General features: G+C 40.4%; 4 protein-coding genes across 9 annotated transcripts in view; 3 read left to right on the top strand and 1 right to left on the bottom strand.

Moving 5' to 3' along the window:
• The first annotated feature begins 14,009 nt into the window (after positions 1 to 14,009).
• On the top strand, positions 14,010 to 29,232 carry klhl14 (kelch-like family member 14). The gene is made up of 8 exons (XM_030770047.1): positions 14,010 to 14,890; positions 17,452 to 17,573; positions 22,842 to 22,931; positions 23,913 to 23,991; positions 24,185 to 24,375; positions 28,012 to 28,170; positions 28,807 to 28,964; positions 29,092 to 29,232. The coding sequence occupies exons 1-8, from the start codon at positions 14,016 to 14,018 to the stop codon at positions 29,230 to 29,232; spliced, it is 1,815 nt and encodes a 604-aa protein (XP_030625907.1). The 5' UTR covers positions 14,010 to 14,015.
• Positions 29,233 to 32,293: 3,061 nt separating this feature from the next.
• Positions 32,294 to 47,301, top strand: abcd4 (ATP-binding cassette, sub-family D (ALD), member 4). 4 transcript variants are annotated; one of them, XM_030767513.1, is made up of 20 exons: positions 32,294 to 32,590; positions 33,104 to 33,222; positions 33,507 to 33,634; positions 33,733 to 33,872; positions 34,157 to 34,273; positions 34,540 to 34,665; positions 35,294 to 35,344; positions 35,495 to 35,589; positions 35,887 to 36,008; positions 36,302 to 36,393; positions 37,159 to 37,242; positions 37,498 to 37,706; positions 37,852 to 37,943; positions 38,218 to 38,254; positions 40,511 to 40,621; positions 42,035 to 42,084; positions 42,482 to 42,534; positions 45,044 to 45,120; positions 46,186 to 46,301; positions 47,002 to 47,301. In XM_030767513.1, the coding sequence occupies exons 1-20, from the start codon at positions 32,565 to 32,567 to the stop codon at positions 47,068 to 47,070; spliced, it is 1,914 nt and encodes a 637-aa protein (XP_030623373.1). In that variant the 5' UTR covers positions 32,294 to 32,564; the 3' UTR covers positions 47,071 to 47,301. The 4 variants fall into 4 exon arrangements, with proteins under 4 accessions (XP_030623373.1, XP_030623374.1, XP_030623376.1 ...); XM_030767514.1 differs by lacking the exon at positions 40,511 to 40,621; XM_030767516.1 differs by lacking the exons at positions 40,511 to 40,621; positions 45,044 to 45,120; positions 46,186 to 46,301; positions 47,002 to 47,301 and having other exon boundaries at positions 38,218 to 38,270; positions 42,482 to 42,536.
• Positions 47,302 to 53,130: 5,829 nt separating this feature from the next.
• Positions 53,131 to 128,000, top strand: obscnb (obscurin, cytoskeletal calmodulin and titin-interacting RhoGEF b). Its single transcript, XM_030767648.1, is given in 82 exon segments — positions 53,131 to 54,229; positions 56,165 to 56,434; positions 56,815 to 57,075; positions 57,387 to 57,692; positions 58,049 to 58,315; positions 58,665 to 58,752; positions 58,831 to 59,018; positions 61,070 to 61,345; positions 61,572 to 61,847; positions 62,640 to 62,915; positions 63,395 to 63,409; positions 63,640 to 63,906; positions 64,622 to 64,897; positions 65,695 to 65,970; positions 66,686 to 66,961; positions 67,760 to 68,035; positions 68,751 to 69,026; positions 69,130 to 69,405; positions 69,795 to 70,061; positions 70,328 to 70,597; positions 70,897 to 71,163; positions 71,790 to 72,056; positions 72,388 to 72,500; positions 72,648 to 72,801; positions 72,977 to 73,138; positions 73,773 to 73,877; positions 74,112 to 74,378; positions 74,726 to 74,995; positions 75,195 to 75,461; positions 78,205 to 78,471; positions 78,937 to 79,203; positions 79,343 to 79,649; positions 80,123 to 80,349; positions 80,665 to 80,931; positions 82,975 to 83,241; positions 83,522 to 83,788; positions 84,487 to 84,753; positions 84,950 to 85,216; positions 94,132 to 94,398; positions 96,704 to 96,970; positions 97,167 to 97,433; positions 97,665 to 97,931; positions 98,048 to 98,314; positions 99,198 to 99,467; positions 101,616 to 101,885; positions 102,335 to 102,613; positions 103,023 to 103,280; positions 103,509 to 103,775; positions 104,518 to 104,790; positions 108,319 to 108,585; positions 109,408 to 109,683; positions 109,955 to 110,227; positions 110,470 to 110,760; positions 111,200 to 111,469; positions 111,895 to 113,163; positions 113,477 to 113,758; positions 114,337 to 114,418; positions 114,651 to 114,772; positions 115,067 to 115,264; positions 115,526 to 115,564; positions 115,706 to 115,804; positions 116,253 to 116,514; positions 117,073 to 117,116; positions 117,298 to 117,396; positions 118,204 to 118,260; positions 119,640 to 119,779; positions 120,222 to 120,422; positions 120,704 to 120,780; positions 120,891 to 121,061; positions 121,460 to 121,619; positions 122,396 to 122,503; positions 123,110 to 123,274; positions 123,486 to 123,644; positions 123,893 to 124,070; positions 124,323 to 124,436; positions 124,581 to 124,748; positions 124,984 to 125,086; positions 125,320 to 125,449; positions 126,056 to 126,158; positions 126,573 to 126,615; positions 126,845 to 127,289; positions 127,329 to 128,000. Coding segments are annotated over 82 exon segments (20,076 nt in total).
• A 4,156-nt stretch (positions 128,001 to 132,156) lies between these two features.
• Positions 132,157 to 144,179, bottom strand: part of gnal2 (guanine nucleotide binding protein (G protein), alpha activating activity polypeptide, olfactory type 2) — a 40,652-nt gene continuing 28,629 nt past the window's right edge. For all 3 annotated transcript variants that reach the window (XM_030768241.1, XM_030768243.1, XM_030768242.1), the window contains 7 exons: positions 136,543 to 136,597; positions 135,985 to 136,058; positions 135,159 to 135,217; positions 134,412 to 134,532; positions 134,029 to 134,159; positions 133,873 to 133,940; positions 132,157 to 132,626 (listed from right to left, as the gene is read on the bottom strand). In XM_030768241.1, the coding sequence (XP_030624101.1) occupies positions 132,480 to 132,626; positions 133,873 to 133,940; positions 134,029 to 134,159; positions 134,412 to 134,532; positions 135,159 to 135,217; positions 135,985 to 136,058; positions 136,543 to 136,597 (655 nt within the window). In that variant the 3' untranslated portion in view covers positions 132,157 to 132,479. The remainder of the gene's footprint in view (positions 132,627 to 133,872; positions 133,941 to 134,028; positions 134,160 to 134,411; positions 134,533 to 135,158; positions 135,218 to 135,984; positions 136,059 to 136,542; positions 136,598 to 144,179) is intronic.

Genomic DNA, 144,179 nt, shown 5'->3' with positions numbered 1-144,179 from the left:
GGCAAAGCAAAAATAGTGGGTTTTTATGAATATTTATTTTGTACAAATAGTTTAAAATCTATTTGTTTTCAGGAAGAAAAGAAAAAGTCAAATAGTGTTCCTCATCGCGACGGAGTATTAGGGCCACATTGAGGGAAAAATTGAGCTTTCGAGAATAATATATGAGAATAATATTAATATTATGAGAATAATGTCGTAATTTCAGAAGACCAGCAGAGGATCAGAAGAGCAGCTTACCGCAGTGTGGTGCTGATGTGCCAAAAGATTAAGTACTGTATTTCGTTATTCATGGAAACCTATACTGAAGCATAACTTCCCAAGATGCTCCACGTCTCTCATTTTAACACAGGCGGCAGGGTACTCCTCTGAAATTACACGTAGCCTAAAATTACAACTTTATTCTTGTAATATTATGACTTTTTTCTTGTATAATTGCGACTTTATTCTCGTGGCAATTTCCTCCAAGTCCGTGTGATTCTGTCTTTGGAATAGACACTGTTTCTTGCACAATCTTTTCAAAGTCCTGATAATGTGTGATAATGTGGTGTTGATGTGCCAAAAGATTAAGTATTTCGTTATTCGTGAGACCTATACTAAAGTATAACTTCACAGGACGCTCCACGTGGGAGGTTAGCCTACGCTAGCTTTGGCAGTGTAGTTATTAGCCAGTTCACCTACATGCTGTGCTCACTTTTCAGTCAGCTTGTGTGTTACACGGTTGCGTCCTCCAATTAGAGTGGGTGGTGGTGGGGTTCACACTGTTCACATACGCCTTTATTAGTTTAGAGTTTAGTTTATTGGCTTGAGTGTGGATTAGGAACTGAATTTTAGGTTTAAGATGAATTTCTTTTCAGTGATTATGGTTATACATATTTATTGCTGGGTTTATGAAAACGATAAACCAATATTACATGTAAGTATTCATAATTATTATAATAGTTCATTGAAGAACACTAATATTAACGCTTAAATAGACTGTTACGCCTATGTTCACTTTTATTCGAATACAAATACAAATAATTTTGCTGCCTCAACAAATACACATCCAAATACAAATAATGGGCTCTCTGCACATCCCTAATACACACAAACATACACACACGCATACACACACACACATACACACACATATTCACTCACTCACTCACTCACTCATACACACACCCAAACACACGCACGCATACACACACACGCACAGGCATACGCACACGCACATACACACACTTTTTAAAAGGGAATTTTAAAATGGAAAATAGCAATCAAATACAGGAGTGTTGTCTGTATGTCAGACTAGTTTGGTTCTGCCCATTTAAAACCTGTTACTGATGTAAATCCATGAAACATGTCGCCTCTTTGTTTTGAGTATATAGAGAGGTGCCTGTGAATGAGTGAAAAGGCCAGTCAGTGATGAAGAAAAACAGCCCCTGATTTTCAGGCCCTCATTCCCAGCCAAGAAAATTCAGTGGTGAACAAAAGAATGCACAAGATCAGTCAGGCATGTACCATCAGACTAAAATATCAATGAGAAAATCACTGTTCTGCATCAGCGCCTTTTCTGGAAAGCTGGAAGAAATAATGCCACGCAGGCTCAGATTCTACTAAGCTATGAAACAAAACTTAGGAAGTGAGCAAAATAGAAGTATTGTTAAAAATACAGGTTTGGCACATAATCAGTGTGGAACTGAAGGACTCACACACACACGCACACACACACACACACGCATACACACACACAACATAACACAGAGGCATATGTTTGAGCACATCTTTGGTAGTTACAGCCCTCTCTGACTCACTGAGGTCATTACAGCCTGAGAGTATATACACATTAAACTACAGTATATATACATTCAGCTATGGTGTATACACATTAAACTATAGTATATATACATGAAACTGCAATATATATATATATATATATATATATATATATATATATATATATATATATATATATATATATATATATATATATATAAAAACTACAATACACACATTAAACTACAGTATATATACATTCGACTACGGTATATAGATTAAACTATAGAAGATGATGTGGAGTTTGCATGTTCGCCCCGTGTCTGCGTGGGTTTGCTCCTGGAGCTCCGGTTTCCTCCCACAGTCCAAAGACATGCAGGCATGCAGGTTAGGTGAATTGGAGACGCCCCTAGGTATGAATGTGTGTGTGAGTGTGTTTGTCTGTATCTTTGCCCTGCGATGGACTGGCAACCTGTCCAGGGTGTTTCCCTGCCTTTCGCCCTATGAACACTGGGACAGGCTCCAGCACCCCCCGCGACCCAGATTAGGATAGGCGGCTTAGATAATGAGTGATGATATACGCATTAAACTAGATTATGAACACATTAAACTACAATATATACACATTACACTACAGTATATACACATTGAATTACAGTATACACATTACACTACAGTATATACACATTGAATTACAGTATATACATTACACTACAGTATATACACATTGAATTACAGTATATACATTACACTACAGTATATACACATTGAATTACAGTATATACATTACACTACAGTATATACTACAGATGTGCAGAGAGCCCAGTATTTGTACTTGTATGTGTATTTGTTGAGGCAGCAAAATTATTTGTATTTGTATTCGAATAAAAGTGAAAATAGGCGTAACTATGAAATAAATATTCGTAAAAACCCACTATTTTTGCTTTTCCGAATACCGTATTCGATTCAGCCCCACCCGTCTTAAACAGTGACTGTCCATGTACCATTTAATGTGTCTTTAAAGCTCTGCAGCTGTGGCAGCATTTAGGGTGTTCTGGAGGATGGAACTCCAGGCTGTTTCTCTGGGGCCTGTGGGATGCAGAGGGTCAGTCAGTCAGACTGTGAGTTTTGAGTCCGTCCATTTCACTGATTTAGTAAAATTATTGTCGGTCATGCAAACTGGACTCCCTGTAAGCTAACAAAGCCTGCCAGATGCAGAGAATTCACAACTGGCTATACGAGACTAATCCATACATGCCGCTTTGCAAAGGAAAGAAAGAAAGAAAGAAAAAAAGAAAGAAAAAAGAAAGAAAGGAAGGAAGAAAGGAAAAGAATAGAATTAGTTCTTCAGCATCTAGTTACTATTACATATTTAATGTCCTCATACAATTAAACCACTCTGTGTCAGAAAGGACTGACAAAACAATATGTCTGTGCAGACATATTGTCTGACAGCCTATTTTAAAATATATGTGTGTGTGTATGTGTGTGTGTGTGTGTGTGTGCATGTGTAGGTGAGTAAATGACTGAATGTATGTGTGTGTGTGTGTGTGTGTGTTTCTGTATGTGTGAGTGACCGAAAACTATTTTACAGTTCTTGTAGAGTCCTTTTAGTAAACCTTAATATTACCACCCTGACAAAACAGATAAATTACACGTTTTACCATAGAAAAATCTTCTGAAGTCTGTATCACAAAATAATTAACTTGTGCTGTCACATGTACAGTGTGGCTGGTGGGATAAGCTTTCTGTGGGTCCTCAGGTTTACATCCCTGCACTCACAAACACAGCCACATGATCCTCATGAAAAAAAGCATTTAGGAAAGTCTCAGACTGGGGAGTTGGAAATGAGTGTTCCTGTTTTTATTTATTTATTTATGTATTTGTCTGCTTAAGTTGTTGGGTATAAACATTAGAACATGGAAGAGCATAGCTGCTCCTACACTGACATGATGAATATGGTTTTCAGATTTGCTGAAAAGGGAACACATACAAACAGAAGACAGGACAGACAGACTCTAACTCCATTATCTGTGACAGAGCTTACAGACCTGCTGTGTCTCAACTAGCCACACTCCTGCTGGAGTTGTCTTCCTCCTGAAAGAGCAGGAGTGAGACATCTGACTCACAGACTGTTAGTGAGATCTTCACTGTGATTCAAGGTGAGTTATCATTTATTTTGGGACTGAGGAGGGTAACAAAGTGGGGAAAGAAGGAAGTATGGTGGGTAATACAGACCTTTAAATTGAGCTGTTAGAGAATATGGTATGGTGGGTAATACAGACCTTTAAATGGAGCTGTTAGAGAATATGGTATGGTGGGTAATACAGACCTTTAAATTGAGCTGTTAGAGAATAAGGTATGGTGGGTAATACAGACCTTTAAATTGAGCTGTTAGAGAATATGGTATGGTGGGTAATACAGGCCTTTAAATGGAGCTGTTAGAGAATAAGGTATGGTGGGTAATACAGACCTTTAAATGGAGCTGTTAGAGAATATGGTATGGTGGGTAATACAGACCTTTAAATGGAGCTGTTAGAGAATATGGTATGGTGGGTAATACAGACCTTTAAATGGAGCTGTTAGAGAATATGGTATGGTGGGTAATACAGACCTTTAAATGGAGCTGTTAGAGAATATGGTATGGTGGGTAATACAGACCTTTAAATGGAGCTGTTAGAGAATATGGTATGGTGGGTAATACAGGCCTTTAAATGGAGCTGTTAGAGAATAAGGTATGGTGGGTAATACAAACCTTTAAATGGAGCTGTTAGAGAATAAGGTATGGTGGGTAATACAGACCTTTAAATGGAGCTGTTAGAGAATAAGGTATGGTCAGTAATACAGACCTTAAAATGGAGCTGTTAGAGAATATGGTATGGTGGGTAATACAGACCTTTAAATGGAGCTGTTAGAGAATAAGGTATGGTGGGTAATACAGGCCTTTAAATGGAGCTGTTAGAGAATATGGTATAGTGGGTAATACAGACCTTTAAATGGAGCTGTTACAGAATAAGGTTGGGCTCTCTGATGGATGGTGAGGAAGAAGGGGATGTTCCACACACATACAGAGAGAGAAAATCTCGGAATGACACAAAAAGCAAACTAGCAAACAAATTCATCATGAAAAATAATATATGTTCCTTGTGTTTCCACACTCCTTTGATTTCAAAGACATTCATCTTAACAGGATAATAATTTGTGAAAGTCTCTGACATTTGTGGCTAGCTAGCATGATAATAAATCCATGGCTTGGAACATTTTTTAGTTAATTAGAGTCAATCAATCCAAACTTTGCTCACATACCGGTGTGAAGCAGAACTATAATGAGCAGAAATCAGCACGGTGATTGGAAATACAAATTGCAGCTGTTTAAAAGCAGCCATGTCGTCTACTACGTGTCCAGTGATGCACAAGCCTGCTGGGAAGATCTCTGAGTGGTTTGTGCCAATTCATTGCGTACGCTGTTAAAAGAGAAAGAGGCAGACGTTCAAGTTTTCCTCTGGGACTTGGGGACTTTTAGGCCTGGATTCATACAGTCAGCTATGTCGCGAGATATCCTTTATGGTCACTCTACGACTCATTTAAAAACTGCCTTTGGAGGTGTCTGAGTGACTGTGAAATGTAATAATTGGGGGTGTCAGAGTTAGCACGCTAATGTCTGGGATTCAGCTAACATGTTACCATCAACAGCAGTAACCCTTCTCTGTCAAAGAGGCCATGTGGATAAACCTCTCTTTAACACAATGTCACATCTGAAAAACAAATCTTAAATCACCTTTTTCCCTTATGACAATAGTTTTCTCTCCAACAATTTCCCATTTTCTTTAAAGAAAGAAATGTAGAGAACAGTCAAAAGTTCATCTTGATACAACAGCGACTCAGACACTGTTAATAACGCTTGTACTTTTAACATCAACCAATCACACAACAGTTTGACTTGTATTCATCAGACACCTGTCAACCCTTCACACCTGGATGAATGCAGTGCTTATAGGTTTTGTAGGAACAGTAACATGTGCTCTGTCAAAGTTAAGATAATGAATTTCCATGCAGCTCTCCATTTTTAAAGTTCTTTATGTGTGAGAGTTGAGTTTGTAAATCAGAGCTTGACACTGTGGTACAGTTATTATTGTCAGCCTACCCAAAGAGTGTAGATAATGCAAAATGCTCGATTTGCTTCCCGTTTGTTTTACTTTTCACTGGAGTGAATAATTGGGAGTACTGACCATATTAGACACAGAGAATATTTGAAAAATTTGAAGGCAAGCATCAGAACAAAAGAGGGAAAAAACACTAAGAGCTTAATTTCTGTGAATTTCTGTTCTTCATCTCAAATTAATGTTTGACAGAACAAAGCAATTGTGCCAAAGTATTGTGTTACAACTTATATAATTAACATGGAAAGTGTGTGTGTGTGTGTGTAGGTGGGTGTGTATATGTGTGTTTGTGTGTGTGGTCCATTACAAATGCATAAATTTGATAAATCTGTGGTCAGTTCAGAGATAAGGGATAAAATTGCCATTCTAATGTAATTATTATGCTTTTGTTTTTAAAAGAAACCCAACGGAATTAATTTGATCCTTTTGGTGTTCATGCATCTAGTTTTCTTTGTCTCAAGGCTTCTTTGCTCTTACCATTTGGGTGATGGTTTAACTAATAAAAATTTTTCAATTCTCCCAAGAAATAAGCATCAGTCCTGCAACAACAGCTTTACCTTCCCCAGGTGATCGCGCCAGTGAGCCCCAGACCGCTCCACTGCACCCCTCTCCACGGCTGCTGCCAACCCTGAGGTAGCTACCGCGAGTGCTTCTCTGCAGTGGCACACACACACACACACACACATGCACAGGCACACACACAAATACACAGACACACACACACACACACATACACATGCACAGACACAGACACACACATGTCAGTGTCCCATCATGCCTCTGTCCATGCTGTTTGGCTGTGCACTCAGGTCAACACCATCTAGAGACTGGGTTCCCCACCTACATAACACCATTTCTCTCTCTCTCTCTCTCTCTCTCTCTCTCTCTCTCTCTAAGCAACTGTGTTGCTTAACCAGTCTGGGACTCTACCATTGGACATATACAGATGGGAGAGTAGAAAGAAATCAAGCCTGAATCCCCTCTCTCTCTCTGTTTCTTTTCAACTCTTGCTCTCTCTCTTTCTTTTCAACTTTACCTCTCTCTCTCTTTGTTTTCAGTTCTAGCTCTTTCTCTTTCTTTTTCAACTCTAGCTCCCTCTCTTTCTTTTTAACTCTAGCTCTCTCTCTCTTTCTTGTTAACTCTAGCTCTTCCATGGTGACTCTTAAACCTAGTCATATGAGCTCACAGCCCCTTCTCTGTTCATCAGAGCTAATCCAGAAGACTCAGGGTGAGTTTGGCCTGATATTGTCACATGCGGATCATTAATATTGTCTCTTCCCCTCTGTTTCTTCCCGTGCTTTACATCCAGCAGATGCTCATCCTGAGAGCAACCTGGGAATACCCAAGAGGAAAACTCCAAAGCATAAGCGTGAGAGGACTGGGAACACACACGACTAACACATATGATAACAGAGTGTTGATCGGCAGTGTGTCTGCTGATAATCAGGGGCGAGAGAAGTCCCTACAATGGCTCTGTAACAGACTGAAATTTGATGATGTACCTCATTTGGACAAAGTGTTATTGATTCCTTTGAGTATGGTGCTATCGTAATCAGTTTGATACCAGGAGCTTTTTGATATTGTATTTTCCATAGGTTTGGTAGTAATCAATTTTTATTGTATGTCATACACACTCATTCGCTATTATGATAATAATATATGTGTATTTTATACACCTACACATTATGTTTTGGGAATTCTTTGAACAAAGGCATTGTTTGTGTGTATTCTTTTGTATTTGGAGAAAAAGTAAATCCATCTTGCACACATTCCAAGTGCCGAATTAAAACTTTCAACCTTGAAGCTCTCCATACCACCCACACTTAGTTAACAAAATATTTTTTTCTGCAAACAAGATGATATCACACACTCCATGATATTAATGATATGTCCCCTGATCTGTGAACAGCTGCTTATCTTGCTTTGCCATGATAAGAGAAAGTGCTGAGGATTTCCAGTTTGTGAGCACATTTGGGCCGAATCTTTCACACGTCACAAATTGCAGATGGGAAGCAGTGATCTTGAACAGCCAATCACATTTCCGTGACCATCTGACACCTTCCATTTAGGAAAATAATACTTTCTATCTTAGCATGCTCTCCACTGCAGCCAGCCAAAGGCAGGCGGAGGAGACCTCACCTCACTCAACTTCTCCCACTCTCACTTCTGTTTCTTCATTTGCCTCTTTTTTTCCACTATAGACTTGACTATTTTTTGAAACAAAATGATTTTCTTTTCCCTGTGTCTGTTTAGATAGAACGATAGCATTTCTGACAGTTTGTGGATCAGTGTTTTTGCTGATTAAGGGTCTAAATTACATATATAAAACATGTAAAACAAATACTAATACTGGGATTGGTCAGGGTGTTTTATATTTCATCGGTCTCAGGTCACACTGTTGAATGAAAATGTGTTTTGTGAAAATGCCCTAATACTGCTCCATTTTAGCCTTAGCTGCTAATGCAGCTAAGAAACACAGTATGGCAACATAAGAAAAACCCCCAACAAAATCCTCTCCCCCTAGCATAGTTTCCTGTATAATCAGAAGGGATATGTCCTTATTATTTTCTTAAAATGTGACTTAAACAAAAATATTTATGCTGAAGAGCTTTTATAAGAAGAGGAGAGACAAAACATGTCTATACGAGCATATGGAATCTATGAGGTAACTAGTCAGTACTGCAACCATTAGTAGAGTAGAGATTTGTTGTTGGAGCTCATACAAGGCAGGTAGGGCTCGGTCCATTTTGAAAGCTATTACAGACATCAGCAGGATGACATGAAAAAGAGCTTACCTGTTTACACAATACTGACCCTGTTCATCTCTGATAGGATATCAACCAACAAATATGACAGTATTATGTCTGCTCTGTTAACTTAACGTACTAAGGTATTTTTCAAGCTAGCTATCTAACTAAAAGACAAGTATCTAACTAAATCTCTCTCTCTCTCCCTTTCTCTCTATGTATGTATGTATGCATGTATGTATGTATGTATGTATGTATCTATCTACATTAACGTTTATTTAATTTACAACTGAAAAGAAAACTTTCCTCCAGGTATAATCTAATTTGACCTTTCTAATTTTTTTTTTACTTACTGCAGAATAACTACTATGAAATCAACTCAGGCTCTGACTTGTTCAGACGAACGCAAACAAAGCAACTGGTCATTTTTACCAGTGTTTTGGATGTTTTGATGAAACTGAATAATGATGAATTGTAAAGACTTTTGAAATAGATGGGGACATAGATTCCTGAAATACAACTACACTGAAAAGAGAGGGGGAAAAGGCTATGTTGATATCTGGTTTGTCCCCCATTGAAATACCCAGTATCCATAATTTGAGCAATAAATATGAGTTGGTAGCAGTTATAGAGAGTGTTATAAATCACTGTACTGGGATCCCATGTCTCAAAGGGTTTAATTAGTCTTGAAATTCTTTTCTTATCTGATGAACCTCAGTCTACTCCTTTCTGTAACGTGGTACAACTAGAGTGCCCCACCATCTGAAGTCCATTGTCCTCTGGAGACTGAGTTGCTACATGGAGCTTAAAGAGTTGGAGACGGCCATCTCATCCAGTGTAACAAGTCAATGGAGACTTGTCTGATGTCATATCAATTTAATCTTGTACTCTCCCAAACTTAGTCACAGTAACCACTTGGACTAAATGTGGACAATAGTTTTTCTTGTAAATCTCCATTGGTGGTTTTACATTTCTCATTGATGTTTTTATATTTCTTCATCTAACAATGAGCCATGATCAACACATACAGACAGTAGTATACAGAGATGATTTGCACATGATTATATTTGTATCCATTTATCCACCAAATTATTTATCCGCCAAATTAATTCAAAATTATAATTTTAATTCATACTTAATCACTTTGGTCTTTGTCATAACATTATATAACTTAAGTTGGAATGAATCATCAAACTCCAGTAAATGAACCAGTGTAAAATTTGTTGTATTGTAGATCAAATATCCACTGTGTATGAGACCTCATCTGATTTACTGAAAAGTGAAAGGTGAGAGAAGAGTATAACCTAAGCTAAGACTGAATGCAAGCATTGCCCTGTTTGTGGCTGCTCAGCAATATTAAACACATGGAGATTGGTGCAAATGTAAAGTATTAACAGGTCCACGACAGCCGTGTGTTCTCATTAGAGAGAAAAACTGTTTGAGAATGACTGATTAAGCAGTGGACTGTAGGATCTGGTACTGTGAAGCACAATTATCCATACTGTTTCACAGTAATATACACACAATACTGATGCACACTATATTTCACATGGGTTTGGATTTTAGGCCATCCTACCTGATTTGGAAGAAAATAATTGGATTCAGAATGGGAGGATCATAAAGTTTTGAAATATTCCTCAGCTGTAAACAGCTTATTCAGCAATGTCTTTACATTAGAGACGTAAGCATGTTGTTTTAAATAAGGTTATGACTCATGGATAGGACGACCCTATACAAAGGAATATTGTTCATTTGAATATGGAGTTTGGAAAAGATGAAGACAGATCGCCTCAGTCTCATGAACACAAAAGCCAGTCAAACTGTATGTTTATTTCACTGTTAAAACCCTGACTGAGTCAGGGCCATAGCAAATAACACATTTGAAATGTTTTCACACAAACTGGACACAAACAATAATACTGGGAGGAAAAAATGCTAGCACTGGTTAAAAAATGTATGTAAGTAAGAGCTTTTGAATGTGGTACAATACAAGGGGACAGTGTTTTGTAGTCTTGCCATGAGTCAGTGGATTGTTCATGAATGATTTGAATATATGGCTCACATAGTGTACATTAGGAGTCAGTGTTTTGTGTGTGGAGTGTAGTGTACATTAGGAGTCAGTGTTTTGTGTGTGGAGTGTAGTGTACATAAGGAGTCAGAGTTTTGTTTGTGGAATGTAGTGTACATAAGGAGTTGGAGTTTTGTTTGTGGAGTGTAGTGTACATAAGGAGTTGGAGTTTTGTTTGTGGAGTGTAGTGTACATAAGGAATCGGAGTTTTGTTTGTGGAGTGTATTGTACATAAGGAGTCGGAGTTTTGTTTGTGGAGTGTAGTGTACATAAGGAGTCAAGAGTTTTGTTTGTGGAGTGTAGTGTACATAAGCAGTCAGAGTTTTGTTTGTAGAGTGTAGTGTACATAAGGAGTCGGAGTTTTGTTTGTGAAGTGTGGTGTACATTAGGAGTGACAGTTCTGTTTGTGTCGTATACAATAGAAGTCAGAGTTTTGTTTGTGGAGGGGAGTGTAGGTATGGAGTTAGAGGCTGTGTAGTGTGGGTAACACAGTATAAGGAACGTGCTATCCTTTAATATGTGACAAGTGCATCTCTGTGTAAGTGCCCAGTAAGGTCTGCATTAAGTTTTATAAATGTATTAAGTGTATATTAGTGGCTAACACATGTTCACTACACTAAAGTGCTACCTTGGGGGGCAGTGTAATTAAGAAGATAGAGTTTCGTTTGGAAAGTAGTGTAAATAAGAAGTTACTGTTCTGGTTTTTGAGTGTGGTATAAGTATGAAATACAGAGTTTTGGGTTTTGGTCTGAAATGTTGTGTAAAAAAAGAGTAAGAGTTTTGTGTTTGAGGCATGCTGCTTATTTGTAAAATACAAAGTGAAAACCACTAAACTATCAAGAATTAAGTTAACTCAGAGTGAGTGTGTGTGTGTGTGTGGGGGGGGGGGTGTTCCATTAAGGATGAGTTAGACAACAATTTATTAATTTCACTGCTGGTGCCAAATGAAAAAACACAAACAAAGACACATGGGAGATATGACATGTCTGATATAGGTCTTTATGTGCGATGTCGACAGTAAATCACTTTACTGTGGAAACCCTACTTAATTACGCATGTAGCATTTACCAAGATCTGCTGTATTTCACACTTTACCTTATTATATACTATGACAGAAAGAAAACAGATGATACATGTTTGATATAGCCCTATATGTCTATTATAAAATGCACAGAAACACAGATACAGATACTTGTGTGCCAACCAAACTTCAGTGCTGTGTAGATCAGAACAGTGTTTGGCCACATTAAAACAGAATAAATTAAAATCATGACTGTTTCAGAGATAAAAGACGTTGTTTTTCAAACTACATATTTTAATATTTTCAGAACACTCAACAGATCTTTGTATTAAATGGAATATTGATGTATGTTTAGCCTGTGTTATTTCTGTCATTCAAAGACAAACGTGAAACATGATTACAGTGCTTAAATGTAAAAGTCAAAATGCACCACTACTAGTATTACTACTAGTGATCATAAAAATGATGATGATCATCATCATCATCATCATCACAACAACAACAACAACAACAACAAAAACAACAATAATAATATCATTTTTCTGATTTATGTCATTTTGTATGATATTTGTGGAGGACTAAACTTTGCTTAAAGTACCCTCTTTTGAAGGACTAGCAAAAGGAGAATAAGATGAGGGTTATTTTGGCGATGGAGATTAAGGCAGGGGCTTTTTGTCATTTGTGCGAGACAAGCCATTCATCCATCCAGTTCACAGCCAAAAAAAGGCTGGTCCCAGAAATTAGCAGTTTCAGCTCAGCAGCAAAGTCGTCGGGCTGTGAAGGCAGAGAGAAATTGACTAATTAGCAATGCGCACTAAAACTTGACGGTTCTCTCTATAACAGCGAGGAAAAGACTCGCTTTTCTACCCCTTTCTCTTTTCTTTTTTCCATAGATGTTTGAAATCGCAGTCATTTACGCTCGACAGTTTTTACAATAGCCTTGAGCCATAATTTTGCGAGTCTCTCCAGCATCCATACCCCTGCATGGTCTCTCTCCACCGGCCATGCACGACCGTTTCTCTCCCCAACCGTGGATTTCCTATTACTCTCGTTACGACTCACTGAGCCCCAGGCCCAAGGATAATGATGTGTTGTTTCTTGGTAGCATAATTTGTCACACGTATATTTCTTCTTCTTCTTCTCTTGCAGAAAGCACAGCTCCCTCTCACACACTCACACAGTTCTTGTTAATTCAGGAGAACAAATGATCAACGTCAACAAATAACGTAAAATAGTGTCAATATAGTTGGAATCAATGATTATTTTGAGGCATCGAACATAGACTTTTGAAAGCAGAGGATATTTAACAAAGGAGAACAAAGGAAAGTCAAGTGAGAATATTGTGGATCTGAAGCTCACTTTCTTTTTGTCGAGCTCGTAAGTCAGGTAAGTTTGGCTTGTGTTCTGAAGCTGGCTACTAACATCATTTAGATGTGACAGGCGCTGGAGAGAATGTGGCGACAGCGAAAGTGGAAGGTATAGCAAGCTCGTGTCAAGTTTACCAACACAATGATACTATGGATGTTCTTGTGTCCTCGCATAGATGTATCGACGTGTTAGCATGCATGTGTCTGTTAAATAGCGAAATTATGTTGCTTATATATTACCTTAGGTAGCCAACAATGAGGCGCAATCGCACGTCCGTGATGGTTCCGGAGACAAACTAATTGCTTTTGTATCACTCTGCGTACATACCAGGAATGTGTAAATGTTCCTGCTGAGGGGGTGTTGCAAGATATCAGCACAACGAGTGCTGATAACAGTTTGAATACAGCATGTTAATAGAATACAGTGAGCTTGCTTTACACTGTGTCAACTAAAGTTGTATTATCAAAGAAACCGCTGCGGTATCTCATATTGTAGTTTGTTTTGACAGTACGCGACAGTCCGCAGCGGCCATTTGAAATGTAATGGTCTCGACTGACTGAATTACAACTAAAAGAGTACATGATACATACGAAGTGCATTGTATTGACCTTAAATCTTGTTTTTATTCCGTAGTATACAGATCCGCCACGAAATGCAGTTTCAGCAAAGAAAATCATTGCTCCGTGTACTCTCATTTAAAGGCGATTGTGTTTGGCTATACAAAAACGTATTCGAAACATAAACTTAATCATATCTCTGTTATTAACATGAGTACCGGTATTTTAGATCGTAGGACGGTAATGGATATTTTAATTAGGAATAAGGAAACATCGTCAAATGGAGTCAATGTCCTGCGATGTTTACTTTCAGGAGGTGCAAGCAGCCCCTAAGTCATGTCCAGATCGGGTGACAGAACATCCACCTTTGACCCGACACACAGTGACACCCTGCTACACGGGCTCAACCTCCTGTGGAGGAAGCAGCTTTTCTGTGATGTGACTCTCACAGCTCAGGGGCAGCAGTTCCATTGCCACAAAGCAGTGCTAGCCTCCTGCTCACAGTACTTCAGATCTCTGTTCTCTAGTCACACGCTCAACAACGAGGGTCTGGCAGGAAAGGACCAGGGGAGCAGCGGAACACCCTCCTCCTCCCCCGATGACAAGCTCTTGCCGAGCACTCGGTCCATCAACAACTTGGTGCTGCAGGGCTGCTCCTCCATAGGACTGCGGCTGGTGCTGGAGTATCTGTACACTGCCAACGTCACCCTGTCTCTGGACACAGTGGAAGAGGTGCTCTCTGTCAGCAAGATCCTCAACATTCCCCAGATCACCAAGCTCAGTGTGCAGTTTCTCAACGACCAGATCTCTGTGCAGAACTACAAGCAGATCTGCAAGATTGCTGCCCTTCACGGGCTGGATGAGACTAAGAAGCTCGCCAACAAGTACCTGGTGGAGGATGTGCTCCTGTTGAACTTTGAGGAGATGTGTGCCATGCTGGACTCCTTGCCGCCGCCTGTGGAGTCGGAGCTGGCCCTCTTCCAGATGTCGGTTCTGTGGCTGGAGCATGACCGGGAGACCCGCATGCACTACGCCCCGGACCTGATGAAGAGGCTGCGCTTCGCCCTCATCCCTGCTGCGGAGCTGGTGGAGAGGGTGCAGTCCGTGGATTTTATGAGAAGTGACCCTGTGTGTCAGAAGTTACTTCTGGATGCTATGAACTACCACCTTATGCCCTTCAGGCAGCACTGCAGGCAGACAATGGCTAGCAGGTGAGAAATTACACACACACCTACACACACACACCTACTCACACAAACACACACACCTGAGATCCAGATCTTTAGTACAGCCCAATGCTCAGTTTTACCTTTAAATTTAACATGCTAATCAGTTTTATGATTTTATGTGTCATGTGAGGTCATCCTAATTCATAAAATACATCATGCACATGCACAGTGAAGTTAAGTTTTCTCAGGACTATCATATATGCTCAGTTTGTGTTTGTTTTCAGTGGCTGTGGCTTTCGCTCTAGGTCACTGTGTCGTTTGTCACTCCAAACTCTTTCTTTATGCTTGTTGAGATTACAATTGAGGCTATTTAGTTTTGACTCCAGTTTTGATAAATGTGAAAAATGATCCAGTGAGATTATTGTGTCTGTGTTGGTAATATGTCCTCTGAGATTAAGTGAGACTGTGACCGTGTGCGTGGTATGGCAGCGGTTAAGTTCTGGTACATACAGATGCTGTCTCTGCCTCCTCAGTGTGTAAAACAGCTCCTCACACCCTGAACCCTGCCACTCTCTCCTGGGTCCATTCATTCCAATACTATTCCAAACCCATAGTTCTCTCATACTATTTCAGTCATCAGAATAGGGTGGTTTTAGTTTAGGTAAAAGATGAATATAGTTGGTTTTGAGTGTTAATATGATGTGTGTATATATATATATATATATATATATATATATATAGTATTTTCAACAAGGATTTGAGAATAATGATGTGGGGAAATTTCTTAAACTTTGACCATGCCATTTGTTGTAAAGGAAACTTGTTATGTTAAATTCATGGCAAAAATTATATTAAATGCATGCGAAAAGTTATATTAAATTCATATTAAAAGTGTTTGGGGAAACTTTCTTGATGTGGACCCCAAAATCTATGTTGTAATTTGAGAGAAGTGAAGTAGTGTTTAGTGTCTGGGCTGATTTGTTGCAGAACATGCGCTTACAGAATGTGAGAGTCTTAGTGGTAGTGAGTGAGACAGTGACAGGTATCTATACCTTAAACCTGCAGTACTGCTCTGACATTACCTGTGTGCTATAAATAATTTAATCCTCACTCTACACTGTACGCTGATAGATGTATATCTATTCAGACTGTCAGACTGATTGAGACGCAAACATAAATATGACATTACAGGCAGTCTAGCTTTGTTTGGCACAGTTGTCAATTTTAAAGGCACACTATATGAGTAATACCTGTTAGAGTATGATGTTTGATATCAGCGCCTCCGTAAGACAGTCAGCATTTAGTCCTCATTTACCACAGCCGTGTCATCCTGTTCACACAAAGGCCTATTGACTTTGACAATCTGTGTCAAAAGTACTTATGATCAAGCCTGGTGAGTCACTGTAAGCATGCTGTCGTATGATCATGGTACCTGTCTCTGTCTCTCTGCTGAATGTACTTATCTTTCTCTGCTGGCTTTAACCGAGTTAACAATATGAATTAAACTCAACCCTAAACTTTTAACTGAGTTAGCAATATGAACTAAACTCAACCCTAAACCTTTAACTGAGTTAACAGTATGAATTAAACTCAACCCTAAACCTTTAACTGAGTTAACATTATGAACTAAACTCAACCCTAAACCTCGGATCTCTGTGCTAAACTGCTTTACCACCAAAGATCTCCATGTTTATCTCAATAACTGTTCAAAATATGATGTATGGTGTTCACCTAACAACTTGAGAATAGATATCATTTTTAAAACAAGGCTTTTCCTTTTATCTCAAAATTTAAAAAAAAATTGTGACTGTATTGTATTTCCATATATTTAAGATTTTTGTTAAAACAGTGATTGAGAATAATCAGTTTAACAACAGTGTAACTGTAGTTTCAAAGAAATATGCACCTGCATTATAGTATGTAAAAAAGGCCCTTATGATAAAGTCTATGTTTTTATTTTAATCTAATGCATTCTTATTTTAGTGTTTTAGCTGACAAACAACAGAATTCTTGGCTCCGTTTAGTGTGAGAAGATTTGAAATGGAGGAACCTGGTTGAAGATGTCAGATGAGCAGCAGAGAGGGGACACATAGGGAGAGCGTTTGTCTGAATTGCCTGGACATGTTTATGACTTAGCACGCCACCCTTTGTGAGTGCAGCACTGACTACAGAGCTAATTGACTGAAAAAAGGCTTCCCAGAGGCTGAGGGGCGTCTGTATAGAGCATGTCTACGGATGCAGGCACAGGGCAGCATATTTGATACATTACTTATGACCCTGTCAATGGCATGGAGATGAGTACTATTTGTAATTGAGTGTTTGTTGGTCATATAGCCACTGCTGTTTGTACTCAAGGATAAAGGTCACAGACTAAGTCACCAGTGACTCACACTCAGTCAAATACATATCTCATTAAAAAAAAAAAAGTCCACGTACAGAAGCAATGATACAATGCTATATTAGCTTGATAACAGTCCATGCATCCAGAAAGACCATATTATTCAAAATGAAAAAGATACCATGAAAACCAGATTTTATCCATATTTTAAATGTAATATGTATTGTTATAATTTTTTGTTAAATTTGTCCGTGCTTCTTTACAGAATTCGCTCAAACAAAAGAATGCTGCTCCTTGTTGGTGGCCTACCCCCAGGGCCTGATCGCCTCCCCAGTAATCTGGTTCAGTACTATGACGACGAGAAGAAAACGTGGAAGATCCTGACATGTGAGTATCAGTTGTGTGTGAGTGTGTGTGTGTGTATGTGTGTGTGTATTATGATGGGTGGCAGGCTCACGTCTGCAAGACAACTCCTAACCTGGAATTGGGGAGTGGGGAGAGTGCCCCTCAGATCTTTCATTGTTAATGATGTATCTCTTTTTTCCCCAGAAATCTTCAGGCAAGATTAATTTTAATCTAATGCTAAAGCAAAAATTAATCGTCAAAGGAAGACATGTACTCCACTGTCATATTAATCTGCTTTGTGAAGACCAAATTTTCAACACTTGCATATAAATGTTTCACTTAAAAATAATGGTTTTGTTTGTTGTGTGAATTGTGTTTATGTTTAGTGAGGGATGTCTCACGCATTTTTACTAGTTGTAACGATTTTAAATATTCCTGCTGAAAATGTTTCAGAGAGCGTAGCTGAATTATTTGAATATTTGAAATGTTTCTTGAAAGTTCATAACAAAAAAAAAATTTTGGTGAAGAAGGTGATGAAAAATATTCTCACACAGGTCCTCTACATGGTTGCTGGACACTTGAATACCACAGAGACGGGGATTAGGATAAGGGAAATCATTGGTACCCTGTCTTGATTATTCAGATTATACCATAATTAATGAACACAGAGGTTTAACTGACAAAAATTAACCACTGATAATCCATGTCTCTCACATAGTGATGTTTAAGGCACGTGCCAACATTTTTAGCTTTGGTAAAGTCAGCATGCAAATGAAATGAAAGAAAATAATTTTTTCCTTGTGAGAATAGAAATTGTGTTGGAATGGTACATAACTAGATTGATCATTAATAAAATTAATGCAGATGAGTTTGCAGCTTGTGGGGAGGTAATTCTGAAGAGAATGAATTTCTATGCTATTGTTTGTGTGTTCAATGACACGTTTAGATTCCATCTCCATCCTTTATGTGTTCTGTATGCAAGCTCCCAGAGAGGAAAAGTAGAAACGAGAGATATGCCATTAGACTAAGTTTAGTCAACACAAGTCCACTGGGAATGATTGTGACTTGTACTTGTAAAAGTATAGATTATGTTCAAATCAAAGGTAGTGCGGAATGATTTTTGACTTTGCTTTTTGTAATATTGACAGTGTAGTGTTTAGACAGCTATTCTAAATGAGTGAGGTAGCTCAAGCTATTTACACACCCAATGTCTTCATGCAGCTGAAAAGCACAGAAAAGAAAAGCACAGAAAAGCAACATTGCTAAAAAAGCACACCAAACCTACTCATTTACAGTACACATTTAACTACATTCATGTCAAGCACCTCCCAGATCAATTTTTATCTGCAGGCTCTTAAGACCTGCCGGTACAGCAAAATTTTGAGCACTGAATGTTTTCAGCATACAGCACATGTACTCAGAGAAGACACAGGTTAAAACTAGTGAAGACACAGGACAGTCCTACTGAAAAAACAGCTCTGATATTGCAGCATGACTTTTTTGACTTGCACACAGTGCTGCCCATCACAGCGCTTCACACAGGAGGAAACAAGCATATAAGGACTGAAAAATGGCTTTTTTTCACAGCAAGATTCTGTTTTAGCAAAAAGCAGAGGTAGAATGAGGGTGTGGTGTACATTGTGATATTAATATGTGTTTATATTTGAATCCTTCTTTGTGAAAGCTTTGAGGGATGTGTAATGTCGTTGGATTTTGTTTCGTAACGGTCTTTCGCACGAAGAAGAGCATAACCATATACTGTACACTCAATCTGGGTGCCTCCTCCCAAATCTACTCTGCATATAAAACAAGCAATCGCACCATTTTCAATATAAATTTACATTAATTCATTAATTACATTGGAACCAATTTAACATCCATGAGGTCACAATGCAATTTCCTGTTTTTCGAATCCACGTCAAGACTCAAATGGCCCATGGAAGAGCGACCAAACTGCAAAATCATACTCTCAACACATCAACAACCCCCCAGATATCATTTGGATGTGCAAGTTATTAATATTCAATCATAACTTTTCAATGAGGCGAAACCCAAAGGGGGACAGTGTTTGATTAAGCCCCTCATCACACAGTTTAGGCTGGACCTGATTTGGTTACGGATGTGTCCCCAGATATGTTTGTGAGACCCTCTGTACCAGACTGCCCCCTAGTGTTCATGTAAAGCAACAACGCCAATACCCCGAGGAACTGAATCCACGGATCCATCAGTTTCTTTTGACACGTGTATTTATGATATATCAGAAATAGGAATATTTAATATATATGTGGATAACTCTACCTTTTACAGTCATTTAGAAACAGACTAAGCAGTGAGGAGTTTTAAAGAAAAAGAATCCAACAATTTCCTGCTTTTATTATCTGTTGGTTCTTATTATCCCTTTATTCATTCAGAAGTAAATGTTTCTCACTTAAATGTCTCAGGATTTGTGGTAAATAAGAGAATCAGTAATATTACCATGTTACGCTGATGCTGGCTGACTAATCTAACGTCATCTAAGGCCAGGGCCTTGTCGCAGCAATTCGGTGGTTTAGCTGTTTGGTTTTACCTCAGGGTGTGCTGGAGAATGGCACTGCTGACTGGACACATTCCATACTGACTCTGTCCTTTGCACCTGTGTTCAGATGTAGTTTTGCTTATCTGCCTTAAGTGAGGTCATCTTAACCTTACAGTACTTTCTCGCTGTAACTTTAAGTTTCAAAATGACATAATTACAAACTGAATGGCTACTTTGTAGTTGGATTCATTCTGAATCTAAGAGAATAATAAGAATCAGAATCAGAATCACATTTATTGGCCAAGTATGTAAACACACACAAGGAATTTGGTTCCGGCCGATGGTGTCTCTCTAGTACTACAGGAATATACAGACAATGACATGTTATTTACAGACCAGAGTACACAATATACAAGCAATATGTGCTGTGTTGTTAGTAAGAGGGCAGTGATACTGTGTCAATGAGTAGACTATTTCATTATAGTTACACAGATTAAGGCAATATATACTCAAGTTTCAGTCACTGTGCATAAATACAAGCTCTTTAATCACCTCTGAAAACACCTCTGCATTTCTGTTCTTTACACATCACTCTGATGTGCATTACGGTTATGTTTTTAAATGTGTCCAGGTGTTGTGAGGTAATAGAATGCCGCTGTAAGAACAGAGGATCATGCAGTGCAGTCTTGTCTGAAACAGGTCCTGTGTAAGTGTGAGTAATGTGACAGGAGACTGTGTCTGTCAATCTTCATGCTACCTGTGAAGTGCAGCAGAGTCAGGAGAAAGATAAAGCTGTAAGATCCCTCTCTTCACCACCCAGCTCTGTATGGGGGGCCTTGGCATGGCAGTCACTGAGTTGAGTTAGATTGCAAGAAGAGGCCAATCGGAAAGGAATGAGATTCAAGGCTGTCTAATTTCACAGCAACTGTTATCCATCAGACGGCAGCGAGGTGACAGTGGAAATGAATGATAGAGACAGACAGGTGGGCTTTACCATCTCACTGATTTACACTCAAAAGCTTGCGGTTGGAGATTTATTGAGTGAACATGATCGTGTTCATTATAACTGTCGCCTAAGACCATTCCTCTCCATTTCAACGGGGGTGGGGGGGGGGGGGGGGGGTCACTTTAGCAGGAGGGGAGAGGAGGAGGAGGGGGCAGCCAGACAGACACAGGGGAAACATACTGCTATACTGTGACTCATTGATGCTATAGCCCATACTAACTGAAACATGCTGCTATGCTGTGACTCATTGATACTATAGCCCATACTAACTGAAATGCTGCTATGCTGTGACTCATTGATACTATAGCCCATACTAACTGAAACATGCTGCTATGCTGTGACTCATTGATACTATAGCCCATACTAACTGAGACATGCTGCTATGCTGTGACTCATTGATACTATAGCTCATACTAACTGAAACATGCTGCTATGCTGTGACTCATTGATACTATAGCCCATACTAACTGAGACATGCTGCTATGCTGTGACTCATTGATACTATAGCCCATACTAACTGAGACATGCTGCTATGCTGTGACTCATTGATACTATAGCCCATACTAACTGAGACATGCTGCTATGCTGTGACTTATTCGTACTATAGCCCATACTAACTGAAACATGCTGCTATGCTGTGACTCATTGATACTATAGCCCATACTAACTGAGACATGCTGCTATGCTGTGACTTATTCGTACTATAGCCCATACTAACTGAAACATGCTGCTATGCTGTGACTCATTGATACTATAGCCCATACTAACTGAAACATGCTGCTATGCTGTGACTCATTGATACTATAGCCCATACTAACTGAGACATGCTGCTATGCTGTGACTCATTGATACTATAGCACATACTAACTGAGACATGCTGCTATGCTGTGACTTATTCGTACTATAGCCCATACTAACTGAAACATGCTGCTATGCTGTGACTCATTGATACTATAGCCCATACTAACTGAGACATGCTGCTATGCTGTGACTTATTCGTACTATAGCCCATACTAACTGAAACATGCTGCTATGCTGTGACTCATTGATACTATAGCCCATACTAACTGAGACATGCTGCTATGCTGTGACTTATTCGTACTATAGCCCATACTAACTGAAACATGCTGCTATGCTGTGACTCATTGATACTATAGCCCATACTAACTGAAACATGCTGCTATGCTGTGACTCATTGATACTATAGCCCATACTAACTGAGACATGCTGCTATGCTGTGACTCATTGATACTATAGCACATACTAACTGAGACATGCTGCTATGCTGTGACTTATTCGTACTATAGCCCATACTAACTGAAACATGCTGCTATACTGTGACTTATTCGTACTATAGCCCATACTAACTGAAGTCCATTAAGAGGGGGAGATGGGGCTGTAGTTTACTGAGCTCAAGGTGACACAGTACTGAAATATTACACTGTTATATTGACTCTTATGTTTAAGGTTGATGATGGACATGGGCATGATGAACAAAACTGTGATAAACTGAGTATCATCACGGTGTTCATCTTTTGACTTCCCTGAGTATATCCTTTGTGTTTGGCTCCAAAAACTTATGACTGTATGAAATTATGAGATTATTGGCTGAACATGTAATGCTAGTGTTCAGTCACTTTGACCGTATGTTCAGCAGTGTCAGTGGTAATACTGGAAGATGTGCTGCCTGCCGGCGATCGTCATGTTTGCTTGTTTGTTTGTGTGTGTGTGTGTGTGTGTGTGTGTGTGGAAAGACATTTAGCTGGTATCTTGTTTGCTCTGTTTGCAGTAATGCCTTATAACAGTGCCCATCACTGTGTGGTAGAAGTGGAGAACTTCCTGCTCCTGCTGGGAGGAGAGGATCAGTGGAACCCCAATGGTAAAGGACTTTAATCAGACACAAACAACACCATGACTATACTGCTTCAAATGTCAATTTATCAACTGAAGCTCTTTCAGTATATATACTTTAATCAGTTTGATATATTACTCTAAATGAAAAGTATGTATGTGTTTTTATACATATATTGTGTGAAGTCCTTTAACTAAGGAGTCTGATTTGAATGCAGGACAGTTAAACCATCAGGAATGGGAATATGATGCTGCAAAACCTGAAGTATTTTTTCTTCTTTCAAAAAGAGAGGAGAAAAGCAATTACTGAAAAACAAAACCAAACTTAAACACTGGATGTCCATGTACTGAGAACAGAAAAGAGAAAGATTTGCCCAGGCTGATATATCTTTTTCCCTCTGTCTCTTCTGTACTCATGAGCTCCTCTTGTCCCTTTCCTGAGGCTGTTTTATGACATGCTGGTTGGTTGTGACAGGCGGGTAGTCAGGACTGCCTTTATCCTCTGAACACTCAACAATCCCACACAACATGGTCCTGCCCCATTCAGTCCCAGCCAGTCCCACTCAACACGGTCCTGCCTCATTCAGTCCCACTCAACACGGTCCTGCCTCATTCAGTCCCACTCAACACGGTCCTGCCTCATTCAGTCCTAGCCAGTCCCACTCAACACGGTCCTGCCTCATTCAGTCCCACTCAACATTGTCCTGCCTCATTCAGTCCCACTCAACACGGTCCTGCCTCATTCAGTCCCACTCAACACGGTCCTGCCTCATTCAGTCCCACTCAACACGGTCCTGCCTCATTCAGTCCCAGCCTGAATATTCTGTACCAGAGTTTAATGTGAAATCTGATACTGAGTGTTACATCTCTGCCTTTAAATCTGCTGGGGAAGTAAATTTTTAATTATTAAATTACTAGTGACCAGTGGACACAAAATGAAATTTGTGAATGTGTTTAAAGCTGCAAGTTTATGAAACAGTGACAAACTTGCAGGTGTTCTTCTTTGCAGGAAAACACAGCACTAACTTCGTCAGCCGATATGACCCACGATTCAACAGCTGGATCCAACTCCCACCAATGCAGGAGAGGTACCACATTCTGCCCTCTTGACTCTGAGTATGTCCGTAGTCATTAAAGTAAAAAACGGACTATAGAATGTGATGGAGGAATGGGAATGCCTGTCCCAAGACAAACACTGAGATATGATTAAGATATGACTAAGATATGCTGTATGCCCAGTGTTTGAAATGATTATTCTGCTGGTGTTGGTCTGTCTCTCAGGAGAGCCAGTTTCTTCGCCTGCTGCCTAGACAAGCATCTGTATGTGATTGGAGGGCGGAATGAGACAGGCTACCTGTCCAGTGTGGAGTCCTATAACCTGGAGACAAATGAGTGGAACTACGTGTCCTCCCTGCCGCAGCCTCTGGCCGCTCATGCCGGGGCTGTTCACAATGGCAAGATCTATATATCAGGTCAGTCACTCTGACACATTCTCAAACTGTCTCATCCACTCACACACAATGTGGTCGTAGACGCACACACACACACACACACACAATGGTCATAGACACACACACACACACACACACACACATACACACACACGCACCATGGTCATAGACACACACACACACCATGGTCATAGACACACACACACACGCACCATGGTCATAGACACACACGCACACACACACGCACACACACCATGGTCATGGACACGCACACCATTGCAATAGACACACACACACACCATTGCCATAGACATACACACCATGGTCATAGACACACACACCATTGTCGTAGACATACACACCACGGTCATGGACACATACACCATGGTCATAGACACATATATCATCACTACAAAGACAAGAGTAGAACCTGTGACACCCTAAGACCAGCAGGCTGACTGTCGTTTGATACATTTTGTAGTATTAAACTGTTTGTGTCTGTGTCAGAACAAAAGCAAGTTCATTGGAGATACTTATACTGCTCTTTTGCCCAAATTTCATTTGAGTGAATTGTTTTTTTTAGTGAAAATATGGTATGTTGCAATTAGCACCATACTGATGGAGTTAGATATCACACATGTCCAGATACAGTTTGAACTGTGGTTTTGACATTGATTGGGCAGGTTTTACACCATGATTGGTCTGCACTGTGAGACTGGCCTCAGGGTAGCACAGACTAAAGCTCTAGCTGATTTTTACAATTGGAGCAGTTAGCATTTGTATGGGAAGTCTATGAAGCCACTGTTTGGCTGGTTCAGTTCAGCCTCATTAGTCCTATTGATTCCAGCTATAGGGACAGTAATGTTAGCATGCTCTAACTCAGCTATCACTGCCAGTGGAATACACAAAAACATATCAGCAGAGCTGTTTTAAGCAGAGAACATGACACTGTTTTTTTAAATATCAAACTTCAGGTTTGAAACCTGTCCTTTAGAAGTCTGAGTGACACAGCGTAATACTGACACTTATGACTGTAGTTGACAGCTTCACTCTGTTGATGCAGGCCAGACATGTTATTGTAAACATCATTAGCATGTCAGGCTACATTAATACGCATGAATGTGTACACTTTTATTCCATCTCTTTAACAAAATACAATTATTAATTACATTAGCTAGTGAATGTGGTTTCCAGTGTGTTTTGGGTTATTACAAGCATTAAAGGCATTCTAATGTAAAACCAAAAAACTCAAAATCTAGAATTTAGATTGAAAACCATCTGCCAGTTGTACCAACAGTTGGAAGTTTGGAAGTTAAGTTGTTAAGTTTTATTTTCAGCCTGTATCTCAACAAGGGGGAACATCCTCATTAGGCCAGTTAGCTAAGGTTAACACAGTTTGTCAGAGTCTGATTACACAAACGGCTGGGTGACAAACAGTGGTCAGGGACACAGAGTGTTCCCCTCTGAAGAGACAGGAAACACTAACTGTGCGTCCAGACATCTGGCACTGTCTCGTGACCTTTCACCTGTTTTCACATAATAATAGTGCAATGTCGCTGAGCACTATACAAATGAACCTTTCTCAGGCCTTCCTTTTCAAATAGTGAAGAAAATATCTCTGCTTCTCTCAGAGTGTCACAGCCTGCACCTCGGTTTGGACTTTTGTTTTGAAATGTCTTGTGCTCCTGTTCTGTCTGTCTCCGCCCCTCACCTGATCCTGTTTATTCTGTTTGTTAACCTCGTTTCAGCCTTGTTAATTTGTACCAGTCACGTTTCCCCAGTTTAGTTCTCTTTCTGTATTTAAGCCCTTGTGTTTGACTCATCCTTCGTCTATTGTTGTTTGTGTTCATTTGAAGACACTGTTTGGCTGCACTGTTTATATCCAGTTTTGCGTCTTCAAATGAACACTCTGCCAGGGCCCCTTCATAGCGACACACACTGACATACCCAGACAAATGGGGCGGGTGGAGCCCTTGTTTTAAAGCCCTCATTAAGCTCCTCCAGCTGGGCGTCCCTGCTCCACTGACTGCTGGAAGTGTGACCAGAAATTGCAACTGGTCACCACACCTTTCCAAAGGCACTACACACACAGTCCCTGGCCTTTCTCTCCAAGACCATGACAGTGTGTCATACATGTCTGATTTGGCATTCTTAAAAAAGGTTTCAATTTCAAACGTACCACTGGAATTATTACAGTGTGTGCATGTGTGATTGGATGTGTGTGTTGTATGTGTTGTGTGTTTCTGTTGGCGGGGGTACATAATGGAGAGTGTGTATCCTGGCTGTATTGTGTGTGTGTGTGTGTGTGTGTGTGTGTGTGTTTGTGTGTGTGTATGTGTGTTGGGTGTGTGTCTGTAGGCAGGGTACATAATGGAGAGTGTGTATCCTGGCTGTATTGTGTGTGTGTGTGTGTGTGTGTGTGTGTGTGTGTGTGTATGTGTGTGTGTTTGTGTGTGTGTATGTGTGTTGGGTGTGTGTCTGTAGGCAGGGTACATAATGGAGAGTATGTGTCCTGGCTGTATTGTGTGTGTGTGTGTGTGTGTGTGTGTTTGTGTGTGTATGTGTGTGTGTGTGTATGTGTGTTGGGTGTGTGTCTGTGTAAGTGTTAATGTGTGTTTTGTGTGTTTCTGTAGGCGGGGTACATAATGGAGAGTATGTGTCCTGGCTGTACTGTGTGTGTGTGTGTGTGTTGGGTGTGTGTCTGTGTATGTGTTAATGTGTGTTGTGTGTGTTTCTGTAGGCGGGGTACATAATGGAGAGTATGTGTCCTGGCTGTACTGTGTGTGTGTGTGTGTGTGTGTGTGTGTGTAAGTGTTAATGTGTGTTGTGTGCGTTTCTGTAGGCGGGGGACATAATGGAGAGTATGTGTCCTGGCTGTACTGTGTGTGTGTGTGTGTGTGTCTGTGTATGTGTTAATGTGTGTTGTGTGCGTTTCTGTAGGCGGGGTACATAATGGAGAGTATGTGTCCTGGCTGTACTGTGTGTGTGTGTGTGTGTGTGTATGTGTTAATGTGTGTTGTGTGCGTTTCTGTAGGCGGGGTACATAATGGAGAGTATGTGTCCTGGCTGTACTGTGTGTGTGTGTGTGTGTGTGTGTGTGTGTATGTGTTAATGTGTGTTGTGTGCGTTTCTGTAGGCGGGGTACATAATGGAGAGTATGTGTCCTGGCTGTACTGTGTGTGTGTGTGTATGTGTGTTGGGTGTGTGTCTGTGTAGGTGTTAATGTGTGTTTTGTGTGTTTCTGTAGGTGGGGTACATAATGGAGAGTATGTGTCCTGGCTGTACTGTGTGTGTGTGTGTGTGTGTGTGTGTGTGTGTGTGTCTGTGTATGTGTTAATGTGTGTTGTGTGCGTTTCTGTAGGCGGGGTACATAATGGAGAGTATGTGTCCTGGCTGTACTGTGTGTGTGTGTGTGTGTGTCTGTGTATGTGTTAATGTGTGTTGTGTGCGTTTCTGTAGGCGGGGTACATAATGGAGAGTATGTGTCCTGGCTGTACTGTGTGTGTGTGTGTGTGTGTCTGTGTATGTGTTAATGTGTGTTTTGTGTGTTTCTGTAGGCGGGGTACATAATGGAGAGTATGTGTCCTGGCTGTACTGTGTGTGTGTGTGTGTGTGTGTCTGTGTATGTGTTAATGTGTGTTTTGTGTGTTTCTGTAGGCGGGGTACATAATGGAGAGTATGTGTCCTGGCTGTACTGTTATGATCCTGTGATGGACGTGTGGGCGCGGAAACAGGATATGAACACAAAGCGTGCCATTCACGTCTTAGCAGGAATGAACGACCGCCTCTACGCTATTGGTGGAAATCATCTCAAAGGTAACAACCTCAGTCATATAAATGACCTATTGTTATGTAATTAAACATATAAAATAGTTTAAGGGTTATGGGGGAGTTTGTATCTGAGTCTTGCTCTGCGCTGCACTACTGTCAGTATCTACAACTACCTGCCACTGTCTGCTTCATAAGTCAGAGATGGCCTTTTTAATATTCTGCTTTACGTTGATTATGACAAGATCAGCTACATAGGACTACCATTTAAGGGCTCTGTATTTTATTACAGCTTTGTTCAGAGATTTAGGAAGGGGGATGGTTATGCTATGCCTTTAACACACAGGGGCACATATGATGAATAGGTGTGTGGTGTGTGGAGTTGTCTTGGTGATGAGTAGGTGTGTAGTGTGAGGGGTTGTCTTGGTGATGAATAGATGTGTAGTGTGAGGGGTTGTCTCGGTGATGAGTAGGTGTGTGGTGTGAGGGGTTGTCTTGGTGATGAATAGATGTGTAGTGTGAGGGGTTGTCTCGGTGATGAGTAGGTGTGTGGTGTGAGGGGTTGTCTTGGTGATGAGTAGGTGTGTGGTGTGAGGGGTTGTCTTGGTGATGAGTAGGTGTGTGGTGTTAGGGGTTGTCTTGGTGGTAAGTTGTCTGAGTGTGTGATGTATACCCTCGTTTCAGGTTTCTCCCATCTGGACGTCATGCTGGTCGAGTGCTATGACCCTAAAGCAGACCAGTGGAATATTCTCCAAACCCCAATCCTGGAGGGCCGCAGTGGCCCAGGCTGTGCGGTGCTTGATGACAGCATTTTCCTGGTCGGAGGCTACAGCTGGAGCATGGTAAATACACAGTCTTCTTCTTTCTACTCTCTAGTATTTAGACTTAACATCCTAGATATCCTCTCACAGCACTCTCTGAGGTTTATGTTTTAAAGGCAACAAACATAAAAAAACACTGCATCTGTAGGGAGCCTACAAGTCGTCCACCATCTGCTACAGTCCGGAGAAGGGCACGTGGACGGAGCTGGAGGGTGAGGTGGCCGAGCCCCTGGCAGGACCTGCCTGTGCCACCGTGATTCTGCCTGCCTGCCTACCTTTCAACAAATGAGCTGCAGTACAAAAGACCCCTCTACAAAAAACGGCTTTGGGAGAATCATTCTGAGGAATGGCTCCAGTTGGTTAGGAGGTGTAAAAATTATTTTTTTACAGGTTTGACAAGAGCACTTTGTTTCTTTAATACTGGAGGGTTTTAAAAGTAAAACATCTGTTTCATGTATCTGAAGTCCATCTGTGTTGACATTCACCTGTTCCCATATTATTGGTTCTTTTTTTATTAAATAGTAAATGTTTTTGCTCAACTTCTAGCACGCATACTGTTCAGCTTAACTGATAAAGCTTCCTTAACCATATGTACTTTGTAATTTGTGAAAGACATTACAGAATGGGTGCAATGTTTTATGAAGATATGGATATTCAGGAAAGAATATACCTGTTTACTCCAGAAGAGTTCATTATTCAGTGTACACTGTAGAATAGAATTCAACTATTTCAACTATACAACTGCTTGTGAGGCACTGTTGCCTGGTGTACATGGCAGTTCATTTGTACAGCTGAAGTCAAGAGAAAATGACAATATTAAAAATCTGTCCAAAATGGTACAGACTCGACATGTGAGGAGTCAACGGTTGAACAATCAAAATGTTGTTTACTGAGCCATGTCCGACCTGAGCATGGCCTGGAGTAAAATGCATAGATGATATGATATGGTGTGTATATCTTTGCTTTGTTTTTACTGTTACCTGTTAATGTTTAACAGTGCCTATTTCTAGTACCAAGTAGATCATCCTCCAATACTCCAAGTAACTGAAAACAAAAACAACAAAAAAAACCCACAAATAAAATAAACTGGTTGATAAATCAATGACTGATAAACAAAACAAAACAAAACAAAATAACAGGAACAAACACTGGGCTAATGAATTGTAATTCAAACAAAAGTTTTTTTGTTTTTTTTTAAATGTGCTTATGTTGTATAAATCCAATGCTGCACAGTTGCCTGTTGCCTAACTGAATCAGGGCAGGTGTGTATATTTTCATCCATGTAAACTATGGCTTGCAGTGAAACAGTTTTGTGCTCATGGGATTTATTCTCAAATCCTGTTATGTCCTTTGCATTTTAGATTATGAAAATAAAAAAATGTAAAAAAAAAAAAAAAAAAGCCGATCATTGCCCCTCTGTTGCTTTGCACTTTGTGCCCCCCGCCCCCTCCCGCTAATCTGTGACAGACAGACCTGGAACTGCTACTGCATACTATGGCCCTGTTTACACCTTGCATTAAGATCCGATTTTGGTGATCCAATCACAAGTGGACAGCTCAAAAGTACAGGTGGTCAAGACCACCTCCGAATGTGCCGAATGTGGTCTGAGTGATCGGATCTCGATTCGACCTGAATGCCCATTGTATGCATTAACACTTGTACTTTTGAGCTGTCCACTTGTGATCAGATAACCAAAATCAGATCTTAATGCAAGGTGTAAATAGGGCCTGTGTGTTTCCTCCAGCAGAGCAGGTTACAGCCTCCCTCCTCCTCAGGGTCCTGACTGACTGTGGCTCACTGTCTGAGTGGAACCTCCAGGAACCTGTGATGACAGCTGGCAAAACTGACTGAACATGTTGGATTCCACAGATGTTAATGCTTTAAAATACATTTTATAGATCATGTGTCACTGACTTTTATTTGCTCCCTCAGCTATTAATTGAGGGAGCAAGTGTTCCCAGAGAGTCTCATACTAGGAGCAGTACCCCCCCCCCACCTGACCATACCCATACCCATGCACACTCACACGCACACATACACACACACAAACTGGGCAGTCTTTGCAGTACATGTGCATCTGCACACCTCAACTCATAAACAAATTTAATTCTCCCCAAAAAAGCTTGACCCTCATTCCCCCCTCAGCATTTCTAAAGTTAGCATATCTCTGACAACACACCTTTACCCCTGCACACATCTCAGCTGTTTTCTCAGGATATCACTCTATCACCTGTTATATCAGATTTACTATAGCCAGTGTGTCAAACAAAGCAAAATCTCAGGTGACGTGTTTCTTTGTTTGTAGTGAATAAACACAGAGCAATACTATTACAACGTCCCATGTAATTAACAGATCAAAATATTATTTTCATATAATTCTAAAAACAACAGAAGGTAACTGAATTTAAATTTTTTTGTTCACTACTTATGGAGGTCTTAAGTTAATCATTAGTAGTTTAACATTTCTTTTTTTTCCTCGCATTGGCATGGAGTGAATACAAAAACAGAGGCGTCTTACTCCATCTTATGGGCTGAACAATGATGCGCTCTTTACCAGATTGTATATAAGAGTGCTCAAGTAAGGCACTCATATGTGGTAACACAACATGTTACACTTAACAAGTATATATTTGCTGTGTTTGCAATATTGATTGTCGTATCGGTACACCTATTAAAAGACAATTCAACAAGCAGAAGAGACATGCAGGGTATCTCTCTATTCAGTCATAAAATCGTACGTCGGCAAAATAGTTGTACCACTCCAACACAACTGGCGGCAGTATGGAGTTGTCCTTTGCTTAGATGCGTTCTCTAAAAAGCAGCAGAGAGATCCTCTGGGCTAATATCGCCATGCCTCCATTGACTCCCATTTTACAATTTATCTTTAGTAGTTCAGTACTCTGGATACTAGAGAGCGATAGAGAACTCAAATTGTGGACGCTATAAAATCCAATGATTTCAAGGCTAAGAGAAGCCTGTCAGTGAGACACAATGTGACATTTAAACATTACTGGTAACAGCTTGCATTACAGCTTAACTTACATGAGTATCAATAAATATGACGTCATGGGAAAAGAAATAAAATGTAATCAAAATATTTCTACATGCTTAAATCTCAACATATTTGTTCTTGTCACGTTATCGAACGAATAGAACTTAAGTATTCACAGATCTGTAAACATTTGCTTACTCCAAACACCTCCGATCACCGTGCGCCTTGGTTTTAAGCAATTGGTAGATACGTGAATATCATGTGACTTTGTATGATTCCACGTGACACGGAAAAATAACTGGCGGTCTTCCCCATGTTTGTCGTATGCTTTTGAGGACATAGGTAAAAGTGTGTGATAGTGTGACCGTGTCCAGATAAATCGACGATGACAGAGGTCTGAGCAACGCTGACTCTTCCTCGATCATGATGATGCCTGTTTGTTGACGGCCACGCTGCCTTTTAGAAGACAGACTCTGCTGTTGTGCGTCTGAAAATATTTGAGACTGTCAGATGAATTGTCATGCATTTGACCTCGTCAAAGACACAGCACTGAACACTCATTTTACAACACCCGACCCTTTGGCACGTGAACTACTTTGCCTTTCCTATGTCTTTACTGTCCCGATATCATGCCGCAAGTGACAAATGCCAAAAGGTACGACATAACGCACTATTCCTCCTTTACACTAAACTACTGTTGAGTTGATTGAATTACTTATTAACGTCGACGTTACATTCATCTAAATGTTACATTAATCTAAATTGCTTTTGAACGACTTGTCAAGAGCTCAGGCAAGAGACTGTTAAATTTGGTGCAACAATTATGTTAAGTAAGTCCACGAATGATTTATTATTTAAACGTAAGCTCTGGTGACTTCTGAGTGGTTACCATCTTAGGGCTTCTCTTATACAAGGACAGTCGTAGACATATCGAATTAAGCTTCATTTATTGTCCACCTGTCCAACAGAATATTATCAAGTATGGTGCAGGTTTTGTACTCATGACTTTATCTGATAGGATTCCTGCAGTGTTCCTTTAAATTTGACGATAAAATGTATAGTTCTGCTTCGTTAACATTACTTTTTCAACATTTCACAGTCAATATATTATATTTAAGTTTCCGAAGATTTCACGGGATTGAATGCTTTTTCCACCTTCCTACTGTAGATCAAAACTGGATCTGAGGTTTCTGCGAAGGTTCTGTCATATTTTAAAGATCCTTTTTCCCCGCCTGTGCAGTCGAAGCGCGCTTATGTTTTTGACTCTGCTTGGAATCACTCTTTTAGGTATTTACAACATAATGTGATGAGATGCATTCAGACTCTGTTAAACAGCCTATATGTGCTAGTTTTTCAGGTTAAGTAGATGTACGTGTGTGCTCCGGTGTATAGTGTATGTTGGTAATGTAAAAGGACTCCATGGCCTTTCTCATACATGAACTCTTAATACATATTGATACTCTAAATACAGACGCTGATTAATTAAATCAATGTTCATGACCAAATAAGTGAAATTCAAGTTTTCTTTTGTTTTGCGGCATTTTGTAATTTTCGGTGATGGTTTTGGACAGTCCAGCTGGTTATTTATCAAGTGGGCCTCATTCCAAGCCAGTTTTACCAGGTCCTGGCAGATAAGAACCATGACAGGTTTAAAAGACTGGTTACATTTGCAGTTCTACTCATCCTGATCAATGCAATGGTGAGTTTTCACGTTTATTTTTTCTTTAAATTCTCCACAATTTCTGTGTGTTCTGTTGGCTGAGGAGTCTGAACTGATGTGATCTCTTTGTCCTTCAGTTAAAAAGCCTGGACCAGTATGTCTGTGGTCTGTTATATGTGAACTGGAGAAAGTCCCTCACAGAGGAGCTTCACAGAGCCTATTTCCATGGCCGGGTCTACTACACACTCAACGTTCTCAGACAAGACATCGACAACCCGTAACCTTTTACTCTATGATATTCAGTGTCAATGGAATTACAAAAAGTGCATGTTTTATAAGAACTGATCAAATAAATAAATTGCTTATCGGATGTGCCTACAGTAAACGTGAACATAGAGTGACAAGACCATACCCGCCATTCATGATAGAAACATACCCAGATCCCTGTGTCTCTGTGAGAAGTTCACTGATGTCATTGTTTTTAGACATGTTATATCTTGCCTGCATTTGTTTTGTCTTTTTGTTTGATGTTGCCTGTACTCTTTGTTTGGGTCCTGTTAGAGACCAGAGAATTGGCCAGGATGTGGAGCGGCTGTGTAAAGAGATGAGCAGTATAGCCAGCAAGCTTGTCATTTCTCCCTTTACAGTGGCCTACTACACTTACCAGTGCTTCAGTAGGTAAGCACCCTGTCATATGGAGAAAATCTCTGTCCTGTGGCTTTTCAGGTGACACGCTTTATTTTAACCTGGAAAATCAGAGAGGCACTTGCATTTCAATGGGCCCACAGGGTTTTCCTTAAAAGGAAGCAATAACGATTCAATAGCTATTTCCTCTGGTCATTGTCAGTGAAAAGCTGTTGTCCTGGTCTGAAAAACTCTATCTGAGACTGTAGTCCAAATGTCATGTGTCCCTGTAAAACTCTTTAGTTTTTATTGTTTTACAGCACAGGTTGGATAGGAGTTGGCAGTATATTTGCATATTTCTTGATTGGAACGGTCATCAACAAGATGCTCATCGGACCTATTGTGCCAACTCTGATGGAGCAGGAGAAACTGGAAGGAGACTTCAGGTACTGAAATGTCTCGATGTGAACCTGGAGAAGAGGGGCGTTTGGCATAGAGGTCTTCTGAGGTGACATGTTTAGAGGGTCACTAGACCCTCACTTAACTCTGAGATACTGAGGAACTGCTGGGCGTGGCCTCAGGAGACCAGGGTCTCAGGTAATAATGTGGGAGGGAGGATGCCTGGGCCCATGACTCTCCCAAGTTGTTTGGAGGTGTTGGGAGAGGATACAGGGACTGACTTCCTCTGAGATGGTTCTCTGAGGACCTCAGATATTGAAGCTTTGGAAGTCCTCACATAAAGCCGGTAGGGCTTTATGTGTATTGAACTTTGTTCATGGTTAAAGTCAAAATTCAGTGCTCGCTTTGGCAGATGTTGAAGAGTAATATGGAGGGAAATTTCATAAATGTTACATTCTCCTCAATTATAGATACACTGCATTAACACTGAATCAAAGCAGATGGAGTTTCTCTCCCTTGCTGTTTGTGACAGGGACCTAATATTTAACATAAAGATTTTTGAGGAGAATGACCAGCTTTGGCATGCTGTGCTAGTGTTCAGATCAGTCTGTCAACACTAAATGACTGTATACACACACACATTGACAGTGACACTGTGGTTTTAATGTGTCCCAGGTTTAAGCATATGCAAGTTCGAGTCAACGCAGAATCTGCTGCTTTCTACAGGTTGGTCTGCTATGTGTGTGTGTGTGTGTGTGTATGTGTGTGTGTGTGTGTGTGTATCTGTGTCTGTGTGTGTGCGTGTGTGTGTGTTTTTAAATTTTTTCTGTATGGAAGTACTGTGTAACTGTGTCAATGCTCTGCTCGTGATCTCAGGGCAGGGATGGTGGAGCACATGAGAACCGACCAAAGGCTTCAGACTCTTCTGAAAAAACAGAGAAGCCTGATAAACAAAGAATTATGGCTGTACAGTAAGGATCCTTCCACTGTTTCTATTTATATAGCTTACTGATCGCAATATACTTGCTGCACGATGGCCGACTCCACAGGGTTAACAACAGGAGGTGATTGCTGTAACTAATATAGAGTATACTTACCTGCTGAATGCTGTTTCCTTTATTTTGACAGTTACCTCTATGCATGTGTAGACAGGAATTTTTTTTTTTTTTTTAATGATTTACACACAGTTAAGATCAGGCCAGGAGCTACATTTTCATCCTAAAGTCTTTTCTTGCCTGTTGATTAAGCCTCTTTTTTATCGGGCAAAGTCGGGGTGAACACCTTTGACTATTTAGGAAGCATCCTCAGCTATATCGTCATTGCCATCCCAATATTTGCGGGAGTTTACAATGAACTGACTCCTGGAGAGCTCAGCGCACTCATCAGTAAGGTGAGTACAGCTGTCATGACTCAGCTCACTCTGACAGCCCGGTCAACATTTACCGAATCATATACAATACACACTGTGACCTGTCACACAGCTGTGTCAGTGTTAACATTTACAGCATCATATACAACACACACTGTGACCTGTCACACAGCTGCGTTAGTGTTAAAATGAACAGTATCAACGCTTTACTGTACGAGAAGCCTTCTTTTAATGGACCAAAAATCAAAGGCTGTGATATCATGCAGTTGCCTACATTTACAGCTCCTCTTTATGGCTAATTTTTGTTTTCCTAGAATGCCTTTGTCTGCATCTACCTGATAAACTGTTTCACTCAGCTAATTGACCTGTCCACCACAGTCTCAGATATAGCTGGATACACACACAGGTAATGAAGCAGTTATGAATTGCCAAACACTTTGACTAAACTTATTGTTCAGCAATAACAGTTAATCAGCTAATACATCTGCCAAGGATGATATTAGATATGTGGCCACTTTGCCCTTTAAGTAATTCGTATCTGGACTATAAAAAGTAGTTTCAAGTAAGTTTTTGCCAGGACTTCACAACAGCAGAAATGGTGTTGAAAAGAAAAACAGAAACGAAAAGCGTTGTTACATGCATGAGAACAAAATGAAAACACAAAAAAGATGATCTGTCATGACCAAAACATTCAGTTCAAATTTGGTTAATCAGTTAACACTCTGTTCTTTTGTTTCGTTCTGTGTAACATCACCAGCTGGAAGGTTAAATTACTCATTTCTAGCATGGATGCTCTAGTGGAGAAGAATTCACAGATTATCAGTTTATTGTATTGCACTGTATTTCTTTGTATTTCGACTACTACTGTTGAAGCAGAATTTGATTAATAACTGAGAATTGTTCGCTTAAATGATCATTTTGGAGTATTGTGCAGCTTTTAGCACTAACATTGCCAACTATGGCCAAACATACAGTGTAGGCTTAATGCAGGGAGTCACAGATAGGGTCTGTGTTGGTAAGGTATACAACACGCTTAACAGGTCTGTTTACCCTTCTTACAATCCATAAAAACCCGCCCTTAGAAAAGAAGAGCTCAATGTGTCATATACATCATGACACAAACGTTAATGCTGAATTGACCAGTCTAGGATATTTATCCTTGGGCTCACAGGATTGGAGAACTGAGGGAAGTGATGGATGACATCAGCAGGAAGGAGAACGACAGTGACCCTCCTCCAGGAGATGAACCTCAGGGGTAAGAATCAGATTGCCAAGGGAAAAATTCTAATCTGGTTATTTTACACATAAAATGATTCTTATTGAATGTTTCTCAATGTGTTATTACTGTAGAACAACTAACCCTCACTGAAACTGGCAAACTTCTTTTGTTTGTTTGTATTACTCTGATACCGCTGTATTGGCTGTTTCTGTCTGTTTGGGAGAACTGTTTTTACCTCTCTGGGTATAGTAGCATGGAGAACAGTAATGCATTGCATCTCATCCTCATCAGAAATAACCAGGAGGTCTGCAGTGGTCTGTCAGACACAGCGTTTGTCCTGGACCGACTGTCGTTCAGGTCGCCCTACTCTGAGGAGCTCCTGGTGAAGGACTTGAGTCTGAGGATTAGCCAGGGAGTACACCTGCTGGTTGTGGGGAACACAGGCACTGGGAAGACGTCCCTGCTCAGAGTCCTCAGCCGACTGTGGGAGTCCTCTAACGGTGAGAACATTCAGAGTGCTCTTTACAAATGGACTAATGATAACCAGCCACTGAGTAAAAGTGAGGACATTTTTTTGATCGTATAGTAAAAAAAGGAAAAAAATGTGTGTTTTTAGAATTAGCCTTACCCTCTGTGGTTTCACAGGCTCAGTTAAAATGAGTACGTGTTTTGGACCCAGAGGAATCCTCTTCCTGCCTCAGAAGGCCTACCTCACCGACGGGACCCTGAGAGAACAGGTGACCTGGACCCACACTGACACCGCCTGTACCTGGAATTCAGGCTGAAATGAGCTGTTCACATGGCACCAGTCATGAGTTCTGAATCAGATAGTCAAACTGTAGTGAGATTATCGCACAAACCATGAGAACAGAGAGAGGAGCAGTATCCTACTGAACTTCACACAGACAATAGAATATCAAGCACTAGTGTGTTCTGTTTTACCTGTAGGTAACACCTTATCAATAGTGTCCAGCTGACTGCCTTGTCATAATTTGTTTGTTTGTTCCACAGGTGATCTATCCACTGAAGGACATATATCCAGTCTTGGGTATGAATTCATTTCTGTAAGCAAAGGAAACTGTCTTAAAATGGAAAGCTGCATATGTATTGTCATTTTTTTCTGATGTTTTCAACTGAGAACTTAATTTATGCTTTACTTTGGCATTTTATCACATAGCAGTCATTACTTTGAGGTTTGCATAAAGGGAGAGAGAGTATACATTCATTACACTGAGGTTTGTATAAAGGGAGAGAGAGAATATATTCATTATTCTGAGGTTTGTGTAAAGGGAGAGAGAGAATATATTCATTATTGTGAAGTTTGTATAAAGGGAGAGAGAGAATACATTCATTACTCTGAGGTTTGTGTAAAGAGAGAGAGAGTATGTATTCATTATTCTGAGGTTTGTATAAAGGGAGAGGGAGTATGTATTCATTATTGTGAAGTTTGTATAAAGCGAGAGAGAGAATATATTCATTATTCTGAGGTTTGTATAAAGGGAGAGAGAGTATGTATTCATTATTGTGAAGTTTGTATAAAGCGAGAGAGAGAATATATTCATTATTCTGAGGTTTGTATAAAGGGAGAGAGAGTATGTATTCATTATTGTGAAGTTTGTATAAAGGGAGAGAGTGTATGTATTCATTATTCTGAGGTTTGTATAAAGGGAGAGAGTGTATGTATTCATTATTGTGAAGTTTGTATAAAGGGAGAGAGTGTATGTATTCATTATTCTGAGGTTTGTATAAAGGGAGAGAGAGTATGTATTCATTATTCTGAGGTTTGTGTAAAGGGAGAAAGAGAATATATTCATTACACTGAGGTTTGTATAAAGGGAGAGAGAGTATGTATTCATTACTTAACTTTACAGCAGTAATATTAAGTGAGAGAATTGTGAAATAAGGAGTAACAGTAACAAACTGATGTTTGTTTGGTGTACACAGACTTAATTTATATTAAATGGAGTGGTTAATATTATCGCTGCTACTGGGACTACTGCTATTATTGCTAATAGTGATGATGTCTTTGTAATCTGTAAATTACCTTTCACAGACGAAAGATATAGATATACCCTGTATCACAACAGTTTACCTTAGGATAGAGTCTAGGGTTAGACACAGATGACCTTATGGTACTCATATATCTTTTAGTTTACTTCAAACGGTGTATTCACCAATGAGCAAATCTAATGTGTATTCACCAGTAAACAAATCAAATGTGTATTCACCGATGAGCAAATCAAATGTGTATTCACCGATGAGCAAATGAAATATCTATTCTCCAATAAACAAATCAAATATCTATTCACCAGTAAACAAATCAAATGCAAACTCACTTGTAATCTCTGATTTTGCATAGTAAAGTCATACATTGACAGATTTGATTAATTCAGAGCTCAGACTTTGATTCATTCAAAAGTTTATTTGACAGGTTGAGCTGCTAGGTTAGATGCTTTTGTCCTCGCTCCTGTTATTGCAATGTTAGGTTTGTGTTTGTTACAGCTGGTACCATTTTTATGACAGAGTTTGTCTTGATGATATCGGTTTTTGAAGTTGAAAAATACTGAATTCTTAGAAACATTTTAATTTCTCTGAGAAGAACCATAACCCTCGACAGGTCCATGCTGGTAATAGTTATCTTTTAGTAACATTACTTCATTTAAATGTTATTTATATTGTAGAACTAAAGATATGTAAAAGTTAATCAGGCAAGTTCATGATGCTGAGGGGAATCGAAGCAGTTTTTCTAAGATTTACAAACCCTCCTCTGCTTAGTTTGAATGACAAGATTATTTAAAGATATCAGAACGAAGTGACCCAGCACTGACACATGAAACCTGATGTCGGTGGGTTTAGACCATTTGCCTCACTGTGAGGTACGTGTTCTACACTTCAGTTTCAGCTCACAGTTTTCATAAGATCGAAAGTCATAACATTTAGTTGCTACCCTCTTCTCCCACCTGCCAAACAGAACTCAGTTTGACTTAATACTCATATCCCCAACCAGTATGACATTTGAGTGAGTTTTAAAGTTAACAGCACTGACTTATTTGTCACTAATAGTTCCCGTTAAATGTTTGACTTTGGAGACCAGTTCAACACACTTTGTCAGATTTCACTACTGAAATATCACTGGACTGAAATGTCCCTTCACCCCAGGGTGCCCCTAACAGTAAATACAGTCACGACTACCAAAAAAACACAGTTGAGTCCTCATGTGTGTGAAATTAATGTCGTATAATAACACATTACTACAGACAGCCGAAGTTAATGAAATATCTTCCGATTATTTTTTTCTCCGTAGACCATGACCCTCAGTCACTGACTAGTGTTAAGGGTGCTGATTTGCCAGAAAAGGATATGTGTGAGGGTGATTCAGCTGATGTGTGCTTCGTACCTCTCCATGAGCAGAATGGTAGGTCTGTTAGAGGAGTAGACAAACGCACTGATCTGCCTCACTGGCTGCTCCATAAATGTCACCCATGGTTTCCCTGACTCCCAGATTAAACATAGCTAAATATCTGTTTTCCCCTCATTTAACGCTTATATCAGTAGACTTCAAACTTGCTGGCAAGCAGTTGGCAAAGATTGGGTAGTGGTTGGGTACTGGGTAGTGGTAGACCTTTAAATGGAATTAGTTTTACAAAATTTATGTTTGGCTGTAACAGTGTATGTAAAAGCTGATAGTTCAGTGCCTAGTAGCAAGTTATAAAATCATAGTCTCTTCACCACCTCCTAATCTCTACAGTATCCCACTCAGACGCACTGACATCTGCATCCACAATGTCAGTCCAAAGAAACTGGCAACATCAGCCTAAACAGATTTCTGGGTTGTTTTCCCTGTCTCAGTACCACTATCTTCAACACCACCCTTGTGTTCTCTGGGTTTTCTGAGTCTGCAGGCCAGTAAATCAGATCATTGGCTAATAGTTGCCTGTCAGTCTCACACAGTCATTTGACTGAGTAACTATTCAATCATGGTTTCACACACAATCTTGAGAGTTCACAATCAGATGACACAAGGGGACACTGACAACTAAGAAAAATAAATGGGCTCTTTGAAACTCATGAGGGCCAGCCCTCCCAAAGGTGCAGAGAATATTTATAGGAATTTTTGTATGACTGTCGTATTTTGGCCTATTGGTGTTTCAACTCATCAGGAGTTCCCCCAGTTCTGCTGGTAGCCAATCAGTGCCTGGTGAGTTAGTACACAGGGACAGATGTAATTTTTATCGGTTGGATTTGTGATGGGTTCAAAATTAAATCCATCCATGCAGTAGCTGGCTTTGGGTTTAGGTGTGTGCTTGTAAAGTATTCTCCCATCAGTGTAAATGAAGATGTTCTGGAGACATGACAGTTTGATGGGCTGTTTGAAACTTGACCCTAGAACTGATGAAAGTTTGCACAGATGGAGACCTTGAATTTGTCTGTTCAGTGTAAAGTGCATTGTGTGTGAATGGGAGATGCACTTTATTGAACCTTTTGTCTGGATGTAACTGCTTAAAAAGTAGAACCTGTAGCTTAGAAACTTTATTCAGACATGGATGTGCAGACATGAATGTGGGAGATGGTTAGACACTTTATTCAGACATGGATGTGGGAGATGGTTAGACACTTTATTCAGACATGGATGTGCAGACATGAATGTGGGAGATGGTTAGACACTTTATTCAGACATGGATGTGCAGACATGAATGTGGGAGATGGTTAGACACTTTATTCAGACATGGATGTGCAGACATGAATGTGGGAGATGGTTAGACACTTTATTCAGATGGTTCATAGATGTGTGAGATGGTAGGAGACCTGACATATGTTCTATTCACAGGACCAACAGACGATGAGAGAATTTTGCGATACCTGGAGCTGGCTGGAGTAGTAAGGAACCAGTTTTAGCCTTTGTGTTGAGTTATGTGTGTGTATGTCTCACATCATTGTAGCTTGTACAGCATGGATGTATTGTCATTGCTGCTGTGATAATTTAAAAATGAGACTGTTTACAGATAGGCTTTCACATACAGAGCTCATAAACCACAGATCTGAACAAGAGAGACAGCCGTGCATGTAACTGGCCATCCGACTGTTTGACCGTACACTTTATACAAAATATGTGTAATTAACCACTGTAATTAAATACAGTAATTATCTAAGCAGCAAAATGCAGCCACAGAGTGATATTGTGTTTAAGTGCAGTGCTAGTTCATGAAGAGGTTACATGACACTTTGCTCATTTCGCTGTTTACTCCTGTAATCACACCACAATGCTGTGTTTCAGTCAGGTCTACTGAAGAGGACGGGAGGACTGGACGAAAGGGTGGAGTGGAACTGGTGAGGAATGAGGATGTAGTTACTCCACTAAACACAAGTCAACAGTCATTATTTCACTAAACACGTGTCAACAGTCGTTATTTCACTAAACACAAGTCAAGAGTCGTTATTTCACTAAACACAAGTCAGGAGTCGTTATTTCACTAAACACGTGTCAAGAGTCGTTATTTCACAAAACACAAGTCAACAGTCGTTATTTCACTAAACACGTGTCAACAGTCGTTATTTCACTAAACACAAGTCAACAGTCGTTATTTCACTAAACACGTGTCAACAGTCGTTATTTCACTAAACACTTGTCAAGAGTCGTTATTTCACTAAACACAAGTCAAGAGTCGTTATTTCACTAAACACGTGTCAACAGTCGTTATTTCACTAAACATGTGTCAAGAGTCGTTATTTCACTAAACACGTGTCAACAGTCGTTATTTCACTAAACACGTGTCAACAGTCGTTATTTCACTAAACACAAGTCAACAGTCGTTATTTCACTAAACACGTGTCAACAGTCGTTATTTCACTAAACACGTGTCAACAGTCGTTATTTCACTAAACACGTGTCAAGAGTCGTTATTTCACTAAACACAAGTCAACAGTCGTTATTTCACTAAACACGTGTCAACAGTCGTTATTTCACTAAACACAAGTCAACAGTCATTATTTCACTAAACACAAGTCAGGAGTCGTTATTTCACTAAACACGTGTCAAGAGTCGTTATTTCACTAAACACAAGTCAACAGTCGTTATTTCACTAAACACAAGTCAACAGTCGTTATTTCACTAAACACGTGTCAAGAGTCGTTATTTCACTAAACACGAGTCAACAGTCGTTATTTCACTAAACACAAGTCAACAGTCGTTATTTCACTAAACACGTGTCAAGAGTCGTTATTTCACTAAACACAAGTCAACAGTCGTTATTTCACTAAACACATGTCAACAGTCATTATTTCACTAAACACGTGTCAAGAGTCGTTATTTCACTAAACACAAGTCAACAGTCGTTATTTCACTAAACACAAGTCAACAGTCGTTATTTCACTAAACACGAGTCAACAGTCGTTATTTCACTAAACACAAGTCAACAGTCGTTATTTCACTAAACACGTGTCAAGAGTCGTTATTTCACTAAACACAAGTCAACAGTCGTTATTTCACTAAACACATGTCAACAGTCATTATTTCACTAAACACGTGTCAACAGTCGTTATTTCACTAAACACAAGTCAACAGTCGTTATTTCACTAAACACGTTTCAAGAGTCGTTATTTCACTAAACCCGTGTCAACAGTCGTTATTTCACTAAACACGTGTCAACAGTCGTTATTTCACTAAACACAAGTCAAGAGTCGTTATTTCACTAAACACAAGTCAACAGTCGTTATTTCACTAAACACGTGTCAAGAGTCGTTATTTCACTAAACACAAGTCAACAGTCGTTATTTCACTAAACACGTGTCAACAGTCGTTATTTCACTAAACACAAGTCAACAGTCGTTATTTCACTAAACACAAGTCAGGAGTCGTTATTTCACTAAACACAAGTCAACAGTCGTTATTTCACTAAACACAAGTCAGGAGTCGTTATTTCACTAAACACAAGTCAGGAGTCGTTATTTCACTAAACACAAGTCAACAGTCGTTATTTCACTAAACACAAGTCAACAGTCGTTATTTCACTAAACACAAGTCAGGAGTCGTTATTTCACTAAACACTTGTCAACAGTCGTTATTTCACTAAACACGTGTCAAGAGTCGTTATTTCACTAAACACAAGTCAACAGTCGTTATTTCACTAAACACATGTCAACAGTCATTATTTCACTAAACACGTGTCAACAGTCGTTATTTCACTAAACACAAGTCAACAGTCGTTATTTCACTAAACACGTGTCAAGAGTCGTTATTTCACTAAACACGTGTCAACAGTCGTTATTTCACTAAACACAAGTCAACAGTCGTTATTTCACTAAACACAAGTCAGGAGTCGTTATTTCACTAAACACGTGTCAACAGTCGTTATTTCACTAAACACATCTCAAGTCATTATTTCACTAAACACAAGTCAACAGTCGTTATTCCATGCAGCACAAGCCAACAGTCAGTATTTCACTAAACACAAGTAAACAGACATTATTTCACTACACAGGTCAAGTCATCATTTCACTAAACACAAGTCAGCAGTTGCTATTTCACTGAACACAAGTCAACAGTCATTATTTCACTAAGTACAAGTCAACAGTCATTACTTCACTAAACACAACTCAAGTCAGTATTTCACTAAACACAAGTCAGCAGTTGCTATTTCACTGAACACAAGTCAACAGTCATTATTTCACTAAACACAAGTCAACAGTCATGACACAGTGATGCCCAGTGATATATACGTAACCCTTCATTGCAGTTTTAACATAAGAGAACCTAACGTCTATGTGTATACTCACATATTACCCATATCTGCTCCTGTTAACTGTGTGTGTGGTTGTAACACCATGACTCCATTGGCAGGTATGACGTGTTGTCTCCAGGGGAGACTCAGAGACTGTGCTTCGCAAGGTTGTTTTATTTGCAGCCCAAATACGCAGGTCAGTCACAGCTACAATTTAATGTTTAAAATATAATAAGTGGTCCTGTGCCGGAAAAAGGTGGCTTGCCTCCTCCGAGTTGGGACTGAGTTACTGCCTCAAGTGGAGGAGTTCAAGTATCCCGGGGTTTTGTTCACGAGTGAGGGTAAAATGGAGCGGGAGATAAACAGGGCGATCAGGGCGGCGGCAGTCATCATGCAGTCGTTGTACCAGACTGTCATGGTGAAGAGAGACTTGAGCCATAAGGCAAACCTCTCAATTTACCAGTTGATCTTTGTTCTAACCCTCACCTATGGTCACCAGCTTTGGGTAATGACTGAAAAATGAGTTTCCTCCGCAGGGTGGCTGGGCGCACCCTTAGGGATAGGGTGAGGAGCTCAGAGTAGAGCTGCTGCTCCTCCACATTGAAAGGAACCAGTTGAGGTGGTTTGGGCACCTAGTCAGGATGCCTCCTGAGCGCCTCCCTGTGGAGGTGGTCTGGGCACGACCAACTGGGAGGAGACCCCGGGGCAGACCCAGGACACGTTGAGAGAATGATATATCTCAGCTGACCTGGGAATGCCTTGGGATCCCCCAGAAGGAGCTAGTGGATGTAGCCGAGGAAAGGGATGTTTGGGCTATCCTCCTCAACCTGCTGCCACTGCAACCCGGTCCCGGATAAGCGGCAGATGACGATGATGATAATATAAAAAAAGTAAAAAATACATCGTCCACACATGGTCATGTGGTTGACAGTTTGAACTGAAAAGTCATTTGTGCCCATATAGATGCTGGCAGATTCTAATAGACCACCAGTTTATCTCTACAAACCCCCAGTTATTTCAGGACACTCGCCACTAAGAATATTTTTTACTGGAACATTTTCACAATGAATATGACTATTTTATGATGGTGTCCAAATTGAAAGGTTTGTAGTAAATGTGAGTTTTCTTTATAATGTGTTTGATTCAGTGTGATGAAGAAAACTGTGTATAAATATGATATGAGCTGTGTGTGGTGTATGTGTGTGGGTGCATGTGGTGTGCGGCATGTATGCGTGGTGTGTCTGGTGTGTGTGTGTGTCAGTGCTGGACGAGGCGACCAGTGCACTGACGGAGGAGGCGGAGGAGCAGCTGTATCAGACCTGTAAACAGCTGGGAATGACCCTGATCAGCCTGGGTCACCGCAGCACTCTGGAAAAGGTACTGCACACAGCATTCAGTATTCACAGAAAAATACAATGGTGTAAAAGACATTATGAAATTAGTCAGATTAGAGGAAGAAATCAGTTTAATATGCCCAAAATTTTAACATACTCAGTGTATTTTGCTGTTGTATGTTGTAATTCTTATTTATCTCCATATATAAAGAATCTTTTGTTTTGCTGCCAGTTTATAATGGCATAGCTGTGAATAGTGTAATAACATTACTCACTGTGTAATGTAGGAATTGTTTGTGTATAATAGCCGTGGCCTAAAGGTTAGAGAACCAGGCTTGTGACCAGAGGGTTGCTAGTTCGATTCTCAGAATCAACATCCACGGCTGTGTGCCCTTGAGCAAGGCACTTAACCCCAATGCTCCCCAGGCGCACTGCCCACTGCTCCTGTGTCTGGTGTGTGTGTTCACTACTGGTGTGTTGGATGGGTTAAATGCAGAGGACAAATTCACTGTTCACAGTGTGTGTGTGCAATCATGGAGATTTAATTTTTTTTTTTTAATAAATGATATTTTAAAAAAATATCTACTTACTGGTTTTTCTGTAGTAAATAGAGAATCCCCTCAGCACATAATGTGATAAGATATCATGTAAGTTCTAATTCAGTCATGATGAGCTCTACACAGTTGTTTATCATGACTGTCAGCATAGGTGATGAGGCTGATGAACTGTGTCTCCTCTCACAGCACCATGACGTAATGCTGCGGCTGTGTGGAGGTGGACGGTGGGAGCTTAGCAAACTTAAAGAAGAATGAGCCGGAAGTGGAGCCTCCAGGCCTCCTCCACAGAGAGAGAGAAGCCTCCAGGCATCCAGGGAGAGGAGATCTTAGTGAAATGTGCCTCTCATCAGTACCATGAACCACTGAACCAGCTTACTGTGGTGACCCCACACACTCATCACAGTGACCAGTTTCATCTGTGCCTTCTGCAATGTTTGTCTTCTTTGTTTGTGTGGCGCTTTATAAATGTGTGTTTACAATGTTTACTTCACCCAAAACACAAACATGTTTGTTAACAACAGTGAACATAATAAATATTTTCGGGGATATAAGAAACATGTTCCTGTGTTTTATCTTTAGTTTACAAGGCAAGCCTGAGTACAAAGACCAATCTGAAGAAAAGCTTGTTAGAGGATAATGGAAAACTCTCATAGGTATCAGCTTAGTAAATATATGTGTGTGGGAGGGCAGTTTGTGTGTGTGTGTTTGTGAGAGATACGAACACTAGAGGGCAGTGTAATGAGCCACCGTGGTTGTGGTTATGGTCAGTATAGTTTACAGCACTGATTTTCAATAATCGCTCTAACGATCAATTTTTCTCATTGTAAAATATCAGTGTGAAAAGGTTTATCTGCTAACCCTGCAATATCGACGTTCTATCAAGTAATAAAAATGCCGATTAAGATGAATCATGATAATTACAATAAAGACAGCAACACAAAACTTGTAGAATTCCTCAGAAAACAGATTTTCCATATAGTGAGATTGTAAACTTACTTATTTGTACATATATAAAAAGATCAACTAATAAATGCCGTTCTTACCACAACTGGGTGAAGTTCCGATATCTATACTTTAGAAAAGCGTCCTGAACCCATTAACACAGAAAACAGCTAATCATTATGGTTTGGACATAATCAGGGGCATGCGACAATCGTTCATTTCCTTTTTATTTATTTACATATAGGCTATTTTACACGGTTCACTGCACAACATTTTCAGTACATTTTACAGGTAACGCACGACTAATGTGTCGATGGTAAAAATCACTGATTTTAAAGGTATGGATTTTACGGCATGGATACTCGTATTTTCTCTATACGTCTGATAATATGTTGTGTTTCCCTCTGGTAGAGCCCTCCGCATTTGAAGTGGAGAAGGAAACTTCTGGTGCTTTGATTTCCTGGTGAGAGGAGTTGCTTACTGGGAATGCTTGTCGGAAGTTTACCAGGCATGCACACAGACACTCATAAGATTTATAGCTGTCCTGCACACGCGTCAAATCTACATCCATGGACACACACATTAATACACAGAATTGAAGCCCGTTGTTTGGTGTACGAATTAAGAAGTAAACACTAAATGAATATAACTTTTACATTGGTACATCAGTTAAATGGGGAATGCCTTAATGTTCAATTTGCAACAGTAATTCAGGTAAAACTGTAGCATCAACAATCATATATCCTCTTGCCAACTCGCTCCACGGCAGGATTAGGACCGTCCGACCACTAGGGTTTCAGAGAGTTTAAATAGCACTTAAGAGGACCTGCCGCTGTCAGTCAAACAGGGACTAGAAAAGCCAGCTCAAAAGGAAGAACTCATGACATTCTTTGAAAAAAAAAAAAACACTGAAATTAACCTGCACTGCTTAATATGAAAATAAAGCCTGAACGTTTGCGTATTTTCCAGTTAGTTGCTTGTGTTTTCTCATCAGTCATTTTTCCACTCGTAAGTGGAAGCCTTTAATTTGCTGTTGTGCGTTGCCATTGATGTATGAAATGTTAACAGTATATTATTAGTAAATAATTATTCACCAGTCGTCCTGACACAGCACTTTTGTACGAAAACTGTATCTACATTTTCATTATCTAACCGTAAATGTAAATACGAACATACGACACCGCGGGGCAAGTATCTAAAAATGTCAAGGACATGCCATAAAAATGACCAAATGACAAGTCATTGTCATCTAGACCCTGCAACACTTATGATTAATCCACAGCTCCGCCCAAATTAATCACTGTATACTGTTTTCCCGCTGCAGGCTCTGTTTTGAATAATGGATAACATGTAATCACGACTGTCAAAGTTAGGTTGGAGGGCAGGTGACTGAGATAAGTAGCCAAATGAACGCAGAGTTTGCAGAGCATCAAATGAGAGGCGCTCGAAACGCACGAGGCAGCGTAATCTTTACCTAATTTATGCTCAGCTGTGCTGTATTTGAAAAGTTTACGTACAGATTACTGAGACACACTAAGACATTTGCACTTGTTGCTATGAGCTCCAAACGTCTGTCGAACTAACAGTGCGACACTGGGGATATCGCAAAGGTAAATGACAAGTCTATTTTGGAAAGGAGGCTGTACCGAGTTAGGAACGTCAGCTATTTGGCATCATCAGAGACCAAGAGGAAAAAAGAAAATAGTGTAGTCAACCCACCGCAGAAGACTGGGGGATTTTACACTATCATTGATGTTCGACAGTTAAACGAAATTAAACTTCATTCTTTTAAATCTCCGGATTTGTCACTGATACTGGAATTACACTTTATGAATGCGGAGATACTTGTTCACACTTGGTCTACATGAAAGAAAGTCTTTTAGACCCGTCGAACTGAAGAGCAGGTGAGAGTAAGCTCTAACAAATGAAAATGTTTATGTTTTGCTCGAGGCGCCTATTTAATGAAGATCTCTTCCGTGATGTGCTTTCCCGTAACTTATTTTCCGTTGTACTGTGATGTACAAACTTATTATTTTATCGGGTAGGGTCTGTTCACCTAATTGGCCTGCTTTGACAGCTCTTTGTAGAGCCCAGGTTTCATACATACATTATAGGGCCATTGCTACTTTTTGGAAAGACAGAAAAAATGGAAAAGGAACATTTTACCTCATTTGAACAGTTCTCTGCGGTACTACCTTGAAAGGCTATTGAACGAAATGAATTGGCATAATCTCCTAAATAGAAAATTATGAAACGGAAAACAAGCTCCGACAACTAGCTCATTGTTCAAGAGAGTGTCCTATCAAACAGCTGATCTCTCTGCGCTTCTACAAATGGCAATGGACGGAGACGGGCCCTGACAGCTGAAGTTATTTTTGGGTCAGGCAGCTCAGGGGACTGAGGTGTCAAAGATAGCAAATGTCACCCCTTTTAAAGGGACATATACCGCTCTTTAATTTTGTTAACCTGGAATTCGTTAGATACAACTTCTTTGGTGATAATAATAATAATAATAATAATAATAATAATAATAATAATAATAATATATTTGCAATCGTTTTCGCTGTCTGGCAACCGTTAGTCACATTTGTAATTGAGGAACATGTTCGGTTGATTTCATTTCAAAGAAATAGACGATTTCTGAATTACTCTTGCATGCAAATATAGGTGATCAGATGTTCAAAGTTCTGGACAAAACTGGCTTCCTTCCAGTCAATTAAAACCATACCTGAAATTTAGTTTTTGAAGTGACTCTTTTTAACTTAAAAATCACTGATAACTGCGAAACACTTTTGCCTCCTGATTTTGGGTTGCAATCTCTACTCATGACCTCAATTTCACAATTTCATCAAATTTCCTGCAAATTAGAGTGCGTTTTTTCCGGTCTCAAGATGAAATAACATTTGTACTCCCGACTTTGTGTAGGGGTGCATTTCAGGGTAATTTATACAACTGATTTGCCATGGAAATTACTATAATAAGAAATTTGCACACCACCATGACAATACTACATTTAGATTTAAGTTAAGTATTTCATGAAAAGTACCTGCATGGACAAGTTTACACAACTGTTGACGTTTGGTATATGCAAATCAATAACATGACTAATAATTGGTTTAGCCCGTGCAAATGAAAATACACATAGCCTGCAGAGGGTTGTGACAACGTTCCAGCCTGTGGAACAGGTGCCTGATTCATTCCTATTGTTGCTCACTGGCTTTTGTGACAATAAAATATGTAGCCATTTTTGTAATGCGTTAAAAAGCTTTGCCGGCGTCCTGTGACCAGTGCACAGCACACAAACCAGTTCTCTTTATTAAAATGACCAGTCCGACAGGGCAGTAACACTCATGACAAGGTTTAAAGTGAGTATTTCACATTACTGAACCAGTGGATATGGACCATTGTGGGATTACTGGATAAATGGATAAATTTATGAGACTGCACTGAACCAGGGAGTGAATATATTTTTCAGAATATCTGATTAGGGCAGAAAAAGTAACAGGTTAGTACATTAATGCTAACAATCACTAAACCTGAGAAAGACAATGAAATAAATGCTATAGTTTAGAATTACGGAGTAAAATCTCCCTTGCACATTTTTGTACCCAGTGATAATTTACCTGTTCTATTAGCTGTGTCATATGATCACTGCTTAGACAGTTCATTCATTACTGTCTAACTGACCCACTAACCCTTGTGTTCAGGGCTCCCAGGTGGCTCACAGGGCTATGCTGATTTTTGACATTTGTGTGACTGATCAGCTATAATAATTCACTGTGGATTGGCTGTTGGATTGATTATTGAATTGGTTGTGTTTTTGCTGTGCATTGGTTGCTCAAATCTGTAAACGTATTCTAAGTGGCAACTTGGTCTTCTGATACACACTCCCACACAAAACTAGCTGATGCACAGGTATAATGCTGATCATAAAATCTGAGTGTGTGTGTATTCCGTTTCCCTCATTCCAGTACCTACAGGAACAATATATGTATCTTTCAACCAGTGATCTCTGCATACAAAACTCACTCTTTTATTTATTAGGATCCATTGTAATCAAAAAGAAAAAACTGTGAGATTGAAACTGTAGAACTTAAATTATTAATTAATACTCTTGATATTTTTGGGCTACCTGTCTGGGGCTGAACCTCCCTTGGACAGGAACAGCCTGCATTTGCTGTCTGTGGCTTTGAATGGCTGGCATTAGGGTTGGGGCAAACACCATATGCACTACGGCTCGGCAGCTTTGATAAGGTTTCCTATGCCATTACATTGTCTGAGAGAAGACAGCACACAGATGGAGTGGGGACAGTGTAGGGTACGGTGGCTGGATTAAAATATATCTGAGGAAACACTCTAGTCTGATGGGCACGGTTTAGATTGAAGAGAAAGCTAACTGGTGGTGCTTGAGAGTTATTCATAGAAGCTGGGTGAAATTGGGGGAAAATAACCATGTTTGGCTTACAAGTTACTTTCAGAATTGACTGAAACCTATCTGTTATATTTTGGGGAAGTTTTTAGCTGTCTCACAACACTGTTAGAGCAACATCAGCCTTTTTGACTCGACTTGGTATTTAATGATAGATTATAAACAGTCCGGTGTACATGTGAATTTCCCACTAAAGTAGGATTGTCCCTCATTCTTGAAAGAGGAGTTCATTTTGTTCACTAAAGTAGGATTGTCCTTCAGTCCTGTAAGAGGAGTTCATTTTGTCCACTAAAGTGGGATTGTCCCTCAGTCCTGTAGGAGGAGATCATTTTGTTTACTGAAGTGGGATTGTCCCTCAGTGCTGTAAGAGGAGTTCTTAGAGCTGTTGAGAGTGGAAGCAGAGCTGAAGTGTTGAAAGGAGCTGCACAGAGCCCTCTCACTGTGGTTAGAGCACTAATACAAAACACACTTTGTTATAGGAGAGGTGAATGTGTATGCAATGCTCTTTAAACACATTATTTTCCGTGATAAATGAAATCAAATTATTTTGATCACATAACATATTGATTAGCTAGATGGTATGCTCAGAAGAGAGAATGTTTGTGAAAAAACGCATTACTCTTGGTCATTAGAAATGGGACCCATGAATCATGACCGTGACATCATCAACAGTGATGCCATTTATTTCACTCTGAAAGCAGTGAACCACACATAGTATTGCCAGATCTCAGTGAGCATTCTATTATCAGAGTCTGAGCATCTGTAACTGCTTCTAACACTTAACAACAGGGGAATCACACAATGCACTGCTTTGAAAATTCAAACTGATTCTATTATGTCTAATTAACAAGAAATCATAAATTAATAACAAGCATCCTGTATAAAGTTTTTTTTGACATGCAGTTGAACTGTGATATTGTGTTTCTTCTTTACAGGACCTTTTGATGGACCAGAACTTGTTTGGTGGGGCTCCTCGGTTCCTCACCCGACCTAAGGCTTTCTCAGTCAGTGTGGGTAGAGATGCCACACTCAGCTGCACCATCATTGGAAACCCAGTACCGGTCGTCACTTGGGAAAAGGAGAAGCTGCGACTCACCTCTGGGGGACGTTTTAAAACAGTGGAGGATGGTGATGTGTACCGCCTGACCATCTATGACTTAACCCTTGATGACAGTGGCCAGTACATGTGTCGAGCCAAAAACAATGTCGGTGAGGCATATGCCGCTGTTACCCTCAAGGTGGGCCTGCCAGCCCAACTGGTGGAGCGAGCCCCTGTTTTCACGGTCAAACCGGTTTCTGCTCGAGTTGGCCTGGGTGGAGATGTCACCTTCTACTGTCGAGTGTCAGCCCACCCCGAGCCCAACTTTGACTGGGAGAAAGATGGGCGATACCTTGGTGAGACGAACCGAATTAAGATTACCTCAGACAGTGAGTCCAGCTCTTTGCGGATCCAGAGTGTGCGTAGCCTAGACAGTGGTACCTACACCTGCCGGGCTCAGAACTCCATGGGTCGATCCCAGGTGGCTGCTGCACTGGCCGTGGACCTTCAGGACACTCGCCAGCTCAATGCGGATAAAAGCACCTCCCTCCTGTCACACCTGCAGAAACGTAAGGAGGAGATGTGTAAAGACATCTCCTTCTACCGCAGCTCCGAGAGCTCCTCCTCATCACTGACCTCCTTGTCTACCTCCAAGATCTCGGAGGAGCTTGGCAGCCTCAGTCTTGGTTATGATCACCAGCAGAGCATGTCTGCCCTAGCAAGCATACTACCCACAGGTGTCTTCACCCGTACTTGCACAGTGACTGAGGGCAAACACGCCAAGCTCAGCTGCTTCGTCACTGGCCATCCTAAACCCCAGATTATCTGGAGGAAAGATAGGGTGAACATCAGCGAAGGTCGACGGCATGTCATGTATGAAGACCAGGCAGGAAACTTCATTCTCAAAATCCTTTACTGCAAACAGAATGACAATGGCCTGTACACCTGTAATGCATCCAACTTAGCTGGGCAGACCTACAGTGCTGTGCTGGTGACTGTCAAAGGTAAGCATGTTTAACCTGGATATCAGGTCATTTCCAAAGTGAGGATTGAATCATGATGTCTGTGTCCTATTAGTATGACATTAGAGTTAAACACAGTTTATTTTTAATAGTGTTTTCATGAGCATCAAAAAATACATAGAAAGTGCTCATATCCCTGAATTGACACAATGTCTCTGTCTCTGTCTCTGTTTGGTGACACTTCTTCATGAAAGTTACAGTCAACCAAATCACTTGAATTTTCTCCTGGGGAAGAGGATGTTATCTGAAGTCATAATTCATCTGAGTAGAATTTATAAATTACGATAACAGCATAATATGACCTGCCTATGCTAGTATATGCTTAAACTGAGACTTAGGTCCTCTGCTTCTAAATTTGAAAATTAGTCACATTCTGGTCTTAATCTAAACTGGAGCACATTTGTATCCTAGCTGTTCCATATTTAGAAATTCAAAGGCACTGAACTTTCACTGTTGTATTCTTGGAGAATCTCTTCATTTGTCTGTGCTACTTTGAAAGAAAAACATTACACGTTGTCTCATACTAACTGAGACTGGTCAAGTATTGCAAAACATGATTTTCTCCTGTTTGGTCAGCAACCTTTGACTTTCAGCTTTGAGCTTTACTTGAGACAGCCAGTTTTACTCCTGAACATAGCACAGTAAGTGTGAGGTGTGCTATTACTCGTGTGAAAGGAGAGATGGTGTTGCAGCTATTTTCTGCTGGTGATGACTACTTCACAGTTGTTATGATGGTCAGTAACGAACTGCTCGTTGGCGCCACAGCTTTGGTGACTTTCCATGCGAAGCTGAACATTTTAGCCATTGATCAGAGGCAGTGGAGAAATTAGTTTGTTGCCAGAGACAAGCACAAAAAGTGAACTGACCTGATCTTTGGAGTTGGACAAGTAACAGGGATTCACTTGAGAACCGGACCAAGGGTGATCCCTGATACTTGGATACCTTGTCTGATCACTCTGTGCCTGAAGACTGAGGACTAAGTACTTCAGAGGAAGGTCATTGAAATGTATGACATGCCAGTCAGGTCGTTAAGACCCGCTTTACTCTGAATAATGTCCATGACAGTAAACATGAAACTAATGAAGACATGATATTTAAAGGAAAGACCAAATGAGTCCAAATGACTGCCAGCCTACCAGTACTCTAAATGTCTAGTAAAGCTAAACAACCTATTTTTTGTCCATTAAATTATGACAGGTTGTTAGTACTATTGTGAAATAATTTAATGCCACTGTGAAATGAGTTATGTTTGTTAATATCTTCCCTGCTGCATTACAGATATAAAACAGTCATTTAAGATGATTTAGGAGGTGTGACATTAAGTACTCAAACTAATCAGCATGCAACTTTACCCTGTGCAAGTATACACTACATCTTATGATAATAAGACTTTATAAATTGTTTTGACTAGTAAAATAGGTATACACTTACAGAAGACTGATACATACTTAACATCATTGACTAGCCCACTCTTGATATTAGTCATACATGGAATTCTCTTAGGCCACCCCATCAGTGCTCAAATAGATGCATATTCTCATTATTTTTAAGAAAGTGGTGTTTGTATATACTTCATATAAGTAAACCTACATACAATATTTTTGCCACAGCATTTGAATGAATTTAAAGTAAATTAGAAAGAAAGTAGTCCATAGCAAAGGCCAATTGCATGAATACTTCATAACTCTCCAATGGACTTGGTGATGGACTTTAGATCATGTGCAGTTTGAATGTTTCTCTGCAATACTATTGTAATGTCCTCTTACCATATAGTCTGTATTTCTTCTCAACCTGCCAGAGACTGACACAACCTTTCATGCACCATATCAGTGTACAAAAAGCAGCCTGGTGTCGACAATAAGCTACAACTCTGAAAAACTGCCCAGTAATCTTGTGACAAATTTTCGGTATTTACAGAACCCAAAGTACCGTTTAAGAAAAAGCTGCAGGACGTAGAGGTGAGGGAGAAGGAAACAGCTCTGCTACAGTGTGAGGTTCCTGTGGCCAGTACTCAGGCCAGCTGGTTCATGGAGGAGACCCGCCTGGAACAAAGCGCAAAGTATCGTATGGACGAGGAGGGAACGCTTCGACGTCTCACCATCCGCAACGTCACCACCAATGATGACGCCGTCTACATCTGTGAGATGAAGGAGGGCAGTCGCACAGTGGCAGAGCTCACCGTCCTTGGTAATGTGGATAGATATGAATTCTGATTGGATATAATATGGATGTGATATGAACTATATGAAGTACTGTTTTTGTCAATGAACCAACTTATGACCCGTTTGGATCTGGAACAGAGATCATGAGTTGCCCTCTGAGATTTTGTTTGAATTCTAATTACATACATGGTTTGGTTCACAGAAATACTAAAGGCTGATTCTGATGTAGTATGACATGCCTCATACTTAACTCTCTTGACCACAGTGAGAATTGGACTGGATATATTCAGTTCATTTTAAGTTTTACATACAGTTTTTAAGGTGACTGTAGAAGTAATTCGGAGTCAGTATCACTGGAGTGTTGTGTATTTCTGTCATGCTATAAGCCATGTTTACATTGTTCAGGCAATATCACAAAGAAGTTGCCAAGGAGAACCGTGGTTCCTGTGAGTGACTCCGTGATCTTCTGTGTGGAACTGGAATGCCCTGTCGATGATGCATACTGGACCCGAAATGGTGAGAAGCTTCTGGAAGACTCTCGTGTGTCCATCGCTCGTGTGCAGTGCCAGTACACTCTGACCATCCGTGACTGCAAGCTCGAGGACTCAGGAGAAATCGCATTCATTGCCCAAGACTGCAAGACCTCAACACGCTTCTCTGTCACTGGTCAGTCAAGATACAGTTATTATAGTGCCCTAATCTATGGCTGTATGAATAGTGTCTTCAACCAGGTACTTTCCATTTTAAACTATGATGTTATATTTACGTTTCCTTCAGACATATCACTGTTTAGAAACACTGTCTTAAAAGTCATGACAGATATAGTCTTACATAATGTGGTAATTGCTTCCTAATGTTGGTCCAAAAGGCCAAGAATCAAATCAAAGTGTAACACCAAGTGTGGGTAAAGTATTGAATAATCTGCCCCCAAAAATTCACCAAATCCAGTCTGTCTCCTTCTCATTTCTGCCACCCAGCTCCGAGGAAGCATCCTCCAGATCCCCCAGTTGAACCTATAGTGCGAAACAAGACAGAGTCCTCAATCACTCTCTGCTGGGCTCCACCTGACAGTGATCGTCCAGTGCCCATCAATGGGTATGTAGTGGAGAGAAGGAAGGTGGGGGCACAGACTTGGGTGAGATGTTTAGGGACTGAGACAGTGTCTGAGACTGAATACACCTTCAACAACGTACCTGAGGAGGCCAGCTACCAATTCCGTGTCTCTGCTGTCAACGATTTTGGCCAGAGCCCCCACCTGGATATCCCTGGAACGTATTACCTTGGTAAGAGTGATACCTGACATTGATAAATTATTTTTTTCATATATTTTTTATATATTTTTCCATTATTAGTGATAGGTCAAATGTCCATTAGGTTCTTTGGCACTCACTGAGTTTCTTTTAAGAGATAATACAGGCATCACAATTTTACCAGGTCATGTGACACTATCTTACTGTAAAAAAATGAACATATGTTGTATTTTGCCATGAAGCACATAATTAAATGAAGGCTGTTGTGTGCTTACTTACCTGAATTCCTTTTACAGTTGGCACTTTAGAACTACAGAAAAATGCCCTCAGCTTTTTGACAACTTTAATTACATTCTTTATATTCTAAAGGACATTTCTTGTTTTCTCAGAGCCCACAGCATCAGTTAAGACAGGCCTGCTAAACTGTAGCGCCATCTCTGGTGATGAGGCCACACTGACTGTAGAGCTGTCAGCAGTGTGCTCGGGCTCATGGTATCTTAATGGTCACCTTCTACGCAGTGGGACAGATTACCTCATCACTCGTACAAAAACCACCCACACTCTGACCATCCGCCAGGTTTCCACAGAGCTGGATGGAGCCCAGCTCAAGTTTGTTGGCGGAGGCTCAGAAAGTGTCTGCACGCTTAGCGTGAAAGGTATGAGAACGGGGTAGGGTCTGGGTCCTTCCTGGCAGAAGGGCTGCCAAAGTCACATGTATCAGGACAAAGAAACAGTAAACAGGCTTGCAGAATAAAGTAACTTGAAAATGTAGACTTATTCCCATTGGCAACCGATCTTAATGAAGTGATCACTTTTAATTCTGGTGCAGTTTCAGGCATGCAACAAAAGCTGAACAAATTGGTCACAAATCCTAGAGAGTTCAGGACACAATGATAATTCCTGAATGCAGCTCAGAAGGAAGTATGGATGTTTCTGTGCTGATGATCATGGATGCATTAAAGTTTGACATTGTTACTTTGACTGGGAAATTTTCCCCCTTTTCAGCTGCACCTGCACGTTTTACAAGCAAGTCGTCTCAGGTTGAGGTCCTGACGTGCAATGTACACTCCTCAGCCCAGCTTCAGACTGAGGTGTCCCACAACAAAGTCCAGGTATGTAAAGACACCAAAGGAACCCTGTGCTTTGCCCATAAAGAAGCTCATCACTTGAGCAATGTTTATGGTCCACAGGTGTTGTGGAAGAAAGATGGCAAGGAGCTGAAGATGGGTAAAAAGTATGAGAGTACAAGTATAGAGCGCAAGCGCATTCTCACAGTCCACAATGTGATGCAGGAGGACACTGGCATCTATGAATGCATCTGTGATGGAGACAAGATGGTCATCCAGCTTTCGCTCAAAGGTACACTAGCCAGCAAATGCTGCTCTTTGTTCACGTGTCAACCTTCAACAGATAAATGCTGCTGTAATCATCATTGGTCAAGAATATGTCTGTCCTGTTTTAATTTGTGATAGCATGTTGAAGCTCATTCCTATAAAGGAGAGAAACTCTGCACAGATATACCACATAGCTGACTGCACAGCCTTCATTCTTACTGGACACTGGATACTCTGGGGATTTCCATGTCTTTTGAGGGGGGTTAAAATCGATGTCCACCTCTAACCCACTTAACACAGAGAGTGTGTTGCATTAGCTGAGCCATGGTGAGGGACCTATACTATGATTGCTAAGAGCAGGTGGTTTAGAGCCACTGAGCACATGAGATCCCTGTCAACATCTAATAAAATGCTGTATGTCAGTGGTCCTGGCCTTTCCCCCCTAACACACACACACACACACACACACACAAAAAATTCACCCTCATGTGAACTGCAGTTTGCATATGTTTGTATGGAGTCGCGGGCTGGTATTTCAAAGTGATACGAATTTTTTGTTTATGAGCGGAGTACAATGCGATAGCCCACACCTTCCCTTTGGATATTTATAGTACTGCATTCCTGAGAAATAGAAAACACAGTGATAATTGTGGGCCTTTGTGTTCTCACAGGGTTTTCACCCATTGATTAGAATTAATGAATGTCCAGTAAACCAGATTCTACTGCTACCCTAATATAAACATCACTGACTGATAACACTGGCTGATTATGACCAGTGAATTTGTTTTGTATTTTTGCCAATTGCTTACACACTGGAAGTGAATGCCTAGACAAAAGCACCAAAACCTTAACTTTTGTAACCATGCCTTAAACAAAGCCACCAAAACTACAAACACATTTTCTGCTTTGCACTTTGTTTGCAATTCTGTAACACACTGTTTGCAAAACACTATGCACTGTTTCTTACATTAGACACATTGTTCATGAATGAAATCTCTTGTAATCATTGGGAAAACACTTCTATTAGAAATGCAAAACATACCTGAAATTGGCACCCAAGCACACATATGAAAACACTTATGCAGTAATTGAACACCAATCAGTCTGAGCCTTAGCACTACAAATAGACCTCAGGTAAGCTTTTGGTGGGGGTGGGGTGTCTGTGGGGGCTCCTGCAAAGAGACTGCAAGGTGTTCTCCATCACCATGCCACCCTAGGTCCCTACAACACAGCACACATAATCACATTTCTGGATGTACTACATACTTGAACTGGACAGACCAGAGCAGCCCAGATTTGTTGTGATCTGGGATAATGTTTTTGCCAGGCTGCTCTAGTCCGAGACTGGTTCACCAACAACAATAACTTCACAGTTGTACTTCTCATTTCTCAGTCCTACTGAGAAATTCTTTTGCTTGGCATTGGAAAGTGTATGACCACCAACCACATCCCACCTGCCTCTTCTGCAAGCAATGGAGGAGGCACATGGAGACATTAAGGTGGGGTCAGTCCAGGGTTGGATTCCTAATGATTACAAGAGATTTCATTCATGAACAATGTGTCTAATGTAAGAAACAGTGTGTAGTGTTTTGCAAACAATGTGTTACAGAATTGCAAACAAAGTGCAAAGCAGAAAATGTGTTTGTAGTTTTGGTGCCTTTGTTTAAGGCATGGTTACAAAAGTTAAGGTTTTGGTGCTTTTGTCTAGGCATTCACTTCCAGTGTGTAAGCAATTGGCAAAAACTGTAATAAAGGTATACGAAATACTAAAGACAGCAATGATTTGTATTAAGTACATCAGTGTGTTGTTGCTGCTTTCAAAGAGGACTTCAAATGGTGCATGAGTGTATTCATTTTGTTGCAAAAATTTTGAAAAATGATTGTTAGGTTTTGATTGCAGAGTTTCATTTTGACATGTAAGTGAGATGTTTATCTCCAAGTGTTGTGTCTTGTTTGGCTTGTGTGTACAGTTTTGACACAATTAGCCAAATTCTGCAACAAGTGTGTAAGCAATCATAAAAACTGCAATAGATGATTTGTGGTTATACTCTTTGTTCTTGTTTTTTGCTATGCCAGAGGAGCCAGCAAAGTTTGTGAATAAACCCAGGTTGCAGCCAGAGGACGTTTATGCTGTGGCTGGTGAGGTACAACTCTGCTGTGAAGTGTCTTCTGTGGGCAGCGCTGTAGTCTGGAAGAAACAGCAAAAAGAGATTAAGGAGGACAAAACCGTTACCTTTGTCTCCCATGGAACTCAGAGAAAACTAATCATCAAGAGTGCCAAGCAGAATGATGAAGGGCTTTATTCTTGCGAAACAACAGAAGATAAGGTGACATTCCAGGTCAAGGTGAAAGGTAGGGAAACTCAGAACCTCTAACCTTTAAATCTCTAAAATACAGTAGAAGGTTGTGTGTACTTACATTCCACCATCTGTTTTAACTCTGGCCTGACCTCCTGATATAATCCCATTACGGGCATTGCTATGTTCATTATAACACGCATAGTATGAAACTTTAAAATGTCATGTTATTAACTGGAGCATGTATGATTCTTCATAATGCAATTTGGTCATCCTGACAGAGGCCCAAGCTGGATTTGTGAACAAGGAGTCTGTGCAGAGGGAGGTGAAAGTTGCTCTCTCCCAGAAGGCCACTCTGAGCTGTGACGTGTCTGACTCCAAGACAGAGGTGAAATGGTACAAGGATGGCAAGCAGCTGAGTTCCAGTAAGACTGTCCACATGGAGTCAAAGGGCAAGAGTCGTCAGCTGGTACTGGACAGTGTGGAGAAGAAAGATGTTGGGGAGTACACCTGTGAGGCTGGAAGTGAGAAACTGGTCTTTAAGATTCAGGTTGCAGGTATGGAGGATTCAGCACCAGTCTGGTTTGCCTCTTATCAGTATTTGGGTTTTTTTTGTGCACTTTTGTTTTTCAGTCATTTTTGTTTCAGTCTGTTTGGTTCATTTTCCAAAATTCATCTACAACTATGAAAGTTGAAAGTTCACAAAATTACTGTGGCTGTTTATTACCCTGTCCCACTATAATTATCACTGTCACATATCCTAAGCCTGGACTCTAAGATAGTGTTTTTATGGTTTTGACATTTGCAGCCATCATTCGAGGTTGGTGCATGATACAGTGAATAGGGAAGATGTTAATGATAAAAACAAGTGGGCCCACTACTGATCCTTGAGGGACACCATGATTAACTATGCCAGTTAAACTCAAGCTGGCAAGCTGGTCTAGGATCAATATGGAGGAGATGGTATGAAAGGCTGAACTAAGGCACAGAATAAGTCTATTGCATAATTTAGAGTGGGCTGTTCAGCAGAGATCATGCAGGATTTTCACGAGAGCTCCATCAGGATTATGTTTGGTACCAAAGGCCACATAAAAACAATTAAAATGTGACCTGTTTCTCACTTATTATGGTTTTGTTTTTGTGTTTTATTTTTTTTTATCACTCTTTCATCATTTTGTTTGGTTGATTCGTTCCACCATCGGTTTTAACTCTTACCTGACCTCCTGATATAATCCCTTTACGGGCATTGCTATGTTCATTATAACACGCATAGTATAAAACTTTAAAATGTCATATTATTAACTGGAGCATGTATGATTCTTCATAATGCAATTTGGTCATCCCAATAGAAATCCAAGCTGGATTTGTGAACAAGGAGTCTGTGCAGAGGGAGGTGAAAGTTGCTCTCTCCCAGAAGGCCACTCTGAGCTGTGACGTGTCTGACTCCAAGACAGAGGTGAAATGGTACAAGGACGGCAAGCAGCTGAGTTCCAGTAAGACTGTCCACATGGAGTCAAAGGGCAAGAGTCGTCAGCTGGTCCTGGACAGTGTGGAGAAGAAAGATGTTGGGGAGTACACCTGTGAGGCTGGAAGTGAGAAACTGGTCTTTAAGATTCAGGTGGCAGGTATGGAAGATTCAGTACCTATGTGGTGAGACTGGGCATCTGTTTTTCCAGTTTCCCAAATGCATTATGTCACTACAGCTGTAATGTGTTGAAATTTTGATGTACACTCTGGTAATAATAAATATGTTTACTGGACTTTAGAACCACTAACCCCTCAACTGATAGGCAATGCACTGTTAACACATATGTTTGATAATCAAAGTTACATTCTGGTGCCTCATTTGATCCTCACAAATAATCTGAATTATTTATGATTCCAGAAATGTATAAATTATTGCATCTTCAATATTATTCATCCATAATTTTATCACAGCTCATGCTCATTGTTTTTTGTTTTTGTTTTTGTTTGTTTTGCATTCTCCTATGTAGACAGCTTTGTGTCTGCCTTGCACTTTAAGCTTTGCTGTGTTTCTCAGATACTGCTGAGGCAGATTTGCTTTCAGTATCAGTATTCAAATTAACATGCTCATTTGTGAGAGAAACACAAGGCAGGTGTAGCTTTTGTAGGACCTTTGGATATCTAAATACACTGTACATCCATGGAATCCTGTCTAGTCATATTTTATGCGGCTGAGATGCTGAGCTCTTGGCCATGTACTCCTCATGGGAGTTAACACCACAATATTTTAAAGTACTCAGGACAGGTTGCCACCGCCGGAATAAATTCATCTTTTGGTTTTTAAATATAACACTGTACAATATCTTACCCCTTCAGAGGCCCAAGCTGGATTTGTGAACAAGGAGTCTGTGCAGAGGGAGGTGAAAGTTGCTCTCTCCCAGAAGGCCACTCTGAGCTGTGACGTGTCTGACTCCAAGACAGAGGTGAAATGGTACAAGGATGGCAAGCAGCTGAGTTCCAGTAAGACTGTCCACATGGAGTCAAAGGGCAAGAGTCGTCAGCTGGTCCTGGACAGTGTGGAGAAGAAAGATGTTGGGGAGTACACCTGTGAGGCTGGAAGTGAGAAACTGGTCTTTAAGATTCAGGTGGCAGGTATGGAAGATTCAGTACCTATGTGGTGAGACTGGGCATCTGTTTTTCCAGTTTCCCAAATGCATTATGTCACTACAGCTGTAATGTGTTGAAATTTTGATGTACACTCTGGTAATAATAAATATGTTTACTGGGCTTTAGAACCACTAACCCCTCAACTGATAGGCAATGCACTGTTAACACATATGTTTGATAATCAAAGTTACATTCTGGTGCCTCATTTGATCCTCACAAATAATCTGAATTATTTATGATTCCAGAAATGTATAAATTATTGCATCTTCAATATTATTCATCCATAATTTTATCACAGCTCATGCTCATTGTTTTTTGTTTTTGTTTTTGTTTGTTTTGCATTCTCCTATGTAGACAGCTTTGTGTCTGCCTTGCACTTAAAGCTTTGCTGTGTTTTTCAGATACTGCTGAGGCAGATTTGCTTTCAGTATCAGTATTCAAATTAACATGCTCATTTGTGAGAGAAACACAAGGCAGGTGTAGCTTTTGTAGGACCTTTGGATATCTAAATACACTGTACATCCATGGAATCCTGTCTAGTCATATTTTATGCGGCTGGGATGCTGAGCTCTTGGCCATGTACTCCTCATGGGAGTTAACACCACAATATTTTAAAGTACTCAGGACAGGTTGCCACCGCTGGAATAAATTCATCTTTTGGTTTTTAAATATAACACTGTACAATATCTTACCCCTTCAGAGGCCCAAGCTGGATTTGTGAACAAGGAGTCTGTGCAGAGGGAGGTGAAAGTTGCTCTCTCCCAGAAGGCCACTCTGAGCTGTGACGTGTCTGACTCCAAGACAGAGGTGAAATGGTACAAGGACGGCAAGCAGCTGAGTTCCAGTAAGACTGTCCACATGGAGTCAAAGGGCAAGAGTCGTCAGCTGGTCCTGGACAGTGTGGAGAAGAAAGATGTTGGGGAGTACACCTGTGAGGCTGGAAGTGAGAAACTGGTCTTTAAGATTCAGGTGGCAGGTATGGAGGATTCAGCACCAGTCTGGTTTGCCTCTTATCAGTATTTGGGATTTTTTTTTTTGTGCACTTTTGTTTTTCAGTCATTTTTGTTTCAGTCTGTTTGGTTCATTTTCCAAAATTCATCTACAACTATGAAAGTTGAAAGTTCACAAAATTACTGTGGCTGTTTATTACCCTATCCTACTATAATTATCACTGTCACATATCCTAAGCCTGGACTCTAAGATAGTGTTTTTATGGTTTTGACATTTGCAGCCATCATTCGAGGTTGGTGCATGATACAGTGAATAGGGAAGATGTAAATGATAAAAACAAGTGGGCCCACTACTGATCCTTGAGGGACACCATGATTAACTATGCCAGTTAAACTCAAGCTGGCAAGCTGGTCTAGGATCAATATGGAGGAGATGGTATGAAAGGCTGAACTAAGGCACAGAATAAGTCTATTACATAGTTTAGAGTGGGCTGTTCAGCAGAGATCATGCAGGATTTTCACGAGAGCTCCATCAGGAATATGTTTGGTACCAAAGGCCACATAAAAACAATTAAAATGTGACCTGTTTCTCACTTATTATGGTTTTGTTTTTGTGTTTTATTTTTTTTTATCACTCTTTCATCATTTTGTTTGGTTGATTCGTTCCACCATCTGTTTTAATCCTGGCCTGACCCTGCCGATATAATCCCATTACGGGCATTGCTATGCTCATTATAGCATGCATGGTATAAAACTTTAAAATGTCATGTCATTAGCTGGAGCATGTATGATTCTTCATAATGCAATTTGGTCATCCCAATAGAAATCCAAGCTGGATTTGTGAACAAGGAGTCTGTGCAGAGGGAGGTGAAAGTTGCTCTCTCCCAGAAGGCCACTCTGAGCTGTGACGTGTCTGACTCCAAGACAGAGGTGAAATGGTACAAGGATGGCAAGCAGCTGAGTTCCAGTAAGACTGTCCACATGGAGTCAAAGGGCAAGAGTCGTCAGCTGGTCCTGGACAGTGTGGAGAAGAAAGATGTTGGGGAGTACACCTGTGAGGCTGGAAGTGAGAAACTGGTCTTTAAGATTCAGGTGGCAGGTATGGAAGATTCAGTACCTATGTGGTGAGACTGGGCATCTGTTTTTCCAGTTTCCCAAATGCATTATGTCACTACAGCTGTAATGTGTTGAAATTTTGATGTACACTCTGGTAATAATAAATATGTTTACTGGACTTTAGAACCACTAACCCCTCAACTGATAGGCAATGCACTGTTAACACATATGTTTGATAATCAAAGTTACATTCTGGTGCCTCATATGATCCTCACAAATAATCTGAATTATTTATGATTCCAGAAATGTATAAATTATTGCATCTTCAATATTATCCATCCATAATTTTATCACAGCTCATGCTCATTGTTTTTTGTTTTTGTTTTTGTTTGTTTTGCATTCTCCTATGTAGACAGCTTTGTGTCTGCCTTGCACTTAAAGCTTTGCTGTGTTTTTCAGATACTGCTGAGGCAGATTTGCTTTCAGTATCAGTATTCAAATTAACATGCTCATTTGTGATAGAAACACAAGGCAGGTGTAGCTTTTGTAGGACCTTTGGATATCTAAATACACTGTACATCCATGGAATCCTGTCTAGTCATATTTTATGCGGCTGAGATGCTGAGCTCTTGGCCATGTACTCCTCATGAGAGTTAACACCACAATATTTTAAAGTACTCAGGACAGGTTGCCACCGCTGGAATAAATTCATCTTTTGGTTTTTAAATATAACACTGTACAATATCTTACCCCTTCAGAGGCCCAAGCTGGATTTGTGAACAAGGAGTCTGTGCAGAGGGAGGTGAAAGTTGCTCTCTCCCAGAAGGCCACTCTGAGCTGTGATGTGTCTGACTCCAAGACAGAGGTGAAATGGTACAAGGATGGCAAGCAGCTGAGTTCCAGTAAGACTGTCCACATGGAGTCAAAGGGCAAGAGTCGTCAGCTGGTCCTGGACAGTGTGGAGAAGAAAGATGTTGGGGAGTACACCTGTGAGGCTGGAAGTGAGAAACTGGTCTTTAAGATTCAGGTTGCAGGTATGGAGGATTCAGCACCAGTCTGGTTTGCCTCTTATCAGTATTTGGGATTTTTTTTTTTTGTGCACTTTTGTTTTTCAGTCATTTTTGTTTCAGTCTGTTTGGTTCATTTTCCAAAATTCATCTACAACTATGAAAGTTGAAAGTTCACAAAATTACTGTGGCTGTTTATTACCCTATCCCACTATAATTATCACTGTCACATATCCTAAGCCTGGACTCTAAGATAGTGTTTTTATGGTTTTGACATTTGCAGCCATCATTCGAGGTTGGTGCATGATACAGTGAATAGGGAAGATGTTAATGATAAAAACAAGTGGGCCCACTACTGATCCTTGAGGGACACCATGATTAACTATGCCAGTTAAACTCAAGCTGGCAAGCTGGTCTAGGATCAATATGGAGGAGATGGTATGAAAGGCTGAACTAAGGCACAGAATAAGTCTATTGCATAATTTAGAGTGGGCTGTTCAGCAGTGATCATGCAGGATTTTCACGAGAGCTCCATCAGGAATATGTTTGGTACCAAAGGCCACATAAAAACAATTAAAATGTGACCTGTTTCTCACTTATTATGGTTTTGTTTTTGTGTTTTATTTTTTTTTATCACTCTTTCATCATTTTGTTTGGTTGATTCGTTCCACCATCTGTTTTAATCCTGGCCTGACCCTGCCGATATAATCCCATTACGGGCATTGCTATGTTCATTATAGCATGCATGGTATAAAACTTTAAAATGTCATGTCATTAGCTGGAGCATGTATGATTCTTCATAATGCAATTTGGTCATCCCAATAGAAATCCAAGCTGGATTTGTGAACAAGGAGTCTGTGCAGAGGGAGGTGAAAGTTGCTCTCTCCCAGAAGGCCACTCTGAGCTGTGACGTGTCTGACTCCAAGACAGAGGTGAAATGGTACAAGGATGGCAAGCAGCTGAGTTCCAGTAAGACTGTCCACATGGAGTCAAAGGGCAAGAGTCGTCAGCTGGTCCTGGACAGTGTGGAGAAGAAAGATGTTGGGGAGTACACCTGTGAGGCTGGAAGTGAGAAACTGGTCTTTAAGATTCAGGTGGCAGGTATGGAAGATTCAGTACCTATGTGGTGAGACTGGGCATCTGTTTTTCCAGTTTCCCAAATGCATTATGTCACTACAGCTGTAATGTGTTGAAATTTTGATGTACACTCTGGTAATAATAAATATGTTTACTGGACTTTAGAACCACTAACCCCTCAACTGATAGGCAATGCACTGTTAACACATATGTTTGATAATCAAAGTTACATTCTGGTGCCTCATTTGATCCTCACAAATAATCTGAATTATTTATGATTCCAGAAATGTATAAATTATTGCATCTTCAATATTATCCATCCATAATTTTATCACAGCTCATGCTCATTGTTTTTTGTTTTTGTTTTTGTTTGTTTTGCATTCTCCTATGTAGACAGCTTTGTGTCTGCCTTGCACTTTAAGCTTTGCTGTGTTTCTCAGATATTTCTGAGGCAGATTTGCTTTCAGTATTAGTATTCAAATTAACATGCTCATTTGTGAGAGAAACACAAGGCAGGTGTAGCTTTTGTAGGACCTTTGGATATCTAAATACACTGTACATCCATGGAATCCTGTCTAGTCATATTTTATGCGGCTGAGATGCTGAGCTCTTGGCCATGTACTCCTCATGAGAGTTAACACCACAATATTTTAAAGTACTCAGGACAGGTTGCCACCGCTGGAATAAATTCATCTTTTGGTTTTTAAATATAACACTGTACAATATCTTACCCCTTCAGAGGCCCAAGCTGGATTTGTGAACAAGGAGTCTGTGCAGAGGGAGGTGAAAGTTGCTCTCTCCCAGAAGGCCACTCTGGGCTGTGACGTGTCTGACTCCAAGACAGAGGTGAAATGGTACAAGGACGGCAAGCAGCTGAGTTCCAGTAAGACTGTCCACATGGAGTCAAAGGGCAAGAGTCGTCAGCTGGTCCTGGACAGTGTGGAGAAGAAAGATGTTGGGGAGTACACCTGTGAGGCTGGAAGTGAGAAACTGGTCTTTAAGATTCAAGTGGCAGGTATGAAATTATATTATGCATCTGTTGAATAAAATGTGATTATTTGAAATTCATCATGCTTGTCTTCATTGGACTTAAAAAGGTTTCTCCTCATCCCCTGCAGATGTCTCTGCCAAATTCCAGAAAAAGTCTGCGATGAAAGAAACAGTTGTAGTACATGCAACTGAGAAGACTGTTTTGACCACAGAGTTGACATCGGAGAATGCAAGCGTTAAGTGGTTCCGCGATGGTGTGGAACTGAAAGAGAGTGCAAAGTATGAGATGAGGAGGGAGGGTCTCTCCTGTACCCTGGTGGTGAATTCCAGTGAAACAAAAGACAGTGGTACATACACCTGCCGGACGGACGATGACAAGATTGAGTTCAAAGTTCAAATTAAAGGTTAGTTCTGTTGCATACATGCAACACATTGGAAAACTCAGGTTCCTTGAGGATTAAATGACCTGTTTGATTAGTTACAAAAGCTTGTTAGATTGGTAAATGGCCTAATTGGATGATTTGGATGATTGTGCATATTTGGATAATTGCAAAATTTTAAATTTATTTTGTTACATCCAGACAGCTATAGTGATAGTCAGTTAATTGAAACTGAGGTTACTTTGAGATTTTATGTCTTGACTCATTCAATTCTCAGTTTATCTATGAATGAATCAAAATCAAATTTATGTGTTAAAAACTTAAAATCAATAATTTTTGAAATCACTTTTTAGCTTGGGAATTAATACTGAGCTCACTTCCTCAGCTGAAAAAAAGAAACTGTTTTCCAACAGAGCCCCCACTGAAGTTTGTGGTGCCACTGGCGGCAGTCACGGCTGTGCTGGAGGACACACTGATTCTGTCTTGCCAACTGAACAGAGCCAAGGGAGACGTGCTGTGGCGTCATAATGGTAAAGAGATCAAACCCTTTGGCAGACACAGCATCAGTGCTGATGGTGCCAACCGAATCCTCACCATAACTGCTGTGACCCAGGATGATGAAGGGGAGTACAGTTGCGAATGTCGGGAAGACAAGACCTCTGCTAAGATCACCACCAAAGGTTAAATCCATCTGAATGACACTTATCAACTGATTTTGGTGTGAACTCAGTCATACCCACATACACAACTTGGCTATGAGTTGGTTTTGTATTATATATTACACAGACAGAGTTGAACCTAGTTAAAAAAGACAACCAATGGAACCAATAGACCTCAGCTGATGACATACTCCATGGTAACACATACATAATTATAATGGTAGAGGGCAGTAACCTATGAACATAAAGCTGCCAAATCAAATGACAGTTTTCATGAATTATTTCAGCTCCCCGCCTGGTGAAGTTCACCTCCAAACTGAGCAACATTGTTGCAGTTGAGGGAAAAGACGCCATCTTTAAGTGTGCCATCACACCCGCAGATGTGAGCGTGAGGTGGTTGTGTAACAACGTACCCATCACTGCAGGTGCCAAATATAAGATAGCCCACGGAGGGACAAGTCATTCCCTCACCATCTCATCTGTCAGTCAGGAGGATGCTGGAGAGATCAGTGTGGATGCTGAAGGGAAGGTGTCCAAAGCCACTCTGCAAGTACAGCGTAAGGGAATCACTAAGGGAACACTTTGTTGATTTGTTGTGATTGTATTTGTCTTTGAATAGATAGTATCATTGTTACATCATCATTGCGCTAGGAGTGCAGGGTTATTAACGCTTTCATCAGAGTGTAGGACGAATTTTTCAAATCCAAAGTTGCAGATGTCAATTTGGTGTCTTTACATTTCACTCCATTTTGAGATGAAACCACTGCAATGTACCTTTTATAAGCAGGTTTGTATCTTCATGAGCACTGTGTGATAGATTTGTTTCTATTCATGCTTGTTCCTCTCTCTCTGGCAGAGGTCCCTGTCACATTTAAGAAGAAGCTGGAGAACCTGAGTGTGCAGGAGCAGGATAAGGTGAGCCTGGAGGTGGAGCTGAGCAGACCATCTGCTGATGTCAAATGGATGAAAAACAGCGTAGTGCTGCAGCCTGGAGGTAACCTGGAGATCAGAGTGGATGGTGCCAAACAGACTCTCATCTTTAACAGCGTGACCTACGCTGACCGCGGCTATTACTCATGTGAAACGCTGGACGACAAGACCCAGGCCAAGCTCACGGTGGAAAGTAAGTCTTTCAAGACCTATGCTGCTGCAATGTTTTACAGCAACAGCAACAGATTAAATCATCAAGCATACAGACAAATTAAAATGTATAATGATGAAATATAAAAACACAAGCATGGAATCACATGAAAATGCAAACAACAAAATGATAAAAAATAAAAACTGACCTTATGTAAAATAAAAAGTGTCTTAAGAAAACCAACGCTGAATAATCTGTGAGATGGAACAGTAATCACATGGACATCTATTTATTTTAATGTCTTAACTCTCTCTCAGTTTATAAAGTTTTTGTTTATGCACTTTACAATACATAGAAAGCTGATGAAAGGGTTCAGAGCACCAGCATCATGACAAACATCAGAACTGTGTGTAAAAAGCATTAAATGTATTCTCATTCATGGATAATACCACATGGAGGCATGTATAATCCAAAAAAAGACCAGAAATAGATACTTTATGAGATCCCCAGGCAATGCAATATTATTTTATATTTAACTGACTTTCATGACTTTAATACTGTGCTGCCTGATCACTTAAACCAACAAAGGGCACTAATGTGTGTGCCTCAAAGTGAATAATGTAGTGACCTGACTCAGCAATATCATGAGTTCTTCCTGTCTTCCTCAGTGAAGAAGATAGGGGTGGTGAAAGGCCTTACAGAGACGAAAGTTCATGAGAAGGAGACGGTGACAATGGAAGTAGAGCTGAGCCAGCCTGATGTTCCGGGATCCTGGGCTAAGGACGGAAAGGCAATCAAAGCAGGGCCCACATGCCTCATCACAGCCCTGGGAAAAAAGCATTCCTTAACTCTGTCTCAGCTAAAGATAGAAGACAGTGGCACCATCTCCTTTCAGGCAGAGGGCATCCACACCTCTGCTAAACTGACCGTCACAGGTGTGTCTCCACTGATTGATGGATTCATTCTTTCTTTCTTTCTTTCTTTCTTTCTTTCTTTCTTTCTTTCTTTCTTTCTTTCTTTCTTTTTTAAAATAAATTTTGGGTCTGAACTTCAAAACCCATACCTAAAATCCTCCTGAAGTCATGCAGAAAAACTCAATAATTCTACTTTGAATGAGATATTACAAGCAATATTGATCAATAATTGTCAAGAATGCATTGCTGGTATGTTTTTGCTCACAACAAACTTATGTCTTTATGGAATATTCCATATCTGTTAGTATGAAAAAAGACAGTGTGATCTGGTATACAATATTTACTTTTATAGAACCTCCTGCAAAGATCTCCAAACCTCTTGAGGACATCAAAGCACCAGAGAAGGAGAAGGTTACCTTTGAATGTGAGGTTTCAAGAGCTAATGCCGATGTCAAGTGGTTTAAGGTATCAAAGCTTGAAAATAGTTGTTATAGCTTTTCATCGTTTCTCTGAATGGTACAATTATTGCCAGAGGAACTTAAATAACAGCAAATTATTTAAATTATACAGTATGTTGGTGAGCTTGTTTTTTAACACTGCTACTGTTGCCAGGGTGAGGAGGAACTGAAGCCAGGAAAGAGACTTGGTATCTACTCCCAGGGTCGAAAACGTAGTCTCCTCATCCATAAGTGTGCCTATGAAGACCAGGGCACATACAGCTGCCACACCAGCCATGACAATACTTCAGCCAAGCTCACCGTTCATGGTAACAATAGTTAATTCTAATACTACTTATTAGAAACATTTATTTGATATATATGTCTGGAACCACTATCACTACATTAAAATCGGTTTTGCTTTGGGAATGCTTATAACTTAAAGATGGAGGGAGAGGGCTTTAAATCTTGGTTACATTTATTTCCATTTTTCCTCCCCTGTAGCCCGAGATATAAACATTGTGAAGGAGCTGGAGGATGTGGAGGTGATGGAGAAAGAGAGTGCTGCATTCATTTGTGAGGTTTCTCATGACGAGGTAGAGGGAGAGTGGCACAAAGACAACACCAAACTCAAAGCTGGAGACAACATCAAAATGAGACAGGAGGGTGAGCAGGAGCTTTCCCACTCACACGACAGGCAAAACTTCACATCAAGCTATCATTTCAACAGTGTGGAATCTGGGCAGTAACAGGACATGTCACAGAACAATGTTTTTCTTTTTCTGTCTTTCTTTATTTTTTTTTTTTATGAATGGCAAATTTGAGTCATAATTCACCCACCTCAATCTTGCCGCCCTGTATTTCTCACTGATTTGTGGTCTAGATAGATTGTGTATATTTACATCAATATGTTTATTTACATGTTTAATCTTCATTTTCACATTTTTTAAACAGCCTATTGATTCTTTTAATCTACATTTTTAAATCAGCTGATTAGCCCAGGATCATTTTCCACAAATCAATATCTTTTCGGTTGTCTTAAGCATCAGCACATTCAGTCACTTCAGTTGTGAAGCAGCCGTTTGTGAGGATGGGAATCATTTTCTTTTCGTGTAAATAAAAGTGCTTCCAGTGTGAACAGTAGTTTAAAAATCCCTGCTATGGCATTGACCTCTCCAAGTCTTAAGGCTCATCTGTTATGCCACCAAGTCCTACCTTAAAAATATGTTTGATTCACTTGGCACTCTGGTGTCTTTTTTAGTTCTGATATTTGACAGACTTGCTCTGCTGTCTGTCACAGGTAGAACATTTGTGCTGCTGTTTAAGTCTGTGAAAGCAGAGGATGCAGCTGAAATCAAGTTCACAGCAGAGAAAGCCTCTTCAACTGCTAAGCTGAAGGTCAAAGGTAAGTGAATAAAATGGGAAACAGAGGACTGAATGCAGCATGTAATTTTCCATTAATATACATGTTGTAATAACTAATAAACTACAGTAGGTCTGTGCATTCAGATAAATGTAATAACTAATAGACTGCACTAGGTCTGTGTCTAAGTTTGACTTAATTGTTGTTTAACAAACTATGTCATCTGAGCTGTAGAAGTCCTAAGAGGCCTGTGAATTGGCCTTATAATCATTACAGAGCTGCCTGTCAGGTTTGTGAAGAAACTGAGAGACAAAATTGCCATGTACAAACACCGGGGGCACCTTGAGTGCCAGGTTTCGCGAGCCAGTGCCAAGGTCAAGTGGTACAAGAACAAGAAGGAAATCAAAGCAAGCAAAAAGTATGAGATCACCAGCGAGGATATCTACCGCAAACTGACCATCAACGATGTGGACTCTGGCGATGAGGACACATACACGTGTGACGCTATTGATGATAAGACTTCATGTCAGCTGCTTGTAGAGGGTAAACACTGAAAGATACTCAGATGAGATACTCTGATATTGACCTTGAACTTTCCAGTTACTCGTATCAACCAGTGTTTAAGTCAGTACTTTCACTGTTTATATAAGCAGATCAGTAGGATTGGAATGAAGTTGGGTAATAATTACATGGCATTACATGTCCGTTACATGTTAATTACATGCTTGTGACAGATTGCAGATTAGTTGTAACAAATCTGCAACAAAATTTGTGTGCATGCAGCTCTGGACCTGTCCTATATTGTCTTGATTATGAATCAAGTCATTCATACAACTCACTCTCTGGGTTAGCTGCTCTGATGCTCTACTTTGATTTATTGTCATCTCCAGAACAAGCTATAAGCATAGTGCGGCAGCTTAGCCCTGTGGAAGTCACAGAGCCCTTCGCCGCCTACTTTGAGGTTGAGATAAGCATGGAGTCTGTGAAGCCGGTCAAATGGACACTGAATGGTGAGCCACTGAGGGAGAGTGTGGACGTAGAGATGGAGAAAGAAGGCACGATGCATCGTCTCACCTTTAAGAAATCCAAGGCCTCTATGACCGGGCTTGTCCAGTTCACTGCTGGCAAGAGCAAGTCTGTTGCTCAGCTGACTGTGAAAGGTCAGAGTTGTTGCCTTGTTTCCACCAAGTTTACACTGACAATGTCTGATCAATAGCTATTACTACATGGATGTTATTTATCAGCTCTACACCAGGGTCCAGGATCAGTCTAAAATTGATCAGTTTACTCTTTATTTGACACCAAACATAGCTTTATTGACAGATATAGAATATTTGCTTGTGTGTTCCTATCCCACAGAGCGTCCCATTGAATTTGTGGAGCCTCTCAAAGACATGACAGCCAAGGAGAAGGACTCAGCAACACTGATCTGCAAACTGTCTGCACCCCCCAAAGAGGTGCAGTGGTTCAGAGGTCAAACCCTGCTGGAGGCGTCAAACAAGTACAGCATGAAACAGAACGCAGCAAATGTGCAGCTGACCATCCAGGGCCTGACTGCTGAGGACTCAGGAGAGTATCGGTGTCAGGCTGGATCCAGCGAGAGCAAAGCCACTCTAACAGTCGAAGGTAAGGTCAAAAGGAAAGTAATACGGGCATGTAGTTTGGAACAGTTCACTCAACAGACTAAATGGGTCACAGTGTTGTTTATGTGGTGTGTCAGTTGACACACCACATAGTAAGCTTTACCTAATTTACCCTTAGGAGGTTTTATGTTGATTGTTTGTGATGTAGGACAATATGGCAGAAGCTTGTCAAAGGTACACTGATTTGCCCTGTGGTACAGAAGCCAGAAGTTGAGGGCTGTATGACAGTCAATGGTGATTCAGTAACCTGATAATATAAATACAGAAATGCAACCAATCAATCAGATTCATAGTTATCTCTAAGTTTACAACAGCAGTCACATACACACTTGCGCTGAAAATGACCATCTGCAATAACAACAACAACAATAGCAGCAACAAAATAGCACAGAGACCACTCTGGGTGAGCTTATTATCCCAAGAACAGTACCAGCAATCAAATGATGTTCAAAACTTGTGCAAGTCCACTGCAACCAATAGACTCAAATACATTACACCTATGATTAGCCATAGAGTAGACAGGTACAGTAGATATGTAAATAGTTGTTATACTGTATTGTTTAGAGCAGGGGTGGGCAATTCCGGTCCTGGAGGGCCATGGTCCTGCTGTTTTTCTTGTTGACCAACTAAATACAGTCTCTGATTGGCTGAAGAGCTTGCACACCTGTTTTCAAAATGAAAATCAACAGGTAGCTAAGAGGTGAAAACAAGAAACGTCAGGACACCGGCCCTCCAGGACTGGATTTGCCCACCCCTGGTTTAGAGAATAATGACAAGAAAAAAAAATGTCCAAAAGTCCAAAAAATGTACATGATCAGTAGGCCTACAGACGCAACCATTGTAGGCCTAACTACATAGTACGTTACCAACAATGTCACATTTTCTTTCTTTCAACACTTACAGAGTGCTTTCAATTAATGACCTGAGAGAGAAATACATAGAATAAAACACAGAATATCAAAAATACCAGTACATATAGAAAACAGAATTATAAATAGAGAAAATATAAATTCATTCCACGAGCGAATGAGATGCGAGGTGAACACTGCTCAGACAACGAGTGCCGGAGAGAGACTGATGACCGGTGAAATGACGGGAGGCTACAGCAGAGTATGCCTCCACATCACTTCATTCGCATGAAGTGATGTGTAGTGCTCTGTGTGCGGCAAATTCAAGTGTTGCTTTTTGGAACTTTTTGGAGTTTTTTTTTCCTGAATATTTTCGACCCACTGTTGGTTGAATCCGCGGATGCGGATATGGAGGGCCAAAAGTACTGTAACAGTCTGTTCTGTTGCTGTTTACTTCCTGGTTTGGACAGGGCATGCTGGGAGATCTGTTGTGCAGTAATGTTGTTAAAGAGTTCTTCTTGCTCAAGAAGATTACTATTCTGTAATGTGTTGTGTGTGTGCTTGTTATCTGCAGTTTATCTACTCAGGGAATGTGCCACCGTTTGGAAGTTGACAACTGCACATGGGTATCTAGCAGTGGTGTGGTTATATTATGTTAAGTCTGATATGTTAAGTGCAGTTTGATCAAGGCAGCAGCATTGGCGATACTCATACTGGGCTTAGTCAGCTGAGTCGCTGCTGAATATGCAGTTTTGAGTTCAATTACAGTAGTGTATATATCATATCATATATATTTAGAAATTAATTTGAAGTATACTTACAATGTATTATCCACACATTTTGATTGAATTACAAATATATTTTCTATATATTACAAATGCATTAACAGTTGTCTGAAAGGTGGATTCAAATATACTTCAAGTTGAAACAAAGTACATTTTTAAAAAATACAGAATTAGTAAAAAGATGTACTTTAGTATATTTAAGTGCATCTTAATGGTGTCTCAAAATAGTACAGTCAAGTACACTTAGTTGTATTTAAGTATGATATATATATAATAATGATTTATAACTAGCCTACGAAGTACATAATTCGTACGTCAAACATAGCACAGTTTAGTACATTAATCATCAGTGCACTGAAGTATACCAATTTTACTTAAATTAAGTATACTTCAGGGTACTTTTTTCTCACCTGGGTGCTGGCAGGCCTTCATAAACAATACACATACTGGCTGCATTTTCACAGCATTGCCCTTTGCAGTTGTTAATATCGATGCCCATATCCTAGTTGAGATTCAACCATTAGTATATATATTGTTGAACATTAGAATGTTCAACAGGACTAACAATATGGATTACTAATTGTTTGTTGAATATGTGTACATACATTATTCTATTGAACATTTGTATCGCATAAGTTGACCCTCACCCTAACCCTAACCTGAGCTCTAACCGTAGTTGAAGTTTGACTAAATTGTTCTGAAAATATGTAGGTATGTTCTTGAATCATCATATCTACTCTATACACCCTCTGCTGGTGAACTATCCAAATAAAGTGTAACCCAATAGCATTGTAAAATCTGCCAAAATAAATTTTACTTGCAAACCCAGTTCCTCTATACAATCATCAACTCACAAATTATTTAATGTCTTTAGTAGATTCCCAGAGGTCTGTCGCAAAAAATAGGAGAATAAAATTAAAATGAAAATTTTCTGGCCAATCAGAGGCTTCTAATCGCTGTTGGACTCAAGGCTACAGCCTGTTCTAGCCTGTGTGTTAATCCGCCCCCATAGGTACTGCCACATGGTCGATGATTATATGATATGATTGTGTTTTGAGTGCATGTCAACCAGATACAATATTATTTTTGATAGTGCGCAAAATCCAAATCACCAAGCATTTGGCAGATGTGGAGGTTGACGAGGATGGAGATGCTTTGTTTACCTGTGAGATCAACTACGCTGATGAGGAGGTGCAGTGGCTGCTGAATGACAAACCTCTGTTCACCAATGACGTCAATGTTATACAGCATGTGGGCAAGACCCACACCCTCACCCTAAAAAACCTGGCACCTGAGGATGGAGGCAAGATCACATTTACTGTTAGAGACATCAGAGAAACTGTGAACCTCAAGGTTAAAGGTGAGTCAAACTGGAATGTTTATTTTCAGTTGGATATTTGAATTGAAACATAACAGATATTCAACCAAGATGAACAGAAAACCACCCCAACCTGATTGCAGGGTTGCACAAACTGCCACTAGCTTTCAGAATGTGAAGAAAAAGGTCAAGGCCAATTCATGTCCCCACATGCATGTTATTTGTGTAATTAATCGATAAGCTCATATTATACATTTATGACTGAGTCACCTCCAATGAAATGGTCTGAATCCTCTTCCCATTCCATTTCATTATGACACCTACTTTGCTGAAAACGTAAAATTTACTTTGATTCCATGTACAGCAGATAGTGGTATTGTTACCTATGTCTTGATAATTTAAATTCTTGTGTGTCATGGAGGGCAGAACGTAAATATATATTGCATAAATATCACACAGCATTTAAGCAAATATTGAGTGCTCACCTCTGTTTCTACCTGAACTCAGAGAAACTGGCTGTCTTCTTGAAATCCATGGATGATGTCATTGGAGAAGAGAAAGGCACTATCACTCTGAAATGTGAGGCCTCTAAGTCCAGGGTCTCCCCCATCTGGAGAAAAGATGGTACAGTCCTTATTACTGGAACCAAACATGAAATCCAACACAATGGCAAAGTCCTGAGCTTGACCATCCGGGACATTACACAGAGTGATGCAGGAGAGTACACCTGTGATCTTGGTTCAGACCTTGCCAAGTCAAAGGTCACAGTAAGAGGTGCGTAGGAGAAAAGACAGATTTGTCAGGCAAATCTTTGCTACCAAATGTATTGTATGTAACCTCTCTGGGTTGAAGCATGTTTCTTCTGGTTCAGAGGAACCTTTTTAAGAGCTAGTTCTTTTCTACATTGTTACAGATATTAGTATTGGTATCACCAAACGCCTGAAGTCAGTAGAAGCTAAAGCAGGCGAGAGCTGTACCTTTGAGTGTATCCTGTCACGGGAGAGCACAGACAGTTGCTCTTGGAGCCTGAACGGCCAGCCTGTCACTCATAGTGGACGTTTCCAGATCAGCAGCAAAGGACGCAAGTACACCATGACCATCAAGGGAGTGACGGCATCTGATTCGGGCGATGTGATTTTTGCCATAAATGACTTGAGCTCGAAAGCAACTCTTGCTGTTGAGGGTAAAACATTTATTTTACTGAAGTTAGAGGCAGTGTGGTGGTATCTGTATAGTTCACCAATGAACCCAACTATTGCCAGGCATTTTTAATCATCTAAATTCATACCTGTTATTTGGTGGTTGAATGTAAAAACAGGCTAAACCTGTGGAGTAGGGGTGTAACAGTATGCAAAAGTCACAGTTCAGTACCTACCTCGGTTCTGAAGTCACAGTTCAGTATGTTTTCAGTACAGTAAAAAAAAGACATGCAAAACATAAAACTTCTTTTCATTTATTATGAATTTACTTGTAAACTTATAAACCTGTACAAACATGTAAACAGTGGGAAACTGGGGGGGGGGGGGGGGGGGGGGGGGCGCACACAAGATGTTTGAATCGAGATTTTGATCTTGGTTTAAGAATTGTTACACTGTTACTGCGGAGCCAATGAAAAAAGCTTGTCTGAGAAAATCATGTTTGTTGTTAATGCAGGTTCAGTTCCCATTATGACCAAAGAGCTGGAAGGGGCCAGCGTTGCCCCTGGAGAGGATGCTGTGTTTAGCTGTGAGTTGTCAGAAGCTGCTGATATCAAATGGACCAAGGATGGCAAAGCCATACTGAAGAGTCAAAAGTATGAGATAAGCCAAGAGGCCAAGGTTATGAAGCTTACTGTCCACAATGTGACAGAAAAGGACTCTGGAGAATATAGCTGTCAGATTGTTGGTGGGCTCTCTACCAAGGCCAAGCTAGAAATCAAAGGCAAGTGTTCACTTTTCATTTGAGATGTGGTATTTTAAAAGTAATTTGATTTGCTCATGTAAATCTCATGAATCTTCCAGTGCTATTGAATGAAAGCAGAGTGAAATACCAAGGTTTTTCAGTGGTATCCAGAATCATTATTTACTTTTAGAGTGTATCTGTCAGCTAATATTTCAACACCCAAAATTCAGCCTGTTTAAAACTTATCATGTAAATTTTGTGTTTCTCATGAGAAATAAGACAATTTTTGCAATTTAACTGCATGCTTGTTATACCACACCTGGACCACGTAAAAATTGGGTTTTCTCTCTTTAGAGCCAGTCAATAAGTTCATCAGGGAGCTGAGAGATGCTACGGTGGAGGAGAAAGGCACGGTGTCTCTGGAGTGTGAGACCGCCCAGCCTGCAACCAAAGTTACGTGGCTGAAAGGGGCAAAGGAGCTGAAGCCAGGGGGAAGGTATCAGATGACCCAGCGCAGAACTGTCCTTATCCTCACCATTAACAACCTGGAAAAGAATGATGGTGAGGCCTACTCCTGTAATGTGGGCACTGCTAAGAGCACAGCGAAACTGACTGTGCAAGGTAAGCCTCAGAGGAGCAGGATGGCCAGCAGATGTTACTCAAACTGAACCTTTGGTTTTCATTGTGTTCATTATCAGGCAATCAGAAGGACGGTGTGGTCATGAATGCTTTATAGTAATGAAAATTAGTTCTCTCCATTAAAATTACTCAAATTTGGTACCTGTCTGTTAAACCCATGCATTAAACATGTTTTGATGTGGCAAATTTGGTTTTTACTTAGCTATGGCATAGTTACATTCTTGTAACGAACATCTTGAGAACCAAAGGATTGAAAAAAAATACTGTCATCAGATTTTTATAGAAGAACTCTTTTATGGAAGAAGGAAACTATAAGCGTCATCCATTCTGTCCATATGTTACTTCCTCTGAATCCATTCTGTAGCATGCTGAAAAAAACATGAGTATGTGTAATTCTGTAATTTAGGGGCTGATGTCATAATGGAACAAATATGACGCTTTGTGTGAATGTGATCACTGTCGTGTGTGAGGTGTTTGTTTTTAAAGGCTCTGATATTAAAACTAGGGCACAGGCACCGACAGACACACATACACGCACACACACACGTATATATAAATGTATATATACAATGGTGATTCAGGCAGAATTTGTCAGGTGATGTGTTTGATTACCTCTGTGATTGTTGATTATTGTGGCAGTATTGTCCCCACTGTTTGCTGACAGTGTTGCTGTAGATGTGTTGTGGCAGAAAATAATCTTTTCTTCTTTTCTTCTGATGTTTTTCCTAATGATTGCATAGTTTGCTCTTCTGCAGCCTATGGCTGTGATAGTGTTTACAAGTGTTTGAGTTTTTCAGTGCGCACTTTTCAAAGTAGAGCTGGTTTTGGCCTGGGTTTCAGACCAAAAGTGGCCTTGTTTTCAGTTTGACCATTTGTCATACACAGATCAGGCTGTGTACATTGTGGAGGACCTACAGGACGTTGAGTGTTTTGAGGGGGACTCCGCTACGTTTAAATGTCGCGTTAGTCCCTGCGACTTTTCTCCTGTGCAGTGGTGCCTTGATCAAACTCCCCTACAGGCCAGTCAATATAATGAGATTCTGACGTCTCCTGGAGGGTACAACATGTTGACAGTGAAGAAACTGACGCCCAATGACTCAGGCACCATAACAGTAGTGGTCAGAGACCAGAGAGCCAGTGCCTCACTTCTGGTCAAAGGTAACCTCAGCATACGAGCTATCCTCTCCTCCGGCTGGACACGGTCTTCTGGAAGCATGAATCCATCCCTTCTCACTCCACTGCACGTCTCCTCTGTCTACTCCTCTGTACTATTTTTTGTGGATTTGTGGATTTGCTAGCTTGTTATTTATAATGAACTGTTTCTCAGTTCAGTCTCTTGCTCTTGTTTGGGAAATTTTCATACCATTTCAAGCAAAACCTTTCCTTCTTCTCTGTGTTCTTTAACTCATGTTGCCTCATCTTAGAGAATTTTCATGTGCATGTCACCAGGAAGGCCACTATCCGGATCCTTGAATTTTTTCACCCCATCAATTTAACTTTTTCTTGGTACACCTGGCTGTGCCTGACTACTGCTCCTCACAGTGACTGAGATCTTTTGTATCATGCACTTGTCTGAAGAGCCTGCTTCCACTCAGAACAAAAGCACATATGGAAAACCTTCCCATTTAGGAATTCTTTATCATTGCATTCCATGTATTGCTTCTTGTTGTGAACCATACTGCTTGCTCTAATAAAGCCTTGAGATAGTGGAGTTTATAGAAATATTTAACAACGGTTTTACTTAGCTAAATTTTTTAATTGTTCATTGTTGTGTTATGCCTAGGCTGACAAATTTTTCTAAGTAGAATTATGAAAACACGATGAAAACGGATTCCTTAATCAGTTTGGTAGATGAAAACAAGAAAACTTTGTTTTGGCTGCTGCTGGCCATCAAAACAAAAAACAAGCCATACTGTTATAATTGTCTTCCTCACATCATCTGTATTCGCTCACCAGTTCATTTGTCTCTTACTCTGTCACATGTGATGATATGCAGTCATATTTGTTATACTGGTTCACTTTCAGCAAAGCCTGCCAAGTTTAAACAAAAGTTGAAGGACCAGAATGCCACAGAGGGTGAAAAGGTCATTCTCTGCTGTGAGCTGTCTAAACCTGGATGCAGTGTCCAGTGGAAGAAGGGGTCTGAGAACCTGAGAGCCAGTGAAAAATATGAGATGATAGAAAAGGATTCAACATTTGAGTTGCACATTAAGAGTTTGACTGTAAACGACAGTGCGGAGTACTCCTGTGAATGTGGAGATCAAAGAACTACAGCCAGGCTGCTTGTTAATGGTAGGGATATAACACTCTATATCACTCATGGGCCATTACATGACAAAAAGAGAGAAAGGAGTGGTGCTCATTCATTTTTCTGTTTCGTAGTGATGTTACTGTGATTCACTTTAATGGATTTACTGAATTTCTGCATGCTGTGCTTAGTGTTCACTCAGGCTGATGGTATTTTGATGACTGTTGAGAGAATTGTTCAATTTGTCTGTTTGTATGGCAAAGCTGTTCTGCCTGTGTACCTCAGTGTCATTTTAAGTCATTAACCCAACCAGTGGTTCCTCAGCGTTACCAGTGACCTTCAAACATGAGCTCCAGAGCCAGGAGGCTGAAGAGGGGGGCAGTGTTACTCTACACTGTGAGATCTCTAAAGCTGGAGTACCTGTGGAATGGAGGAAGGGAACACAGGTCCTGAAGTCTGGAGAAAAGTACCAGATGACACAGAAGGCCTCCCTGTGTGAACTTGTGATCAGCAAAGTTCTACCAGAAGACAGTGGAGACTATACATGTGTGTGTGGAGAACAGAAGAGCACAGCAAATATTAAGATAAAGGGTAGGAGGAGACTTTTATCATTAAAAATGTTGTTTTCCCTTTCTCTAAATTGTATATATCATTATGTTTCTGCAAAGCATGGTAGTACGCACAATAAGAGTTATGATATTATGAAACTCATAGTGTGAAAATGGAGCAGTTGGCTACACACAGGTCAGGGAGAGTGTACATTAGCCTGTTAGTCTCAAGGTCACAGGTACACAGACTTTACATGTCAGGGAGGCAAGAGGAGACATTTTGAGTTTTTACTGAATGTTTTTAGTATATTGAAAACCAGCATCTTTGTATTTATTATATTGCTGTCCAATAAGTCAATACATCTGAACAGAGAGTAAAAAAATGTAATAATCCCAAGCCTCACATGAGAAACAGTATACTTATCATAGTGTTTTCCCAGTGAAGGACTTCTCTCCTTCATCTAAAATAATTTACAAAATTGTTTTTTCCAAGGTATGTGTTCTTTTTGCTAAAAACTCCTGAACAAACTTTCTTTGTTTGTGTGCAGTCCTGGTGTTTTATCCCTGAAAGTTAGGCCTTTTCTTTTGCATGATTAGTCATTTAAGGGTACCTATATCTGTCACTACTGTTTGCCAGCATTTTGTCATGTGCAAGGATTTTGTATGTGTTGTCATCCAAATGACCTCAGCATAGATAATTTACTCTTCCTGTTGATTATTGAATAACAAATGGCTCCTCAGCGTTACCAGTGACCTTCAAATGTGAGCTCCAGAGCCAGGAGGCTGAAGAGGGGGGCAGTGTTACTCTACACTGTGAGATCTCTAAAGCTGGAGTACCTGTGGAATGGAGGAAGGGAACACAGGTCCTCAAGTCTGGAGAGAAGTACCAGATGACACAGAAGGCCTCCCTGTGTGAACTTGTGATCAGAAAAGTTCTACCAGAAGACAGTGGAGACTATACTTGTGTGTGTGGAGAACAGAAGACCACAGCAAATATTAAGATAAAGGGTAGGAGGAGACAGTTTGTTAAACTATGTGTGGCCCAACTTGTTTGGTGTTGTCAATTTCTGTGGTTTGTAAAACAAATATTTTGTATATGATTTATGTTTGACAGTGTCTGTCCTTTGTAACTGTACATTTTTAGGATGTTTTGTATGTTTATCTTTTTTCCTGACCATTTCTTGAAAAATAAATGACACTTCAGCATTACCAGTGACCTTCAAACATGAGCTCCAGAGCCAGGAGGCTGAAGAGGGGGGCAGTGTTACTCTACACTGTGAGATCTCTAAAGCTGGAGTACCTGTGGAATGGAAGAAGGGATCACAGGTCCTGAAGTCTGGAGAAAAGTACCAGATGACACAGAAGGCCTCCCTGTGTGAACTTGTGATCAGCAAAGTTCTACCAGAAGACAGTGGAGACTATACATGTGTGTGTGGAGAACAGAAGAGCACAGCAAAAGTAGAAATCAGTGGTATGTAAAATTGTTTATTTGTGTGTGTTATTGTTGCAGACCGCCCTTGTCTTCCTAGAATTCCTTCCTCACTCTTAGTTTTTCTTCTGTAGCTCAATGTCAAGATTTGCTACCTGATTGTTCAGCAAAGGGCTTGTTCAGCCAGCTGTCTTTAAAGGCCAGACTCTAGTCATTTTTATTCATTCACATCTAGTTGGAATTGCAAGGATCTCTGGGATTATAAAATTATCAACTTGATTTGTGGCACTGAATTTATAAAAATGGGCATCAATGGTGCATTAATGGGCTCTCAGAGTCTATGGAGGAACAAGAAAAAAGACTTTTCACTTGAAAACTTTGTGTACCACAGATCTTGAAGGAAAACCGTATGTTGGGATTTTTTGTGGTGAAGTGCTTGTAGTTGCATAGTTCACCTGTTAGACTCTGAACGTAAGGACACCTCTGATGAACTGCCATGTTTTGTTCGATAAATTTACTTTTAAATGTAGATGTATTATAACCAGAGATGGGCACAAATACATCAAAAAGTATCTTGTTACAAATTACAAATACTTGTTCATCAAATGTATCAAAACAAAATACTGGTGTGAGAAAATGTATGTAATTAAAATACACATAATTTGAAAATACAAAAATACATACAGAATTATCTGTAACACTGTTCTAGGCATTTAGCAGATGCCTTTTATCAGGAGCGATTCACAATAAGTGCAACAGTAGAGTAAGCTAATTTCCTAGATCTCTAGCTTTACAAGCAGTCATTTGAAGAAGTGCAACACATTTAGTATAAGAGATTAACCGCTATGCGTAAAAATGCCTAAATTTAGCTGTTAGAAATTAAGTTGGTCCTGAGGAACAAAAGTAGCTAGCCTGATTTATCACTAATGAAGGCTTCCGTAAGACTAACCACAAAATGCCACTGTCCCACGCTGTCTCAGCATGCCTGTGATGTTAGCTAGAATGCCACTAGCAAGCTAGCAAGTAAATTCACAAGTTTTAGAGCACAGATATTTGCTAATTGCTCCATTCCTCTGTCCTATAATGACATTCAGTGAGCAGTATCTGATAGTATATTTTACTATGTATTTTACCTTAAGGCAGTGGTTCTCAACTCCAGACCTCAGGGCCCGGGCACGTCCGCACGTCTGTGTTTTAACTCTTCATAATCACAGTTAATTGGGCTAACCAAGGGCTTGATGATTAATTGATCAGTGGAATCAGTAATGTCCGTCCTGAGCGCAGGAGAGTTAAAACAAAGATGTGCAGGACAGTGGGTCCCCCAGAATGGAGTGGAGAACCACTTCCCCATGGCAATTTGCACCGAGCACCAAAGCAGCTTCTTTCCTTGGTTCACTGGTCATGAAGAAAACAAAACGTTCACAATGAGTGTGCTGGACCCAACAGGGTGTGTCACATGATTTACTTGCATCTAGACAAAAACTGTGATAGGCTATTTTTAGTGGTCCTATAGTTAGTAGTCCTTCAGTTAGCCTGGTGATGAAAGTTCTTGTCTTACTTGAGAATAAAATGACATATTTGATTAAGTATTATAAGTATTTTAAATGCACAAAATGCAATCTCACAAAGTATTTTGTTACAAATTACATCTGATTAGTTTTCATCCAGCAAAATACAAATTACAATATACTCCGAAGTAATTAAATACATATTTTAAAAAAATTTAATTGAAATACTACCCATCTCTGATTATAAGCACCTCACCATCTCGACACCAGCTCTATGGAAGGCAGTGCTTATCAAGCTCTTTTTTTGGAGGTAAATCACCACCACCTGTACATGAACATTATCCTGACACACGTAAAACCCGGCAGTTATATCATTAAAAAACATTAATTAACAAAGGGAGCCCTTTGGAGTGTTTGTAGCCTCAGCCCAGTCTGGCAAAATAGCTGAGAGAACGACCACAGAAACTGCAAAAGGTTAATTCTAGCACCTGTCCGAGAACATGGAGATCAGATGAGCCCTGCTAATTACAAGGCTTTATATTAATTTGTGTTAGAACAGAAAGTACATCTTGTTTGCAGATGACAAAAGCAACAAAATGCTCATTTTACTGTGTATTGTATGTTACCTGATGTGTGTTTTTGGTAGTTTTTGATGTAGTTTTTGGTTGCACAGACTGTTGACTGGTATTGTGACCAATGATAGGGTTACAGAAATGGTCAGTTGTCTCTGACCACATCTTTTAAACGACAAACTAATCAATAATTTGTAGTCGTTGGTATTTAGTGTGTTGTAATAGTATTTACTGTAATGAAATAATAATTTTTTAATGTGATGTAATAACTGGTGATATAATATCTCATATGTAGTCTGATGTATTGGCCGGTATTTGGGGTGAGGTAGTAATATTTAGTTGGATACAATGTCCAGTATTTAGTTTAAACTCAATATCATGCAATAGCCTGTATTATTATGATGTAACAGCCAGTATTTAATATGATGCAGTAATTGGTATTTTATGAGATGCAATGGGCAGTTTTTTGCATGGGTGGCACGGTGGCATAGTGGGTAGCACTGTCACCTCACAGCAAGAAGGTCTCGGGTTTGATTCCCAGCTGGGCGGCCAGGTTCCTTTCTGTGTGGAGTTTGCATGTTCTCCCTGTGTCTGAGTGGGTTTCCTCCCATAGTCCAAAGACATGCAGGTTAGGTGAATTGGAGACACTAAATTGCCCCTAGGTATGAATGAGTATGTTTTGCCCTATGATCAGGATAAGCGGCTGAGAGAATGAGTATTTAGTGTGATGTAATGACCAACATTCAGCATGACATAAAAGTAAATAGTAAAGCAAGTCTTACTGACTGCACTGATTTTAAGATCAGGATGTCTCAGATTCCATGCTCTGGCTATGCTGTTGTGTATTACCTGTCATAAATCTCTTTAAAGTACCTGCTAAAGTAACTGCTTCTGAATTTCAGTGCAACCGCTGTTGGGGGTAATGAGTTACAAAGTAACATGTTACTGTAATTATATTACTTTCATCTGTAAAGAGGTAAAGTAAAGCAGTACAGTTCAAATTTCAGTAATCACATCAGTTACTGGATTATTAAAATGTCCTTTCCTGCGTTATACAGGCCTTTTCAAAACAATGTTTTTCGTGCTGAATATTTCAATTTAACTTATTGGTCAATACAGTGCTCCAACAATGTTGAAATACATGATTATAGAAGCAGCTATGATGCGACACACACCTGTTCACCTTAATTGTGTATCTATTATATGACTCCCCATAGTCAGTAAGGAGAGATTGGGTCCTTGACAGTAGTGTGGGTGAAATTCTCAGCCTGGGCCAAGTGAGACTGAGTCCCAACGCCACACGATACCTGTTCTGAGACAAAACAATAGGAGTCTAACATTGAGTCAGATGCAGTATAAGTTTATTGTATAGTTCAAAAGGCATACAACAAACTGAGTCAGGTCCCGGGGAGTGACTGACGCCTTCTCACAAAGCACCAGTTTTTATACACGCTTTCTCAAAAAAAAAGATACACATTACTTTGTCTCTTTGTATGTGGGGCGCCTCTGCCAGCCCATCTTCACAGACCCCTCTCATCGCTGGTTTATGTTACTTTATTATTGTTTAGTTCCTTTACGTTTACCATACGTCGTCACCAATATTTACTGCCCTGCTAAGTGGTGGAGTAAGATATATCACAAACCTGGAATATTTCACCTTCTCCATATATTATGACTGACCACAACACTCTGGCAGAGGCGCCAACCTTATCTCACATGCTGTCCCCTAAAGGGCCACACAGGTCTCTTCTTTCTGACGAAAGAGAACTTGATGTTTCTTATAATACAAAGGATTGTATAGTTATAGCTGTTAATATAAACGATTACATTGATTCACCCCTATAATAATGAATACATTATTGTTACATTGTTTATCATGGTTACTACAGTGGTTATCTTAAAGGAGAGTAATATTTCTCCAGCAGTAGCTCCTGTTAAATGGGACAACTGATTAGTTAGCTAGCTAGCAAGGTCTGCTACATTTGAGAAAACCTGAAAATACAGTGTAGCCAGCCAGGACAATAATATGGAGAGCTTTTAATCACAATAAGATATCTTTGGTGCAGTCACCCACTCTGGATTATTCTTCTTTTATCTTCCTTATGTGAAGGATAATTTTCCTTTAAAATTGGCACTAAAGTGAGATGAGCTAAAAAAATCTGTGTAGCACATGTGCCCCAAACCGATATCTCTGAGAGTGCCCAATTTCAAAAACAGTGTTTAATTTAAAGCAGATATTTTCCAAAATTATAGGATTGATATGCTACAGGATTAATGCATTGTATGACCTAATACTACTTATATTTTAAATCAGTAAGGGTTGAAACATGAAAAGTAATTTGTTGTTTTAAATATATATCATACGTATTATCTCAGTTTGTGTAATTGAGAGTTTTGTCAGAGGAAAGAACTTGTCTTTTTCAGTCAAAGAAATAATTCTGTTTTGTGCCTCTCTGGTACAGATATCTACCTTTGAAAAATGTATCTATTTTTTAAATTCTATCATTGCTCATATTTATTCTGTGTTCTCGTCTTTTGAGAAGTTTCGTCATTTTCTGCAGCATTTCCACTTTTGTTTTACGTTGTCAGTTTATTGAGGACATCTGTGTTTACGTTTGTTTGGCTGAATGGGGACATTTGTATTTTTTCCATGTGTTGGCTTTGTGAGGACATTTGTGTTTCTCTTTTGTCTTGGCTTCCTTATAACATTTGTGTTTTCCCTTGTTTTGGCTTAATGGGGACATTTGCATTGTTAGGCTTTGTGAGGACATTTGTGTTTTCCCTTGCATTGACTTCCTTAGGACATTTGTGTTCTCTTTTGTGTTGGCTTTGTGAGGACTTTTGTGTTTTCCCTTCTGTTGGCTTTGTGAGGACATTTTTGATGTCTGTTGTGTTGGCTTTGTGAGGACATTTTTGTTGTCTGCTGTGTTGGCTTTGTGAGGATATCTGTGTTTTCCTTTGTGTTGGCTTTGCGAGGATATCTGTGTTTTCCTTTGTGTTGGCTTTGCGAGGATATCTGTGTTTTCCTTTGTGTTGGCTTTGCGAGGATATCTGTGTTTTCTTTTGTGTTGGCTTTGCGAGGATATCTGTGTTTTCTTTTGTCTCAGCCTAACGATGACATTTTAAAATTTACAGGTCTCATGATTTGCCATAAAATGTTGCTCTTTTATGACAGTTCCTAAGCCTATCACTCGTCCAGTTATTCCAGAGGAGCATGTGGTGCAGACTCCAGAGAAGGGAGCTGAAGCAGACGTTAAGACAGGTATATATGTGAGGTCATGGTCTGCTTCAGGTGCTTTTGCTCTGCTGCTCAGTGTCTGATTGCATCACAGCAGGTCCTGATGACGACTGGTTGTTATGAATGTGACAACATGAATGCTAAGACCCTCCTACAGGAAACCATAGGGTTGTGTTGTGCACAAGCAGTCTGTCCTTGATAAATACAGACTATCTCTCCTTTTGTGGTCACTATTAAACTGCTTTCTTGGCTGTTGCATTGTGCCCCTTTCACTTGTGTTGTCATGAAGAGTCATAAAAAGCATTCCTGATCAGCAGTACTCAGATCTAATAATTTTTTGTTTTTATCAACATTTTAAGCCTTTGGCAAGGATCATCAGAGCCAGTCTCACTATTCTGCCAGACAAATTCAGCTCTATCACACACCAGTACATTTGCAGTGGAATGCTCCATAATGAGTCACAAACCAAACATAGCTTTGGTAGTATTATTGCTTTTGAACTCACTGTGCTGTGCTGTGAGAGCTTGTTTTTCCCTGTGTTGTCCATCGGGGGGTGGTTTGGTTAAGTTGATAAGTGCTTTGCATTTAAAAGTACATATTTTGTCTCAGCTTCAGTGACTGCACCTCCCTCTGACACACCAAAAGAAGAAAAACTGAAGCAGAGGGCTGAGACGAAACCTGAAGTCAATGGTAGGGAATGTGCAGTGTCACTGAGCCTGTTTCATGTTCTTTTGGTCTGTAACTCTATGTGCAGTTGAGTCATACAAATCTGAAGACTAAACTGGCTCTGATGAATGACATAATAAGGATGTATGGCAGGAACAACTTTCATTGCTGCAAAGTGATATTAGGCGCATGTTTGGTCCCTGGTTTCATGACTGAATTGAATGATTTACTGTCTAGCCTCTCATTTGTCTAAATTTGTGTTGAGTATGTGAGGACTTTGTTAAGTTGGCTGGTGTTTAGGTTTACATTTGAATACAAATATTTTTGCCCCAGTTCCAAAAGCCCCTACTTCTCCACTCACCCACAAGGAGGATATCCTGAAGCAGGTCATTGAGAAAGAAGTTGAAGTCAAAGGTAGGGAAGGTCTTTGTGAATTGTCAGTTCCAGCTTTACTCTATATGCTTTTAGTCAACACTGTCATGTGGAACCAAGTCAAGCTTGTCAAAGTTCAGTGATCACTGTGCAGGAAACTGGCAAATGTTCTCCGCTTTCTTGTTGTCTACCTGGTCACATTTCTTGCATTGCTGTTGGTGCAGTCATTATAATTAATGTTTTAATTTTGGATTTTCTTTTTTTTGTTGTTGTTGTTGCCTCTGCTCCCAGTGGATACAGCAGGTCAGTCAATGTTCCCTTTTTTTTTTTCCTTTAATAATATGTGTGCTATGCTGAGTTTGTCTCATGGAGCCTGCAGGCAGTTCCTCTGGTGAGGTGCAGTGTTTTCTGCCTTTATGTTCTTTACTGGGAAAGTCTGAGCTCTGTGTTTAATTGAAAATGTTTTGTGACAGCTGTCACGGCCCCTGTTCCCTCAGCTCCATCCACACAAGAGCCACTGAAGCAGGTGACCAAAGAGAAAGGGCAAGCCGAAGGTATGGAGGTCAAAATAACTGAATTGGCCTTGTCTCCCCTTGCATTTTCTGGTCAGTTTGTCAGTTTCAGTTGTTGTGTTGTGTTGGTTTAGAGAAAAAAAGCGCTCTCTACTGTGTTGTTATCATTAGAACGAAAGGATGTCTGAAAGAATGATGAATCTGATGAAGGTTGTGTGTTTTTGTTCCTTAGAAAGGCAAACGAACGACATTGCTATGATAATGAGTTGAATATATAGGCCTACAGTCCCCTCCGCTATTTTGCTGGTTTGTGACCAGAAAAAAATTACTCATGTGGACTCGTAGCTTTGGCTAACAGTTTCTCACTGAATCACACACAGCCAAAATAAATGGCATGTTGATTGACATGTAAAGTCACAGCCTTAATTTTGTTTTCGGTCCGTTGCAGCATTAGTGACTTAGCTATGGCTGTCCAGGTTGCCTGCACTTTCGATTGACAGAGTCACGTTAAATTGTGTCTCAGCAGTGAGAATGTTTATTGTCTGTTTCTGAGACATTGTTTAATGTGAGCCCTGTTCTGTTATGAAATAAGTTATAAGTGCCTTTTGACTGATGATCCTGCCTTCTGCAGAACTGAGCCATTAACTGATCTGAATTTCACATTTCATGAAAACATATCCAGCATTTTGATTTAATAAACAGGTTACATATGAGATTCTTTACATATAGTATTATATACATCTGATGGCAGTGGCCAGAAGTTTTGTAGAATCTATCTGATATTCACATTTGACTGTGTTTTTGGAGTAACTAGTAGTCCCTCGTATCCACAGAGAAATAAAATAGAAACACAACATGTTGATCACAAGGAAATGTATTCTGTTTTAATGTATTTTACTTTCAACACTTTTGTTTATCATATCATCTGATGTAGTTGCTCCATAGGTTCAGGGCATTTACTGTTTAAATTACCTTATCGAAATAGCTTTTCATGGCATAGTTTAATGTGAAGGAATAATCTTCCAGAGGGAACTCTGTTGTGTTTTTATATAAAGATGTCTTATGAAGGAGCCACAGATAGACCACCTGTGTGTGTGTGTGTGGGAAGAAAGAAGGTTGGAAACTGTAGGTGTTAAATCTTACTTTCCCTTCACTGAAGTGTGTTTGTTCACTGGAGAGTCTTCTTTCCTCAGGCTACACATTTGGTAGTTTGGCCTTTCTCCACCCTCCAAGTCTTCTCTCTGCCCTTTTTTCAGTCTTGGGAAACATGTCATCTTGAATGTTGTCCCACATTTTATTTGTTTCTGTGTCATTGTTACTATTACCGGTGAGAGACCTCCTTTAAGTTAATAGTTTTCTGATCAGCCTTATGGTGACTGATGTGCTGAATTTGGTCCCTAATTTTTCATGAGTCGGAGGTACCATCAGTTAGACTTTGGCATGTCTCTGCTTCTTGGTATGTGTAAAATTCCAAAGAGTCCCTTTTACACTCTGAGGCATTAAACATGCTGCTGCACAGCAGAAGCAGTGCTATTATATAGCAATGCTATTGTAAGATTATAATGGCCGGAATAAGGCAGGAAATCTTTCTCAGATTTGACCTTCAAATTTTGTTTTATTCAGACTTTGTGTCACACTGGGAACATGACTATGTCTTTGCCTCTTCCAGTGTTCAGCCTTTGAGTAATAGATGTTTTCTGGATTTTTAACCATTGGCCTACCTCTGCTAAGGACTCCTTAGATGACATATTCTGTGTTTCTGGGTCTCAGTTAAAGGAATAGTGTTGTTCACTGCATAAAGTATGATATACTTGTAATTTTCAATTTCAAGACACACAGATCTGTTGTGCCCGAGACACTATGAGCACATTTCACTTGCCTTTAATACCGTGGACAAATGCAACGAAAATCACTGATGCCCTTCAGTTTATGGATCATCTTGTGATCCTGGTCATATGGCTATTATCAAAGCAGAACATTATGTTTAGTCTTGCTAAAGAACTGAGTAACTTAAAATATTGCGTACACTCAGATAATCTCTTAGAGTTATAGACATAAACATTAATGAATTAATTTGTAATTGATACAGCGTTACCTGTGACCTTCATACGTGAGCTCCAGAGCCAGGAGGCTGAAGAGGGGGGCAGTGTTACTCTACACTGTGAGATCTCTAAAGCTGGAGTACCTGTGGAATGGAGGAAGGGAACACAAGTCCTCAAGTCTGGAGAGAAGTACCAGATGACACAGAAGGCCTCCCTGTGTGAACTTGTGATCAGCAAGGTTTTACCAGAAGACAGTGGAGACTATACATGTGTGTGTGGAGAACAGAAGACCACAGCAAATATTAAAATAAAGGGTAGGAGGAGACAGTTTGTTAAACTACATGTGGCCCAACTTGTTTGGTGTTGTCAATTTCTTTGAGTTTGTTAGGCAAAAATTTTTGCCTCTAATTTATGCTCGACAGCACCTGTCTTTTGCAATGGTATGTATTTAGGATATTTTTGCATGTTTATCTTTTTTCCTGACCATTCATTGAAAAATAAATGACTCCTCAGTGTTACCAGTGACCTTCAAACATGAGCTCCAGAGCCAGGAGGCTGAAGAGGGGGGCTGTGTTACTCTACACTGTGAGATCTCTAAAGCTGGAGTACCTGTGGAATGGAAGAAGGGAACACAGGTCCTCAAGTCTGGAGAAAAGTACCAGATGACACAGGCCGGATCCAAAGTAGAACTAAAGATGTTTGACCTAAAGCCTGAAGATGCTGGAGATTATGTTTGCTCTTGTGCAGACAATCAGACGACAGCCAATATCAAAGTTAATGGTAGGACTAGAGTACAATGTGGATATTCATTGATCTTGTTAAATCTCAGTACCTCTTTGTTTTCCATACTGTTTGTCCTGTGATTGTCTTCTTTTGACTGTTTGTCTAAAATCATCCTTTATGAGCACTCACACCCTTGAAACAAGATGAGCAAATAGGACTGTGTAAAATGAACAGCCTTGACATTGAGTTACATTTGTGCTCAGAAAACTGAAAAATGTTATTTTCATATGAATACAAATGAGAAACATGTTCATTAACGAATACTAGTTTTCCCCCAGAATATGTTTCAGTTATTTACAAACCTAGGACTTCTCTTAGATTAAAAAGAGATGTAAAACTCCAACCAAAATGAATATGCATTTACTTTTAAAAGTTCATCTCACATTGAGAGAGATCTCCTTTCACCAAGTTTAAACTGAGTTTAAAAATGCTTTTAAACACAGTAAATATACCTCCAGTCATCATTCAGCACTATGGAGATTGGAGCAGAACTCCCTCAAGAAAGAAGACAAAAAGCCATTGACCAAGTAGACTTTTACCATATATAAGCCAATGAATAAATTTAAGATTAAATACTTACACACCAGTGAGCACACACAACCACTAGATGCAGGAGCAGCAGGGGGTTAAGTAAGACTTCAGTTGTGGATGTTTTCCTGCTGGCTCTAGGAATCAAACTAGTGACCTTTTGTTCACAAGCATACTTCTGTAACCATTAGGCCACAGGGTGCATTTATAGCTACTGGAATACTGGTAAACCTGCCTAAAAGACACAATGCTCCGCCCATGTACAAAAACACAGACAGGTTAGAGACAAAATCCAAATCTACTATAAGGGATAACCACCATGACAGCAGCCCTCATGGAATCATCCCTGAAAAGGAGGCAAACAAAGGCAACCAATAAAAATAAAGAAAAAAAGTGTATTCACTGAAAATCAACCTCAAAGGGACCATCATATTACAGATAGACAAGTTTAAAATTGTGCTTTATGGCCATACACACCAGTACTGGGTTGGTGTCAAAGAAGAACAAGAAAGAGTTGCCCTGGATCCACTGATCCTGTAAGATCAATGGAATCATCTAATACAACAAGTACAAAGACCTGCTACACTCGGTCCCCAATATACCTCAGCATACCTTCACATCTACCAGGAAATAGTTTACCATCCACAAACTCACTGTTTTTCAATATGATCATCTCAGGCTATTTAGTTCACCTTTTCCAACAGAATATTTATATTGAACTGAAAAAGACAGCTACTTAACACAAACCCATTGATCAGAAGAATGTGGAAAGCTTCTCTATGGAAGAAGGATTTATTCTTAATGAAAATTAGGTTATACTCAGTGTCATGGAATAGTGTCAGTGTCAGTGGAATATTTTCCACATTTTTAGAATGAAACTTAACACACTAGGTGAAGTTCACAATGTTTTACAGTAATTTTTGTTCGTCTTTATCACTGGTGTGACTCCATCTGGAGGGTGCTATATCTATGTCACTTATTTGTGTTTTGTGCAGTTGGATCTGTGTGTATAAAGATATTTCTTGCAACTTGGCACCTCTTTATTAATTCATGACATGATGCAGTTATCACATTTTGCAGTAATTAATTAGTTATTAATCAGTCATAAATGAGTTATAGTCATTATAAATTATTAATTAGTTATGAAGTTATTTTAACCCTACTTTCCAAGCAGTACTCTAAAGTTGCAATAAATGTCAGTAGAAAACACAAACTCAACAGTCATGTGGAATCTACCATGTCACTGTAAATTGCAGTCTGTGTTATAAAAATTTCTGTCAAGTTCAGTACTTCTTCATGGTTCCTCAGTGTTACCTGTGACCTTCAAATGTGAGCTCCAGAGCCAGGAGGCTGAAGAGGGGGGCAGTGTTACTCTACACTGTGAGATCTCTAAAGCTGGAGTACCTGTGGAATGGAGGAAGGGAACACAGGTCCTCAAGTCTGGAGAGAAGTACCAGATGACACAGAAGGCCTCCCTGTGTGAACTTGTGATCAGCAAAGTTCTACCAGAAGACAGTGGAGACTATACTTGTGTGTGTGGAGAACAGAAGACCACAGCAAATATTAAGATAAAGGGTAGGAGGAGACAGTTTGTTAAACTATGTGTGGCTCAACTTGTTTGGTGTTGTCAATTTCTGTGGTTTGTAAAACAAATATTTTGTATCTGATTTACGTTTGACAGTGTCTGTCTTTTGTAACTGTACATTTTTAGGATGTTTTGTATGTTTATCTTGTTTTTGAACCATTTCTTGAAAAATAAATGACACTTCAGCATTACCGGTAACCTTCAAACGTGAGCTCCAGAGCCAGGAGGCTGAAGAGGGGGGCAGTGTTACTCTACACTGTGAGATCTCTAAAGCTGGAGTACCTGTGGAATGGAGGAAGGGAACACAGGTCCTCAAGTCTGGAGAGAAGTACCAGATGAAACAGGCTGGATCGAAAGTAGAGCTAAAGATCTTTGATCTGAAGCCTGAAGACAGCGGAGAATACATCTGCTCCACAGGAGATGCACAATGCACTGGGCACGTGAGAGTTAATGGTAGGAAGAGCCCTGCTCTCTGGTCACCTTCTCTGAATTATCAAAAGTCACATAAAACCTGGAGAAACAGATGCTTAGCACAGAAGAAAATATGGTAGAGTTAAGTCAGTCTTCATTTAGGGAGGTCTCTTTCTGAAGATGTTTATGAAGTTAGAAACTGAGGTTTGAGTTGACAATAGCCCTCCTGCTGTAGGCATTAGATTTTGCTTATTTTGCTCTTTGAATTACCAGCCCTTCTGGCCATTTTCACCCAAGAGCTGAAGAACCAGGTAGCTAGGGAAGGAAACAGCGCTATCCTGTGCTGTGAGCTCTCCAAACCAGACGTTCCAGTTGAGTGGATGAAGGGTGAAGTGGGCCTTTGCCCTTGTGCCAAATATGAAATGAGCCAAAGTGGTCACAGAGCTCAGCTAATTATTCATGGACTGGATCCAGCTGACTCTGGTGACTACACTTGTGACACTGGGATACGGAAAAGCACTGCACACCTGGAAGTGAAGGGTAGGAGAAAGTTTGCCTTCTGATGAAGTTTCTGATGATAAAACAGTAATATAAAAGTGACTCACTTTCACCTTTTCGTGTCCACTCCTTTTCATTTCCACCCTTGACCCCTGTAGCCCTCCCTGTGCTTTTTAAGACCCACCTACACAAACAGGAGGCTGAATACATGGAAACTGCCACATTCCGATGTGAGGTCACTAAGCCCGCAGCCAAAGTTGTGTGGAAGAAAGGAACAAAGGTTCTGGAGTCCGGCCACAAATACCAAATAAAACAAGATGGTGTAGCGATGGAGCTGGTCATCTTTAATTTACAGGGATCTGACTCTGGAGAATATTCTTGTGACACAGGAGATGATATAACGTCAGCTAAACTCGTTGTTAAGGGTAGGAACCACATGGCTGCAGTCATCGGTTGATGAAACTCATCACTGAATCTCATCACTTCTACTGACATGAGCTCTCTTATCACTTGGAATTAAACACTCTTCCTTTCTCCATTCTTTTTTCTTTTATGGCTTGCTTTTGTGCATTCCTCTTGCACAATGAAATCCTCTCCACCCCATAATATGTATGTGACTGAGTCACTTCTTTTCTGTATATGACTATACGCGAGAACCACTGCTGTTGATGTGAAGCTTTCATCATCATAGCTTGATTGCAGTTTTACCCCCTACTTTCTCAGTTTAACTGAACACTACCTTCCTACTAGTTCTCTGAATGTTGCCTGGCGGTGGTAAGAATTGATCCATGCCAGTGTGTGGTATACTTACATCACACCTCTGTGCAGTACACTTATTGTTTTTACTTTATCTCTGTGTATTTGACTTTCATTCAACTAAATAACCTAAATATTTAGTCTATACTAATTTATCAGATGACTTCTTTGAATTATCACCTATGCGCTTTTAGCTAATGCGGGTGACTTAGCATACCAGCGACACTGCAGTTTAGTTACAGTGAAACAACACTGGTTAGGTCAGTAAAGGTTGTTGACAGACCTAAACTACCTGTTTTTGATCTGTCTGCTGATGTGCAAATGGGGAAGCTTAAAGATCTTAGGAGTGGTCAGAAATGTTCTATATGTACATGTTTGATTTTCATTTGTGGTGGATTTCTTAACTTTGAATGACCAGCTCAGATGTGGCCTATAGTAAAGAAGAGATCCTCAAATTTTCCTGAGTGACGAGCATGGACTAGTCATGACAATGCTTTGCTTGCATTTTGAGGAAGAAATCTAAGTGTAATTCTAACAATCTTTATTGAACAGAACTGGACATCACCATACTAACTGGTTTGAAGAGCTGCATCGTTAATGAGGGTGATGATGTGAGCTTTGAATGCCTTGTCTCCCATGACAATGCATCTGGCATACAGTGGAAACTTCAAGATGTCCCACTCCAGAACAATGAGATGAACAAGATCCGAGCTGAGGGCAAGAGACACACTCTTACTCTCCGGAGTGTCACTCCAAAAGACTCAGGCACAGTTACCTTCAGCATAGGCCCTCATACCTCCTTTGCCTCTCTCACAGTCAAAGGTAAAACTATGTTTATGAGGTGTGCCTTGATCCTTCTAATCCAAAGTAACCATGTCCATTTTGGGTAACTTTTGAATCCACTTTTGAGATTGCTCACTAAATTGGATTTCATTGATCTGAATTGTAACATGCATGAACCCTAGCCTTGCCACAACATCAGTGGTTTGTTCATTCATGCTTTCCTTTTCATAGTTCACATTCTCATTTATGCATCACAGTCAGCTTGCCCTGGAGAGTCCTTCATTAGAGTAAATGATTTCACTCTACCATCACTAACTGCACACATCCATCCCTAACTTGTTAAGTTCATACATTGAAATATACTTTCAAGATGCTTTGAGATGAATTCCAGAAACTGGAATGTTCTGGAATGTTACACTTCCTTTAACTTCCAAACCATGACATCACTAGCCTATGCTGTAAATACAAAGCGAGCTCATTCTATTGTTGCACTGATCTGGTGCCACATGTTGGAATAAGTTGTACATGTTACATCCAAGGATGTCTATCTGATTTTAATCAAGGCAACTTCTAAAAAGTGCGTCGTTGATTTGTTTGCTGTATTGTCCTGTGAGTTATTTGTTCTGCTGTCCTGTCCCGAGTGCATGTGTGTGTGTGAGAGTACATGTGAGGTGAATGGTGCGACGTCATATTGTGCGTTTCTTTGGTCCTCCCTTTTATCATGACAGGTGGATTAGATGCCTGTCATACAAATACGTGCTCCGTCAGGATTGGAGAGATGGGAGATTTAAACGCACCCAACGATCCTGGAGGGGGGGCTGCTTCTCCTGTCTTCAGACTCTTGCCACATTGTTGTCCCACTGTTGCATAAAACCCACTATATTGTCGTTGTTGTCGGCCCTTATTTCGTTGTTGATCTCCCAGCTGATTGTAGCTCTGTGTGTGTCTTAGGTTGATTGTAGCTCTGTGTGTGTCTTAGATTGATTGTAGCTCTGTGTGTGTCTTAGGTTGATTGTAGCTCTCTGTGTGTGTCTTAGGTTGATTGTAGCTCTCTGTGTGTGTCTTAGGTTGATTGTAGCTCTGTGTGTGTCTTAGGTTGATTGTAGCTCTGTGTGTGTCTTAGGCTGATTGTAGCTCTGTGTGTGTGTCTTAGGTTGTGAATGCAGTATTTTTTGTTCCAATCGGTATTTCTTTCTTTTCTCGTAGTTTTTTTGGAGGACATAGGGAGGTTGGGTGCCATTTGTTTTCTTCACCGTTTTTCACTCTGTTTTTCATTAGCAAGGGATTTTAGGGGAGTTCTTTGTCTTTTATGTGGTTTATTTGGTGACCAAGTAAGGTAGTTTATGTGTCTCAGTTAGCTGCTGCTTGTTTATTATTTTGGCCTTGCCCCCTCCCGAAGCCACGATTTGCCTCCTGAATTTTTTTCTTTTTCTTTCTTTGTAGTAATAAGTTTTCAAATAAAAATTTCCTTTGTTGGCAGAAACTGCTGTTTCCGTCATTGCTGAGGGCAGGAGACAGGACTCCCACTTTTTTTTCTTATTAATCAATATGCTCCAACCCTCGACTGGGACATAACACACACATCTGTAGCACTTTTGTTGAAATGTCAGATGATTCAGAGTTTTACTTTGTTTTTCGTTCCATTTTACTTTAAGCATGACATTTTGAAGAAAATGTTCAAATGTTGCATACATTTGGGTACCTTTGGGTAATATGATTGTAGTTTGACATTGTCTTGTCAGTATATTCATTAGATTTGTAATGAGCAGGGTTTTTTTTGCTAGTTTGCTTCACCAATAAACGTGAATAAACAATAGAAGGCCAATGTATACCTAGAATTGAGGCGTAGACATAGATACTGAAGTATGACTACTTAAAAGACAACATTTCAGTCGCAAGGGGCCTTCAGGACTGTGTGTGTATAGAAGACCAGAGGAATGCAGTTTGCTACTGAAACATTCATGTCTATTAAACATATTCTGTATCAGAATGTTGAGTGTGCAACATTCTTTGATACAGGGTTTTTGACTCAGTGAATAACCAAGTATCCTACCAGTATCCCATTTTATTCCTATCTACTGTGTGCAGAACTCTCCCTGTTGGTGCACACAAAAATACAGTATTCTTTTCCATGTGGAAGCATTGAGTAACACATCCTATGGTGTGCTTCTCATTATTCCTTGGTAGAGGCCCCTGTGGTTTCGTTCACTGAAGACCTGAAGAGCCAGGAAGGTATGGAGGGAAAGGAAGCCTCGCTAAGCTGCCAGATCTCTGTCGCTGATGCTACTGTGACTTGGAAGAAAGGCACAAAGGTGCTCTCAGAAGGAGAGAAATATTCCATTGGAAGAGAAGGCACAGTCCAGACATTGATAATCCGCAAACTAACCATGGAGGATGCTGGAGAGTACACCTGTGAAGCAGAGGGCAAAAAGAGCACAGCGACTTTGACAGTCAAAGGTAATCTACTTCATATCCAATCTGATGTCCCCTCCTTCTCATCCCCTCTCTTGTCCTGCCCCACCCTTCTGTTGATATGAAATGGAAAGTGGTGAATCTTAGAAAGCCTTGCCATTCTCTAGGTAGTCAGCCCCAAGTAATGGATGAATTGAATCAGATAGGCCTTTCTGTATTGTAATTAGAGCTACTCTTGCACAGTGCAGTGTTGTGGAATATATCAATGCTGTTTCCACAAGGTGTTTTGAATGTGGTGGATAGTGATGTGCTTAGGGATATTGTGAGTTCCTTTATTTTTGGACAGTATCAATGTTTAAAGTTCTGACGACTGTTTGTACTACAACAGTATTTGTAATTTAATTGCCTACGACAATCTCTGTGGGAAATGTAGTTCTCTTTTAAAGAACTGGCTTCACCGAGCCTTTCAACAGCTTCATCCAATTCATCCTCAGAGTGTGTGCACATCACACGAGAGCTGAGAGATGTGACTGTGACAGCTGGTGAGGATGCCCATTTCTGCTGTGAAGTGTCTAAGGCTGGCATTACAGATGTTGAGTGGTGGTTAGGCTCAAACCAACTACAGAGCAATGATCTGAATCAGATCAGCTGCCAAGGGAGGGAGCACAGCCTTGTGTTGAAAATGGTCGCACCAGATGACTCAGGTGACGTTGCCTTTGTGGTGGGCACAGAGAAAAGCGTTGCCTGCATGCTAGTGCAAGAGAAACCCAGAGGTAATGGAAGACAAGATTGTTTGGTTACCTTCATGAGCCCACTGTTTTAAATAGTCCTCCTGCCACCTTGCATAGCACTATGCCCATCCCAGCTATAGCTGCACTATCATTTCATGCAATGCTTTTGCCATTACATAGCTTACACCTAATGGTATAATCACGGTGTTTTCAAAGGAAGAGCCCATGTAACCTTAAATTGCAAAATTTTTGAGCATTACAGTATTGTGTGTTTAAGCTGCTGCTGCTGATATTTTCGTAATTCCTCAAGAATCTCTCCCTGAAGCATTTGCCTTAAACAGAGCAAAGTAAAACTTAAAAAAAAAAACAAAAAAAAAAAACAGATGCATTTGTGGCTTGTGGTAGAAAAATTATGTAATGGCTGGTGGGTTTGGGTTTCTCCTGTCCATAGTTATATTCTTGGAAAAGCTACTGGACATAACAGCTAAAGAAGGTGACACAGCCACATTGTCCTGTATGATCTCCGACCCCAAAGCTACTGTCACATGGTACAAAGACGGGGTGATGATAAAGTCAGGGGGCAGATATCTACTCCACAAGGACAGAGCCATTCACCAGCTGCGTATCCTTAAAGTTGAGGAAGGGGACGCTGGGCTGTACAAGTGCGATACTGGACATGCACAAAGCAGCGCTGCTCTTACTGTCAAAGGTAAACAGCATTATGGGAATCTGATTTTACCTAGTTCTGTCCTCTCAGTGGATGAAGATGAATCAGACAAAAGATTTAAATGTGCAGCCTCCTCCACGTACATGCCTCGCCAAAAAAAAGAGGACCCCACACTCTGTCTTAAGATTCCACACGTGCACCTTCACTCTCGCCACAGTTTTAATGAGCAGCCTTTGACTTAATTTTCTTTCACCCATTTCTTATCATTAGGTCTACCTGTGTTCTTCCGGAAAGAGTTACAAAATCAGGAGGCTATTGAGGGAGACACAGTGACCTTAGTCTGTGAGGTGTCAAAGCCAGGTGTCAGTGTAGAGTGGCGTAAAGGTGGAGTGGTGCTGCAGCCCAGTAAGAAGTACCAGATGAAGCAGAATGGATGTGTACAGGAACTACATATCCATGACCTGCAACCAGAAGATAATGGCTACTACACCTGTGATGCTGGAGAACAGCTGACCACAGCCTCTGTGGCAGTTCAAGGTAAACACATCATGTTGTCAGTGCGTGGACAACAGGTAGGGCAGGGGGTTAAAAAAGTGCCAGAGTTTTCTTAGTTGTATGTGTATTACTTGAGTTCTATGCAAAAAATGTCTTAACTGGACAAAGGAAATGGACAAAGGCAAAAATGAAAGCCTGTAAAGAAATATTTTACAACATTGGCTGAGTATGATAAACTGAGAATAAGAACTTCTCTCAAGGCTTGATCCTGGGACCTGGTTTTACTGAATTGATTATTTTGATGAAATTTTAATGTTTCAGTAATACTACTTCAGTAATACATTTATATCTATATGTATATCTACCACCTATCTACCTATTTATTAATTTATTTATTTATATGTGCACGCGCGCACGCGTGTGTGTATATATACACACGTATTTGTTTTATCTTCCTGATATTGAAAGTTGCTATTTCTAGCAAGTTATTTATCCCTTTGTTGTAAAAGAAAAAAAAATGATACACCAAGTATTTTTAAATATTTTTGCAACTAAAGTATAAAAAGTAACTTAATTCAGATTCTACTCAATGAAAAACTGAGGTAGGAACTGTTCTTTTCCTACTTGCACATTGAGATGGTAAGTAAAAGGGTGAACACATGTCAATTTAATGAGTAGGCACATTAATAATTCCCAGCATAGCTCAGTGATGACCATAGGAGTAAATTTGTTGTATGTAGAGACGTTAATATGTAGCTGAGCAGTGTGTTTTTGTGCCCTGCAGTGGGAGAGGTGCTCATAGTGTCGGGTTTAAAGAACACTGACGTGTTCATGGGTGAGCAGGCAGTATTCTCCTGTCAGCTCTCCCGTCGCACTAAGGGCAGAGTTCAATGGTGGTTGGACGGGACCCGTTTGGAGAACAGTCCCTTCAGCGAAATAGGAGTGGGTGATGACAATGTCCATACTCTCATCCTTAAGAACCTGGCCCCAGATGACTCAGGCACCGTCATGTTTAAAACGGGTGGTCTGGTGTCTTCAGCGAAGCTGTTAGTGAAAGGTACCAGGAGAGGTATTGGGGTTGAGATGAGAACTGTAACTCTTTCATAGAGGGCCCTGCATCACTCATTCAATCCTTTTGTTTTGTCTCTTCAATCTATCTTGACTGTATCCATGAATTTCCTGACATCAAACCTTGCCCAAATTTCTTGTCTACCTCTGCTTTGGAACCTTAGGTTGCCATGTTTAGCTGTGTGTGATTTGTACTGCCATGAATGCTATTTGAAAGTGAACACCCAATTTTTAATGACATGTAGATCAACAGGTAGAGAGAATCAAGAGAAAGCTTTAAGATCATAGATCAATCCTATCTTCATTTTACCAAGAAAAGAACTCCAATGTTTAATTAACTTAATCAAAAAGAAACAAAAGTGTTTGATCAACCACCTACTTGCCAGCCTGAATGTAACAGAAAAGAAAGTAGCCATAATATGTTACACGCCAAGGCTATTTTATCTAAAACATATCTGTGAACATGTCGCCTGTGTAAACTTTAAGCTGTCTATGCTGCTAGCTTCTCAGAAAGAAATTTCAACATTAAAATGTTGAAAAGTGGTCAATGGATTGTTTTTGCACACCCCTGTCTGAAGGTAGAGAATTTGTTTGGAGGATACAATAACTAAGGCCCAGCCCAGGGTGTAGGAGTTGCCCTGAGCCAGACTAAAACTGACAATCTTGAAGGCGATTAAGGTGAAATCCCGCTAATTTTCATGTCAGCCAGCAGGTGTTTTCTTTAATTGCCTGAAGAATGCACCATGACTGTTTCCCAAGATAAAATTGGTCTCTAATTATGAGGTGAGACCAGCAGAATGTCTGCCCCTCAGGATAGAACTGGAATAAGAGTGAAAGTAGAAGGAAGTTAGAAGACCTAGAAAATGAATTAATGTAGCAGTGGATGATGAGGATTTGGAGTCTGCAAGAGCATTTCCATCACCAGTCTCTTGATGTTCTAGAGTGGTCTTGACTGTACATGACTGCTAGTAGTTCTGTTCCAAAGTTTCAGCCCTGCTCTAAAGTACTACTGTGATGCCTTAGAGACTGCACATTCCTCTTTCATGGTTTGTCATAATATAAATTTCACAAGCTTCTCGGTTTCTAGACCCCACACCTTCATAATGCTCACAGAAATTATTGTGCAATCTGACCCCAATAAATGATCTGACATATTGGCCACTCCAACGCTCAATGCAAAATGATTTGCCCTCAGGGCCCCTTTTTGGAAAGACCTTGGAGTGTTTTGCTTCCCTGCTGACATTAATTCTGAGTATCTTTGGCCCACAGATCCCCAACAGTGACCGTAGCCCAGCCATAGTTTCCCACATGGCTAAATGGATCTGATCCTGACTCTCTAATCCATATGAGTGTTGGTCCAGCATATCAATCCTGATTTGTCCCTTTAGTTTGGTGTTTGGCCATGTAATGGAATCCCTGCAACTGCACAAACCCTGGAGCACCTTATGATGATTAGAGGCAACGAATCTGCCGACTATGGTCGTGAAATTCTAGGGGTAGAAATTCCATGTTGCATTAAACACTTGCTTGAGGCAAGATGAGCAATAATACCTCTCAAGGTTGTTGAAAGCATTCCTTTACATAGTGAGTTTTCTGTCCACTGGTATGGCTTTGGAAAGTGCAGAAAAGCGAAGTGTTCTTCTCAAGACTGCCCCCCAAATCTGCCAAAACCCAATAGAACTGCCCCTTTTTAGCACTCCATGCAGGAGATGAACCTTGGAGGACCCTTTAGCAGCATATCAGTTGTAGCAGGCTAAGTAAAAGAATGCTCACAATTAAGTGTTACAAGGGGAAGGCAAATGTTACTTCCCCACATAAGTGATTGTGTGAATCACTTATGTGGCCTTGAGGAAGGAACTTCTCTTTGCAGTAACTTCCAACTGAGTGAATTACCCTTTAATGTACAGAGCACTATTTCATTATTGTAAAGAGACACTGCCTGCAACCAGCTTTAAATGCAGACATAACTTTGCTCAGCCATGTCCTATGGCAACCAATCAAGACATGCTTTAATACACACATCTTAGGCACAGACATGTATGTGTAAACCAGGAGGAGCCTGCAGTACCAGCCTGCAGAATTTCTCCCAATAAGGTAATGGGATGGAGTTTCTCACCATTTGGTTGTGGTGCCTATTTACATCCATTTGTTTGCTCAGAAAATTCATGGATGCAGAAATTTTCATTTAAAAATTCAACTGTATTTCAGTGTTTTTCAAACATTACAGACATGTCCCCACACGTTCTTTTTACTCCCGTGTTGTTCTCTGACAGCACACTATCTGAGTGGCACAGTTATAAATATAAAGTAAACAAATGGAGTTATAAGTTTAGGAGCAGATGCAATGCAATAAGCCCCTTAAATCCAAGAGCATTTTTCTTTTTTATTAACACATCATAGAGTTTTTGTAAACGTTGCTAAAATACATGGAATCTTCCTCCCATTTCAATGAGTTTGGAGTGTTTGCAGGTGCCTGTAAAAGGGTTCATGTTTTCTACCTCAATGGTGTGAATGAGTGTCTTGATTGGCAACTCATCTGGTATGCATGGGCTATCTACTGGTCATCTCATTCTGACAAATGACTGAGGATTGCTCATACATTTCCCCAAAACCAGCTGTAGGAGTGGGTGACATTTTACTTCTCGCTTTCTCACAAAGTATGCTAAAAACAGTTTACTAATCTCTAATAAACTGCTGAATATGTTTGCAATTTTTTTAACAGTAAATGAATCTGGGCATACAAATTTATTACATTTAAACTGACTGTGAAACCCTGTCAATTCAAGGTATTCAGTTAATGATGTCAATGATGGTATAACTACCACAACGTTTTTCTATTACCATGGGCTTTCGTTTTTATATGGTTTTATTGGACTCTTATTTTAGTCTGCTATATCATAGTTTATCAGTTCTCTTATGGTCAGCTTTAGCGCTAATGTTCATTCCATCTTTGGCTTGTCCATAATGCTCACATGCACCTCCGCTCAGACCCTTACTGGTACTAAAACCTTCTAACCCACTGACTGGGAGCTGAGAAACTCCTTGCTAACCTTCACAGCCATCTGTACCATCAGCACTCCTCCCAACATTAGCCTCAGCTGCTTGTCATTTCTCTTTGTAATTGGGCCTGTAGTGTGTTCGGCTTTTTCTTGCCCTCCATCAGTTTGGAGTAGAAAAGTGCAATGTTCACATCTGTCATGTCGTGACAAGAACTCACTTATACATGTTATGTAGTTAGCCATGAGATAGAGGCAAAACTGTAGCTGTTGCAATTGAGTAATAGATTGTTGAATGTATTACTTACTGCTGGTGGTCAAAGCTTCAATCTGTCCAAGGAAAAAAGGTTTCACAGTAATATTTACTGAATAGCATTATGGAATTTCAATTACAGTAGTATGTCAAATAAGTCAGATTGAATTTAGAGAAAAAAATCTACTCCAAAGTGGTCTGGAGGCTTAACGGCCTTAGCACTGTCTCAATATATTGCATGTCCTTACCATGCACTGGCCCTTCGTAGATCCTACGGTGGAGGTGGTCAGTGCTATGGAGGACCTACAGATAGCAGAGAACCAGCCAGCAGAGTTCATCTGCCAGTATTCGCGTCCAGTCAAGGCAGTTTGGAAGCTAAATGGGCTCCCAATACTTCCAGATGGCCACAGAGTCATAGTGGAACAGGACTGGAATGTTGCCCGGTTGTACATTAGCCGTGTAATCCCTCAGGATGAGGGCGTGTATTCCTGTGAGGCAGATGGCACCTGTGTTGTGGCCCAGTTGCAGGTGCAAGGTGAGCTTAAATGCTGCTGGAATTTGCACCTGCCCATATGAGAAATTGTGTTGTAAGTTTGGATGCTCTTCTTTACTTCAGAAGATCATCAAGATTAAAAAAAAACATAAATGTGATGTATATGGTCTTCTCTTCTGTTAGTCTAGGAAACATCTTATAATAGCAGAATTAATATATGTTCTTGTCAAGCATCAAACGAGACTATTTTTAGGCAAATTCCAAAAGCTATACAGACCTCACGTGACTGACATAATTTCAAGATGCTTTTTTTTTTTTTTTTTTTTTGCTTTTTGCTTTTTTGTGTTCCAGAACTAGTTAAATCATTCCAGTATATAAGTTAGCATGGCGGTTATATGTTATGCAGTGTACCTCTGCATATAGGTATTCAGGGATCTCCAGCACTTCATCTATAGATCTGTTGTATTCAAACGGGTATGGAGAGAAATCCTGAAGTAGGTTAGATCTGTAGGAAAGAAAGCCTACCACTGAAAACTTGCCAGGTCACAGTGCACAGCGTGAAGGGCTTGCAGTCCTTGGGGTGGAAATGGGATGCTTTGTTGCACTCTCATAAAGAAAAACTCTCCACATGGAACTGTATTTTTAATGTTCATTGGTTACCTGAGATCAAGCTTAAAGCTTTTTTCTCCTGCCATGACATATTGTTCTCTATTTTTATCCATCACTGTCTCTGTGAACTTCTCATTCTTATCCTTTCAGATGGTTTTATATGCCTCAACATATGCAGGTTTATATATGTTATATATGTACTGTAGATGTTGAATGATTTTTTTGGTAGCTGTCACAGTTGTTCCTTTCCTGCAGCCAAACCTATCGATATTGTGCAAGGCCTGGAGAATGTGGAGACTATTGATGGTGGTGAGGCATTGTTTGAGTGCTCACTCTCCCGTCCTGAGTCTAAAGACTGCCGCTGGCTAATAAATGGCAAACCTGTTCAAGAATCAGCTAACGTGGAGATAGTAGCCTTTGAGAGTGGCCGACGACATCTCCTCTTACTGAAAGAACTGCACGTTGGAGACAACTGCACAGTAACCTTCCAGGCTGGAGCTGCCACCACCACAGCACTCTTGTCTGTCAAAGGTGTGTAAACTGACCATACCTTTCACTAGAGTTGAAGTATACAAGATTTTTTTGTATAGACCATATCTATTTAGACTTCAAATCTGATATGATGTAGAGAGTATTTTTTCATCTTCTCATTTGCCCATATAGACAGGACAAAATTGGTTGGACAGATGTACTGATCATAGAGTAAACCTGCAAGCATTTCATACGTTAAAGACTAATTATGAATTGGAGTGTAATAAATATCATATACATCACATAAATGCCACTGATGCCTTGTGTTCAGGCTGGCAGCTGGACGTGGTTAAGCCTCTGGAGGACAAGACTGCCATTGCGGGTGAGGAGGTGGAGTTTTCCTGTGTGCTCAGTGAGCCAGTGTCCGAGAAGGAGGTGACCTGGTATGCTAATGGGACTGAGCTGCGGCCTGATGAGCACTGGGCCATGAGGTCAAGTGGTTGTACGCACACCCTGATCCTGAAGAAAGCCCAAGCTCAGCCTCCACAGGAAATCACCTTCGCAGCACAGGATGCTATCTCCATGGCCAAACTCACTACCATTAGTAAGTAACCATATTCAATGCAAAGCCAATCTAACAACCAAACAATGACAGGAATTCATTGACTGATAAGAATCTTCTGGTCAGTGTTCTTATTATTGCTCTACTTTGCCTTTTTTCTTGTAATTGTGTTATTTCATTTTGGTTAACATCATTTGACATAACAACGGTATGCTCTCAGAAGTGAAAAGCACACTCTTTCAGACTTGATGTACACTGTGTTTTTCTATCCCAAAAACCTACAGCGGTTCCTGATCCTCCTGAAGACCCAGAACTGGTGAACAAGGGCAAGCAGTCAGTTACTCTGTCTTGGTTCACCCCGCTGAATGATGGAGGCAGCCCCATCCTGGGCTACCGTGTGGAAATGCGATTAGCTGACAGTGTTCTCTGGCTCCCGTGTCATACTGAGCCAGTGTGCAACACTGAGTTTGTGGTGGACAACCTCATTCCAGGATCTGGGTACAGGTTCCGGGTGGCAGCGATCAACCAGGCAGGCACTGGAGAGCCTGTTCAGCTGCCTCAGACAGTCACACTTGGTACGAGATCGAGTTATAATCTACGTCATTCCTACACAGTGTTAATGTACACAAGTTGTATGGAGTATGTACAGTTGCAGCTGTAGAAAATCTATACTTGGTTTGTTAACAATATATACTATACAACAGAGTTTGTAGGTGAATCTACTTGGGCAGAAGAGTGGGTTTTTGGTTTAAATGCAGCTCATACAGAGTATGCCTGCTTGCAAACCTAGTTGTAGATTTGGAGTATTTAATAGTTTGTGTAGCAGTGTAAACATCAGCCCTTATTTAAAAGGCAAGAGTAGCCATACACAGAAAAGGCATTAGAGGACTGGAAGTAAATACCTTTTACATAGCCAGATCCTCAGGAATGCTGCTTCATTTTTTAACTCGGGTCCTTTTTTTAATGGGGTTAACATTTCTCCCCTTATTAATTAAATTGGGCTTGCTTTCATAGATGCTCCAGTAACTGTGACCAAACAGCTGTCGTGTTCTGAGTTGCACAAGGGAAAAATGGCACGGCTTGAGTGCCAGCTCTCCTCTGAGAGCAAGCAGGTCACTTGGCTAAAGGACAGCAAAGAGATCGAGATGGGAGTCAAGTACCAGGTTCTGACAGAGGCCAAGACTCAAGTTTTGCTCATTAAGGATTTTGAGCCTGCTGACCAGGGAGTCTATACATGTGTGGCCTCAGAGGAAGCAGAGACCTCCATCAACCTCAACCTTGAAGGTACCAAACAAACACTGTCTTTTGTTTGTTTATTCAAAATGTATTATTGTTTCAACATATTTATTTAACACCGAATTCTCTTTGGCTCTGTTTTTTTTTATGTCTGTCTCCTTGTGGATTGTCATGCCCAGTAACATTTTGTCAGTGTGTCATCATGTATTAAGTTCCCTAGTTTTGCATGTGTCCTTGCAACTGATGTCTGCGCCATAAGGGAACATGGAAAAGTATTACAAGCAACAGAATGTTCAGCAATGAGCCACACAGAAGATGCTGTGATTTTCACTATTTAGCTTTACCTATTTTTACATAATGAAACATTGATTGCTGTTTTCCTTCATTTTAGCATACAGTTTTGGTAACCATATCTAGTTCATACAATTGGACCTAACCTGTGTTTGAGACTGATGAAGCATCCTTGATTTCAGATACAGAGATACCTCAGGCAGAGCTGGATGAAGGCGGCCAGCCCAGCCTGCCTCCCGAATCTGCTGGTGAGGGTGACGTGCATGCTCTTTGGGAAGCACTGGCTAAAAAGCGTCGCATGAGTCGAGAACCTACTCTGGACTCAATCTCTGAGTTGCCAGAGGAGGACGGGAAGGAGAAGGCACAGCTTAAAGAGGGAGAAGAACCTCAGAAGGTGGAGGTGAAAGAGAGCATTTCCACAGAACCTACTATGGCAGCGGCAGAGCCCAATCTCTACACCAGCTCTGATGATGAGTCCCTCAGTGGTACACCCAGCTTGGTCTCCTATCTCAAGAAGAGCAGCAAGTCCACCCTCACAGTGGCTGGCCAAGCTCAGAGCATATCCACCAAGAAGTTCTATGAGCACTTCCAGATGACGGAGCAAACAGTGCAGCAGACAACAGAGGAGAAATCAACAATGGAGATTTCCAAGGAGGACGAATCAGAGATGCGGGAAGCTGCCATCAAGATCCAAGCAGCTTTCAAGGGCTACAAGACTCGTAAGGACATGCGACCTGTCTTCAAAGAAGTTTTTAAGGACCAGACTAAAGAGCCGAATGGAACAATTCACTTGGAGTGTGTGACCGAGGGAAAGCCGGACAAGGTTCTCTGGCTAAAAGACGGAGAGCCCTTGACAGATGGCAAGCACTACCACATTGATATCTACAATGATGGCACCTGCTCCCTGGTCATCACAGCTGCCACAACCAAAGACACTGGTGTTTACACTTGTGAGGTAACCAACAAGTTTGGTGTCATCAGTCACAGCGGGAAAGTGACAGTCGGATCCTTAAGGGAATCATCTGGCCGCCGGCCACTAACTGTGGGCTATAGTGCTGATAGTGAACCAGAAAGCTCCTCTGGCAGTGAAATGGATGAGTCACTGCGTCAGGCCAGCAAACGTTTGCGAAGACTCCTCCGCACTCGTCTCCCTCCAGATGTGGAGGAGGAGCCATTCGTGAGTGCTGATGAAGGTGACCTCCCGGATCCACATTCCTATCGTGAGGATGACCGCTACATCTACATCCGATTCGACAGCAGAGAGGAGGCTCAGGTGGCCTCTCAGCGCTTCCAAGAGATGTTCACTCAGCAAGGGGTTCCCGTGGAAACCACCATCCTTGAGGCAGGGAATAAGGTGGAGCTGCGTATCATGAAAATGGGCTACACCCAAGATGGCTCTCAGACCCCAACACAGGACAGGCAGCTGCCTGCTTTTATGACTGGAGCACCTGGTACGACAAGTTTTATTCCTCTGTTTAGTCATGATTTTGTCATCATTGTTCGAACCTTTCCTTTCTCAGTCTTTAACTTAATTCGTCTGTATTGTTAAGTATGAAGGGTGATTTGTGTCAGTATGAAGTTGCTCATACGGTAGGAGGGTGTGATCCTCATAAGCCTGTTGTGCCTTTTGGAGTGAATATTGGAGATGCTGTGTCACCTGCATGAGTTTTTTTTGCTTGTGCCTGCTTTACTGTGCAGTCATTGTGTTCTGTCCTTCTTTCAATCCTCCCTCTTCATCTTAACAATCGACCTGTGAACCCTCAGCGGCCCCTGTCTTTCTGACGGAGCTTCATAGCCAGGAGGTGCCTGATGGTTACCCCGTCAGCTTTGACTGTGTGATTATTGGTAAGCCTCCTCCCAGCGTGCGCTGGTTTAAGGACGGGAAGTTGCTGGAGGAGAATGACCACTACATGATCAATGAGGACCAGGAGGGCTGCCACCAGCTCATCATCATGTCTGTGCTGCCGTCTGACACAGGCGTTTACCGCTGCATGGCAGAGAACGACAGTGGCGTCGCATCCACCAAGGCTGAGCTCAGGGTGGACAGTGAGTACGCTGTTAAAAGAAAGTGTCATAAAGAAAAGAAAAGAAAAAAAGAGACGGGGGCAAGTGAGCTGTAGAAAATAGTGAATCAAATTCAGAAATATAGTGTTTACAGAAGCCCAAAAAAGGCCCAAAAACCTGTCACTTTCTTTTACCAGTGTGGTGATTTGCCTTGCCAGATTGTGACCATGTGACCTGTCTTCTGAAAAAACAATTAGTGTATCTAAGGCACTAGTTAGTTATGGTAGTTATGGTAAAATACTCCATAACTACCATTACTTTTTCAACAAAAAGTAAGACAATGGACACTAATTGCTTTTACAGAGGAAGTCTGTGATGAACAGAAAGACTAGAGTGGTTTATTACAGAAAAAAGACATTGAATTGATTTAAAAAAGAAATAGCTACTGTCAAAACATAACTCACTCAGTGTTGTGTTTTTGTAAGTATTTAAGCACACCTTCATTAAAATGCCCCCATCAAATTGCATTGTGTGTCCCTCAGAATATCTAGTGAGTCCAATTATTGTAACCTTTCTCTAATCCATAATGGTCTGGTTATTTAATCCCCTCATGTTCACAGTGTCCTGCAGCTCAGACTATGACACCGCAGCTGACGCCACGGAGACATCTTCATACGTCAGTGCCAAGGGCTATATCTCCCGGTAAGACCACAGCACATCCATAGCACAGCCCATTTCCCTCTGAAAGCTACATAATGTTTCAACCAAATCCAAGCTGATACTAAGACAAACTTACCTTCTTTTCATGTGTACCTATAAGTGTACACTGTAACGACTTTTTAACAAAACAAATGTAATACAATTTAGGGATGGTGTAGAAATGTTTTGTTGAGATGGCGTATTGTTTGGATAAAGGTAACTCTTAATACTCCAGGGAAACTGAGGCCTTTGAGTCAGTGGCTGAGGAGGAGCAGCTTCCACAGGTTCTGGATGAGCTACATGATGTCCACATCTGCCCTGGGGCACCCATAGCCAAAATGAGCGTCAGGGTTAAAGGTTGGTTTGGACCACCAAAAAAAGCACCACTGCAAAAAAGCAGCACTACAGGAACCTAAGCAAAATGATGATCAGTTTTGGCTGCAGGATTTGAAGTTCCTAAGCTGCTTTCTGACTCGATTCAAATGTGATCTAAAATTTCATGAATTACACATTTTTAAGACACATTTTTAACTACTCTTGACTTTTTTTCAATTATTCATCAGTTCTATCTTATTAGAAGATTTTGTACTTTTGTACAAAACAAGCATTATTTCCACAACATCTGTGCTCTTGATGTGGTTCACTTTGCAGGATTCCCTACACCAAGAGTTTACTGGTTCAAAGATGGCACACCACTGCGACCTTCAGACCGGATTCTGGTGTCAGCGGAACATGGTCTTCACAGCCTGGAGATTTTAGAGGTGACCCGTGAGGACATGGGGGAGTACTCTGCCTATATTAGCAATTCAGCTGGCTCAGCGTACTCTTCTGCCCGGATGATTGTTTTGGGTAAGTCAGCCAATACTGGTTTAAATATCATAGTTGTTAAACTTATGATGAGATCCTAGAGTTTTATAATGCAAGTGAGCTGCAACACACACTGTATATGTCACTTTGTGTTTATAAACAAAAGTAAGAAAATAAACCATAGTTTTATAAGCTGAATCAGTTTATTGATGATTCTATCTCTGTTTTAGGCAGTTATCCCTGTTTTTTTTTTTTTACCTTCAAGTTCACTTTTAATGTTTTACATTCATTCCCCTTCTACAGGTCCAGGAGAGTGTCTACCTGACCAAGGAAGACCCAAGGGTATAAATTAACATTGTGTTTAACTTGTATCTAAATGTGTTATATGTGATCACCATGAATTTCCTTATCACTTGACAGTAGGTTTTCATTTGATTGGCTGTGGGTGAGTAATATTGTGCCCGGCTTTGTTCCACACCACAGATTCAAAGGAGCCATTGGTTCCTCCACGGTTCCTGGAGAGATTTACCAACAGGAGTGTGAAGCAAGGAAACAGCATCACCCTGTCTGTCAAAGTGGAAGGTAGTACTCTGAAATTTTATGTTCTCACCATAGACTTACTCTGAAGTAATGTATTTCCACTGTACACTTAAACTGGAAGTCTTTTTTCCCACTATGCACTTAATCTAGAATTTTACATTTCTACCAAATTTTCACTTATGCTGGAACTCTGTACTCTAAGCGTGCACTTGTCCTGGAATTCTGTATTCACACCATACACTTGCCTTTGAATTTCATATTCACACCACTCACTTATCCTGGAATCCTGTATTACCACCATGCACAGAACTCTGACACAATATTTGAACAATTTTAGGTGCAGCTGTCTTAATTAAAAAAAAAAAATCAAATATCTGCCTGTAAAATCAATACAAATACAGTAAATGGCTGATTTTGAGGGAAAAAAGAATATTTCTTTTTACAGTTTTTATAACCGTGTCTTCATGTTTTCTCATCCTCTCTGTCTCAGGTTCTCCTAGTCCCTCCATCACCTGGCTGAAGGAGAAGTCTGCGGAGGATGTCCTTTGGATCAAAGCAGACACTAGAGGCTATAAAGTGGCCAGCTCTGGACGCCAGCACAGTCTCATTCTGATGGACGTAAGCAAGGAGCACAGTGGCACATACACATGCATCGCCACCAACAGGGCGGGGCAGTCCTTGTGCTCAGCTCACCTGTCTGTGGAGGAAGGTGAGAAACCACACCATGGTCTCTAAACTCTATCAGCTGCTTTGTTTAAAAGAGATAAATACATGCCTGACACACTATAACACAGGCCTGATGAACTGGTGAATATGCTTAATTCACCTTATTGACAGATTTAATCTGATTTGTTTTTGCATAAGTATACATAGATTTTGATCACTATAATTAGTATTGTTGTCAAAAAATTTGCACTTATTTAATATGTGCTGAGTGATCATTCTTAAGTTTGCATTGACTTACTCTTGATCTTAAGGAAAACTTAAATAGAGTAGACAGCTTTGAACAAATGTAAAATTGGAAGTGCAATTCTTTGTCTATGATAAACAAATCTAATTTAGGTGATTCTTCATTAGATTCTTAATTATTTAAGGTTAATATCCATCATTATCCTTGTTTACACAACACTTGTAAAGAAAGTCATCTTCCCTCATTTCTTTTCAAATAGGGGTTGAAGAGAAGATCCAGATCCCTCTAGAGTAAGTGGTTGTTAGGAATGAACAGTAATATAACTTAACTGAATAGGTGGATATAAATGTGTGTATGTAACCTAAGGCCATGCAATGCTGTGTTTTTTTTCTCAATAAAGGACTCTGGGCATTACAATCAGCCCACCAGAGGAGGAGACTAAAGGTGAGGTTTAGCACTTATTTCATTTAGCAGTAAATCTTTCCTGAAGTTTGCTCTTGGTGTCACTGAAGTATGTTGAGCTACTGCAAAGAATGTTTCCCTCTAGTGGAGATGTTGGGAACACATTTTCATGGCCCAAATATGCCACAGAATCTAAACTTCCTTCTAATTAACCTCTTAGGAGAGACAAAAATGCCTTTTCTGGGTGAAGTCGGCACTGAGGAGTTTCTTCAGAAGCTCACCTCCCAGATCACTGAAATGGTTTCAGCCAAGATCACCCAAGGTGAGACACTGACACAGCATGGACTGTTCTGCTGGTGATATTGGGGGGTGACATGTTCAGTAGTTTTCATATACAAATACTTTTCTTATTAGAAATGGATAATTCCTCTATAACCAAATTATTGCTTTATTCTGGAAATATATCCTTGCATATAATTATATATTGTTTAATTAATTAAACGATTACTATGGCTTTTAAACAATGTTAAATTATAACATCTTTCCACAAGGAACCTACTGATCTCTCACTTCTCCTAATATTCACTCAGAGTTGATGTGAATGGTTCTTTTGAGTGTGCTTTTTGTGCGAGTTGTTCCAGTTGTCTGATGTGTTTGGTTTGATCGACAGCTGAAAGACACAGAAAGTATATCATCACTAATGAGTGTCAAATCACATGCCTGGTTTGGGAGGATACACAACATTTACTCACTTCCTCTGCACAGACCTCTCTCATCTCCTCTCCCTCTCCTCATGGCCTTTATTAGGCAGAGCAGATTCAGGTTTTTGCTCCACAAAATGCCTAACTGATATAGTTGACTATATGAGTTTTTTTTTACTCTCCTGGATTTAAAACCTGTAGTTGCTTATCATGCAGAGGCCATTTGGACACAATCCAGTGTGTGTACAACAGGGTTTGGACTGATTGCATTTTGGCTTGATTACTAGAACCTTCCCCTCCTCATGTGAAAAAAACAAATCCTTTTCTGTGAATTCCATCACTTATTCCATCATTCCATCATTCACCCCTCCAACCATCCGACCATCCATTCACTCACATTCTCATGAAACCATCAATCTGTTATTCAGACAGCTTACAGAACCATCAAGTGCTCCAGTGGATGAGGTCTTGGCCCAAAGTATCCAGTATGTATCCACATACATTTCCAAAAAGTAACTTTATGATATCCACACTTTATTTCCACTTGGCACTGAATCAGAGCCACAATCAGAAACATAAATCTTTTACTGGAAATGTAACAGTACCTTACAGCTGTAGTAGATCTGTCAAAGTTACAGATCTGTTGAAATAACGGCATGGTACAGTCTAATTGGTACAAAAGATTGTTTCAGTTCAGCGGTGAGACTTCAGCGAATGTTTGTTGACATAGCTACCAATGATACAGTCTCTGCTTTCCTGTGCTGCCGTGTACATTTTGTGAAAAATATGTTTTTTACATATTTTATTGTGCCATATTTGCAAGAATCTGTGATTGTTGTGTGCTTGTCTTGAACGAGAAGCCCTGTTGCCTACATAATCATCTCAAAGGCATATCATAAACCTGAAGTTAACATGTCAGGCAAATAGAGCTAAAACAGAGCTAGACAGTACACTACCTGTGTTACAAAATATTTGATAGAAGATCTATCAGTTTCATCAGTTTTACATTTTGATACAGTTGAATCATTTTTAAAATGTAAATTAATTTGTGGATATCAGTGTCCTATACTGTCTTCAATATTACTGTGTAACATTAATCAGCCTGAGGAGTCGCAGTATGGGTGAAAACTGAAATATATTGTAATATGCATTGTCCAGATATGGATAATGTCCAAACGTGGGCAGTGCATACTGTAATATGCTGAAGTCCAACCATACTGAAAGAGCACTTACGACTGGCCTCTACAGCTTAGCATCATCATCATCATATCCTATGGATAGGGTTATGTAGGACAAAACTCCACCATGTATACCACTGTAGTGCTTATTATTGTTCTTATTATTTTGCATGACAATAGTTTACTAACTGCCAGTAGGAACAGAATATTAGTGATCAGTTGATTTTTAAGCTTCAGTGCACATCAATAAAATTTGTTCATGACAAATATAATAATAATATACGTTTACAAGGTTTTTTTGCATGTTCATTAAAAATTACACCTACATGGTCTTCTACGAGGAGTTCTTATTCAAGGAATTCAAAATCAAGCCAATTAGGACTCTTATTTTGTTGGCCCGAAGGCACAGAGATGCAAACACACAGGGTTAAACTCAAATGTAAATTTGGTGAGAAATCATTGGGTTCGAGTTTAATTGTCTAGAATTGAGGTGAAATTCGTATCATCCTGAATAATCAGTGTTATGGTTTCAGTTTATTTGTAGTGTTCTGTTTTGAATGTAACAACGCATTTTCTCATTACTGTAGTTGAGGCACTGGGTCTCCTCTGGACTAAGCGCTGGTCATGTAGTTAATCAAAGTGTCACGTGGCGTAACCCTGCTCTATATTATCTGTTAAAATCGCAGCCTCACTGCGTGTTCCGGGGGCTGACAGTGATGATGAGACGAAGACACCGTCTCCCTCCCCTCACCACGGCCGCTCCCGGCCTGCCTCTCTCATCGTAGACTCCTCTTCAGAGTCCGACGAAGGAGATGCACGAGGAGAGGTAACCTTTACTTCAAAGAGTCTTGCATAAAAAAACAATAAATGTCAATAAAGGAGTTTTTATTTATTTTGGAATTTCTTGTAAAACTCTCATGATCTAATTTAGTGATATGGTATGCTTGGTATGCAGTTTATGTATTAATTTGTAGCACCGTAAATTCTCAAATAAAAAATGGGTCTCAAATAATGGCTGGGTAAAAAAAACCCAAAACAAAACATAAATTACAGAAAGGCACAGGTGGTAAATTCATCATATTTCCACAGCATTATTTACATCAATACAACATATGATAATTATAATTATGAAGTGAAAAAGTGAAAGTGAAAAAGGCTCACTTTACACATGCTGACTATTTTAACCACACATCTAATAGCAGTGATGGATGCTGCTCTTTGAATCACATGTTGGTAATGTCACAGGGAATTTGCCTGTGTCTCTGCAGATGTTTGATATCTATGTTGCCACTGCCGACTACACCCCGTCTGGAGTCAGTAAGGAGTCCATAGCCCTGAAGGAGGGCCAGTACGTGGAGGTTCTGGACTCTGCCCACCCACTCAAATGGCTAGTGCGCACCAAGCCCACCAAGACCAACCCCTCTCGTCAGGGTTGGGTCTCGCCAGCATATCTGGACAAGAGGCTTAAGGTCAGTGAAACAGTCCTATAACAACAGTGTGATCAATTTACTGAGAGCAGAGTGGGTCTGGTGGAGACACTGACCAACTGAAGATGTGACTACCCGTTCATTTAAATATGTAGTTATCATTTTAAAAGAAGGGATGCCCACCTATTGCCACTTAAAGATATTTGACTGATGAGTTTATTGATTTTTTTAATTTGTTTTCTGGGACTTTCTGAAGTTTATGTGTCTTTTAACTGAGGAGCTGTTATGTACTCTCGCCCATGTTTTCCCTCATATTACTGTAGCTGTCTGCTGATGCCAGTGAGGTGCCTGAGGCCACAGGAGAGGAGGTCACTGAGGGTGAATACAAGAAAAAACTTTGGTGAGTTACACAGTTTAAGATCAAACCTGTTCTTGTGAATGATTTCTATTAACAAGGCTCCTGATCTGTTTGTCATCTGTGTATGTTGTTCTTTGTCGTCTCCATTTTAGTCAACTTATCCAAGATTTGATCGATACTGAGGGTGAATTTGTGAACGAGATGGAGTTCTTCACCTCCCACCATCTCACACAGTTGGAGAAAGAGGAGACTCCATCAGACATTGCCAGCCTGAAAGAGATCATATTCCGAAACATCAGCGATATCAGATCCTTCCACAGCAGGTACAAGCTTTCGTTGAACACCAAGCATGTCACACACCTGCCACATTAATACTACCTTAATCAAATAAGATTAGTCCCACTCATGTTCTAAAATTAGGAAAAGATTGATGGACAGTTTGCTGAATACAAATCAGCAAGTTCATTGAAAGAGACTGAATTTCACTGTTTTTACAGTATTCTTCAATTTTGTGATCACTCTTTTGAACAGCATCACAGTTGTAATGGGACAGCTCAAACTTTGTAGATTTTTAAAAATTTTTTCAGCTATATTTAGTTAATTAATAATTAATTAAACCAGATTATGATTTGCTGAGCTGATCCTGAGAAGCGCTAGTGTCCGTCATTTTCACAGCCTGATCAAAATTTGACAACATTTAGTGTTGTCCCTTATAAACCAGTTCTCTGCTGCCTGGCCTGAGTGAGTGCGACACAGATGATGACGTGGCGATGAGGTTCCTGAGAAACGCTGAGGGCTTTGAGAAATACCTTCAGTACCTGGTGGGCCAGACACAGGCCGAGTCAGCCGTCAGTGAGAAAGCCATATACCAGTTCTTCAAGGTGAGCCTGTGTGCAACAGCATCTCTGAAACTGATCTTCATTTCTGTCCGTTTCATATATTTTCCTTTCAGCCAAATCAGTGTGCGGAGACTTCCTGTGGTTTAAGTTCATTCAGTTCTTTCTTGCTACCTGCCATCTTTGGTCAGATAAGTATTGGCCATAAGCTACGTAAAAGACTATCACAGCTCGCTTTTGGTGAGGAGGCTTTTCTATTACTGACAGAGTACTGACAAATTGCTGACAGATTGCTGACAGATTGCTGACAGTGGTGCTAAGGACTGAATGTTATTCATGGTTCAGAGAAGTCACCTTTCTCAAAGCCTTTGATGTTTGTGGATCATTTTGTAATGATATATTATTGGTGAGTGACAGAGGCAGAATCCAGGACTTAAGCACAGTCCTATTGGCCAATGCCAGAAATGCTGAGGCTGAGAGGATCCTCAGTAGGCCTGAGAAACTGCTCTGGACAATCCTGCCCATCTCAGCTGCAAGCTTAATTGTCACGTTTGCTGTCAGACAGCAGTGAAAACACTTACCATAAAGCATGCACCAGCCCACACCATACTCAGCGATATACGGCGCGCTGACATTCACTGTTAAATCTACAATCATACATATGAATGTCTGAGTGAGCATTATTGTTCTAACTACAAAAACCCGGCCAATTCCATGGAGTGACTTGTGAGTTTTAAGGGAAATGTAAATCAATTCTTAATGTTCTCTCTCTCTCTCTCTCTCTCTCTCTCTCTCTCTCTCTGTCTCTCTCTCTCTCTCAGGAATACACAGACACTGAGTTGGCCAGTGTTGAGGGTCCAGTGCTGAGTATTAATGCCTACCTGCAGAGGCCATTGGAGAGGATACAGAAATACAAAGCTGTGCTTAAGGTAACACCACCGATGTGAAAAAGACAATCTACCAGTCATTATCTACAATTTACCCCCCAGGGTCTGACACTCAATAATCTGATTCAGAATGTCACTAAATAGTGCTTTTCATGAACAACTGACCTTTCATAATGGCTGACGTGTGAAATACATAGTGGAGACTATAGTATATACAATAGTTCCTTAAAACAATTTCCCCATATGAAGTCCTGTAGATAACTGTGAGAAAGACTACTCTGGTCTGTGTAGTTGTATGATCATAAACTACAGTGGGGAGGAGTGATATGGGTGTGTACTTTTCAAACACAATCCAGAGTGGTTCACTCTGGTATGATGTGTCTCTTAGTGTTAGTAATAATATTGGTGTCTTTTGCACTTCTGTTATGAAGTTTCCTACAGAGCATAGAGTTTTAATTAATATGTGAACACTTAAAGAGGACTGAATGCAGATCAACCAACGAGACCTATACTGTAACGTGTACATAACTGGTTTGAGAGGGATTTTCAGATTCTGATTCATAGCTTTGGTCTTCCTTGCCAAGACGTGTAAGTCTGAAGATGGCTGAATGCAACGATAGTGTTACTGAAAATGATTTCGTTGTGCAGGAGCTGATCCGTAACAAAGCCAGGAACGGACAGAATTGTTGTCTTCTGGAGGAAGCTTATGCCATGGTTTCCTCTCTACCTCAACGTGCTGAAAACACTCACCACGTCTCTCTAATTGAAAACTATCCCGCCACCCTTGAAGTTCTAGGAGAGCCTATCAGACAGGTGCTGTCATCTCCTTTCCAAAACTCATTGATTATAAGCTGACTGAGTGGTTGGACTAGTGATTAGCTGGGCTAGTGATTAGTTGATTATGTATCTTGGACTTTCAATAAAGCACCCCAAAAACTGATATATTTGGTGAGATGGAGTAGGAGACAATGTCGTGCTATTCGTCTATCATCTAAGTCACAGTTTGACCTGATCTTTGTGACAGGGTCCTTTCATTGTGTGGGAGGGGGCACCTGGAATCAGAACCTCGTCACGTGGGCACCATCGCCACGCCTTCCTCTTCAAAAATTACATCATCATTTGCAAACAAAAGAGAGACACAAATACGGACACTCAAGCCTACATCTTTAAAAACATGATGAAGGTATGGTGCCACTGGACAAATGGAAATGTGCTTATATTGGTTTTTAGAGGAAGCTGTGAAGCACCATTACTTTGTCATTTTAATGTTACTTGCATAAGCAGGTTCCACCATGTCTTTAACCACAGCCATGTGGAGTCTTTGAAACTGATTAAAAAATAGTTCATTTATATTTTTTATGCCTTCAGTATTGCAGCAGACTCTTCTAAGAGGGCCTTGTTTATGTTTGTTGATGTGCATACTGTTCCCAGCTGACCAACATTGATGTGAACGAGACAGTTGAGGGTGATGAGCGTGCGTTTGAGATTTGGCACGAGCGTGACGACTCAGTGAGGAAGTACACTCTGCAGGCGCGAACTGTGATCATCAAAAACTCCTGGCTACGTGACCTCCGTGACCTCCAGCAACGCTACAGCCTGCCAGCATGGAGTGAGTCATGTTCTCATGTTGCCTGCTAAGACCTAGCAGTGTGTATTACCTAAATGTTCAGGTTTTGTATAAGATAAGATAAGATAAGATAAGATAGAACTTTATTCACCCAAAGGAAATTATTGGATAAAGGCACGGCTGGGTTAGCAGAGGATGGGGTGTGAGAGTAAATGTCAGAGTGGTGATCAAAATTGAAAATGTTTGTCATATTTCTCATTGAAATATTCCAAATGTGTGTGTGTGTGTGAACAGGTCCTCCAGATTTCGAAGAGGTTCTAGCAGACTGCACGGCAGAGCTTGGACAGACAGTTAAACTGGCCTGCAAAGTTGTAGGAACACCCAAGCCAGCAGTCATCTGGTACAAAGGTGAGTACTCATTGAAAACAAAGAGAAAACTACAACAGAGTCGCCAACAGGGTTGGTTTATGTGAGAATGAGTACAATGAGGAGTGGGAAAAGTGCCTGTCTCTAACTGGTCTGAACTGAAAACTGGTTATTTGTTCTCAACAGATGGTCGGACTGTGGAGGCTGATCCCCACCATATCATCATCGAGGATCCTGATGGCTCGTGCACCCTCATCCTGGACAACATGACAGCTGATGACTCTGGCCAGTACATGTGCTTTGCCACCAGCTCCGCTGGAAACGCCAGCACCCTGGGCAAGATCACAGTCCAAGGTGAGTGTGAGCATGGATTTCAATGTCACAGTCCTTTAGGTTCACTACATATAATGATGGTATCCATAATATATTAACATATAAGACAACTGAACTTTACTGATTACCTTTATCTCATGGAAAGTTGTGAAGCTATGATGCATGGAATTTTCAGATTGTCTGCTGTTTATGACACTTTCAAGATATAAACATTTCTGTAAGATTTAGCTCATGGTTCTTTTGTTCATTGTTGCAGTTCCACCACGGTTTGTGAATAAGATTCGAAATGCCACCCTTATCCCGGGTGAAGATGCCCAGTTTACCTGTACCATTCAAAGTGCTCCAAGCCCTAAGATCAGGTACCTCACCTAACTCACTCCTTATATAGTACAGAACTCTTTCAAGTGTCTCATCCACACCGTTTTGCAGGTCTGTAATGCTTCTTTCTTAATTCTTCCTGTACCACTAATGCAGGTACTGCTTTATAGACTATACACTTTATACATTACTCTTTCCACAAAAATAAAATTGTAATTGTGATGAATTTCAGTAAAAGATGACTGAAATATCTGTCTCTTCTCACTTTGTTTAGATGGTTTAAGGAGGGCCGTTTGCTGACAGACCAGGAGAAGTACCAGACATACAGTGAACCCCGCAGTGGAGTTCTGGTTCTGGTTATCAAAAACCCTGGAGAAAGAGACCTGGGACACTATGAATGTGAGGTATGGTTCTTCTCCCAGTAGGCCCCCAGCGTGCTCAAAGGTCCCACTTTTACGTATTTTTCCCCAAGGATATGTGCTTGGGTTATATGAGCTGAGGTAAAAGTTAACATCTTTGTATAGTTTATTAATGAGGACCAGACTGACCAAGAAAAAAAAACTATGTATAAAAACGTACATATTTTGGGCTCCAGAGTGGTAAAATTGGTTGAGGAACTCAGTAACAGTGCAGAATTGAGTCCTACATGTGGTATAGGCAGTCTAAATCACGGAGATGTAGCCAGGATGTTCACTGATCATGTTCCTTGTGCAAGGAGGTTACTAAGGATCACATTACCCCTTATGCTTGGCAGCCGCTGATGGTCAAGTACGTATGTATAGGCAGCTACAGTCCAGTGAATAGTGCTGCCTTCCAAATATGTCTCCGCAACTTGAGGGATGAACTGACAGAGGAAATGGCTCATCCTCCCTCGACTTTACTAAACTCTCTGCTGTGTTGAGGGGGAAAATCATGAGACTGTGATTCACTGAAGAAGAAAAAAATGAAAATGAAAAATATGAAAAAAAGGACCTCACAGCATTGCTTTTCTTTTCTTTTGTTTTCTTTAGCTGTCCAACCGTCTCGGCAGTGCCAAATGTGGAGCCGACCTGTGCCCACCATCCGTAGTGAAGGCAGGGGAACATAGGGGAGAGCAGGCTATAACCATTGAAGGTAAAGATGCTTCAACTCACTCATACACAGACTTTGCAATTTTATCTATTAACTATTGCTATTGTCAAAAAAGTTCACAGTCTTTCCCTGAACATCAGATGCATGCACCCCTGAAGAACAGATAAACAATAAATCAATTACTTTAAGGCTGTATCCTGTATGTGAACAGCAGTGAAGATTTACAATGTTACAGGCCCCTTCTAACCCATGTTATTTAAATCTACTGAAATGGTGCTCAACTGTCATACAATGTATAAAAGACAGCATTGCAAACCTTCACACCTCATTATCTCAGTGACTTACAACAAGATGAACTTTCCATCTTGGACCCACTGTAAATGGATATTGTTCATTTCACCTCTCCAAAGCTGGGTGTGACTCCCATTCTGTCTTCTCATTCTGTCTTCCTCACAGTCACAGAACAGGAGACTAAAGTGCCAAAGAAAACCATTATCATGTAAGTTTTGCAGTTTGACTCTTTAGATCTCTGAATATCAGGATAACATTTTTAAGCCTGATTCTCAGTGTAACCTGTTGGACGTCTCTGTGCTCTTATGCTCAGTATTTGCTTGACTGAGACTCTCATCATCTTCAGATTGTCCTGTTCCTTAGCGTGAGTGCATGCTGTGTGAATCCCAGCCAAGTTCCAGTGTTTTACACACAAACACTGTCTTTTCCATCATCAGAGAGGAGACCATTACCACAGTGGTGAAAAATACTCGAATGAAACGGCACATGTCCCCACGAACATCAGCCATGGGTGCTTACCGTTCTGAGAGCTCCACCCCAGAGCCCCCACGGCAGAGGCGGATGCTCGCTCGAAAAGCTGTGCCCACACTGTATGTCACAGAGCCCGAGGGGGCAACAGCAAAGAACCCCAAATGGGTGGAAGTAGAGGAGATAATTGAGTACAAAGTGAACAAATCCCCAAAGTTACCCAGAAGGAGAGGTACCTCCCCTGGCCGACCACCAAAGAGGTCTCCCCCAGAAAACCCCAATGCCAACAACTCAAACAATAAGCTTGTGGAAGGAGCCCAGATGTCAATGGGACAGCAGAACTTCACAGGCGCTGACACACAAACACTGTCTTGGAACAATGACGAGTCTGAGACAAGCCCTGAGGTCAATGGTGTGCAAGGACCCCAAGGAATCTCTCTGCAGGAACTTCAGTCTGAAGATGGAGTTGTGGAGAGTAAACCACTGGACTTTGGCTTGGAAGGCACAGACTCGGAAGAGGACGACAAAGAAACTGTTGTCATTACAGAACCAGACAATGACCAAGATGAACTTGACACAAGAGACCGCAAGATGTTGACCCAAGGAGACCGAGTACTTACCCTCGCAGACTTGGAAGATTATGTTCCCCAAGAAGGTGAGACTTATGGCTGCTCGAGCAATCAGCAGACCCCAGTTGAAAAGCCCTCTGAGGTCTCAGTGGTACAGAGGGACATAGGTGAACCCACTGTCGGGCAGCCAGTCCTGCTCAACCTGGGACGTCCGGTAATGCTCCCTAAACCTCGTCCTGGATTCTTCAGTCGCTTCAAGGATCAACTCTCAAATGTATTGTTTACCTCAGATACATCAACCGCCAGCAGTCCTTCATCTAGGCAAGAGAAAATTGTGCCTATTCACGTGAGTGGGGCATCAGCACTTAGCCTGTCCTTTGGAGGCACTGCAGAGCCTTCCAAGGGCCATGCCAAGCTGGATGTCAAACCAAGGTATTATTCTGAGGTCCAGAGGAACACAGAGGGTGGCCAGCAGAGCTTCAAAACGGAAGTTTCTGCTCAAATTGGTGAGCCGGTCACTCTTAAGATCACCAAGAAGAACCTGTTCCAAAAATAATCAAGAATAAACACTGACAAAATACAGAAATCTTTTGATGGGTCATCAGAAGTCATTAACATGGACAACCATTAGTCTTAAATGGGGACATGTCTGTAAAATCTATATACAAACCTATTAAGAGGCATATTTAACTTCATAAGTGGTGAGGTGCATGTAAATGGCAGATCATTCCATATTGATCCAAAGAAAATCTAATGTTGTAATGTTTTCTTTTTATCCCAAGTACAACAAGCAAGTACCATCACTTGTATTGAAAGGACTACTTTTCCAACACATTGTCTGAAGTGTTAAAAGAGATCACAGGGTTGAAGTTGTTGTCAGTCTTGCAATCCTGTATAGCACACAGCTGTTCTGTGGACGCACACCTGTCTACTCAGCACACAACACCTGATGTTGGATGTGTTTGCCCTTTGAAGAGCAAATACACAGCATTAGCATTTGTGTGTCTACTCATTTACAGAATAAGGAAGCTATGAAAAGAGCTTTTCTTTGCCAAACAACCTTCCCACTGAGACAGAGAAGTCCTTGTTTTAGGGCATGCAGACAGATCAGACCGCAGAGAGGGTGAGACTTACCTGGACAATGGAGCTGTCATGTTTTCTCATATGACTTTAAAACATGAAACCTGACTAAACATACTGTATTCCTCAACGTGTCATTTTAAAATTTGTATGAAAAGTATAGATTAACAGCAGCCTACTGTATCACTGAGTCATCCTTATCGACGATGATCAGTTGTGGTGACAAAATGTCAGAGGGACGTTTACTCTCAGTTTTAGAAACAGTAACGCAAGGCCTGAGCATCTCATCTTGCACTGAAGATACTGGAAGCCAAAGTTAAGTGTTTTGTTTAGCGTTTGACTTTTGAATGTGAATTCATGATACTCAACATCTAGATAATCTAAACTATTAATCTGAAAGTGTTACTTTGTCTTTTAACGAGGTTAATAATAGAAGTAGGAATGAGATGGAAAAATGAAACATGTTTTTGGAAGCCTTATCCTCTGACACACATGATGACTGAAATGGTTACTTTGAATGTATTTCTAGTGAAAGACAATTTAAAAAAAAAAAAAAAAAGCACATAAACTTATTGTTTTAAGTGTTAAATTTAAAGCAACAGGATTCTGCAGTAATAATCCTCTGTAAAGCCCATGGCAGATTTCAATATGGATCAAGATATTTAAGATGTGTGAGAAGTTTGTTTAATAATTTTTGTGTCGGTAGAGGATTTTAGTTTTTAAAATAGCACTGAAGAACTTAACAGAGACAAACCGACTGCCTGCAGATATTTAGTTGTGAATGGAAAGATAAGATTGCTATTTATGTTTGATGTTAACTTTGAATCTGTCACAAATAAATGCCATGCTACTGATTAACAAATGCACTTAGTTGTTTTTAGGTATTTTGTTGCCTGAGATACAAGAACACGTTTTTGTACATTTTCGCATTGCCTGCTGTGTTTTCATATTATATTGAGTCTAGGTTGTGGAATTTAAACATTAACAGGAGGTTTTTTCTGCATGATTCACATGAGTTAGTCATAGTAAAGAGTAGTGTATTGAAAATAAATGAAAATCTAATTATAGTAAAATATGAACTGCATATTTTGAATATGCAATATGAGATGTTTTGGAAACATCTATCAGACATTATTCTGTGCGACAGGATCAAGTTGGCATCCTCTTGGTTACCAACATACACCACTGGCATTTTCTTTAATTTTGCCCACTTGTTTTTACATTTTTGACAGGGTGAAGGGAGATGACATTTCCCCTACATGACAGGAAGGAGCCCACTTTGATCACTTTGTAGTTTCTGTAGTAAAATTGTTGTTTTTTATTAATTACTATCCATTGGTTATTAGTAACCAATACTGAATCAGAGCCAAACATGGTGGATGCACAACCTGTAGTGATCCTGGTGACACAGTCTGGGCTGTATTAGTGTTTGACTTTGGTTTCATTCGGCCACAGTCATTCAAAAAGCTTTGATTCATAAATGTTGTCTTCTTTTTTTTTCCCCCTTTTTTAATGAATGGCATTCAACAGTAAGTACTCCTGCCATCAGGGCAGCTGTGTGGATTAATTGCAACATTTGACCTTTGATGTTACCAGCAGTTTCTGTCTAGTTTTGTACTGCTGTCCTGATCTTCCAGTCATGGGCACACACTCATATGTCATAGATTATTACTGTGTTACAAAAAAAACCCTTTAAAAGTCAACACTTGCCCTCCATACCTTTTCCATGTTAGGCACCATGAGACTCCACATAGGGTATAACATATTATATTATAAACAATATTATAAACTGTCAGACAAATCAGACAAACATATGACAATCAGAAGCCAAATTAAATATAAAGATTACTTTCTAAATGTACTTAGTTATAAATAAATGGAGCCAACTCTTGTTTGAGGGAAATTCTATCAGGGATGACAGAATGTGTAGTCCATCACTGCTCTGACTGTTATAATCATTTTGCCTGGTTTTGTTTAATTATTTGAAGCAGTATAATAATTTGCTGTATACGTTACACAGTCTGAAAGCATACAGTGTAAATGTGTCGAACGTGATGTAGTCTCCAGAGTTAGAGCACTGGGGACCCTTTTTCCAAAGCAAATCATCTTTTGTCTTGTTTTTCATTTACTGATGAAAACTGAGAAAGTCAGTATTGTGACTCAGGTCCCTTTGTGCAAGGGGAAAATCCTGGGACAATCAAAACTGCTTTGAATATTTCACTCACTCATTTATTCATCTCATTCTAGACATGCTTACCTATGTGTGTATGTACACATTTTCACCGTATACATACAGAGGTATGTATACACCTACGAACACACATAATTAAACATGTATCATTGTACATATATATTTATATAGACCTATAAATTTACATGTACGCACAGTTATAAAAGAGTACACACAATGCACTCTTGCACACACATACTACACATACATACGTAATGTGTCTGTGACTCAAAAGTTTTATGTATGTGGACACGCACACACCCACATCCACACCCACAGACACACACACACAGACACACACACACATCTCAGACATACTTCATATCCAAAAAGGTTCCTATGAAAACAACACCAGGTTGTAATTTTGGACACTTCAATTGATTTTCCAATGTTTTTTTCTTAAAGCTGAGATTTGAAAATAAAAGGAAACAAAAACAAAAGGCATGATGCTGCTTTACCAGATCCTCACTGCAGGTCGGGGTAAAATTTGCATAATGTATACAGGTTTCAAGGATTTTTTCCCTATTTTATTTTGTACTAAACAGCATATCCTCTTTTTAATAAACAAAAATGGAACAAAACAAAACAAAACAAAACAAAAAAAAACCTAAACTCTACAGAGAAGTTTTCCATCTGCAGTCTCTACTGCTGACAGAGGTTTGACATCGAAGCTGTACAGCGCAGTCAAAAACATACTTACATCTGAGCTCATTTTACAGGTACAGCCATAATCAAGGCACAAAGATCTACAAGTAGATTTTTTTCTCTTTCAATAAAGTTGTACAAAATAATATTACCTTTTATAGTCTGTACAGGATAAATCCACCTTGCACAGGCTGTACAAGTTAAGAAACTAAAATAATAATAATAATAATAGTAATAATGGAACCTCTTTTTTGTCTCATTTTTGCCTTGGGACGGTCCAAAAGGACGGGTCTGTGGACAGGTCAGAGAGACTGTGGTTACTTTTTTTTTTTCTTCATTTCTTTCTTGGACACACCAGACAGGAGCAGTGCTAAACTCTGGAACAGCAGGCCCCAAAATCTAGAACGCGTCTCGACCCCAGACTGACCCTCCATCTACACCGTCCTAACTCAGTTTACCCCAAACGCACTCTGTCTGTATGTCCAGAACCATCCGGGTCAGCGGGCCAATAAAATCCCTCTTCAGTTGACCTGCAACCTGGACCGCATAAAGTGTGACAGAGACATGAATACTGGATGCTACATTGTGTGTGCACATCTTCAGAAAGTTCATTTAAACCTGATGCAAAAGTGCATTATTTCTCTCTGCATTCACACTTCCCAGCCTTTCCTGCACAGAGGAACCCTCTTCTGTGGGGTGTCTGGTGTGAGGCAAAGGGTGGAGTGGGGGGGGGGGGTCAAAGGTAATGCCATCTTCACAGAGACTAGCAAATGCCAGTATATACATGGGCATAAAAATTCAAACTAAAAACAAGGAGGTAGCCAAAGGCTTTAGTGGAATGGCAAAAGGCATTCAAAAAAAGGATGAAAAAGAACGACTGACAGCTCCCTCTCCAACAAAGACATAAAAAAAAAAGAAAGAAAGAAAAAACAGCAGAGAGAGGAGAAAGACTATTGGACACTGTTCAGTAGCACTCTTTGTCCACCGATGTGACGCTGTTGGATGTGGGAGGTGGACATGTTTGTTTTGTTTTTGTTTTGTTTTTTTGTTTTTTAAAAAGCACGCTGACTTCTGCTTCAATCACAAGAGTTCATACTGGCGGAGGTGCATTCTCTGAATGATGTCCCGACAGTCGTTAAACACTCGCCGGATGTTCTCCGTGTCCACCGCACACGTGAAATGTGGGTAACAGTAGTGTCGCCCATCTCCGCTCGCAGTGCTGATCCTCTGTTAACAAACAGACCCACAGAACAGAGACAGACAGGCAGTGATATACACCACAGCGCAGTGTTGCTCTTACATGGCATTTCAAAGCAAATTTTAAACAGTTCATAAAGCATTTTATGAATGTATATTGTTCATAACTCTGCCCTTTCCAAAATTAATGAAAATGAAAACTCCACTAAACAACCCAGAATGCTGATCTCCACAGTTGTTTCTGATTTTGGAGGAAACTTCAGAGGGAGAGAAAAGCGAAGCTTTCAACATCACACTCTGTGAGAGCTCACTGGCACGGCCCTGTCTGGTCACATTATAAACTAATCACGTTCTCATCATGTTAGTCCCTAAACCGTCAGAAACCATCATAAACTCATTGCATTCTCACCATGTTAGTCCCTAAACCATCATAAACTGTCATTAACTAATCATGTTCTCACCATGTTAGTCCCTAAATTGTCATGTAATCACGTTCTCACCATGTTAGTCCCTAAACCATCATAAACTAATCACATTCTCACCATGTTAGTCCCTAAACTGTCATAAACTAATCATGTTCTCACCATGTTAATCCCTAAACCATCATGAACTAATCACATTCTCACCATGTTAGTCCCTAAACCATCATAAACTAATCATGTTCTCACCATGTTAATCCCTAAACCATCATAAACTAATCATGTTCTCACCATGTTAGTCCCTAAACTGTCATAAACTAATCATGTTCTCACCATGTTAGTCCCTAAACTGTCATAAACTAATCATGTTCTCACCATGTTAGTCCCTAAACCATCATAAACTAATCATGTTCTCACCATGTTAGTCCCTAAACCATCATAAACTAATCATGTTCTCACCATGTTAGTCCCTAAACTGTCATAAACTAATCATGTTCTCACCATGTTAGTCCCTAAACCATCATAAACTAATCATGTTCTCACCATGTTAGTCCCTAAACCATCATAAACTAATCATGTTCTCACCATGTTAGTCCCTAAACCATCATAAACTAATCATGTTCTCACCATGTTAGTCCCTAAACTGTCATAAACTGTCATAAACTAATCATGTTCTCACCATGTTAGTGCCTAAACTGTCATAAACTGTCATAAACTAATCATGTTCTCATCATGTTAGTCCTTAGACCAAAAACACCTCCACACAAAACTCACAGGGCCAAGAGTAACAAACCAAAAGAAACATTCAATCTTCAGTCATCCACTCAAACTAAAGAAGACATGAATGAAGAACCAACCAGAAACTCATCACGAATGAAAAACTTGGCCCTTGTCACCCTCGGGTCCTCTCCAGGTTCAGGGGTTGCTGAAAGACAGAATAATATGATTAGTGATGTTGTAAGCAGGTAGTGTGGGGGCTGTGACCTGTTACACAGACTGTCCCAGGGCAGTACCTTCATTTGGTATGGTGTAGCGAGCATACTCTGGGAAGTAATCTTCAATTTTGGATTTCCCAGCTAATACTTTCTCAGCCAACATATCCTGTTTGTTGAGGAACAATATAACTGATATAGTCCGTAACCATCTGTAAGGAAGGGACAACAACACCACATCAGGACAGATGTTTGGTCATCATGTGACATCTGAAGTACATTTGTTTACACTTTACAAGTTTATAAAACTTTTTTGGTTCAAAGTGCACATGTGAGATCTGAATGAAGAAAAACAGAATCAGACTTCCTGAATCTATACTGGTAGATGTGTAGTCTAAGAAAGGGTTTCAGCAGTAAGACAGAGAGTAGACAAGTGGTGTATGAAGATGAGTAGAAAGTAAAACCTGTTGTTCCAGATACTGCGGAAAAGATCCAAGGCTTCCCGGAGTCTGTTTGTGTTGTTGTCTTCCCTTATCACCATGTTGTAGCTGCTACTCGCAACAACAAAGATGATAGCAGTGACATCTGGGGTGAGAAAGAGATCTGAGATTAGACCATTAAACTGAGACCTCTCCCATGTGCACACAGAGCCTCCACTGCTGGTTTACTGTTTTCAAGTGAAAGAGGGTCTGCTAACGCTCTGTGTGACTATGAAACTTGGCCAGTGATGAATATATATATATATATATATATATATATATATATATATATATATGTAGAGTTATAACGATGGATTGTTAAAGATCCATCCGAGTGATACCAACGGGTCTTTGGTGTCAGTTTCATTGGCAAATGTGAGTGACAGTAGCCACTGACTGAATACTGTTGTCACAGTCATAAATTTGTGTCTCTGGCTTACTCTCTCAGAGAGAGGCAATGTCATGTCAAATATAGCAAAAGACTATAGTTAATACAGACACATATGCAATATAAACAACACAGCAATGATACCTAGCACAAAAGACACTTCAGATTCTTACACACATGCACGCACACAGACACACACACACACAGACAGATGGAGAGAGAGGGAGGGGGAGAGATAGATAGATAGATAGATAGATAGATAGATAGATAGATAGATAGATAGATAGATAGATAGATAGATAGAGAGAGAGAGAGAGAGTGAGAGTAATGAGGATTCCAAATACCATTAAAACACTGAATCCATTTTCTTCGCTCGTCTCTCTGGCCTCCCACATCAAACATACTGGAGGATGACAGACCATAAATGTGGTTAGAAAGTTCACCCTGACTGCTCAGTGTATCGGTGCATTACTACTCAAACTACACTAATGAGACTTTGTCAAGTATCTCTTTTTTCACAGGTTTAACAGTGGTGTAAAGTGAATAAGTCAGATATTTCTTTATCGTGAGTTTTAAACAACCTAAGCAATAGCAGCACAGTCCTTCATTGTGCCAGCTATTAGGCAATACATGTTTTAAAGCCAGTTCAAAATTTTAGACAACATGATATGATGATAAAATGATGTATCGATCTCTTATCTACAATAATTCTAGTAAAAATAGCTGATTCAGTTATAATTTAATAGGGAAACCCCATTCTTTGTACTCTGCATATCTGGATATAGAGACATCTCCCTCTAGTGGTCAAAGAGAGAGATAGTATTGTAAATAGTACACAGTACACAGTTGTCACAGTGATATCTTTTCAAAATTATGAACAACACAGATTTACATTTTATGAGAGAATACAAAGCGCATGTGTAACTTATCAACTAATCATGTTATGGTATGTCCCAAACCATTCCACTGATTGCATATTCCCATAATTCCCATAGCAAAGCACCCTAACACACACAGGCTGAATCTGGGCTGGGTTTGGTCTGCGCCCAAGACACAGATTGGTAAAGCAGAACTGCTTACCTACAAAATTTCGCAGGAAGTATTATGTTTCATTAAACACTGTATCTATTAGGATTTTATTGGCATGGTGAGGAGAGAAAAGGGACTCACTGAAAGTTGACTTTGTCTACTTGAAACCGTGTTTCAAAAATCCCTGAAGTCAGCACTCTGCAGCGCAGTAAGTCCTGAGAGAAAAAGAGACATATACGTTCGTGTGTGACAGAAAAAAACGCTTTTTCCCTTTAAGGTACTGAAGATTCTATAGCTGCTTCAAAAAGAGTTGGTAAAAAAATATTGTTTGCTTGAAAAAAGCAACCACAAAAAATACTGCAACAACATGATACAACTACACCATACGCTATATCTCCTACAGAATATACTACAGAATAACGCACACCATACCATATAAAAATACTGTTCCAATAAACTGTGTTAGATATCTTCACAAAGGCACATTGAGAAACATCAAGAAACAAATCAACTCGTTTCTTTATGCTAATTCAATTACAGACTAATTGACAAAATCAACTGGTTACATTTTTTTTGTATCAAGTTAGTGCAAAATAGCCAAGTTTCTTTACTGATGTGCTGACTTATTGGCTGCGTTAATATAATGACTGATGAATAATACTTGTGGTAAAAGAATGTGAATTGTGTGATTCGGTGTACCTGATCTGTTGGAGTATAGTCGCTTTGTCTTACAGCATCGATTCGCTCCAGAAAGCTGTGAAAACAGAAGCGAAGAAAACAAATGGTTATTACTGAAGGAGACGGAGCATGGGGTATGTGACATTAATCACACACCACTCTCAAAATCTGGTTTATATCTGTGCGTCAGGGCGACAGTTTGACCAAGAGCCTGCTATGGGAATAGGAGATCTCCACGCAGTGTGTGTGTGAGGAATCAGGGAGCATACCCTCAGTGTGTGTGTGTGAGGAATCACAGAGCACCCCCTCAGTGTGCGTGTGTGAGGAATCAGAGAGCACCCCCTCAGTGTGTGTGTGAGGAATCAGAGAGCACGTCCTCAGTGTGTGTGTGAGGAATCAGAGAGCATACCCTCAGTGTGTGTGTGAGGAATCAGAGAGCATACCCTCAGTGTGTGTGTGAGGGAACAGAGAGCACACCCTCAGTGTGTGTGTGAGGAATCAGAGAGCACACCCTCAGTGTGTGTGTGTGAGGACTCAGAGAGCACACCCTCAGTGTGTGTGTGTGAGGAATCAGAGAGCATACCCTCAGTGTGTGTGTGAGGAATCAGAGAGCACCCCCTCAGTGTGTGTGTGAGGGATCAGAGAGCACCCCCTCAGTGTGTGTGTGAGGAATCAGAGAGCACCCCCTCAGTGTGTGTGTGAGGAATCAGAGAGCACACCCTCAGTGTGTGTGTGTGTGAGGAATCAGAGAGCACACCCTCAGTGTGTGTGTGAGGAATCAGAGAGCACACCCTCAGTGTGTGTGTGAGGGATCAGAGAGCACCCCCTCAGTGTGTGTGTGAGGAATCAGAGAGCACACCCTCAGTGTGGTACATGTGGTTGAGAGCAGTGTTACAAGTATAAAGGCACAACTGAGAAACTACTGGAAACAATAAAACATCCATCACACATGACGCAGTTTGAAGGTATGGTGGGAGAATATACAGTATATCACTGATAATCACTGATACAGTTTACAGCCTTTACAGTTTTTCTAATTCTCAAGCCAAACCATGACTCTCCAATCCCTCCACACTGCACAAGTGAAGAACGAGTGATTTCCTTTACTCTGTATACTAGTGTGAGACAATCTGGACCACACACTCACTTTTCACATTAATGTCTGAGAAAATGTTTATGACAGTGTTTGACCACTAGAGGGGGATCTAATGCTGAACAATACAGCGGTGCTGTGCTCTGGCTAGATCGGAGCCATTACACGGAGCTGCTCACTGTCTGTTATTGAGTGCCAGCCCACGTCGCACTGCAATAGTGATTTTATCACTGAAATAACCAGGCTCATCTCAGACAATACTGTAACTGCTGTCAGTCCCAGACGGCTGAACAGGCCCTGGGTGAAATCGCCAGCGTTCTGTTTGAATCCATACATTTCCCCCTCCATCAGCAGACGGCCCCTTAGGCCTGACCAGCAGTGGGCCAGCTGCAGCTGCAGTCTGTGCTACGGCAGACCCAGCTCATGATAAAGAGAGAAAAGACAGGGGAGAGATGGGCGAAAGTAAAGTCATGGCACAGGAAAAATAACGGCTTTTCACACACTGCTAAATCTTAAGAGAAAATTCACAAGACACATCACAAAGCGTTTTGGGTGCAGGGTTACAGCTGTTTGGTACTTCAGACAGATCTGAAGTAGTTCCTTATGAAAGGACACTGGAAAACACCATTTGCCCACATACAAATAAAGGACCTTGTTTCAAAAAGATCTGTTTGATACCAGCCTTCTCTAAAAGTTGTACCTGAATTAAGACCAGCCCCGCCCAACACTCAAATGTAAGTTCATACCAGACCTGTCAAATAGTCCAATCTGAGTTTATACCAGGCCTGTCAAATGATCCAATCTGAGTTTATACCAGACCTGTCAAATAGTCCAATCTGAGTTTATCCCAGACCTGTCAAATAGTCCAATCTGAGTTTATACCAGACCTGTCAAATAGTCCAATCTGAGTTTATACCAGACCTGTCAAATAGTCCAATCTGAGTTTATACCAGACCTGTCAAATAGTCCAATCTGAGTTTATACCAGACCTGTCAAATAGTCCAATCTGAGTTTATACCAGGCCTGTCAAATGATCCAATCTGAGTTTATACCAGGCCTGTCAAATAGTCCAATCTGAGTTTATACCAGACCTGTCAAATAGTCCAATCTGAGTTTATACCAGACCTGTCAAATAGTCCAATCTGAGTTTATACCAGACCTGTCAAATAGTCCAATCTGAGTTTATACCAGACCTGTCAAATAGTCCAATCTGAGTTTATACCAGACCTGTCAAATAGTCCAATCTGAGTTTATACCAGACCTGTCAAATAGCTCTATCCAAATTTATACTGGCCTTTTGTGACAATGCTATCCACATGTATACCAGCCCTGTCCAGTAGATATACTGTTTGTCTTTTTTCCTACTGAATAATGATCAAGGTGAGAACTTCAACTTTGCGAAACAAACCTCGGACCAGCTGGTGTCTGACTCTCACTAAATACCACACATTAGGGCTTGTAAATTGGACATACAGCCCACTATCATACAAAAGTAGCAATTCATCAACACAGAACATTAAATATGAATATTCTCCAAATACCAGGAGGAGGACTTCTGAAGTATAAAAGAAAAACAACATTAAACATCAATCTATAGTAGTGTCAGGGTTCAGATTCACAGTAACGTACATTAAGGATGTCTGTATCACCTGCCATTCCAACAGTGATAAAGAACATTGGCATGGGCTGTTTCTGAGGCTTCGCTGAGCACATGCTTTACCACCCCTCCACACTGAGGTCTCAGGTTTACATTACCACCCTGCATAACAACACACAACTGAACTCAAGACATCTCAAAGCCCAAATCAAACCTGCCGGCCCCCTGTTCATGCAGGTACCAGTTAAAAGGGTATTATTATCCCCATCAGAATTGCCAAACAATTACTGCTCAAAAGCATATGAGCATCTGAGCATCTTACAGCACAAAACCCCTAACACTTTACGCCCCTCTCCAGGAGTCCACAGAGCCCCTCTGTCAATGCCTTACTTCTTCTGTTCGACACTCACTCTGTCTCTTGGGTTTTTAACATGCTCCTCATTCAGTGTGCCCCTTGGGTTTTTAAGGGGCAAAGGAAGCTACTGTGTGTGAGCCATGGCCAATGAAAGGCAGTCAGGGCCAAATTTCCCATCTTCAACAATGTGCTGGGATCCTAGTCCCACTTATCAGGACCTCTCTATCTGTGACCGCCATGTGACACATGCTATTGGCACTGCTGTGCCGAGCCAAATATAGACCCTGTGTCTGAAAGCTCACAACAACAGGACGGCCCAGGAAAAGTTACATGGTCGAAAATAACAGACTGATGATCAAACATCTGTCCTGGAGCTAGTCAGTGTGTCGATAAATAAAATCTGCCTGATAAGCCAATGGAGTACTTTGACACAGTTGCCCAGGGGCTCTTTCTGAAAGGCCTGGAACAGGACCATAATGCAGGAATGTGTTTTGTCAAATGGAAGCCATCAGGGACATATGACATATGGAGTTACTCTGTATGGACACACAGAGGGCCGAGGTTCAAACAGAAACCTGCTACTTGGCCTTATAAGCTGAACCCAGCACAACCCAGGAAAACTGGTACCACCTGTTTCATGTTGTGGCCAGATTTTAAATATTCCAAAGAAAGAGGAAAAATATACTAGACCCAACTTGGCTTAATATTGAAGCACGAAGAAAGCAGAAAATTAACAAGAACCAAAGACTTACAATGTTTACTTTGAACAGAACAGATGTTGATGAACAAAAGACAATAATCAGGGAAAAAAATGATGAGAAAAGTGTGAATTTTAGCAGTGCATGAGTGTGTGACAAACGAAGGTTTCACAGTGTGAAACGTGACAGAAAAAGGTAATATTTATCAGTAAAATCCAAGTTATTTAGTCTTAAAATCACTTGCAGGAAACATTAAATAAAAAAAAAACTTCAAAAACTTGCTGTGCTGTTTAAAGCAAAAACAAAAAGCTATGTGCAGACAAGCACCATTCATGGCAAATCCAGGGCTGCCAACCTCATGTGCTCATTTGATAATTGGGTTGACTTTTTACAAATACTCAGCTCTCTTTAATTAGCTATGGCTGTGGCCTGATCAATAGTTTCCATATTTTGAGTGAGTGTGTGGAGCATAATGGCCCAGAGGAGGGAGCGCAAGCCTTCAGCTGAGCGCCCATGCCCCGAGCCAGACCGGACCAGGCCAGGCCAGGCCAGGCCAGCCGCTCACACAGCCAATTATAATAACACTCAGCACCAGGCTGCTAGGGCTAAACACTCAACACGGACAACCTAAGTCTGAAACCTCACCACTGCCTCTACATTACATATATTTCAACAACACACACACACACACACACACACATATATATATATATATATATATATATATATATATATACACACACACACACACACACACACACACACACACACACACACATATATATATATATACATATATATATATATATATATATATATATATATATGTATATATGTAAGTGTGATCTGGAGAAACCTGGTAGTATTGTATTTGTTATCTGGAGAAACTGCGACAGCCATATGGTAAGAGGGTCTGGAAAATGAAATCATATGAAATCTGCCACCATAGTTTCCCCTTTCCCAAAGCCTCCTGGGAGAATGTGTGAGTTGTGGGAATAACCTGAGAGAAAGAGGGAAAGGGACTGGGATTGGTTCATCAGACACTGAAGTCTGTGCGTTAGAGCTGTGAGACTGACTGATTGAAAACATTTTCTATAGATAATTTCTGCTGGTAAACTGGTCCTGCCTGTTTCAGTTTCTCTCACGGGCTTCTCATATGGTAGATAAGACTTCTACACATATATTTCATCATACATATATTTCATTATTTCGAAATGTTTCACATTTTCAAAAAAATCATTATAAAAATAACAAAAGTTTCATTAAAGAAAGTCTTGATGATGGGGTCACTTCAGAAACCCAAGCGTAAAGCAGTTCATTTCAGATCTCTAGTCCAAATCAAGCCATCAACTTTCTCTTAACACATCTCTGTCCTCACTCTGCACAGCAACACCTCCACCTCTCTTCTACTGTATGTCAGTCTCACTGTGTGTGTGTATTGAACTAAGAAAATACATCTCAACTAACTATCAAAAGGTAGAGACTGACACAGTTTTCACTTTGTGCTGCTGAATCTGACATGAGGTCCAGTAAAGCAAAGACACCAGTGCCACCCAGTCCAGTGATCCCAGTGATGGCCTGCCACTGAAGTGTGTTTAAATGCATCAGTGTGTTTAAGTGCCAATCTGGAGGCTTCTGGTGAAGCCCACTATAAACGCACAGTGACATTTGACTGAATCCACAGAAAACAAACAGCATGTTCGACATTCTGATGCTTTCAAGTGTTTCAAAACATTAATTTTGACATTCATCATGGTTCTGTGTCAGCCTTAACAGCTGGCCACATTCCCAAATTTAGCAACAATCCAACACAATAAACAAATCAGCATAAGGGCACAACAACATGGTTTCCATAATAAGTAACAGGTCCCTCTCCAACACAGGTTCCAGTAAAGGTGAGAGTTGACGTTTAAGTAGGGCAGAATGTAGGCTCTGTGTATGCGTGTGTGTGCCTGCGCCTGTGTGTGTGTGTGCATGGGGAACACACGGAGATGGTAGAGATCACGGATGACTATATGGACAAAAAGCCTAAGGAAAAAGACAAGCACAGTGGCCAGTCATGGCTGATAGTGGAGCTAAAGATATAAAACAGGAATGTTCTGGGACAGAGCAGGTCTAATGAGTGCTAGAGGGGAAATGCGCAGAATTTTTAAGTGTAAAAATGACATGAACATAAGAGGCGCATATGACTTTTTCACTTTCACAACAAAAAAGTTCAAAAAAGACATTTTATTGCCTTTTCTGTGTGTGGAAGACAGAACATATGTCTGTCTGTGTTAGCGTATTTGTGAGAGCGAGGGATAGAAAGAGAGAGTGAGGAGGAAAAACAAATAGTTTGGTCCAGAGCACTGCAGTAAAGGGAAGGGATCACAAACGTGTTTTTTTTGTTTTTTTAGGTTACTCATGTCTTCCTGTATGTGTACATGTTTATACTGTCACCAACACTGATTGTGGAGGTCTGAGAGCACATATTCCCACACATGGGTGAACACACTGGGCTGTGTGTCTGGCAGCTCTGACCTTCCTGTGTTTACAGCGCATTGCTGGGATACTCCCTTTGATTCGGCCTGCAGACACGTGACCCGCCGCCAGTTTCTGCTCTGCAGTGCTGCTGCTAAAAATAGCCTCCTCTTGCCCTGGCTCCACAGCTAGTTTACATAAGCTCTGAAGGGGCGGGGGTTAGGGGCTGCACAGGGGGTTGAGCGACAGACAACAGTGCCACAATCACAGCACTGCCACCAGCGCTGCTCCAGCACTCAGGGCCTGTTCTCTTCACATCTGTGTGTGTGTGTGTGTGTCTGTGCAACAGCTTTATGATTTACACACTACACATACTTTACCTTGATTTCTTTCTTTGGGACTAGGGATTTTAGTGCACTCAAACTTCAGACCACTATTAAACATAACATCTAAAATGTGATGAAGTGATATGGGGTCTTAAGGATTCTTCATATTCCACACTCTATATTTGATCCAAAAGCTTTCTTATTTTAATTCTCAAGTTACATTTAGTGTGTTTGTGTTGACACTGATCGAACCAAAATGTTATCAGAATAATATAAAACCTAGCAAAGGTTGAAGGTGTAGTGTCAGAAATTTAATGTTTTTCTTACAATTCAGTATTAAGACAGAGCTTTGATCTTTTTTTCCCTCACCACAGTCATTTCATGGACAGGATATTTCAGCAAATCCACCAGAAATACAATATGTGTTTTAGGCAACAAATTTATGAACACTGGTGTATAATCAATGAAAAACGTTTCAAATCATGAACTCAAACGTGATAATTTATCATTTCAACAGTTAAACAATTTTATGCTTATGTCAGGTCATTATTTGTGTCATCTGACACTGAATGATACTGGTAAACACAGACAAACCTATTCTCCATCTTCCCCACACACAGTAACCTCAAACAAACCAAGCTATCACAGCACAGTCAAAAACTTTCTGAAACAACATGAAACAAACACCGAAATGGAGGTCAGATTTTTTTAACAAACAGAAATATGACTGGTTTTGCTATAGCTAACAGGTCACACAACATTATCAAATGCACAAGCAAATACGTACACTGTTTATGTTGCTAAACAAGAATTTCAGCTGAGAGGAACACACTGCACATGGGCCCTTGTTTTTACGTCACAACATCATGTGCAACATTCAGCTGAAGAGCAACACCTCCTATCACAGGAGAGTATTCTCAATGCAGTTTATACGGAATAGAGATGCGATTCCTGTGTTGGGATGGAAGGTTTTTAATATGGAATAAAGATGTGATTCCTGTGTTGGGATGGAAGGTTTTTAATATGGAATAAAGATGTGATTCCTGTGTTGGGATGGAGGTTTTTATTATGAAATAGAGATATGATTCCTGTGTTGGGATGGAAGGTTTTTAATATGGAATAAAGATGT

This window comes from Chanos chanos, chromosome 3, assembly GCF_902362185.1.
Source record: "Chanos chanos chromosome 3, fChaCha1.1, whole genome shotgun sequence".
NCBI classification, from domain to species: Eukaryota; Metazoa; Chordata; class Actinopteri; order Gonorynchiformes; family Chanidae; genus Chanos; species Chanos chanos.
The sequence above is the reverse complement of the archived record's forward strand: the minus strand, read 5'-3'. Positions and strand labels throughout refer to the sequence as shown.

What these genes read in the sequence shown, in the direction of transcription:
- klhl14 (XM_030770047.1), top strand. Translation starts at nt 14,016, where the DNA reads ATGTCCAGATCGGGTGACAGAACATCCACCTTTGACCCGACACACAGT. An exon ending in AACGTGGAAGATCCTGACAT is followed by an intron (nt 17,574 to 22,841) that starts GTGAGTATCAGT and finishes CTCTGTTTGCAG; the next exon opens with TAATGCCTTATAACAGTGCC. An exon ending in CTCCCACCAATGCAGGAGAG is followed by an intron (nt 23,992 to 24,184) that starts GTACCACATTCT and finishes TCTGTCTCTCAG; the next exon opens with GAGAGCCAGTTTCTTCGCCT.
- abcd4 (XM_030767513.1), top strand. Translation starts at nt 32,565, where the DNA reads ATGCCGCAAGTGACAAATGCCAAAAG. An exon ending in ACCTGGAGCTGGCTGGAGTA is followed by an intron (nt 42,085 to 42,481) that starts GTAAGGAACCAG and finishes GCTGTGTTTCAG; the next exon opens with TCAGGTCTACTGAAGAGGAC. An exon ending in ACCGCAGCACTCTGGAAAAG is followed by an intron (nt 46,302 to 47,001) that starts GTACTGCACACA and finishes CTCCTCTCACAG; the next exon opens with CACCATGACGTAATGCTGCG.